Source organism: Telmatherina bonti, assembly GCF_933228915.1.
Source record: "Telmatherina bonti genome assembly, chromosome: 20".
Classification (NCBI taxonomy): domain Eukaryota; kingdom Metazoa; phylum Chordata; class Actinopteri; order Atheriniformes; family Telmatherinidae; genus Telmatherina; species Telmatherina bonti.
The window spans coordinates 20,067,170-20,211,348 of record NC_136618.1 but is presented as its reverse complement, the minus strand read 5'-3'; the positions used below and the strand labels follow the sequence as shown (position 1 = coordinate 20,211,348).

The window sequence follows — 144,179 nt, the reverse complement described above, 5'->3', positions numbered from 1 at the left end:
TGCATGACATTCTTTAGTGGTCAGATCAATAAAGTGTTGGTCCTTGACTGAATGGATGGGAGTGTGTGGGTTCAGTGGAATGATGCTGTTATTACATCAGTGAATGCATGTTAATCGACTGTGCTGCATCTTCTTTTCTTTTAAAGCACAGCCTTGATGGAAGTGACTGCTGTCTGCTTCTTAATTGAATGCTTCTAAAATGTTCTTTGTCATAAAATCTTCAAACCAATGTCGAGTCTGAAAGTAAATAAAAAGGTTAGCCTGGAAGAAGTCGGGTATAAAAAAAGGCAATTATTCAATATGTAAGCAAGTAGATGTTACTTTTTAATGCTAGAGACTTGTAATTTAACAGAAGAATATATAATTCTGCCTAAATATACTTGAGATACCAAACAGCTGCACTGTATGGACTATTACCATATGTCACACTGCAGGTTTAATATGGACAGGATGCACCTACATGCTACTTGGTATTCAGACGTAAGCAACAACATCTCCTCTGCAAAGCCCAACTGGTCACCTGTTTTCCCATAAGGATGTGGTGTTACACTTACTGCAAGCCTAAGTAGCTGGTTGAAGTAAAAAGCTGCTAATGAGCAGGAAAACAAATGTGGCAGGTGGACACAGCAAGATGAAACTAAATAAATCACCACGAGAAGTATTAACAGCCACAAGAGAGCTATTTCTTATACACTGTAATGTAACTGAGTAGAAAAAAGTTTTATATACCCCATCAGAAGCCCTTTTTTATGACCAATTACAAAAGTTGATCCACTGAATGAAAATGTTTTTGCCATATGTTGAAGACAAATTATTCTTTGTTACATCTTTATAAAGAGAATAATATAGATACACGTTTAATAGGGTTGGGAAAATCGAATCTAAAAATCGGAAATCAGGATTTTTTTCTTCACAATTTTAAAATCGATTTTTTTTTTTTTTTTTTGTTAAAAGATCTTTTTTTTTCAAATAAATAAAATGAATCCACTATAAAATTTTTGTCATTTTCATTGGTTTTATTGATCTTTTTACTTGTCTTCTTGGGCATTATAGCAGCAGAATGATGATCTGGCTACTGTGTTGTTTTTTTCCAAACTGAAATCAAGAAAAATTACTTGCAAAAAGAAGTTTTATTTAAAAAAAAAAAAAAAAAAAAAAAAAAAAAATTGTTTTTTAACTACAAAAATCATCAATATTGAAGAATTTTGAGAATCGCAATTAGAATCGAATCAGCACCCAAAAAATCGGAATCGAATCAAATTGGGACAAAAGCATATCGTCACAGCCCTAATGTTTAATATTAGAAGGAAAAAAAACTGTTATTCATATTTTGCACCAAATCTTTGTATTGTTCATGTTATATATTATGGCATTTATTTGTTGTTTGCAGCAGGAGTCCAAAATGTTTACCAAGTGAAGTTTTCCAGAAGTTCTACAGCAGTGTGACTTGAATTTATTTCCAGGTCTTTGTGCATTCATCCAAATAACAAGATTCATTAATTAAAGACTGAGACATTTGAACTTTTGAGAGAACAGGCTGACATCCATCTTTTCTTTTGTAGCCCTCGTCATACATAATGAGGCACGATGCATCTTCCAGCGCATCCTTTTTAAACCCCAGTGGAACATGTTTGTCACTAAGAAACATCATGAATGATCAATATACATGGCAGCATCACAAGGTAAGCTATGGCAAGTCCGTTTATTTAAGAATTAAATTAAAATTACTCAAACTACATCAGGTGTTTTGTTAGTTAATAAAAAAAAGCCAAAGAAGGTGATCTACCCAATCATCTTTATGAATTGCTTCCTTCTTGTCTTACCAACCTTGTCTGATAGAGATTGAAGTTGAAGCAAGACATGTCTTATAAAAGGCCTAAAAGATGTTTTACAAATGTGACATCCCCAGTAGAGTTATTGGCAATCTCTGTGATGAAATAAAGCAACATTAGAAGAAATAGTGCGTGGAGGGAATTAGAGTTGTAGTGTGACAAGACTTCTGAGTCGATACTTCTTTGGTAACTCAATTATTAAAGACTTGGCTAGTAAAGCAGAGCCTTATTTTTCATGTAAAAAATGGATTTAAAACATGATTTTTTTTTTTTTTTTAACATAAGGTATTACAAGCTGCATATTATGTGCTCATTTCACACTGTGCTGAGATCTATTGAGAAGAGTAAATCATTTTCTTCTGCTCATAATTTACCCTGTTGGCATCAGAAGGCTGTGCAGGAGAATTTACATCTCAGAGTTTACTAGATGTGATACTACTTCTTTTCATCATTTGATATGTATCAAACAGCTTGCTCACACACAACTTCCAGCTTGATACCTGGTCTTTGCCACTGTGTGTTGCCTGGAGTTACCATGCTTTTAATGATCCACCCCCTTACAATGAGCTGATCGAAGCTGACAGGCTCTGTGGAAACTGGTGACACCAAAAGAAACTACAGTCCACACATACACACATGACTCAGTGAGATCCTTGTTGCCCAGTAGGGGGGCTGCAAGGAGAGTTGATCTGCTCTGCTCTGCCTCCAAAATGCCAGCAGGTCAAAGCCAAACAGCTCAAAAATCCCATGAGCACTATGTGTGTTGTGAAAAAATGCACTCTAGTTCCAGCCTTAGCTTCTGTTGCTTTATGCAGCGACTGTACAGAGTTGAAATCAAAGGGCCGTCATGCACAGTGAAACGGCAGCTGGTTGAAATATTATGAACTCTTTCCACATTTGGCATTTTTTAAGACTATTGGTGCTTTTGTTGTCAGTTGTCTGTATATGCGAAGTTAAGTTTAAATAAAAATGTCTTTTTTAGGTTTAGGCATTTGGCATTTAGTTAGGCTCAAGACCATTTATGCTCAATGGATATGTAGACAGAAGAACATTTTCAAGGGGTTAGCAATAGAAAAAAACAAAACAAAGCAATACTACCAGAAATCGCAGGGGGAGTGTTGAGTTGTACAGCAGACACAACCAGCAAAAAGAAACAAAACAGATGAAGAAACGCTGCAGAAAGAACATAAACAGGTACTAAAAAGCACCCTCAGTAGAAAATGCAGAAGCATTTGAACGGAGGCTGAATGAGTGTGTCTGCGACTCAGCACTTCCTGCGTGTGAATAAGCTGACATAACAACCATTGCAACGTAAAAGATGCATTGAGGTATGAGGGCGGTGATGTATGACAACATTTGCACAATTTATGTAAGTAAGGGAGCATAAATTAGCCTTTATAAAAATACATGACAGCAGCACAATTTTACCTGCAACAAAAAAGAAGCGACTATATTTCTACTCCTTTCTGAGTTCAATTACAATATATAGTTAATGGGACAATCTCATTGCTCTTTACTGTCTCAGTAAAGAGCAATGAGATTGAGCAATAATTTAAACATAAAATGCTTTACCACGCAAAATACGGTGCTTATGATTTTTTCAATCCCACCATATCACACATAGATAATGGTTAAGAAGGCTGTTGCATTTTTTGAGCATTAATAAAAACTTGAATAGTTAAAGGACACATGAATAAAGTGGTGAACTAAAATAAAAAATATATGTCTATGGGAAAAAAAATAGCAATATCAAGGTTATGTTTCCACTGTCTGACCGTCTTCCATGATCTGAACAACTTGACAGGGACTAATGAACTATGTTTTCTGTCCCCATTTGCTGTAGTTGCAGCATTGTGCATCACTTAGAGGTGCAGGAGAATAACAAGTAATAAGCAGTTTATATACAGTTCCCCATGATGGTCATGGCAGCAGAAGGCAGCATCTCTAAACCTTAGAAAAAGGGGTGAAAGTTTTTCAATAACTCCAGCACTTACCTCAGCGAAAGCCCTGCAGCCTGAAACAGATTACAGTTGGTACATCATTTTTTATGGACTAGGTTAGATTAGACTGAACATTAATGTGTGTACTTTGTTCAATTTTGCAAGCATGCAGTAACAAAAAGTATTATTATTTTATAAATGTAGTGGAAAAAGTCCCAGACTGCATGATAGGTAAACTTTGAGAAAAAGAAAAGAAAAGTCAACCAGTCTTTGAAAGGATTCTGATGCACTCCAACTCTGGAGCATTTCAGGAAAATTTTCACAAATAAATGTTTTTGAAGGTATAAACTCAAGCAAACCAATTAGTCACTGAATAAAGTAAGGTTTTAAAGAGATGCAACTTAATAAGGTCACATGGCGCATACAGGTTTGGTGCAAAGAAGTATATTAAAAAAAAAAGTATAAAATAATCCTTCTCTCATGCTGTCCTCAGTTTTTTTCATGCAAAGCTTCATGTCAAAACACATGGGGATATGTATCTGTTCGCTTCAACTGACAATGTGCTAAATGCCAAAGACCAATTAGCCTCCTGTGGCCATCACTGCTGGGTCGTCCAGCAGAGTCTTAATTCCAATCAGGCTCTCTGTCTGACAACCAGCTTCATTTCAAGGCCATCAGAAACAAGGAGCACAATTGCATCAATTGTGTGAGGTGTGGGAAATGTTGGAAAGCATGTGGTTGATCAATTATTTACTGTATATTCTTGTTTTCAAGAAGGCAATTCTTTGGCCACCAGAGACACTGGTGTTTATATGATTTCTCATTACTGGCTAGTTGTCTTCCTGTTACTTTCTGTCAGTGTGGCTACATGTAAACAGCAAATGAATTCAAGGAAATCTTCCCCATAGGGACAATAAAGTGCATCAGACTGTATCATATTGTACAAGCAGAAAGTGATCGCTCATCACTGCAGGTTTTTGACATGAGTAAGACTGAGGTTGCACTGTTACCTCTTATCTCATTTCTACAAGAAACTCAACAAAACAGAGAGCGTTATAATATTCTAATAATATCCATCAAAGAGGAAAAAGACAATGACATGCATCTCCTTTGGTTTTAACATGTATGTTTTGTTATGCCACAACATTTTATATTTGTTTCAACAGACCAGGGGGCTGTTGTCATGATGACCGCTGCTATTTGGGTGGCGCGGGGTCCACCACTGCAGCTTCACGGCTGCGGGGTGGCCCCGTTGCTGCCTGGGAGTTGTGCGGTTGCTGTGGCAGCGGCCCCTATGAGCATGTGGGGTATGGCTCCTGGTGTGGCTGGATCCCGAGGTATTGTCTCCTCAAATCAGCACCAAGTCAGAATTTTTATCACTTACTGAATGTTTTTAGTTGTTTTATTAACCAGAATTCAGTTAAAGAGACAGTATTCAGGGAATGATGTTTTTCGGGGAATGTGGGTGGGTTCTTTGCTCTATGTCCTTGTGTGTGTGTGTGAGTGTGTGGAAAGAGCTTGTGTCTATTTTTTTTAAATGCCTTTTTATCCACTGTTTGTTTTAATCCTTATGACTTGATTTTATCCTGTAAAGCACTTTGTGTTGCCTGAGGCATGAAAAGTGCTCAAGAAATAAAGTTTGATTTGATCTGATATCTTCTGATGACTGTTTGTGTTTTCTTCTCTGCTCTTCTGAGCTTGATGTGAAGCAGGTTTTTTTTTTTTTTTTTGAGAACATAATCATCTTATTTGGAGCATTGATTGCTAAAGCAGTGTGATGGGAACAAATATATATCAAACAATAGTATATATCAACTTGGCAGAGGGAGCCTTGTTACATTTTATGTTATAAGGCTTTAACTCCTTCATTGCAGAGATTTTTAACAAATTTAAGTTTCTCAGCTGCCCCATTGTTAACATTTTTCATGTTGATGTCGATTACTTGATCATGTGTATGCAGTCTGAGTCATGAACAAGAATCTGATTGGAGGAGGGTGAGTAATTATCTGGCTGATCATTGCCATGACTGACAGTAAATCAGACAGTGGACATGTGTCTGCCCCTCAAACTTTAATGAAGGTAATGAATGAACATGAGCAAATTACCCTGCCTCTCTTGATGTCATGGCCCTCCTCCTTCTCCATCAGGGAAAATTCACTGTTGTCTGAGCAGCCGATCCATAAGTCACTCCAAGCCATCGCCGGGGGATACAATGAACACATCATGTACAGATATCTTGCAAATTAAAACAGCACACAATATACACACTTTTTACAATGGTTTTATCATTTAACTTCTATGTTAATGACAGAGAAATTAGAAGAAAGTTTTTGACCTGTTACTGGTCCAACTTATAAAGTGAACAACACTGAAACAGGATCTTTGCCCAATTAGTTGCATTTGCAATTAAGTTTCTTCAACATCCGTGGAAGGTAGTATTATTAACATAATTTAGGATAATGACGTCTTTACAATAGTGACAACAACATTATTGATGTCTCCTTTAAATAAAGCAGTAAACATCCCACTTCCCTCCATTTTTTTTTATCAGATTCAAACATTTTAAGAGCTTTAAAACATTTCACTACTAGACCTAAACTAACGAGCAGAAATTTGTGCTTTCTCTGGAAACTAAATGTGTGTCATGGCATGTGTCGGCTGCCTGCTGTTAGGTTAGCAAAAACAACTTTCACAGCACAAAACTGACAATCACAGCCAAGAAATGAGCTCTACATGCATGCAGTCAGGATGTTAGTTGCCTCTGAAATGGCATGAATGCTTTGTTTTTGTTTGCAATAGGAATTATGTTAAACTCTATTAAATTAACAGCACACAAAGTGATGCTGAGAATGAACTATAAAGACATACAGCAGACAATACTACCATATAGTTCCAAACAAGACTAATTTACATTTCTAAAAATCAGAACTCCAAGTCCTTACCTCATATGAAACTGAGATGCTGCAAGGTCATATTGTGATCGAGTCACACTGAGAGGAGCCTGCAAAATCATTATACACATAGAGGGGCGAATGTCATTGGGATAGGGTTCAATCATTTATGACATTTTTATTCAAATCCTACTGCTGAGCTAAAAATTTGTGAGGCATGTACAACCAGGACATTGCTAACAGACAGTGAAGGACTCTGATCTCAGCCAAGGCCATCAATTTACCATGAGGGCCTGTTTCCTTTGTGGCCTGCAGCCAGGTAAGCTACAGATTTCTGTGCTGCTTATAGACTACAAAAAAGTTGGCAATGCAAGGGCTAACAAGATGCGAATTTTATGATTTTATTGTTGAAGGAAAAGCCCCAAATTTACCCATAAACACATGTGCAGCTTATGTTTCAGCAAACTGCAGTTTAAAGGTAACTTAGTGTCAGCAGTTGATGAGCCGTGTAAACAAAATGTCTCATCATAGACAGGCCAATTTGTGTTTTATACATCTGTGTACATAGGCTGGAAACAAAATATATTCCTTACAATGGACATGAAAAAACAAAAAACAATGCATGCTTCTGAAAGGCCATCTACTGTCTAAATGTAGGATCCTCACAGCAAAATATAGTTGCAATTAACTGGACTGCAGGGATAAGATTATCTATGAAGTATACAAAATAGCCAAGAGACAAGAGCCAGAGGCTTAGTTTTTGGGATCAGTTTTATGCCAGCCTTTTTAAGAAACTGTATTTTTGTGTTTTTAGAAACCTGAAATCCTCTCCTTAAAACATGTAAACATTTATTTTCCTGATTCACATGCAGTCAGTTCACTTGCAGTTGTTACACACCAACAATTGGACAATATATGCAGACTTGTGTAGATTCCAGTAGATCAAGGAAGCACACATGCAGAAAGCATTGACTTTTCTTTATATTCCAAACTCAAGCTAAGTTTGCACAGGCTTTTTAAGGAAGGTCATTTTGTTCATAAAATGTTGATTATATTCTGACTATACAAGTGTTGTCTTTTAATTAGCTCATTTTTGTAGAATCTGAAGGAAACAGTAACCCTACTGCAGTGGTGCCCAGCTCAGGTCCTCTACTGCCACAATCCTGCAGGTTTTCCATGTATCCCTGTTCCAACAAACTTGACTCAAACTAATCAGTCACTTTGCAGAACTTCATTGGCTGTTGGATCCATTTAATGGAAGCCACATGTGTTGGTACAAGGATACATCGAATACCTGCAGGACAACAGCCCTTGATCATTTATGACATTTTTATTCAATTTAAACTGACACAAAGTTAACCAATGCAACTGAACACAAAGAGTTTTACAAAGAATGCTGAACAAGCAATCAAGACAACACAATCTCACCCTGAAAAATTCTGACAAACATAACAGAAGTCATGTGTAAAACATATTAAACATAAAATGTCAGTTCTTTCTGTTTTTAGTCTTTTCGGTCAGCTTAGAAACTTCAGTTTGCGGTTAGTTGATTATCAGTTATAGTAAGCAGGACTGAAGCAAATCAACATAATCTTTATTCACTATAAAGCCCCCAGTCCTTTGCCCATATTTTTATTAACCCCGTAGAGGATATCAAGAGGTTGCAGGAACCATCAAATACAGTTAAGTAATGCTAACTCCATGCAGAAAAAATATGGCTGACCAGTTTATTTCCAAAATAAGATTTAAAAATCTGAATCAATTAAAGGAAACTTTTTCTGATAAAACAAAAACATTTCAATGGGTTGGTTAATGTTTAAATATTTGCAGTTTCCGGTTAGCCCAATGATTGCTGGGATACACTCCAGCAAAATGGGTGTGTGTTTATGTAAATAAATGCTTTAAATCACAATTATGAGTAGAATAATGAAATATCACTGCATATGGAAGAGCACTGGGTATTTCTTAAAGGGAAATCATTGATATTCACTGTGATTTTTAAATAAGCCGTGCTGGAAGTTACACATTAATTTGCCAGTTAGCAACTAAAATAAAGGGGGAAATGGATTTTATTCCAGGCTTATAAGAGTTTGTTATTGAAACCTGATGAAGAAAAAATATTTTGTTTATAACTTCTAACTTTAAAAAAAAAAGTTTATATTTCCTCAAAGATTTTAATTTTGTTTTCAGATACTTACTGTAATAAACTCTTATGGTGATTAATGATAACCTACCAGATAACAAGGAGAATGCAGCCAGGATTTTAGCAAATATTAAACTCTCCACTTTAGTACAAATGGCAAGAATCATGTCAGCTCATCAATATGGTCTGAGCTTACTCAAGCAGGCTGTCTGGGAGAAAAGCACTGCAGCTTCATATTATTAAAATGTCTGCACACCTGTGATATCCATATTGCTGCAGGCTTGTTTTATGAAAACATTGTGTGGCTATTTAATGAGACTGGCAAATCATTCCCTCATCACTGTTTATCACCAAGAGACTGTGTTGTGGTATAGAAGTTGGCTTTATGAGCATAATCTTGAGTTAACTTTTGAATCTGCGTTTTTAAAGACGTCGTCTCATCATGACAGAATGTGTAAAGCAGGCACCAAACCTCACCATATCAAATATTTATATTCTGCATTCTCATAAGTTTGCAAGAATTCCCAACAAATCTCTGAAATTTCCAAAAGGATATTTAGCTTCAAACAAGACACAACCACAAATTGGAATAAATGAGAGTTCGAGCTCTGTGGATTGAAGATCATTGTCCCCTTAGCTGCATGAGCCCTACCCTTATGTTACCCATAACAGTAGCGAACCAGACAGGAGTAATTATTCACCATAAAGCAATGTGGAGCTGGCTGGGAGTAAATTACTGAAAGAGCCTCTGCCAATTACTTCTCTTAATGGTGAGACAAATCTAATTTGACACTAAAATACCCTTTGTTAATTATTGACCCTCATTATGGATCATTAATGAACAAAGTCCTCATTTATACAAGACAGGAGAAGGAAACATTCATTGATTTTGCATCCTCTCAGTTAAACACTGCATGAGGGAAAGTTTTTGACGTAATTTAGCTAATCTCATTGCTATTTCTCTTTTACTTTTGATTAACCTTCATGATGCAGAATAATTCCCACTACATGCCAGTTTAACAGCCGATGGTAAAATGTTATCCGATAGACTCTTTTTTTCCCCACCAGGCAGATTTTTGTTTGACCGGATACCCTTGGGGTATATGAGCTGATGAAATGCAGGGTGAGTTCAGGCCTCTGTGCCCCTGGCTGTCATTAGAGAAGCACCACTGTGCGCAAATGAAAATGTCTCCCCAAGAACACAAAAGCTCTAACGAGCACTATTAACACATCCACCCCTTGGTTCACGAGACCTGGGAGTCACATTCTGGTATTGACTTTAACTTTACGTGATAATTATATGTTGAAGTTCAAAAATTACATCACAGCTGCAATTGAAGGGGACTAAATATAAGTTTTGTGCTGACTGCTGTCACTTCACCTTCCTCTTTTTAAAAACAGTGTCAGTTTTCATCGTCTTCCAGGAGTCTTAGAAAGAAATACACCTTTCCCGGATGTGTCTTAGATTTGTCAGATTTGTTTTCACTCCTCTGAATAGCTGAATTAAATAATAACTTTAAGAAGTTGTTGGAGACTAGAAACATTTTTTTCATAGATTTCAATCATCAGCTCGGTGGGAGGTGTTAAGTGACAAACACTGACAGTCCGTGCATTTACACGGGAGTTTTCATTCCTCTTTAATTCCGAATTAAAGTTAATTCCACTTTAAACTGATGAAAAATTACCACGTATACACTTAATTCATAATGCAAATTTCTATTCTGAAATAAACTTAATTCGGATGTAAGTGGCTGGTTTATTCGCATTTTAATTCTGAACTATTTAATTCCTCTGTCATGTAAACCTTCATTGCACTCCAAGTTAATTACAGTCGTTCTGCGCATGCTCTAAACCTTGTCCTGTCCAGATAAAGCACGTTGTTCTGCCTCCTGAGTTTGGTGATCTATCTTTCTTCTCCTTCTCAGTTGCTGCAAAAAGTGAAGTAGTATGCTCATGCTGAGCTAGTACTTCAAATTAATAATAAAAATAGCGGCGAAACTGGTACTTACTATGTAGTTTTTACAAGTTAGGACTGAAAAGACGAGAAGTAGGGAGCCAACTTTGTTTATTTCAGGTATACGTCATACGTCACGTTCATCCTTTGTCCAATCAGAGCCCTTCCCAACTCGCCGCTCTAAAGAAGAATTAAGTAAGGACGTGTTTCATGTAAACGTTCATTCGAAATTATTATTTTTGTGTAAACTCTTGGGATAATACTTTAATTCCGAACAATTTAATTCTGTATTATTTATTCTGAATTTAAAAACACCATGCTCTGGAAAGGCACATGCCACAAGGTGGAATGTATAATAATAATGAGCAGAAGTGTAAGAATTTGTCTGACAATTGGGTACAGCTACATGACGTTTTTTTAATTCGGAATTAATAACGACCGGAATTAACTTAGAGCTGAATTAAGGTTTACATGACAGAGGAATTAAATATTTCAGAATTAAAATGTGAATAAACCAACCACTTACATCAGAATTAAGTTTAATTCCAAATAGAAATTTGCATTAGGAATTAAACTACATTTGTATGGGAGTTTTAACTCCTGCTTAATTCCAAATAAAAGTTAATTCTGCTTTAAACTAATGAAAAATGACAATGTAGATCTTGTAGAATGTTCCCAGTTTGCAGTGATTACCTATCCATCTGCAAAATGTTGTAATAGCAATATTACAAAATAACATTCATTTGTTCATTCAACCAGAATGCACCACTATTACACTAGGTGTACCAAATCTGTACTGTTAAAGACATGGCTGATGAAGTTAAACACCTGCATTCTTGTCCTCACTAATTGAATTATTATATTGTATGTAACTTGCTTTTAGTGTTGTCTATTCTTAATCTTTATTGCTTTTACATGTTGTGTTCTTTCATGTCCTTCTTTGATCTGAAAAGTACTTTGGGTTCCTTGATTTGATAAAGTTTAAACATATATAAAGTTAAGTTGAGATGAACATTGTCATGAAATATAAATCTGTGTTTTCTAAGTTAACAGCAGAAAGTGACAAGAAAAGTTCATGGTGTATTTTTCCAGTACAGCCCAGTATTGTATGTGTTGCCTAACCACTGTGTGAGATGTGGACAGACATGGACTGCAGGGTTGTGGGTTTCATAGTTTGGTGGGAAACTGGCTGGTAAAATGAGAACCATGCTTCAACTGGTAGATTCCAGCAGAAAAGAATAAAAAATTGCTGCACTTTAATCAATTTATCAGTGTATTTCATGTGTGTTTATTTTGTAATATAAATCGTGTATAGAGTTTTTTCTGTATGAGATTAAAAAAAAAAGTCTTTTTTTTACATCAATTAGGTTTTTTTTTTTTTAAGTTCCTATCTTGTATAATTTTTCACATTGAGTGCTTTGACTGTGATATCTTTATTTTTATTTTGCATTATTGCAAATATGATTCAAGCTATTAAAATAATGTAAAAAATATATATATATACAAAAATGGGAATACAGAATTTGTTGACATTAATAATCAATGAGTACTAGGTGTAGCAGCAACATGTGGTCTGCTGACCACAGTGTGATCAGTGTGACATACAGTGATGAGTAGAGCTATTTCTCCTCCACAAACTACAACAATACACAATTTAACATGTCTGTGAAGGCCACAAAACTTCTTTTAAAATCTGAGAATCATCCATACCACAGACGCAGCGGTTATGCTGAGGTAACCGAAGAGGACAGGTTTTTCTAGGGACATTTGGTGCTATCCAGGCAGGAACTATCCTGGTATTATTGGGTACAGAGGGAAAAACTGTGGATTGGTTCAAACTGTGTGACAATGTCACTGGGTTTTTGGGAAGCGATCTGCCTGCTGCTGGCTTTCAGTTTTTGTGTTAAGGTTTAAACAACAGAACAAACTCTCAGCTCCATCCATGAGAACCAGGTAATGACTTTGTTGTAGGACTCATCTAGTTTTGTTTTGACATTTTATTCTGCTTTCTCTTGCTTTTTGGTGAGATTTAGCCTACTTTATTATGTATATGAGAACACTGTGATTCTCTCACTGCATCCACCACGAATATTACTGCTTGCTTTTCATGGTTAGAGGGTTGTATGAAAAGTGGAGCTAACATGAAGACAGTTTTCTTAGGCAAATTCAGGCGTATCAGAAATCATTTTTTTGCCACGTACAATAAAATGATTGAGGATATCTTCTCTTTTTGTCATTTCTGTTGTATGAATCACATCCTTTAGCAAACAGCTCCTCTGCGACTTATTGTGTTTCCAATTATGTTGTTGGATGAAAATATGATATACTCTTTTCAAAGGGAGCACCAGGACACGAAAAAAATGGGCAGAACTTACATTGGATGACATCCAAGAGCTTTGCCCCTTCACGTGTTCCCAAACACCATGAAAAAGGCTTGCCAAATGATTCTGTGCTGTCAGCAGATACAGCATGCTCAGTTTTTAATAAGCTCTGAGCTTAACTGTACAGTTCACTGTTTGACAGAGCAAAGGGGGCTGTTTGCTGCCCAGCAGAGATTCAGTTTGTTCAAGAGACAATAAACAAGCAGCGTCATATGTCAGAACTTTAAATTTGAAGCAAATCAAAGCTTTATAAATAAATAAATTGCTTTTTCTTTTTTCCATCAACACACATTTTAAATACTCCAGTTGTGTTTAATTTCTCATTTTTGTTTGCCTATGTTATATATTACATTATCACCCACAAAACTATTATGTCAGTGCTATTGATTTGCTAAAACTGTTTGGCTTTTTCAATCATTTGCTGCCTGCTGCTTCATCAACACTTTTACAGGAGGAATCTGAGAAGACGGAGGCTTTATTTCGGAAGCAATCACTGTCTACTAAGATGAACTGTGAGCAGCTAAAGATAGAGACTCTATTTTAATCCCTGGCTGGAGATATTAAAGATACATATGAAACGGGCAGCAGAGAAGACAAGAATGATAGCACACTCATTCAGATAGTGAAGCAACTTTAATGAAAGATGCAGAGGTTATCTTCAATCACTAAGGATCAACATAATTATGCATGTTTTGTTGACAACATTTATTGATTTCTTAATTAATGACCAGGTGCAAATTTGCTCAACATCTGTCTTTGGTTGGTAACCCACTGGCACATTATGTAAACACATAAAAGGGTTGTACTCGACAAGAAATAACACATCCTGTATGCCAGCAGTAGCTATATCATCATCATTATTGAGTGGTATTGCCAAATGCATGACTAAACTGCAAAGGAATGTTAATGATGTGTAAAATCCCTGAAAGGGATGAGTGACTCATTTACTTAACCATGACCAGGATAACATTCAGAACATGCTGTCTAATCATGGATGACAGGAAATTAATTTCTTTCACAAAGCAGATTGTAATGGTCATACAGTCATTCCTCAGCTAATTGAGAAATATGTTTTGGCTTGAGTCAAATCTAATTACCTGCTCTATTCATCAGCAGTTTATGTGTCACTGCGATTGGTGGCTACTTAAAGGGGTTAAAAGAATACATGAAATGTTATTAAGCTGCCACTCATTCTGCCAAACAGGAAGAGTGATGTGTGATCTCCAATAAAGATGAATAACAGGAGCCTTTGGAATTGCAAACCCTGGATGTACTGACTCTGAGGTGATAGTGGTTGCGTCATACAAATACATATCTATCTATCTATCTATCTATCTATCTATCTCTCTCTCTGTGTGTGTGTGTGTATATATATATATATATATATATATATATATATATATGTGTGTGTGTGTGTGTGTGTGTGTGTGTGTGTGTGCGCAACAATTCTTTTTGTTTTTTTAGAGATTACTGAATGCTCTATTCTTGCAATGAATGATTTATTTCTGCTTGCCGTGTACCTGCAGCTGCAGAAGACAAGTGTGTCCACGTCAGCACAAGTTAGATAAATTAGCTCAACTTCTAAGTTTAGCAGGATTTAGATCAAGCAGCTGGACTGATTTATTATCACCATCTTGTTGGTGTCAGGTGAATGATGGGCATCTAGATCTGAAAACGTCTACAGCACATAACTTTATTGTCTTGTTTTTTTCTATGGATGTCCAGCAGTCAGTGTGCAAGAGGGACTGTGATGTGTGGAGAAAAGTGTTATTTTCAATGCATACATGTTTGCCAAATCACCCAAAGTATTTGTGACCTTCTTCGCCCCATATGTTTGCAAAGTTACAACCACTGTCCCTCTCATTGATGATTTCATGTGGTAATAGGGTCTGCTAATGGACAGATCGATGGTGTGACGACAGTAGATGCATATTAATGGCTCAGATGTGAGTGTTATGAGCCCAGTTAGGATTTGAGACCTATAGCATCTCAAAGGATGTGAGGAAAATGACATCAGGGGTCACCTGACAAGCTCAGTAATGAGTACAGCATTCAGTCCAAATCCAGGAACATGCTCTCTGATCTTTGCCCTCTCAACCCGGACTGCCATGACGTCTGACGCTGGAGAATGTTAATTGGGCTCTGATGTTCAGCACATCTCCACAGAGGGAAGCACACTGTGGAAAGAGGGAAAACTTAATAAATGAGGCTGTGTGTGAAATGTAGCAGGTTCAAAAAGAATATGGATATTGAATATTGTGAATTTATGATTTAGTGATAGATCTTTGCCCTCTGGGGTTCTCTGGGCAGTTAACAACAACAACAAAAGAACTACATGACTTCAGCTCTCAAGGCTTTAACTACAAATATGAGATGAAAGCACATATTCCAACCACATAACAAGATAAGGAGAGATACGTTCTCTGAATTTTCTAGTGGGTATTAAACATGCAAATTCATTTATATATATATATATATATATATATATATATATATATATATATATATATATATATATATATATATATATATATATATATATATATATATATATATATATATATATATATATATATATATATAGATAGATAGATAGATAGATAGATAGATAGATAGAGATGTATAGGGTGTGGGGGCAGTAGCCTAAGGCAGATATCCAGACTTCTCTCACCTTATTTCAGCTGCTTGTATTAATGATCTTGTTTTTTCAGTCTCTACCCAAAGATTTTTGGCTCAGTTCCACTTTTACCACAACAGACCGATGCAGACTCTGCATCACTGCTGGTAGTGCTACACCAATATGCCTCTTGATTTCCCATAATCAAAGAGGTCCAAATCCAAGTCAGATATATTTTCCAACGCTCAAGCTGTGCATTGAGGTGAGTCCCACTCTATCTAGCCAGACCCTCTCAACGTCACTGTTCCCTTGTAATGGTATTTGCATGCTGCATTCTTACGTTTTCGTAAAGTTTTATAAAGGGAGCAAATGTGTGACACAAATGTCAAGACATGGCACAGAGTGGCTATCCTAAAGATTTTGTAAAGCCAGTTACACAAGTCAATGTGCTGCTGATTTAACAGATGCACTGTGGCTGAAAAACCCTTTGTGTATTGATCAGGTCAAGGTCCCTTTTTGTGCTGAAATTTTTCATTTACAACAGAAGAAATATCTCACTGTTGTGCATAAGAAGTGTCGCATTGAAGAAGCCATGTTAGAGTTATCTGCATGTTTGGTCTGGAGGCAGTTTCATTGCAAATGATTATTATAATGATATTGAAACAAATGGAAGAAAATAGAAGACTGCAGCAATTGACGTTGCTGAGAACACAAATGTCCAATGATTTGTGTTCTATGGTCGATTTTATGTTTTCCTATATTCTGCTTAGTTATTTTGTGAAGAAATGACAAGAATGCTATTTGACAGTATTGGGTAGCCTCAAGAAACAGCTCAAACTCACGGATAATTTTTGTGGATAATCTCCTTCCAAATACATGAAACTAGAAACAAGCTGCATGCAGTTATAGTGAGAATAGCTTAAAGACTCAACTCCAGTTCTCTTCATTTGTATACAGAATACAGATGATCTCTCACCAATGTAAACACAACAATATAGTTCCCTCATGGCTGAACTTTTCCATGGTGCCACAGTCACACAGGAGGCAATGCTGATGCAAAGTCTGCCTGTGGATTATCTTCTGAGAAAGCATTTCTTCACACAGCCCACTGATATGCATAAGAATCAGGATGGCAGTGTCCTGGTGCTTGGATGTAAGGTTGTGCAGTAAGAGATGAACATCTGAGAGAAACTGTCAGAGTATCTGCAATCTTGCCAACAGTCAAGTTTAATCTAACCTGAATATGAGGGGTTTTACAATTTAAAAGAAAAAATCTCTTGTTAAGAGAAGTCGATCTCAAACTTCAAGGGTACAACCTTCCAAAAGACGCTAATCTGCTGATTGCACAGGCCTCATCAGCTGAAGTAGTTTTATTAAGAGCTTGATGATGTGCACATGTTGGTCAATCAACAGAGTTGAACCTTTTCAACAGCTATTGATCAAAGATGGGCAGATCACTATGAAGGAAAAGAAATTTGCAATCACCTGCATATTTTATCTGGATTACAAATATAATATATCCTCATTGCATCTGCATTCATTCTGAATCAAACATATAAAGAATGATAAAATAATAATATAAATCATAATGATACATTTTACGAACTTTATATAAAAATGCAGCCACAGAGGTTGACAGATCTTCTCTTCTCATCTAACAACAATCTGTGCAATGATACTCATAATCGTTATTTTCCTTCATTTCTTTGCAAACAGAAAGGAAAAAAATCAGATGCCATATTAAAGGCTAGATTAAATCTAATCAAGTATTTTTTGTATACTCATAGCATGTAATCAGTCAACATTCAACTTTGCGGGGGATTGGAGGGACATGATGCTTTTGAAGTCATTTATTGCATAGCATCCCCAGATAATTAGTGTTTAATTTTTACTGGGAAATATTGCAATAAATTGCCACAAAATGTGAAACAAACTGTTGTGTTTCATACACCATGGATCCTGATCAGTTATTTTATCTCTTAACTTTCCTGACCTGCATACTTTCACCTGTTCTGTATGAGTGTTTGCCGGAATTATTGTAAATGATTAATTAGACATTTTTAAAACTAATTAAGCTGTTTTGGCTTTTTCGTTTGTTTGTTTTTGGGGGGCGTTTTTTGTCTGATACATGTTTCTTCTGTGTGATTCATTTGTGAGAGCACTAGTTATGCTGTGTGTGCCTGTCTGTGAATCACACTGCATTACTCAACGTATTTTTTTGTCCTGAATGTGAGCCTGTTTATTTGTGCCTCTCTACAACTTGCCATTTCAGCCTGCGGAAGACAACACAGCTGAGACTGAAGCCATTTGAGTGAAATATATCCTCTGTGATCTTTTGGTACGTGCGAAGGCCACTGGCACCCAACCCACTCCCAACGCATCCTCCTGGGACGGGTTGCTTGGCAACACTGGCTGATTGGGTTAGCAGGGTTAAGAAAGGGTCTGGCACGGGCCGAAGGAATCAGATCACTCCCATTGATCATTCTCTCCTCACTCTGCTGAGAACTGAGGCCACGGCCACAAAATCAAAGCCCTGCCTTCATGTCTGAGAGGGGGTTATTACGCATACACACTGGAAAGCGGAGAGAGACATGACAGGCTTTGTGTGGTTGCACAGTCAAACATCCCATGACACACATTGTGGCATGCTGCAGCAACTACTCAGCTGCACGTGATGTGATTGAAATGAGAGCCCTTAAAGAGATTTCAGGCAATCCAAAGAACAGGTGGGGGCAGGTAAGCTTTTCAAAGGTCCTGATAACTATCGATCTGTCCTCCAATATTATAAAACATTAAGGTCTGTAATTAAGAAATACGCAACAACGCAAAAAGGTAGTTAAAGAGAAGACAGAATTGGTGGTGATACTCTAAATGTCACCTGCTGCACCCGCAGAGTGGGTGTCTCAACAGGAGGCAGACACACTCATGGGTGGAAATTTTACTTTTATGTTGGGCAGAACAATAAACAAAGCAAATGTTGAGGGGACATTGCCGCCATGTTGACGTTATCTTTTCCCTTCTGCTGTCAAAGTCTCAGGCTTTCTCCATGAGCGCTTCAACCCCACTAACCAGATTCCAAATATCGTGCCCCAGACTGAGAAACTATTAAAAGTGCATTCTACAGACCCGAACACACTAATCAGAAATCCTACACTCTCTTTTAAAGTGAATGGGATCTATATTTTATAACACTGATAGAAGTTCATCCATCAGTTTCTCCTGGGATTAAAACCAGTTCTGCTCTTTCTTTCTCTTAACAAGACTTTTCATATAAACACTTGTGTGTTCAGTACATGTAAACACCAAGGTTCAGAGATATAGTTCAAAGCCAGATGGCTTTTCTAACAAACCAAACTAAGAATTTTGAAAAATAAAACAAGATGTGTGAATTCGTTTTTTTCCAAGTAACTATTATTCTTCCTTAGTGGCACAGAAACAGTCAGATAAAATTGCATGTTAACATCGTGTTTCAGATGTTTTTGTTTGTTTGTTTGTTCCAACTTGTTTTCTGGCCAGCTAATGTATGCAAACATCCTGAAGTCCAGGCTTAGGATTGCATTTAGACTCACAACATGCAAAATATTTCCCAGTCCATTTTCACATTCCAAAATATTATCCTTATATGTCCAGTACAAGTTACAATAAAGAAATGTAAGCAAATTTTTTTTATTGTAAATACAATTACTCAAAAAGTATGGACTAAAACACTGTAAGGAATCAAAAGTGAATTTTTTATTCTCTTAAAATCGTTGAGCCTATCAAAAAGGGAGGGGGGAATCACTCTGTTTTTTCCGCTTCTAGGGACCCTGACCCTCCTGTCGCTTTGAGATAAATGGACACACTGGAACAAAACACACATTTCAGTTTATATGATCTGTGTTTGCCACGAGCACATGAAACATTTTTTATGGACATTTTTATTCAGGCTTTTCATGTTATTCTCAGGTAGTTTACAGAGAAAACATTTTATTTTCACAAGAACAATAGAACATCTGAACTTGTAATAGCGTCAATTAAAAGAAAGATAGAGTCTAAACTTTGCACAGACCAAATAAAAAAATTATCCCAGTAAGCACTTTCATTTTAATCACGATTTGAGAACTAGCAAGCCGACAAGGCTTTAACGTAGCCATGAAGAAGAATTACCTTGCGTTGCACCTATGTGGTTCAGAAGATTGCAAGATTGATAAGATAATCCAACCTAGCTATCTGTTTGTGGTCATCACGGAAAAGTGTGTATCAATCACTGACCTGAACTGGCACCACGGGCAGCTTTAAGGTGTCTGTGGTGTCAACACCTCTCCTTGTGTTTTTTTTTTTTATCTTGTTGGTTCACTTATGATTTTTAGTAATAGATGTGACAAATCATCAGCAAGGTATTTTTAAATGGCAGGATTTCCTAGATGGTCAGGGTTTAACATAGATCATATGGACTTTGGGCAAATCTGTGCTAAACTTTGCCCTGTTTGTGCACCAGAGAACAGGGCAAACACCCTGAAGTCCAGGCTTAGAGACAAACTACCATGCATATTCACACTTAGGGTCCATTTAAAATCCAGGAAACCTCCTCTTGTAAGTTAAAAATGTTGAGCCATCTTCTTCCCCCTCGCTTTTAATACACTGACATCTTTGCAGTTCAAGTCAGTTTATTCAGCATTACTTAATAAAAAGTCATCTCAGGGAACATAAACAAGTTTAGCTCCAGTCCATTTAAAAACAGTCTCATTCATCACCTTTGTAGTTATAATTCAGCTCAGTGAAGTCCAACTTAGTTTCGAAGGCCATTTTAATGAATTGCCTGTTAATCCAACATATTTCAACTATTCCTAAGATTATTTTGACTGTTTAAGAATATAACCTTGAATCTTATTTATTCTCAAAAAGGTAGGGAAAGCAAAGACAGAAATGCAAGTCTGTGCTTACTAGCTCCAAAAGTGAATTAATATAGCTAATGCTGCAGCCTATCCTCCAGCACCCTGTCAGACACGTCGATCAGCCACTTAAAACATGCTTGGAAAAGAATGACTTCTGGTTGTTCATTCATTCATTCATTTTCTGAACCGCTTAATCCAATTCAGGGTCGCGTGGGAAGCTGGAGCCTATCCCAGCTAGCTTTGGGCGACAGGCAGGGTACACCCTGGACAGCTCGCCAGTCCATCGCAGGAATTCTGGTTGTATGTTTTATAAAGAAATAGAGGTAAAAACTGCTAATTCACCAAGTTAATATGCAATACAATGTAAGAAGGTGAAAAAGAATCATGTTGTTTTGTTTTCGTTTTTGTAAATAAAGCACATCAACATTTGGATGAGTTATAAAATTCTATTCCCTCCAAGCTTGCTGGTATTCTATACAGGCCTCAAAACTGAAAATGGCTTTTTTGTTTTTAACTTTCTTCTTACTACTTGCTTCTTTCTTCAAACCTACTCCTTTGCTTCACTTTGTTGTGTTTCTATTAAATGCATGTACCAACATTGAGCCCAGCCAACTGTTCGATCAGCCCCACAGGCTCTTGGTGGCGACTGCTGAAGTCATGGTGAGGCGTAAAGTGCAGTGAGGCAGTGTGTGGCGCGGGCTGGGTGATCCCTCCCACGTCTCTTTACTCATGCTGTCCCAAGGGGAGGCAGACACCCAGCCAACTGGTGTCACTGTTTCTCTGCCAACCCCACTGAGTCACTGTGAAAACGGGGAAGAGACTTTTAGTCTCCTTTTACTCCCGGCTTTCCTTTGTTTGTGAGGCTCGGTTATGTATTTTGCAACATCTTGAGCTTACTGACCATCCAAACAACACATAACACCCACAATGAGGAGGGACAATGGAAGGGATGAGCATTGTTATTATTTCAACATGAGCCATGTATGTCTGCTCTTTGACAATTATTTGTAAGTGAGTGCAATTTTTTTTTTTTTTTTATACTTCATCGTCCTTTTCCTGGTATGGAAAAGCTGATGTGGATCTGTGATCTATCCTCCTTTCTGCATAGCATCCTGCTAAAGGTTTCTAGGGATGGTCAGTTTCCATTAAAGGAAGGCAGTAGTTTAATTTTCATGAGTCTTTTTTTTCATCCTCTTAAATGTGTTTAAGGCTGATGGTGATACTGCTTTCAAAGATTAGACAAAATATTTGTTGTTTACAAAAATTTATTCATACAAATCTTACAACACCTTTTTTTTTTTTTTTTTTTTTTTAGACATTTATTGACTTGACTCTTGCAGATTGGCATTAGAAGTTGTAATCTAATATTCATTTTATTTCAGTTTTGTAAGGCTATTGGCGCTTTCATTATAATACATATGATGTTTCATGGAGAAGCTACCGCTTCCCTCTGCTTCCACAAACAAGTCTAAAGCTCTAAAACAAGATGCAAAGGAAAGCAGTGAAAGCAGAAACGCTCGACGTCTAAGCTGGATGGTGCCTAAGATCCTATCAAACATTGGTGCGACACAAAGACAACAACAAAAAAGGGTGAAATGTGAAGCTGATGATGTGCAGCATAGTAGGGCCACTAAATAGCCATCTGTGATTCATGGCGATTTTAAAGTCGATGCAAGGCACCACAGCCGCAAACTGCTCCCTGCGTCACAAAGCCTGGAGGGGAATGCAAAATTAAAGAAAGATTGATACAGTAAATACAAACTGAATAACTTTACCCTGTTGTTTGTATAACTTGCCTGGGTCTTATGTATTCTGTAAGCTGTGTGCATATTCTGAATTGCCTATGCTGGTGGGGTAGATTCAGTATGACTTTCTTACTTTTCCAAACCCACCCTCTTCATGATCAGTTGGTTAATCTTCCTGACTGTGTCTCGTCTTAATATGTTTCTTGAAAAAATGATTAACTGTGGCAGCTTTTGTGAACTTTGCAGCTATATATAAATAAATCACTTGCACATATTTTTCCTTGTAAGCAATTTAAAATTAAGTTACAAAACTTTCCAGAAGCTATAAAGCATGGCATAACTGTGAGCAGTAAAGTACATTCAGTGATTATTCATTGGAGGACAAGGTTCAACATCTAGTGTTGAAATGTAAGTAAGGACAACAGAACATAAAATAGCATCCAGCAATGACAGGTATGTATGTTTGTAGTAGTCAGAAAAGCAAGCAAAACCATCTAGTTGTCTGCACAGATGCGATGGCTAGTGCAATTACTTTAATCATGCAGTCTACTGTAGTTTGTACATTGGTTCACATGACAGAAAAGGGAAGCACAAGATCCAGAGGGTTCAAACACAAGAGTTCAAACTGCCTCGTATGTCTCTTACAAAGAACAAACTGATGGATAAGTCACCATATAACAAGTATCATTTATTTTCTGTTTTTCTTTCTGTTTTTTTTTTCTTTTAATTTGCCTGATGGTGCTTGGGATGAGAGTGATACTTATTATATGGGCAGAGAGACATGAGAAAACCTTTAGCAGATTAAGAGGTTTCCAAACACATAAAGTCCAGTTGATAGAAACACAGGATTGGCACTTTACATGAGTCAAAGGTGTAAGATCAATTTATAAACAATGTGGAAGAAAAACAGGGTGAGAAAAACCTCAGTAGTACTCTGGTCCTCATCTCAGATTTGGGATCTTTTTTTTGGAAATATATTCCAACTTAATTTGAATTTCTTAAAGCCACTTTATTCTCTTTCAATCAGTCAGTGATATGTATAGTATATTGGCCCAAGCAAAGCCTCCCCGTTTCAAGCGTATGTGCTTGTTTTCATTTGGGTGGAATGAAAATCTGTGAGACAGGAGCACAAATGAGGTGGAAGAAGAGTTGGGTTCGAGTGTTTGAAGCAAGATCACGAAGTGAGAAGAAAAAAAAAAGGGAGGGGTCATAAGAAACCCCCGTGAGGAAACAGCCTCAGGAAAGAGCGGGAAACTCACCGCAAATTCGGGATAGAACTGTTTCAACCAGTCCTTCAAAAAAGCGCCAAACTCATCCCCGTCCGGAAGGACATCAAAGTCTATCTCTTGTAGGATATGGTGAAAATCTATGTCTTCAAGGCTGTTGTGAATAAAGACAACTAAACTCTTAATTACACTTAACAAAAAAAAAAAAACAACAGTATTTTAATGCATTGATTGTCTTTTAAACTATTTATTTCCTCTCAGTTGTATATCTTTACTAAATGTTTAAAAGACAGGGCTGTTGGAGCAGACCATGTTAAACACATGTGACCTCCCAAATAAACTCTTGGAATTAAAATAAACCAATGAATACATAAACAGATGATTTTTTTTTTTTAAATAAACAAATGTTGGTCCACAAAGGAGATATGTGCATCCTCAAGTGCTTTAAGTACAAAATAAATAACAATATTATTATCAAAATATCCATTTAATGGCTTACTTCATACATAAATACATGTTTAATAACACAAAAGCGATCCACTGATTGGTCAGATCTTAAAATGGGGCTGCACACACAAGTTTTTTGTTGTTTTTTTTTCCTTTTTTTTTGATTCAGGTGAAGGAGAAGAGGATGCTACAAATATGCCATCCGCCGTCCTTTGTTTCTAATTCTCTGTCTATACCTTTTCCCCAGGACCGCCGCCAGGTATTTCTTGACTGCCATTTGCTTTCTGTAGCGGCTGTAGCTGTCTGTGAAGATGCCATCTGAGTGTCGCTTGGACAAGGACTCTGAGCTGTCATCCAATGTTTTCCCACCACTGTACAAGAAGAAGAGATACAGATCTCCATCATTACAATGATCTTGTAACAGGTGCAATCACATTAACCCCATTTGTCTCTGTACAGCCTGTGGTGCTGAGGGGAAGAACCGGGGCTCTTGAACTGTTCCACCATCTTAAAGGGAAACCCATAAGATGGTCAGATTACCCATTTTGTTCAGAACAATGCAGTCTGGGTTGTTGTGCACAGATCTTTCTTTTCAGGGCATTTATAGGGACCATACTGTAGATGGAAGTGCATTAAAATTTTACGGAAAGAGTTTGCATAAAGAAGAGATAAACGAGCCCTTTAACTGGTTAACATATTAATATCCTGTCTGCTTCACTTTAATCTACCCCAAGAGAATTTTGGTATCTTTTTTTTCCCTCTAAAATGGGATATCTGCTCATAACTGCAGCTCGCTCCACCAGGATCCACTGGGATTTGGCCCCATAAATTATTCATATGGAAAAAGAATGTAAAGCTGCGCGTGTAAATTTGTCCCCCAGCAGCCAGCTAAGAAAATGACACTTCCCAAATCAATCAAGTGGCCGTTTGCGACCTCTCTGACAATTTTGTAGCATTAATAAAGACTGATTCGGGAGACGAGGGCGCCAGATTTCATAGCATGCTGAGATATAATGGGACCACAGACATATACAGTACGTTAAACAGCGTGAATTATGAGCTTCAGGAGGACCAGTCGACGTGAAAAAAGGTCACAAAGGACAGACAACATCGGATCATAGAAACAAAGGGCGACAGCCAAGAAGATGTTCTTACCCTACACGTTTTGCCATCAGAGAATGAAGGTATTTCCTTGCTGATAACTGACCCAGCGCTTTCCTGTAGGCTTTATTAAACATGCCGTCTGCATGCCTTTCCGTTCTGGGATGATAAATAGCCACACAGTAAAAAATCACCACACACTCACCGCAAGAGGCAACAAATATCAAGTCGCTTCCATGCAAAAAGAATCGATTGTGCGTGGAAACTTGAGTCTAAAAGTACATTTATTATTAGTAGGCTACTATTATTATGAGTTGTGGTTTTGTTCAACAATATGTTTTATATTGTTTATGTAATTATTACTTTATTGTAATTTTTTTTAATGGTAGTCCTTTGAGGAGAGTACGATTTTCTAGCTGGGAATTCTTAATAAAGAAGACTTTCTACTATATATTTTTTTTTTTTTTTTAACTGTTTGAAGTCACATTTCAACAACACATATAGTCACATAAAACATAGAACAAATATCGACAGAAATGCAAAAATGAGATGTTCAGCATGGATGTCTCCGACGTTGATGAGGATCTAAAAAGTTTTAGAAAGACAAAGGTGATGGTTACCTTTTCTCCGGTGGGTAGAATAAACTGAAGACGTCGTCAGCGACGGATGAGGGGCTTCTCACCTCCATCTGGTCTCCGTCATAATCCAGGGACGGTAAAGAATTGCCATCCTCATCATAAACTCCACTATCAAGCCAGAATAAAGAAAAACAAATATATGTTTTCAGTAATTTTTTTTTTTTTTTTAAATAAAATTCAAATTGAAAGAGGATTAAATTGCGTATTTTTGAACAGAAACGGCCCTTTTTATGCTTGAATTACAATATCACACCTCTGTTTAGTGGATGTGTTCCGTGGCACCATCTCTTTTAATTGTTACTCTAAAATCTGAGCTTTCTTTTTGCACCAAATTGATTTCTATTCATTATCCAGTTGCAGAAATGGCTCGATTTATGGCTGCGGGTTGGAATGAGACTCCCTGCTTCACCGCCATGGCAGCCTAAATTACGTTACCGCCGCTCCCTTGCAAATGTGTCTCCGCTTTATGGATTGGCTGTCAGATGATGTTATCCAGTAGCCCAACAGACAGTTATCCTCACAGACAACTTACTGAAAAGCACATATGGTCCTGCCGCTGCTGCAGCCCAGCAGTCATGTGAAACTGCTTCCTAATCATAAAAAAGTGACAAGTGAAATCCAAGTAAGAGGGTACATACCTAACACTTGGAAAGCTAAGCCCCACAGGTGAGCAGGTGACGCTGTAATGCATTATGATTCCATAGATGAGTAATGCTAAAGTCGCTTTACTAGACATTGTCCTGCTGCAAAAGACAAAGAGGACAACATATGAGTAAACAAGTGTGTACGCAATTTGCTCATAAGAATTATTTTAAGAAAATGTTTTTTTCCTCGTGATAACTGTTTTTTGTTTTTAAACAAAAAAAAAAAAAAACTGAGAGTTTTTACAATCAAACACACAACCACGCCTGACTTGGAAAATATCTACTTTTACGCAGCGTAAAAATAAAAAAAAAAAGCCAGAAAAGTGCTTCTTCTTTCTTACCAGTTGCGAGATGCTGGGCACGATCTGCTGAAGACCTGAACTGGGAGAGTGAGGTAGGAACTCTATCTCAGTCTCTCTCTCTCACACTCTCTCTCTCTCTCTCTCTCTCTCTCTCTCTCTCTCTCTCTCCTCTATTCCCCTCAGCGAAGCACCTCTTCAGTGTCCTTGCGCTCGTCGCGAGTGTGCAGCCCACGGTGCGCCCGCAGCTCACTTCTCGGGATCTTCTACTTGTGCTGGCATGGACGGAACAAAGAGCCCACAAACATCTGTTGGTGGGGAAACTTTTATGCGTCCTGTGAAGTTAACCCTCTTTGGTTTTTTATTCATGAATCCGAAAGACATGCCTTTATCACTTGTCGCGGAGGAGAGGTGGGAGGGTGGGAGTGGAGGTGGGGGGCTGTAGGCGGCTGCGTCATCGTCCCACCGTCCCATTGGAGTGCGGTCGTCTTTCGCGTCAATGAAAGACGCCGAGCCAAGTCATAAAAAAAAGAAAGGATCTTGAATTCAAACATCATCATTAATTAACTGTGCATTAATGTCAACATTTGACGTCACGCTTTAAATAGGATCACGTGACAGGCCTTCTTTACAAGCGGTGGAAAGGATTGGAGCTGTCTGGTGCTGAAACGAGAAAAAAATTAAAAGGAAGAGATGAAGATAGACAGAAATTACCTGTATTTATTTATGATTTTTTTTTCATTCCCGATTTAGACTCATCTTTTCTAAAGTCACGAACAGTTACACAACCAAACATGGAGGGATTGTTCAGTAGCTGAACCAAAGCTGTCTGAGAGCTTTAGAATTGACTTCTACAGACACTTTATCCCTAATTATACATATATCTCAAACTACCGTATATTCCATGGCATGGTTCTTCTTTAGAGGGCCTATAGACCAATGCATTGGGCTGACTTAATTAAACTCCATATAGCATGCATGGTTTGTCCCCACATTCAGGCTTGATTTAACCTTTGTGATAATACTTCTTCATTACAATCCAATGAGTTGACCTGATGTAAAGATTATTCCACAGTGAGATGTAAAATAAAAATGGTAAAATTGCATAACTGTAAGTAAAACTCATCATTTAAGCAAGAGATGTTTTAAATTGAAAAGTAATGATGAAATCTTAAAATTAGGATTATAATATATTACATTGTAGCTATTGTCTTGTGAAGCTGTTCAGTGATAAATTTCTTTCTTTTTTTTTTTTAAATCACCAAATGGCACCCTGTTAACAGATTTAAATATTCTAATGAAAGTTTATTGTGTATTAAATGTTTTACCTATGAAATCAGATACTTACCACATTATAACAGATGCAACATGAAGTTAATATTCCCTTTTACGTTTTGCTTATTCTCAAAAGTGGAAAAACACATTGTTTATTCAGTGAAATAGGAACAAAGTAATTGAAAATGTCCCACCACAAGTAAAAATCATGTCAAGGTAAATGGCCATATTGGTAAAATATCACAAAAGCTCTCTCTGATCACATTTTTCCTATGATTAAAGGTTATGGCTGTAGGCTGATGCAGGAGGAAAGAAGACAAAATGCCCATCTGCAAACTTTTGCCTAATTTTATGTATTCTGTGTTACAAATATATGATATTCTTATCTTTAAACCTTTAAATCTTGTTGAAAACAATCAGAAAAAGAAAAATGAATAGCTAAGTGTTGAATATGGAGCTTTTTTCTTTCATAAATGCAAATTTTTACATGATAAAAACAAAGGTTTATCCAGTACATGAGCCTTGATTGAGAAATAAACTTCATTGAGGGTCTCGAGCAGTAAAACTATTGAGAATTTATCACAGGACGGTCAAGCACTTTTAATATCTTGTTTGAACTTTAGAGTGAAAGCTTGAAATCTTCTCAATGTAATAATTGAAGATTAGGATAACTTAAACTCTTTAAAACCCAACTTAAGATCAATCAATTGATTTTAACAAAATCTGAAAATAAATATTCTAATGTACTCCTCTGCTTTTTGTTATCCATGAGGGTGCAGGAGGTCAGTGTCATGGTGTTCAACTGGGTTTTGAGTAAAGTTTTTACCATAAAGTGATGCAATATGCCTCAGAAACTGTATGTATGATCTATTATACATTTGGCTTCAAAGGGTCAGTGGGTTCAAGTTGGTTAATTTTTTCTCTCTGAGATGAGTGAAGCTGGAGTATAAAGTTGCATAACATTTATATTCTGAATGTAACCATTGTCTTCTTTTGAATCACTCCTTGACTTTGTTTTCTGCTCTGTCAACCGACTCATTAGGAGTTTGCAAAGCCTTCCCTCCATGTCGGAATCAGGACCGTGAGTTGAATCTTTAGTGGGTGATTCAGACCAGACCAGCGTCTCCACTCTCTGACGTCATGTGACGGTTTGCTTAACGCAAAGAAACACTTTACTTTCAATGTTGAAGAGCTGGAAAAAGTCTGAATACCTTTCCATAAGAAGCTCCCTTTCTTGTTCTTAGTAAGCACTGTCCCCCAGTGGTTGTGAGAGGAAAGTGCACCTAGGTATGTCAGGGATCAGGAGGTTTTTCAATAAATTACAGCAGGATTACAGTTCAAAGACGCAATCTAATGCACAATACATTTACAAAGATCATGGACTTTCGATTGCTCCCCACACATAAAACTTACATATTACACAGTGATATTCATCCTTTAACTGTCTTCATTTGGCAGTTTTTGTATAAAGGATTGAATTTGAAATATTTCTGCTTTTAAAATGGGTCAGCTGCATTTTGCACCCTTAACTTTTTCATTATGAATAAATAAGAAAATTAAGAAAATTGTAACAGCTCCATGACTGTCTTATACTGAGCAGAATCAGAGTAATTGTTGTAAAGTGGTGATTAGTAATTCAGCTTCAATCATCTCCTATTAAGCTCCTCTTCTGATGGTAGCAGGCTATCTACATCCACTTACAGAGAGCATAAAATGGATATGAACATTTGTCTTTAATCATTCATTGCGGCTTTTAAATGCCTTCCTGTGAAAAATGAAAAGACAAATATTATTAAAGCATCCTTTTTTCTGCAAAAATCCAGATATAAGCTCTGCTGTAAGCTTTTTGGGTGGAACATCACAGTGATTCAGCAATAAAACTGACTAAATATAATGAAAATAAATAAACTGAGCTTTTGTTTGCTTGAATGAGTCTGCAAACAAGGGCTTCATTTAATGCATGGTTTCATATCTTTTGCTCAGAAGCTGTACTGTGAGTAATCATCAAACACCACATGCTGCATGACTGAGCTTCATCCCACCAAACAAGACAGGAGAGAAAACATATGACTCATTCTAATTTTAGCCAAGTTAGCTTTTTATAGCACCTGCCGGCACTGACTGTTGTGTTTGAAGACTTTTATTGATGTTACTCAGGTGTTGACAGAACCTGGCTTTTGTTAATCTAATTCGAAAGGTGTGTGTGTGTGTGTGTGTGTGTGTGTGTGTGTGTGTGTGTGTGTGTGTGTGTGTGTGTGTGTGTGTGTGTGTGTGTGTGCGCAGCCTTGTATTACTCATATTGTGAGAACATAATTCAGTTTACTCTCTCCCATTTTGGGACTTGACATCCGTACAAAGACACAAAATGTCATTAGAATGTAAATCATTACATTTTATGGGTCTTGGTTTGAGGTCAGTGAACATCTCCAGGAAAAAAAAAATCTCTGAATTGTCTTCAGAAATTATGGAAACACTTTTGTAAACAAGATGACACACTTAATGTGAACATATTTTTCTGGAAACTATAAACGTAATTTGTCTCCTTAACCTTAATTGAAATATTTCTTTTATATATAGAAACAACATCTCAGGTCTCAGTGTAATTCAACTGATAAGTAAAATTACAGAATTTAGAGTAAATAAACCATAATAACTTATCTCCATATTAAATGTTTAATGTACATCTATCTAATAGTATGTTACATTGCTGTTTTCCAAGAAACTCCTGGGCTCATGCAGTGATACTGATATTGATCCAACATGTTTCCAGTGTTGGTTTCTTATTTAACAGTGGCGCTTACAAACAGATGTGGTTTATTTACTGCAGAGGATAATTTTTCAATAAAAATTAAATTTATTAACTTACTTACACTTAGGAATGTGCATAAAAATATGCTCAGCTCTGATGTGCATACAGACTTTAGAGTTTAACACAGAAACTGCAGACAGAATGAATTGCTCTTGTCACAGCAGGCAGTCTTGACTTTCATCATTTTTGTGATCTAATTTGTGTCCAAACTTATCAAAAACACCTGTGACAGAGAGGTGTTGAAAACGTATCATCCCTCACAAGCAAAAGTACAAGCCATAGACTATCTAACTAATTAAAGCAGGTCTTTACAGTGTTACTGAGATCCCAAGCATCCAGAAGCTGTTCCAATATCCTAGTTTTTGGTCTCAGAAATGAGATAAGAAACCAACTGGAGCTTTTCAGTCAGCTTGGACATGTCAATACCAAGCTGAAATGAAAAAGAAAAGAGCTGCACCTGCAGTAATGTTTGGAATGTTTTTCCAAAGCTAGAAATCATCACTTATCCAGTTATTATATCTCGTCAGTGTGACAAGACAGGTCAATCAGCACTGCAGAGGATCACTGGTGCCGAACTGTTTTCAATCCAGGACACCTCCAGTTTTAAGAAATGGCCAGCAGACATCACTGCTGACCCACTACAACCTGGACACAGCATGTTCATGCTTCTCCCCTCTGGTATGTGCTACAGAAATCTATGCCAGCACTAAAAGACACAAGAACAGTTTTCCCCCCGAAGCTATCACTTTGATGAACACCTGAATCTGTCATAAACTGTCAAGAACCATCTTACAGCATGTCCGTTGATATCATGTCATGTCACGTTGCTACATCCTTCTTAATGTACATTTTGTACATATATCTTGCTGTAAATGATTTATATATGTATGTAATTTGTCATATGAATTAAAATAAATTCAAGTAAAATAAAAAATACATTGTTTATAATAGAGAGGAATTTTTATGTTTGGTATGTTAGGTTTCCGTTTTATTTTATCTTTTTACTTTGGTTTTTTGCTCACTTGCATTTGGATTTGTACGCAAGTATTCTGTAATTGCACAGTTGTTGTCCTGGTTTGTAGGTCATTTTCTATCATATTCATTATTCAAATTCCTTGGATGTCTGTACATATTTAGCAAAAAAAAAAAAAAAGTCTGAGAGATAAAGACAGCTAAATAAACTGCAGCTTGGTGGGGGCAACCAAGCTGTAGGCAAAAAGTACAGTTATGACTTGAGGAAGGCATCCACTTCTGACTACAGGAAAATAGTAAAAACGTGACACATTTCCATTGCAATGCGGATGACACTCAGATCTACCTCTCCATGAAGCCAGATGAAACCAATCAGTTTCTGAGATTAAGACATCTTACAGACATACAGACCTGGATGACTCTGAATTTTCTCCTTTTAAACTCAGACAAGACAGGGGTTGTTATCTTCGGGCCTGAAAAATTTAGAACAAAATTATCCAGTTATGTAATTAATCAGGATGGCATTAATCTGGCCTCCAGTACCACTGTGAGAAATCTTGGAGTCATTCTTGACCAGGACTTGTCTTTTAGCTCACATTTAAAACAGGTTTCTCAAACTGCCTTCTTCCACCTGCGTAATATTGCAAAAATTAGGGGCATCTTGTCTCAGAAAGATGCAGAAAAATTAGTCCATGCCTTTATTACTTCCAGACTGGATTACTGCAATTCCTTATTTATGGGTTGTCCCAATTATGCCCTGAAAAGTCTCCAGCTGATCCAAAATGCTGCAGAGAGGGTTCTGATGAGAACTAGCAGGAGAGATCATATTTCACCAGTTTTAGCCTCTACACTGGCTCCCTGTTAAATCCAGGATAAAGTTTAAGATTCTTCTCCTCACATAAAGTTCTCCATGACCAAGCTCCATTGTACATAAAAGATCTTATAGTTCCATATATTCCAAATAGAGCACTTCGCTCTCAGACTGCAGATTTACTGGTGGTTCCCAGAGTCTCAAAGAGTACTATGGGAGGAAGAGCCTTTAGCTATCAGGCTCCTCTCTTATGGAACCAGCTCCCACCGTGGGTTCGGGAGGCAGACTCCCTCCACATCTTTAAGATCAAGCTGAAAACTTTCCTTTTTCATGATTCTTATAGTTAGGATATGAGCATCTCCTGAGTTGGAGTCTGCATGTACGGGACTCAACTATCCAGGTTATGCTCATTGCTCTTATAGTTATGGGTAGTCTAGCCATCCATTACTTATGTAGCAATGGGGATGTTACCTGATGCACTGAGAAGTACCTCGCTCTATTTCTATAATATATTAATGTATAAATATATGCCAATATTGCCGTCTCTAACTTAATTCTTCTTTTTTTCGCAGGTCTTCCTGATTAAGTGCAAATGTACATGTTGTTCTGTCTTTCCTGTCGTCTCCACCCCAACCAGTCGAGGCAGATGGCTGCCCTCCCTGAGCCGGGTTCTGCCGGAGGTTTTCTTCTTGTTAAAGGGTAGTTTTTTCCTTCCCACTGTCGCCGTGTGTATGCTCAGGATCGGGGATTGGATCGAAGTCATGACTCGATGCAATCAGTTGGTTTCTATTATAGGATATGTATGAATTGGCTCGAAATGTGTATGTTGATTCGTGTATGTAAAGTGCCCTGTGACAACATTGTTGTGAAGTGGCGCTATACAAATAAAGTTGAATTGAAAATTGAATTGAATTTCCAATTTGGGATTCTTGACCAGGGTCTGAAACATGTTTTTAAAAAAAAAAAAAAAAAAAAAAAAAAAAAAAATTGGTTTGCAAATATACACACATGGCTGGAAATAAACGTAGGGTGTATATTTTATGTGTTTCTTTTTTTTTTTAATAATAATTTTTTTGCGATGGACTGGCGAGCTGTCCAGGGTGTACCCTGTCTGTGGCCCAAAGCCAGCTGGGATAGGCTCCAGCTTCCCCGCGACCCTGAATTGGATTAAGCAGTTCAGAAAATGAATGAATGAATGAATTGATTTATTTTTTTTAAAAATTTAAATATAAAATATTAATAAATATTTTATGAGTTTTATTTAGTTTTATGTTTGCATTTAAAACTAACAGTTCTCACAAGAACATTTAAAAACAATTCCAATCACTATAATTTCACCCTCATAGTTGTCAAGGTATCACCCTGTGTTGCAGTAAAGCTAAACCACCAGCAGGGGTCGTCTCAGACACGTGTTCGGTAATGAAAATAGTACCAATGTGCTCATTTCTGTACATAAATCCATCTTCTGCCGGCCGGTCTGCATATTTTCTCCTCTCAGGTTATCTCCTTGTTGTTATTCGTCTTTTAAACCCATTTCCCCACCAGTTCTCCCTCTTTAACCGTCTGGCTCTCCGGCTGCTCGCAGACCAGCTGCACCAGACGGATCTGTGTCTGTATCTCCAGCTGTGTGGCTCCAGTCCCGTAGGCAGGGTCGGCCATGTTGTTGTGTGGGGTTTGATGGAAGTTAAGCAGAAAGAAGTGGAGGCTCCGGAGCTCTCCGGGACACTTCAGGACGCTACTTTCTCTTCTTTTGCATGAAATCACTGTCATGCTGCTGCACGACTCATCTTCTCTGACTTCCCCGCTCCGGCGACGATGAGATGACTGTCTCCTCCACTGCCTTCAAGCCTGCAACACTTAAGTCGCTTTGGTTTAACTTAAATCAGAGATCAGCCGCTCCGCTGGGTGGATGAAGTGATGATGAGGGCGGCTTGGTCCAGCTTGGAATAACTCGGATTTACTTTGTCCAGATCGGATTCAGGAGAGAGTCTGGTGGGAATTAAAAAGGAAAAAAAAAGGAGAAACACCCCAAAAGGACGTGAGAAGGTAAATGCACTAACAAGAGAAATGAGTCTTTGTCAGAGGAGCAGGATCCGATCAAGATGGGCCGAAGCGCAGCTGCTGAGCAGTCTGACCTGTCATCAACAAAGGAATCAAACCATTTAATATTAACATAGTAGGCTACCCGTTTATATATATATATACACATATATATATATATATATATATATATATATATATATATATATATATATATATATATGTGTGTGTGTGTTTCCCTTCAAATCAGGATCCATATAGTCGCTAGTCGCTTCTAAATAGAGAAAGGAACACCAGAAAAAGACTATGCGCTTTAAATGCCAGAGGAGCAATACCATATCAAATAGCAAGCAAAAGAAATTCTTTAAAGTAGAAGTAGGCAAAGCTTCCATCATCATTTTCTACACGGTTTTCACTAGTTATGGGATTATAGTAGTAAAAAGAAACTTAAAACTCTTGATTTGATTTTGAAACTCTGATCAAAATGTTCTCACTTAATTTGAGCCCCATTTTTTGCTGAATAAATGAAAGAAGTAGAAGTGTATTACTCATAATTTCAAATATCTAACCTAACCTGTGACTCATGATGATGATCAGGATGGAGTAACAGACAAGGTAGAGGAGGAGGCAGTGTGTGATGCTGTCATCTTGAACCTTTGAAAATAAACTCAAAGCTTATTCACCGCTGGAGTTGTTGCATCACTCCCTGTTTTTGTTAAAGCTTTTCCATATATTTTACTTGCTCAGTTTCTTTGAAGTCCACAGTAAACTGTCTGGCTGAAGGTGAGTAACATCCTCACTTTTGCACAACTCCAGCTGAATCATAGTAAGTTTGAAAGCTCAAAAAGTTCAGGTGAACTTCTAGTGAGGGGATTTCCACTATTACTAAATTGTATGAAAAGACCAGTGTTAGTTTCTCATCCCATGCAAGTTTTTCTACAATCTCTTACCAATGCAGTCATGGGGTTTTGAATTTAAGAGCAGTGGGAAGTATTGGTGAAGTGCAAAACCAACTAGAAAACGTAGTTGAAGGACAGGTCGGTCTCTCCTTAGAAAACTGACTATTAACTATCTTGATTAACAGTTCAAACACGACTGGCCCAGACTGAGATTTGATTGTATACAATACATGGAAAAAAATGAAAAAACTCGATAGAGTTCTGAGAAATCTCTAAACACACGGGGCAAAGCTGAAAACCAACACCAATTGGCTGTGGTGTGAAGACCCTCGGGCAGCATTGCAGTAATAACAGATACAGTTTTGTAACAGGAATCTGCATCAGTTCTGAAACCACTGTCAGAGAACCAAAACACAATTACAGATTGAAGCACTTCAGTGAAAAGAAAAATGCATAGAAATAGGATCCATAATCACTTCAAATCTTCTGTGCGAGTGAGTTCATTTTAAAAGAACTGAAGAGAAATGGGGGGGGGGGTCCAGTGGAAATCATGGATGCTGTGGAAAACAGAAGAGGGACTATTTTGTTATCTGTTAAATAAAAATAAAAAAAACAGATTAAGTAACGGTCAAATGCAGCATTGCTGCATGCAGAATTTCAGGGAAAGCTTTGCTTATTACAACTAGACAATGGATACCCAGTCTGCATCTTTTATAGCAGAGTAAGTCTGAAGTTAAACGATTCACATGCCTAACTAGCCTGCTTAGTTTATCATTTTTAACCTCTAAAGATATTCAGTCCAACACAAAATTCCAAAAGCACCATTTAAGAGGATTTCAAATCAGCCTTCGTAGGACAGAGCTTTGCTTTGTTTTGTTTTGTCGGCACAATGTAGTCATCTGATGGCAAATAGTTTGCTAAAATCAATTATGGTGTATTGAACTGTACAGCAGACTTAATCTAGCCATGTAAAGTGTGAGCTGTCTTCAGTTCATTCAAGAAAAATTCTTTACGTTTCCAATTTAACATAAAAACTCCATTATAGCATACCACTAACCAAAACTACCAAACAGCATTTCTTTTGTTTTAAAGTCATAATTTAGTTAAACTGAAGCCTCAGGAATATAGTAATTTGTGCAGTGCTGATGATGTATAGTAGTTCATATAAGATAGTGTTTGCAACGTGTGAGCTTGAGCAAACTGTATTATGGTGTAAATAGCAGATCATTGCCTACACTCTTAGTCCTAAAATCCACACTTAAAATCCATCTGGATCAGAGAACATGTTTTGCCAGCAATGAAAGTCTAATCCAGGCTATCGCATGGGGTTTAGTCATTTCATTTGATAATGACACCTCTTCTGTGCTGACAAACAGATGATTGCAGACACCATGAAATTCCCCAAACAGCTTTCATTTTCCTGTTCAGGTATTCCTATAAGATTTGTTGTTCTTGAATATGTTGTCTGTTTCCTAGCAGCAGTTCGTAACTTGGTGTGAACCCAGCCAATCCCAGCGCTTGTGTTTTTGCACACTTGTCAAGTAAAATGAGTGATGGTACAAATACTGTTTAAATCCAGTTCAATTTCAAATGAAAAATACTCAAGTTCCTTTTAATAATTCCCAAGTATGTCTCAAAGTGTTGTAAGTCCAGGATCGTCTTGCAGCAGAATTCCACACCCATTACAGTTTAGTTCTCATGATGAAGCAATTATTGGTGTTTTTCTGGATGCTCTGCAGGTTCACATGCTTATGGTCTTATGACTCTTTAAAGACCCAGTTTTAAACATTTGGCATCGGAAGAATGTGGTGCACGGTGTAAGGCAGCATCTGCTGCAGATCTGAAGCCCAGTAAAGCTCCACAGACCATTTCTGTCTGCTGTCACAGCTGTCCAGCAAGATCCAGGGCACAATCTCTGTCGGACTGCTGGCTGATGGAGAGAGGAACTCCCCCATCGTACTTCCCTTAAGCTCAGCTGTTATGCAGCCAAGATATCTAGATGATGTAAACCACAGAGGAGAGGAGGCTTGTAGGGACGGAGAGGAGAAATATTTTAGAATCAGATTTCTATTCATTTTTACGCAACATGCACAAGAGATTTAAAATGCCTCAACTGTGAAATGTAACAGTGTGAACCAGTAAGTAAACTTTTCTTAAGCATCATTTCTACACCTTATACTTTTTCTTGCTATTTCTCTTTGATTGAACCTTTAAAACTATTAAATGTGAAAGAAAGGCTTTAATCAACAGCAAATGTAAAAAACAATACAATCAGCAAAGAGATATGAATGATACAAATGTAAAGAAATGTGTAATGCGACATTGTCCAATCAGCTGTTTTCCTGCAGAAGTTCTGCTGTTTTTGGCAGACGTTATTAATCGTAGGAATAATAATGATAAAAGTAAATCACTTTATGCCAGTTTCTGACCACCACTAAACATAAACACTGTTTACTCATCTTTGCCTTTTTACTTTAACCTGCTTTAAAATGTTCATCCATGGTGTTTGCAGAGAGTTTGAGGAAAAGTAAAAACTGAGCCGTTCTCTCTCTTATCAGTATTTTTGGAATCCAGCGTAGAATTATCAGGCTGCGCTTGGAGGGCGAGAATGAAACTGTAGAAGGTTGCCGATAAGGCGTCTGCAGGTTTGAATTATGACTGCAACGCAAGAAAATGCAAAGAATGATTTTCCAGCTTTGGAGAACAGCGAGATGGCTTGAACGGCTACAGCCAATGTTTTTCTGCCACAGCTGGTGGTGAATGTTGATTCACTGTGGTATGGCTTTGGTTTAGTATGTGCTACTCTGTCTGAGCCTATGTTAAAAAGTCCTACACTGGAGCTGTGCATGACTTAAATGTGGATTGTCAGCCAACATAAGTAAATTAAGCTTGTGGAGAAAAGTATAATGGAGTGTGCTTCAAAAACTCTCGGATGCACCAAAAAACTAAAGGTCAAGAGTCAAAAACTTTTGAACATCTAGAAACCTCAGATATTCATGGAAGCATTTTTTTTCCCCTCAGGGAAACATCTGGATCTGGCTCCGATGGATATAAATAAATGTTGTTTTTTTGTTTGCTGTGGATTTCCTGTAACTCTTAACAAAGAAAGTGGGTATTACTAGTGCAGCTTTATGAAAGTCTAAGTGCTTTTATTTTCAGCAAGTATCTGCCTTTTTCAAGTGTCCTTGAAAAGGAAACAGAATTCCTATCTGCTCACCAGGCAGCCTGACCTCGCTGAAAGAGGAATATTAAACATAGATATTGTCCAGTGTTTTGCATTTAAATCTCAAAAGAGACATTTCCATTGCAGAAACAGCAGGGAACTGAGCAGCGACAGAAAAGGTATCCCTGTTTTTATTGTTAATATTCCTAAATTTTTTCCGATTTAAAGAGAAAACAATGCTTCCAGAAGTATTGAAAGAGTGAAATGTAAAAGCCAAGAGAAGACACCTTTATTTTACCCTGCATTTACCTCCAAAATGAAAAACCATAGCCTCTAGTAGAGCATTTCAGGTTGTCAGTGCCTAATTGCTTTGCTTCGATTCAGGCTGATTGACATGTCAAACTTTGATTTCCTGCTTCTGTCAAGCCAAACAGAGCAGCTGTAAGACAATAGCGCCTCACATTTCCAATCAGATAGTAAAGGAGCATCAATATGCATATCTCTGTGCTAGCTGACATGTAAACGTCCACCTTTAAACTCTTCACCTTCCTCCTCTCATTGTGTATCTGTGATTCTGACTGGTGCAGCTGGGTGATTTGTCCTGTTTGCATGCACAGTGCATGTTGTAGGTCATGTTATCATCCTGGGGGCAGTGTAATTTTTGCCCACAATTGCTATAAGTAACTATTATTATCAGCTACGCAGACTCTGTGGTTTCATATCCGTATTGTTCAGGATTGATCTTGTCCTGCCACGAGTAGACTTCACCGTGGAAGTCAGCTTAGATTTTGATGTGAACGATCCCCTACAACAGAAAGTCTGCCTGCATAAATCTCACCATGGACGTATTTACATACTGGGACGTGATCTCTCCCTTTCATTAGAATTGCCTGCCCTTCATGGCCTTTAAATACCACCCAAGGCATATTGTTTTTGTTGCAACACTTCCATCCGTCTCATTCAGGGTGATTGAATTCTGACTTTGGTGCTTCACTCATGCATGTGAAGACAAACCTCACGGTGTCATTATGCAATGGCCAGCTGATTTAGCCGACTGATGGAGTTAACAGAGCTAAGCTCCAGGTAAAGCCATTCCACTTTGTATCATCACAGTTGGGAGTCTGTAAGAGCCTCAAACTCAGCAGTTCAGAGGTCTTCACTGGTTATGCTACAGGCCCTGGTGGTCACTCTATTTTTTTCTCTCTCCCCCTTTTTTTTTTTTTTTAAATTTTTGGTTTTTGTTATTATCCTCTTAGGATAAATCCTCCATTCTCATAATCCTCCTAGTAGTTCCAGCTGGTATCGCTGGCACTGTGTGGCAACCTGCCTGTCTCTCCCCCATTTTTTTCTATCCTACACAGTCATTTTAAATCATTTCCTTGGTGCCTCTACACAGACACTAAGATGAGTTTTCATTTGACTCTGTAGTGCTGTACTTATCCTTCTACATTGTACATTTTAGACATAGTGATTTGAGTGCATCAGCTTTCATTTAAATATAACTGACCCCACCTCAGGCTTGCCTTTTTCATTGTCAACAGGCAAAGTAATATGTTTTCCCTTTTTCATACATTTAAAAAAAAACCATTTTGTCTAGATTTACATATATTCAATAAAGTAAATGATCACTTTGGTAAAATTATTTCCTTTCAGCCACTTATTTTAGCTTTTTAAAAATGTGAGATTCATACTGTAACTTTTATTGTTTTAATTTGAAGTCATTTAAATTGATGACGTTGTGTTATTCAGAAATTGAGAGCTACCTAAAGCAGAGACAGCCATATTACACACTATACTTAACCAAGTCATTTGTATGAACTGGATTAAACCTCAGCTTTGGTTATTAACAAAAGTCCTTATAGAGTCAGAGCTTTGTTGCAGCCCCATCACGTCAGGCTGTCATAACAGTTGACATTAGCCTTGAGCGTGCTGTGTCTATGTGAAACATACGGGTGGTTTTCCTCACGTATAAAGCTCTGACTAAGCTCCATTGTATCTGAAAGACTTGAAAATACCATATTATCCCAACAAAGCACTTCCTTCTCCGGATACAAGCTTTGTTGTGGTTCTTATAGTTTATAGCTGTAGAATGGGAATGAGGCAGTCTTCAAATATCAAGCTCCCCTCATGTGGAACCGGCCCCCAGTTTGAGACAACCTCCCAATAAGACGGGCCACAAATAATTAGTTAATTCTTACTGTACGGTTACAGAGTGCTCAAGTAAACCAAACTACTGTCATAATTTCATACACCCAGGCTGCTGGAGGACTTCACATGATAAAAGCACAAAAGTGAAATATAAAGTCCCATACTCACCTTAAAGCTGGGGTAGGTAATCTTGCTCAGAGACTTTTTTTTTCACTCTGGGGGAAGTAATTCCTTGTCCTGATAGTGGTCTATAAATTTTGTAATCATGAACAATAAAAAAAATAGTTAGACCACTCAGTTTACTGTAAATCAGTATAAACTCTGACCAATCAAACGTTCGGGCCGAATCAAAGTTAGGGTCTTAAATTTCATAAGCTTCTTCTCCCGGCTCCCCTCTTCCCCCTCCCGCAGCGCATAGCTCATAGCTACTCCCTGCTTATTAAGAGCATGTTAGGATGAAAATACAAAGTAGTGAAGAAGAAACTCGGAAGGCAAACATGGCTGAGAAAATGCAGGAAGGATTTTCCCAACCCGGCTTGGTTTATTTGCTTCCTCCTGCTAAACAGCCGAGATAGAAAATTGTTGGTGGAAAAAGCTGCGAACTAGAAAAGCACTCTGAGAGCACAAACCTCCGTCAAGGCCTTTAAAAAGTTCCTGGATCCAAACGGTGATCCGGATCACTACCAAAATTAAATCAGTTCTTCCTTTTCACATTTCTGACAACTCCTAAACTTTAATTAAGATCTGTCCATAACTTTTTGAGTTATCTTGAACACAAACAGATAAGTGCTGGTAAAAACATAACTTCCTTGACAGAGGTAAGAAAAAAGCATTGAATCACGCAAGGAGCAAAACCAAAGGGGGAGGAGCCAAGACAGGGTGCCACTTTCAAATCTTGCTCGCCAATATTACCTACCCCAGCTTTAATCTTTAATATGAATCACATTTGTATTTAATTTGTAGCTAACTTTGCCTGCCCCAGTAGTTTCTGGTGGGTTTTGGACTTTGACAGGGCTGTCCGTTGCCACTGATGGTGTTCACAACCAAAGGATGGAGGTTAATCCAGTTTAGGATTTTATCGTTGTGTTTGTAGATGATATAAGGTCCTTTTGGTTTCTTCAAGCGGAGGCCACCAGCAGGGACTTGAACTGTTTTTTGGCTGACTGTGAAGCAGCCAAATTGGTGCTTCAAAGTCTAAGATGGAATGGAGATTGACAAGCATGTTGGGACAGTGATCATTGGTAAAGCGAATGTTGTACCAATGTGTCCTGGTTAAGAGGGAGCTGAGTTGAGCTGGTGAGACGTTGCAGTCCTCTGCTATTAAGCTGTCATTGATGACTGAAACAATGAGGCTGCAAATGGAAGTGGCTGAGATTGGCATTCCTTAAAGGGCCCCAAACCTCTTGCTGGGTATAAGGTGAGAAGCTTTGCTATCCAGTGGAGTTAGTTCAGGTGTCTGGTCAAGGATGGGGTCAAAGGCGTGTCCCATCAGGAGAAGACCTTGGACAGACCGATGACCCTCTGAAAAGTATATATCTCATTGCGTTCTTGTTAATCTATCACTTTTCAACCCAAATAGCTGGGAGAAAAAGCTCTCTGGTCTCCCAGATAAGGGTGCAGGATACATAGATGATCCATGTGAGCATTTAAAAATGCTGTTTTTTTTATGCTTCAGCTTATTGAACAAGCATTTTTATTGACTTTTAAGTGCACAGTAATGTGTGTAGTTATCAACCCCAGAAAAATATCAGCTTCCATCCCATTAGGTTCTCCACTGCTGGGTTTTTGCTGATCAGAGTGTGTATGCATCCAGAGTCAGAAAGACAAGAAGCTCTGGCTGGAACTTGAAACTCCAAATTCTGCCGGACATTTACTTGCATTTCCATTGGCTAAAATTGTATGAAAAAAAAAGTTTGGCCAAGTAGACTTGTGCTGTTGTGTTAAACTGGTTGTCACCTCAGTCTTACAAGCGGAATCACTCTTAGTGTTTAGACCTCCAGTGTGACCAGAAACCAAAACTGAAGCCATTGAATTTCAAATTTTCTTTGAGCCTTCTATGTTGAAATAAAAAAATAAAAAAAAGAGTACTGCTTTGTTTGAAGTGGTGGAAGATTAGAGAAAGTGAGATGAGAGGGATAGAAATCCTATGTAGCTAAGGTCAGATGTTAACTAGGGGCGCGGTCCTCATTATCAATATCCACTGGATTCTAGCTGATGGGACAAGAGATTGATTTTTACAAATATAAATAGAATTTATGTAACAGATGATGGATTAATCAGTCATCCAACTGTATCCACCTTATTTGGATGAACCATGGATTCTATGGAGATTTCATAATTAATATGGATATAAAAGTTAAGCAAAGTCATTTCAAATAGTGATGTCATTTTGGTGGAAGGATTGGTAAAATGTTCAATTTAATGAAGCTCAAATATTACTGGGACACTAGCCTGTGTTTTACAATGTGGTAAGGTCACCTCTGAGCAGAAGAGCCAGACTTGCATCTGTGCAGTAATGGATTACAGAATCCACCACAGTCTGCCGCAGAGGGAAGCTCTCTGCTTTCCATCCTGAGGCCAAAGGATAGACTGGCTGGGGAACAGAAAGTGTCCTCTCTGTGCCAATGTTCTCAGTGTTTTGGCTAGAGATCTAACATCTGCGATTAGATTTTATTGGTGTATCCAGTTGAAGCGATTTGTAAGATATCAGTTTTATTTTGAAACATCTCCAGTGAGGGACCAGTCTTGAAATGGTTTTCAAGAGGAAGACCATTGCTCAGCATTAGTTGCAACATGTAATTTAACTACTTCCACGGTTTTATTTATGCAAAGTTCTATAAATCTTTTGAAGGTTTCTGCAGTTTGTCCCCATTTTGTTGATTTTCTTGGCAGTTCAGCTGGAGAACTCTGTGAACTCTTGATTATGTGCCTCCCACCAGGATGAGGAAAAATCCCTCCCACCTCCCAACATCAAGGTTGCTGCTTTAGAATCAGAAAAGGATGCATTACCACCACAGTATATCCTCTTTAACTGATGACTGTGATTGTGACCCTGTATCTCAGTGAACTGCTCTTCTAGTCACCCCTGTCACATTCTAGACAGCCATGTTGTTCATATTCTTACTTTCATACTTAACATCTTTACTGCTCTACATTAAACCTCCCCTTTTGCCTCAGTCATCTATTGTTTTTCTGCACTGTACTGTTAGAATGCCTGTTAACCAGCTCCAGCTCTTGTAATCGTTGTTGTTGGAGCCTGAAACCGTCCCGATCTCCCCCCTGAGCGCAGACCTCTTTATGAGCATGTCTGATTGTCTCCACATTTTCCAGCCCTTCAGATTGCAGAAGAATGCCTCAGTGTGACTCTGTCCAAATTATGTTAGAAACAGGAATGACAATCACGCAGATGGAGACACTCCAATGTTTTAAATCTCCCAGCGTGGTCAGGATGAGGTATGGACAGACCATAAAATGATGAATGCTTGGGGCACAGACATGTCCGAGAATCTGAGCTGTTCCTGCAATAATTTTGAAGGGTTTGTTTTGTGTCGCTTTGAGTCTTTGTTTCCATTTTCTGTCTGTTTAAATCGTTTTGTGGTGATTTGTTGTTTTGAGCGGTCCGTTTGTTTTGCTACATGTGATTGATTTTTTTTCTGCATATCTGTTTTGCTTCTGTTGCCATTCATCCATCTCTATTTAGCTATATTTACTCTTTTTGTTGTAACTTTGAGTCATTTGTTTTTCTTTTTTGTGTTGTTTTTTTTTTTCTTGTGGGGGGGAGTTGTTGTTTTGTGTCCCGTTGTAATCATTTTAAATGTCTTGTGGTTATTTTTATACATTTATACACATTAGTTTGTGGCTATGTTGCATTCCTTTGGGTTATTTTGTGTATTTTTGTCTTCATTTGATTGACATATTTTCATGCAATGGACTGGCGACCTGTCGACTTGTCCAGGGTGTACCTTGCCTCTCGTCTAGTAAATGCTGGGATAGGCTCCAGCTTTCCGCAAATCTGAGTTGGAGTAAGCGGTTAAGAAAATGGTTGGTTGGATGGATGGATGGATGGATGGTGACCTTTCCAGGGTGTACCTTGCCTTGTTCCTAACAACTGGTGGGATTGGTTCCAGCCCCCTCCTCAGTGCTGCATGTGTGATCATTGGGTGATCTATGGACCTGATGAACCTTCTTTGACTTGGCTGGCTGCAGCTGTAAAGATGAGGATAAAATCAATGTATGGTTAGTAGTCCCGATTCGACTCAATTCCGATTTTTTTGGGTGCCGATTCTATTTGAATTGAAATTCTTCAATTTTACTGACTTTTGTACACTAAAAACAAAACAAAAAAAAATTATAAAACGTTTTTTTCTTGATTTCAATTAGAAAAAAACAACACAGTAACCGGACCATCATGCTGCTATGATGCCCAAGAAGACAAGTATAAAGATTCATAAAAAAGAAAAAAATAAATAAAAATGACAAAATTTTATATTGGATTATTTTTATGTATTAAAAAAAAAGTTTCTTTACTAAAAAATAAATAAATACATTTTTAAATTGTGAAGCAAAAATTCCTGATTTCAATTTTTTTTCTGATTCAATTTCCCACCCCTAATGGTTAGACATGTACGTTCACCACTGTAGTGTTTACCCAAAATTATAACTGAGTTTACATTTTAAAAATTGTTGTTTTTTTTTAAAAAAAGAAAAACTTCTTGTCGCCTCAAAAAGATGAACATCCATGGGTTGAAGGTCCCACAGAAGGTTGTTTCAATTGCAACAGGATAACAAGAAATTATAACTTGAGAAAGATATCTTTAACTCATTTGTTAAAGTTAAGGCATCAAAGCTCTGGACAGAATGCAATCTGCAGGTAGTCTGTCTGTTTTTAGGTAAATATTTGAGCATATCTCTTGGAACAGTTATGTCCCCTATTATATTGCTTTAGTAGAAATGACAGTCACCCGTTTATCCTGTTTTGCAAGTCATGCAACTCAACATGAACACACAGTTGAATGTACACGGCCACGTTTGAGTCATGACTGATCCAAAGCGGATTTAGAATTTACCCATATGTCCCAGTTATAACATGGCTTATGGCATTAGTCATAGAAACAACAGCAAAATGATTTATATTGTAATATCTGTTCGTTCGATTTTCATGTCGGAACATTTGTTCAAGAGCCTGCAGACCTTATGTTGCAATCGTTAATCCTACTCCTCCTTTAGCCCTCCACTGTGTGCTGCCACCTCCTCTCTATTGTGTTTGCAGTATAAAAAAAACAAAAACCTGGCAATTATTATTTTTTTTTTTTTCTTTTTGTCTGTCCACCAGGGTGAGACGATGGGCTGCATTAAGAGTAAAGAGGACAAAGGCCCAACAATGAAGTATCAGCCAGAGAATTCCCCAGCATCAGACGCCAATGCTGCTGCAACCACGCCTCACGTTGGTCACTATGGCCCAGATCCGACCCAGATGCAACAAAATCCAATTCCCTCTTCTTCTTCTGGCTCTGGAGCTGTAAATTTCAACCACAACATTACGCCATTTGGGGGCTCCTCTTCTGCTATGACTCCATTTGGAGGAACATCCACCTCTTTTTCGGGACCTATGTCCAACTCATTCTCTGGTGCTGTCTCAAGTGAGTAGGGTTTATGTGTGTGTGTGTACGTGTGTGTTCATTTCCTTGCCACTCAATAAGTTTTTTCTCCTTTTCTATCATTTCCACAACACACTATATTTCTTGCGGGGTCAGAGAGAGAGAGAGAGACAGAAAGAAGGAGTGGAAGGGGTTTGCAATTGGGTTGAATACTTTGAGGAGCTGTAGCCTTAATATGAGGGAGCCGCTCAAGTTATTTTGTTTGTGAAATTAGCAGAAATTTTATTTTTTCGTCCTTTTTTTTTTTTCATTTTTTGTACACATATGAATCTCTGTTTATAAATGTTGTCATTAAAAATCATATTCAGGAGCTACACTCTGCAGAGACAGCTTTTCAGCAATAATGTAAAGTATCATGACTTGTGTTCACATTAATAGTAAATGAGAGAAAACATGGAGGGACACCCAGCGTGAAGCTTAACTTCATCAGTTCACTGACCTGATTCTCTGATTCACAACTAATGCCAGGTATTGTTATTTTAAGTCATTACAGTTAACACAAGTCCCGCTATCAGCTGTGATCTTGAGAGCAAAGAGCTGAGATTGAACCCTCCTGTTTAGGTAGGATTTCGGCTGTAATCCTCCTCCGTGTTGGATTATCTGCTCAGAGGGGGATAAAGGTGGTAGTGCTGTGGTGTTTTGCTTTCTGCAGGTGATAATAGGATTATTGTTGACTGCGTTGTTGGAAGTGGCGACATGAAAACCATCCATATGGGAGTGTAGCTGCACAGTTGGCACAATGTTTTGAAAGATGTTAACATGGGATGGAAGGGTGAGCTGATTTATTCAGTAAATTAATGAACTGTATCTTATAATGATTCATTAGAGCTCATGCTCCAGTAACCTACAGCTACTAGACTAGACTGATCTGAATTATGGCATTAAGTGAGACTAACCATGTCGGAAAAAAAGTACTTTTTGGCTTCTTTGGCTTGTGTATAATAATCATTATATTCCATACAGACCAACTACAGACAATAAGATTACAAGCAAAAGAAATCAATATAGTTGTTGACAAGAGAGATCACCCCCCCCCCCCACCCCCCACCCCCCACCCATGCTAATGTCTTCTCCATCCATCAGAATACTCATATTTATAGAATTTTACATTTTCCATAGATATAGATAAACAGATTATAGTTTTCTTTCTTTGTTTTTTATTTTAGGTGGTGTTACCTTCTTTGTGGCCTTGTTCGACTATGAAGCCAGAACATCAGATGATCTCACATTTAAAAAGGGAGATCGCTTCCAGATCATCAACAACACGTATGAATCTCTCTTTATAAATGTTTTCTCAAGAGCAGCGACGTCCGCGATGACAGGATGCATTAGTTTCACCCCGATGCTCAGCTGCAGTTGTCAGCATGCGTTTGCCTTCATGAATGAGTTAGATTGCTGCTTGTAAGCTGGTGTCAGCATGGCGTTGTCTGTTTTAGCTGTAGCAGAGATGTCTTATTGTAATAGTAAAATTTAGAGCACCTTAGTGTGTACTTTAAGACAAATCTTTAGTCAAATCTGTGGATATTGCAGAACAATTAAACCTTGTAAACCTGATATAAATCATAAAAAAATAATAACAGGAGTGACCTGTAAATTTGAGCAAGCATCAACATTGTGTGTTCTTCCTGGTATCAGTCATACTGCCATATATGAGAACATCAGTTGTGTGCTGACAGTGAAATGAGCAAACTATCCATCCCCTTTTTGTTGTGCCACCATCCTCCTGCAGGGAAGGAGACTGGTGGGAGGCCCGCTCCATCAACACAGGGAAGAAAGGCTACATCCCCAGCAATTATGTGGCCCCTGCTGACTCCATTCAGGCTGAAGAGTAAGACCTTGTAGCGTCATCTTATAACCTTATTATTCCATCTAATAGCAGTAGCATGATCTTGTTTCGTGTGGCTCAAAGCTGAGTCCAGGGCAACAGGAGAATTTCTATGTCCTTTATTGGTCTGGGCAAGCAAATGTGTCATTTTAAGAACCATTTGTTTGTTTTTGATGATGTAAAAAAAAATTTTCAAAGGCATTGCATGGACAATCAAAGAAAACTGAAAATGGTGCAGATGCAAAGTATAATTGCTGGATTAGCTTGGGTGTGCTTTCTAAGTGTCCTCCTGTTTATTAGAGTGTGGTTTCTTCACAGGTGGTACTTTGGTAAAATGGGGCGCAAAGATGCTGAGAGGTTGCTGCTGAATCCGGGGAACGATCAAGGAACTTTTCTGGTGCGAGAAAGTGAAACGACTAAAGGTGATGAGCTATTTTCGGCTATTTCTAGTCGTTTTCTGAGCTCATGGATTACTTTAGATTGTGAAACTTTGAGTAAAAATACCAGTTTTCTGCTTGGAGAAGCTGATCCCGGGGAATGAAATCCAGAATTTACAGTTTGTGCTTTAATAAGTTAAACCTCAAAATGTTTTGGCATTTTGGATCTTAATAGCTAAGCTGTTTGAGTTGGAGACAAAACTGGGAGAGATAATGCAGAAATCCTAGAAGCCACTGAAACAAGACGGTTTCGTAAAGCTGATGAGCTACAATTTAGAAATAGTAACTCTTGTTTAATGGTCCAGCAATCAAATTCAGTTTCTAATTGCAGCATTTCCACTATCATGAAGACGGTGAGGGATCTGTCAAGAGATTGAGATAACATTTCAAATCAATCCTAAAACAACAAAAACTCTCAAAAATTTGAATTCTACTAATTTAATATCCTCTCATCTCATCTTACCTAATATCTTTCTTGCTTTTAAATTTGTATGCTGATCAGAATTGGCAAAGACTGACTCAAATGTTAGATCAGAGTATATTTATGGGCTTGTTACTTGGATATTTCATCATTTTCAGGAGCATTCCCAGCCTCTCTCTGGCCAGCTTGGAGGAAAAACCCTTGCAAGTACCTCCACCGGGCAGGCAGTCGCTGGTAGAGTCCTACTGGAGGAATCTTTAGTTGATTTTGGGCTATGAACTTAAATATTCTTGTGTTTCTCAGGGCCAAGTTGTCAGGTGGAAAATGCTCCAGGTTAGGTGTCACAAGACAAACATACAATCCAGAAAACTATTGGGGGTTAGGGAATACAAACAGACCATCAAGCCAGGTATGGAGGATAAAGCTTGTAAAGGAACCTGCGGCGGTGGGTTAACAGCTATCTGCACAATATCGGGTACGATTGATGCAATGAGTCGTGTTTTTTGCCTTTTTCCAAAAAGAATTCTTCATTTGGAACTCCAGTGGCTTACAATGACTTATAAAACCAGTGTCTCAGCTCACTTTGCAGGACTTACTGCTCCTGTTTTACAGGCACCGCACAGTTAAATCCTTTTCACAGATGAAGATCATATCCCTCGTCTCTTTCCCCAGGTGCATTTTCTCTCTCCATACGAGACTGGGATGAAGCCAAAGGAGACAATGTGAAACACTATAAGATCCGCAAGCTTGATAACGGGGGATACTACATCACCACACGCGCACAGTTTGACACATTACAGAAGCTCGTCAAACACTACACAGGTATGTCATCAGCTCGAATCATTATTCATCACATTTCATCATGTCGCAGGTATTATCCTGAAAATGTCTCCCCCATCTGCTGCTCCGTGCTGTGCTACCAGGGGAGATAAATAGTATTTTAATTTTAATTACAATGAATGGTGCTTTTATGATTTTGAAACTCCCACTTCATCATCATCCAGAAGAGGGTTGAGGTTAAGTCTCTGTGATTCGGCTTCATTTCAGTGTGACTCTGGAGAGCATGCTCCTATTAGAAAGTCACTTTAACTCATTCATTTTTTACTACAAACTAGAAGAGCATCTCAATCTATACTCATCGGACAAAATGAGTTGATGCATGAGATATTCTGCAGTTAAAACTTCTTCCTGCTGCTTCAGCGACCTGTGCGTCTGTCCAAGTGCCGTTTCATGCAGCGTTGTTATCTGTTTTTGCGTAACACAGAGCATGCAGACGGACTCTGCCACAGGCTGACCACGGTTTGCCCCACAGTCAAGCCTCAGACCCAGGGACTTGCTAAAGATGCCTGGGAGATTCCCAGGGAGTCGCTGCAATTGGAGCTCAAACTGGGCCAAGGCTGCTTTGGAGAGGTCTGGATGGGTAAGAAAAAGTCACCCAAGACATGCATGGAAATGTCAGGAAACCGTCTTGTGAAGCCTTAAATTGTTTAATGTTATACTCTCAATTATCCATAAGGGGATGCATTCTATAAATCCTTGTATATGTACTTTAGGAAAACCTGCCTCATGGAAAGCTATTTATCGTGTCTGTCCCAGCTGAGGAATTATCCACTTCCTGCAGTCGCTTCCTCTTTATCTTCAGCGATCGCCTCTGAATTTATTTGCTGGGTTTTTCCAACTGTGAGCTTGTATCCGCTCATCCTGGGGATATTTCTTTGCAATGAGTACATGCATGACAGCACATGTATGAGCAATAACAAGACCTAATTAATGGTGTTGTCCTACTCCCAAGCCATTAACCACGCTGCATCCCCCTGTGGCCTCCGGGTTTTTCTCTTCCCATCTTTGTTTCTGCAGGCACGTGGAACGGCACCACCAAGGTGGCCATAAAGACACTGAAGCCGGGGACCATGTCGCCGGAAGCATTCCTTCAGGAGGCTCAGATTATGAAGAAGCTCAGGCATGACAAACTGGTGCCTCTTTATGCAGTGGTGTCTGAGGAGCCCATCTACATTGTCACAGAGTACATGTCCAAAGGTAAGTGATACACTCCTGAAACACTGTAGAAAAGCTTATTGTTTAGCAGTTAAACCTCATTTCTAACAGCTTTGTTTTCCCCAGAGAGTGAAAGAACTCAGCTGCTTCCTGTTACATGATCTCAAAGAGGTCTATTTTTAAAGAGAAGCAAAACATCAAGTCTGAGACTGAAGACCTTTCAGACACAAGTTTGATCTCAGGGACTTGTCAGTGCGGCTGTGGAGTCAGGTTTACATATGGAGATTTCCTTGCAGGAAAAATGTAAATTTTATGGACATTTAAATTCATGCACAGTATGGATTGGAAGTCCTTGGAAGTCCCTTGTGGTTCCCCGAAGACTGAAACCAGGATGGTTAATTGAAAACTGCAGCAGTTTTGTGGGAGATTTTTGTAACTTCAGCTGCAGTGCCCCCGCACCCCCCTCCCCCCAACTCCCTTTTTTTTTCAGGGTTTTATGAGTAATTAGATTTATGTGCGGGTAAACGTTAAGTATGTGACATATGCCTCTGTGCGTGCCTAAAAGCCTGCAGCTTGTTGATCCACTGCGTGTTGTGATTTCAACTGTCTCAGGATTTTTCACAGAGAGACTCTAAAACAGAGACCTGCTATAGCTATGATTGTCAATAAACTAATAAATTACAATTAGGATTCATGTAATATATAGTTTAACACTGATTCTGCACCGTTATGTCAACATTCAGCTCACTTACATTATGAATGTCCTGTATTTATAGCTTCTCCCATTCTCTGTTTTTGCAGGAAGCTTGCTGGACTTCCTGAAAGAAGGAGATGGCAAATTCTTAAATCTTGTCATGCTGGTGGACATGGCTGCTAAGGTGAAACAGACACCTACATTTCCCCCTTGAATATCAATGTGTGTGTGTGCAGGAGGGGTTGATCAGAAGATTTAGCTATTTTACCTATTTTAAGCACGAGAGTTTTATAAAAAGATTCACACACCAGACTGACTTTCTTTTGTTCTTTTACCTTTTTTATGTGAGACAGATGTTCAGAGTGAGGAGCTGAAAGTGATTTCCTGAAGGGAGGGATGATGAAATGTTGTCAAACACTTTGTTTTCAGATCGCTGATGGGATGGCTTTCATCGAGAGGATGAACTACATTCACAGGGATCTGCGTGCGGCGAACATCCTCGTGGGCGACAACTTGGTGTGCAAGATTGCCGACTTCGGCTTGGCCAGGTTGATAGAAGACAACGAGTACACGGCGAGGCAAGGTTGGTAGACACACACACCCACACAGACTGTGAGTCACAGGCGATTGAGGTGTCGGAGCAGAAAGGGAAGGAGCGGTGACCTCACGGCGAGACTGGCTCCCCATCGTCTCCCATCATGGTGAATTAGGGTAACAGTGGAAACCAGATGCTTCCATTTGCTCTGATTAGTTGCGCTCTTCACACGTAGGGAGGATTCACCTCTCTGCCTTATCTGATGCTTCAACCATAATCAGCTTAAAACACTCTCTTTTTCTTCCTACCCATGATAGAATAGTTGTATTTGTCCAGGTTTAGAGCACATTTACAGATGTCTTTTGCCTTTCCAGTGAAGGTTTAAGCTGTATTTGTTAAACACGATGAAAGCATTTAGTCACTGAGCTGCAGATTAATCAGAAAGACATGCACACTGTAAACATGTCATAAACCAGTAGCTTTGGAACAAAACATATATGATGATGATTCAGTTAGGCTTAGAAAACTGTTGATCTTCATCTGCTCCAATATTCAGGTGCATGAATCAGAAGCTGCATTATCATAATAGGGGTTACTCAGCCTACATGAGTGTAGCAGCAGACCATGTCCACCTTTGAGTTGCTGCTCCCAGCAGGATAACGTACCATATCATAAAGCTTACATCAACTCCGACTGGTTTCTTGAACATAACAGAATTTACGAAACTCAACTAGATTGTTAGATCACCAGATTTCTATCAGATAAAATATCATTGGACGGTTGAAGAGTTGATGTTGTTTCTAGCTTTCTACAGAGATTTAAGTAAAGCCAGAAATGAAATAACAAAGAAATAGCTCAGCTCTCTCCTCTCCAACACTCACAGGAGCCAAATTCCCAATCAAATGGACGGCGCCGGAGGCCGCGCTCTACGGTCGCTTCACCATCAAATCCGACGTCTGGTCCTTTGGCATCCTGCTCACTGAGCTTGTCACCAAAGGCAGGGTGCCCTACCCAGGTAAGCGATGGATTCAGCAGTGACACACAGTTACACACCTGCTTTGATTTACAACCAGACTCATCAGCCTTCAGTCTGTCAGCTGATGTGAAGCCGCCGTGGTTAATGTCACAGGATGAAGTGAAGCTGGCTGACATTGCATGTGCTCGTTGTTTATTCCTCTGCAGGGTGAATACTGACACACACACAGGCAGATTTGAGATTAGATGAGACCATCTGGAGGGGGACGATGGGGAGATTGAACACCACTCTTGTTTATAGCCATCTGCTGTACTGATACAACCCTGGGGAGCGATGCCTGAAGCGTTCTGCTCTACCTTCACACACACCTCATTTTTATACCTGATTTTTAGAAGATTTTTCTAAAGAGTTTATCAAGAACACGTTTATTTTCTTCACTGAATGCCTTGAAAATTTTAGCATCACTGACTTTTAGCTAAAAACGAAAACACTGCTGGTTTTTTAGCTTTAATACATGGCAGAGGTACTTTCATGCTGTGGGGCTGCTTTGCTGCTTCTGTACCATACACACTTAATATATCAAAGAAGTTGTTTTTAAAAAGGAGATTATTGGCACATTTTAGAACTAAATGTGTCAAACTAGTGTCAGAAAACTAGATTATAGCTGAAAGTCTTGGGTGTCTTTCGTGGGACAAAGGCTTGAAGCAAACTTTCATCAGACTTGAGAAAGTTGCAGACTTAAAGAGCTTGAATGATGACAGAGGACGACATTAAACAGGTGAAAGAGGTTTTCAGTGGCTGCAAGAAGCATTTTGAGGCTGAGATTCTGCTGTATTTGTGACGACCAACAATAATTACTCCTGGGATCATACTTGTGTTTGCAGTTGTTTTATCATCATGTTCTGGACTTTGACAACAACAAAATAACATCTTCTTTACCTTGACACTCACATGATTGGGTAACTGATTTTAAAAAAATGGCTATTAGAAAGATAAGTGTCTACAAAACAAAAGCAGCTTGCGGCTATAAATCTAGTGTTTAGTAGAAACCAGTCAGAACCAGTCTAGCCTGTTTCTTTCTAGGTTAATGATTATTGTAGTGCAGATTGTCCTTGCTGTAGAATAAGCAGTCTGCTGGGATTTCTACCGTCTGTCCCATCTCCTCTTCAGGTATGGTTAACCGCGAGGTGCTGGAGCAGGTGGAGCGTGGATATCGCATGCCTTGCCCGCAGGGCTGCCCCGAGTCGCTGCATGAGATGATGAAGCTCTGCTGGAAGAAGGAGCCAGATGAGAGGCCCACCTTTGAGTACCTGCAGTCCTTCCTGGAGGACTATTTTACCTCCACAGAGCCACAGTACCAGCCTGGAGAAAACCTATAGCCAGAGGAGGCTTTTACAAAGACACACAAGTGTACTAAAAAAAAAAATTGTGTCATTCACTCTCACCACTACATGCCCTTTTTATGTCCAAGGTTTTTGTTTTTTTCTTTTATAAGTGTCCATTCACATTTTTTTCTTTGTTTTTCGCTGGTGTTGCTGTTATGAAATATGGTACCACACAAGTTAGCTGTGTGAATTTTAAACGTCTCATGTGGATTTGATCAACATGTACAAAACGAGTGTGGTTTTGGGCACATAGTCATTTTTTTAAGCTGTGATTACGCCTAAAAACCAACACAATTTACAGCAGCAGACCTTTCATGTTGTTTATCGTGGAAAGCTCACACTCATTTGCCTCCAAATTGTAGGCTTTGTTGTGTATTGGTGAGATATGCATCAAAGTGTTTAATTATTGCGAAAAATAATATATATTTTGCTAACAAAGAAATCTTCTCAGGGGGGTTGATGGTTATTATTCCAGTGCATTTAGGGGGTGTTAATTTGAAAGCAAATCCCACATAGCTTGACTTTACTTGCATTTCATCAGTGCTTTGTGTGCTTTTTTGTTTTGTTTGAGAAAAGACATGTTTTAAAATATGTTCCTTCAACATTTCATCTTGTTTTATTACTATAATATTGAGAATGAATTCCAGCTTTATCTGAGGACTTTCCCTCTTGTCCACTATCATCAAACAAACATTCTTTGGTACAGTGTGTGTGTTCATTTCTCACTGCCCCTGGTTATAATAATCTTACTGTAATCATTACAGCTAACTGCTCCATGAAATGTGTCACTGGATTGGTTTTACAACAAAGAACCAGTTATTAAACTCCTGGGCTTGTGGCTTCCTGCCAAGTCAGCATGACAAGTTGTTCCAGCCAAGCATGAAGGAGGACTTCACTGACAAAATGACTTTTTTTTCTTTTTTGAGTGAACAAAGCTATCATATAAGCTGGAAAGAACCTTTTTTTTTTTTTTAAATCTAAGAAAATGTGACTTCTGAACCCTCAGACTCACATGCTCATGTGATCAAAGACACTGCAGAAGCTGTTTGTACAGCAGCGGATGACAGTTTTTATTTTCTGCATTTTGCTGTACGGACTTTTCAAGACAGCACTATAAGAGGAATTTATGTAAAGAACGGCTTTGTATAATAAAATGCTCATTTTATATATGAGCATTGTTAAAGTTAGAAGCAAAACATGCTAAATGTTTTTTTTTTTTTGGGGGGGGGGGGGTAGTCATAAGGAGTTGTCTGTGGAATTTGTACAATAAAAACATGATTTTACACCAGCTACCCTATATATTTTTAATGCTACAAAAAAGACTACAAAAAATGTACAGTATTAATAATCATAATAGTAATCAATAACTTTGTGACAGTTGATTGGTTCAGAACCTCTGATTGAACATTAGTCATTGGAGCACATCTTTTATTATTATTATTTTATTATTATTATTATTTCTAATCAGTTTTAGAGACTTAATCATCAGCTTCAATCAGACCGTCTTGCCTGTATTTCTTTGGACAAACATGGTGTGACGTACCTCTTTAAATGTCAGATTTGAACCGATTTGAACCAATGACCGCGTGACGTGGGTGGGCTCAATGTCTACAGGTGATCACGGGAAACAAATGACAAATCTAATTTGTGTGCAGAGATGTCGCACAGGATTGTTAATTTAACGGTGAGAGATGTGAGATTTCCGACGTCTTTGGAGCAGCACGGCTCGGATGCGATGGTAAGGTTGTGCAGATTCACGCTTTACATTAATAAACGAACCAGTCTGAGGCCTCTACTCTTTATGTCCACGCTGCAGCACACTGACCCGGATTATTCAGCCGCATATGTGGTCCTGGAAACGGACACGGGTCTGAAAGGTTTCGGTCTCACCTTCACTTTAGGGAAAGGCACCGAAATTGGTAAGAATTTCACAGCGAAGCAACACACTTCCGAAATAAAACGCGACATAGTTTCACAAGACCACAACAGCGCCAACTTGATGATGCGTTCAAGTACTTTTTAAAAACTCCGAATTTCAAATAGTTTGTTATATCTGAACGCATGGGGGAAAAAAATACTTGGAGGCTTAATTAACGCAGGCTAGAAAAAGTCTAAATGGCGAAAAAGAGTTTCAACTATGAGTCAGATGCGACACGATGCGGATACAACACACAAAATTACATCAAATTAGTCACATGCCCCAAATGTGACCCAGATATAGCATACACAATAGCTACCAAGAGATGAAAAAGACTAAAACGTAATAGAGAAATAAGAAAAACACGACAGAGACCCACAAATAGAGAAATAAGAAAAACACGACAGAGACCCACAATGCATCACAATTGTAAACAACGACAACAAAACAAAATATGAAAGTGACCACAAAAGACAAAAATAAATCCAAAACAGGATTCTTCATGAACGACATGACTATTATAATGCTGCCATAGACAGAGGGGCTAAAACAAATGCAAGACCAGTTTAAGATACTTTGTTCTTGCAACACAATTCATACCCAACTAAACAAATGGTCAAAGAAACTATTAAATAGTTAAAATAACTTCTTTTTTTTTTTTTAATTGTTCAGAAATGTAAGTGTTCAGAAAGTGATATGACGTGAAAATCTAAAAGATACACAATTTAAAAACAACAACAACTGCAGGTTAAATATGCCCAGTTCATTGTGGTTCAGTAGTAAATATAGCATATGAATGATGTCTGAGAAGGTCTTATCATATTTCAGTTTGTTCCAAAGTGATTAATGTATCTTTTCCTTTTCTTTTTATGCAGACTTTATACCTCCATCTTGTGGTCAGTTTCTGCTACTATTCAGTAGATTTTCCTGCCCTTTCTCATCATTACAGCAAACATTTTGCACACTCAGTTGGCCACTTGTCATGGACACCTGGATAAACAGTCCTGAATGAAGTCCTCCATTAATTTCTGTGGTTACACCCAGGCTTGCTTTGTCATTTATTAGGGTCCGAGCTATATGAAGTATAGTGTTTGTTTTGCTGCCACTGCGCATTGTTGCTTTATACAGATGCAAGTTTGATATTTGCTCCTTTCATATTGCAAATGCTCCATCAAACAAACCTCTTTTAAATCAGTTCGGATTAATATATGTGTCTGTCGGTAAATGTCCATCCTCCTTAAAAGTTTTTGTTGTTGTTTACTGGAAATCTGCAGTGGTGTCTGCTGTCAAGGCCCTGGTAGGACTGGTTGTTGGGAAGTCTTTGCAGGAGATTGTGAGCAACTTCCGTGGATATTACCGCCTGCTGACCAGTGATGGCCAGATGAGATGGGTAAGTAGTCACTTAGCATATAATAAATATCATATAAACTGGGAGGATAAACTTGAACTATGGGTGGACTCAGAATGAGGCGCAGTAAATGTTTAGGCTTTGTACCTTTTTGAATGATTTAATAAACACATTTTACATTTATTCTTGCATTGAAATTATTAAAGTTTTTACTTTTTCCTTCTTTTCATTAAAACTTAATTTGTTTATGAACATAAATGTCCTTGTTTTAATTTCATGGAGGAGTCTGTTTGTTTTCTGCTTCCATTTTCTGACTGTACAGCATTTGCTTTCAGAACCTTCTGATATTTACTGGAATTATATGCAGTGAATAATGAACCACTTGCACCACAAAACTCCAAAAAAGGGGAATTTCCATCCTTCATAACAGCTCAGGGTGGAAATGACTGGTGAATGGCTTCTTTGTTGTAGATATTTACATTTTGTTTGAATAATAAAAAAAAAAAAAAAAATCAACTAAATGTTTTTGCTGGAGGTTCTTCTGTAGCTCTATCTGGCTTTTGTCTAGAGTAATCTTTTAGAAAATTATTCTACTTCCTCAGATTTATGAATAAAAACAGCTTGAATCCTGTCTGCATTTAGATGAGATTGAAATAGAAAAGTATTTTGTGAAAGCCTATTCAACACATCATCTAAAATACAAGCAAAATGTTAACATTTTTTTTGTTTTCTCTGTGCTACTTTAATATAAATGTTCAATCTGTTTAATGAAAGTCCACATTTTCTCCTGAAGGAGGATCGTGCATATCCTGCTGACATCTAGTGGTCAAGTTAGAGATGGGAACTGCATTGAGTTCATTCAGATCTCCTGTAATAATATACCAGATATTCCTTGGATTTTTTTAAATGATATTCTTATGTCCTCTGCATTTTTCCCCTTTACCTTTTTCACATTTTTTTTTTCTTCTTATTAATACAACTTTTTCTATTAACTTACAGTCACTACCTATGGTGTCTGTCGCACCACACTGACTGTACATTGCCTCATTTATTTATTTAATTTATTTATTTAGAGAAAAACCTGGTACCACTTTTCTTGCATCTTTTCCATCTTCATAAAAAGAAACTTGGGTGTGGAATAAATTGACCTACCCATCGTATTTCTTGGAGCACTCATGGACCAGTCAGTGGAGAAATATACACATGCATCTCAGACTTGTGTGTTACTGCAATCATCTTGCTGTGCACAGACTTTTTAAATGCTTTAAAATTTGTGGTGTAATCAGGTATTTTATCAAGCTCATTACTGGATGTTATTGGCTATTTAATTCTTCTGCAGTGTTAACAGTGTTGATTTATTTATTTATTTATTTTTATCAAACCAACAGTGATTCCTTTACAATTCTGCTTCTTATTTACCCAAGTAGTAATTTTTTAACTTGTGTATTAAGGCGGCAATACAGCTGTTCTCACTTGCTGCATTAATGAGTATTAATGTTTCATTCTGCATTAAAAATAGATTTTACAATAACATTGTTTTAGTCAATATTATTACTGTTTTCGCATTATTTTATGATTACATGCTGAAGTTTTAACGCTACCGTCTTTTCTGACACAGTTGGGCCCAGAGAAAGGAGTGATCCAGCTGGCTACTGCTGCTGTCCTGAATGCTGTGTGGGACCTGTGGGCACGAGCTGAAGGCAAGGTGGGATCCACATTTAAAACATTGCTGGTAAATCGCAAATTCTCCCTCAAGCATGACACTTCACTACTCACGAGTTGTTGTCATCGTCTTCCTTTAGCCGCTGTGGAAGCTGCTTGTCGATATGGTGAGTCATTATAAACTACTTCATCGATTTATGTCCAGGATAACATGACAATGGAATATGTTGTCTTGTGCATCAATTCAGGATCCAAAGCAAATTGTCTCATGCATCGACTTCAGATACATCACTGATGTCCTTACAGAGGAGGAAGCTCTGGGTGAGACTGGTTCATGATGAGTATGATTGTCTGGCACAGTTTCAAATGAGAAAAAGAAGGAAGAAAGAGCAAACCTGCTTTCTTTAGTGCTGTTTTGTCAAACCATTTGGCCTCTTCTCTTTTTTATTCAGACATACTTGTGAAAGCTCAGGAGGGCAAGCAGCAGAGAGGTAAGCACACTGATGGTACTTTAATTACAAAAGCTGGCTGGAGTGCTTTTAGCAGACACTCATTTTCTCTTTGTAAACTCATTCTGTAGTACTTGTTACCGTGTGAACTGTTTCTTTTTTTACGTGCCAGAGGATCAAATGCTGAATAACGGCTATCCTGCATACACAACCTCCTGTGCTTGGCTTGGATACTCGGACCAGCAGCTCAATCAGGTCTCTGAACTATAAAACGCACCACATATCCTGTTTTTGTTTGGATAAATGAATTTATGACAGTTTGGTGTTTTCTCAAGCTTTGTACAGATGCACTTAAAAATGGTTGGACTAAGTTTAAGGTGAAGGTTGGGGCAGACCTGCAGGATGACATGCGCAGATGTCGTCTCATCAGGCAAATGATTGGACCCAGTAACACTTTGGTGAGATAGATTTTGCACAGTTATTCTTGCATTTCGGATAAAGAAATAAACTGAAGTGTCTTTGTGTCAGATGATTGATGCCAACCAGAGATGGGATGTAGGCGAGGCCATCGGCTGGGTTTCTGCACTGGCAGAAGTCAAGCCTCTTTGGATTGAGGAACCCACCTCTCCAGATGACATCCTGGGTCACGCTGCTATTTCTAAGGTGGGACAGAAGTTGGGCCTTTTTAGAAGGTGTTTTGAGCAGAGTTGCTTATTTGTTGAGATAAAATTTAGATTTGATTATCATACACTAAATGAAAAGCCATGTTTTAGAGCTCTTACTACCTGTCTGTTAGTGTTTGTCCTGCATCTCTTTAGTCGGCTCGTTGTGTGGTTTCATGACTTTGCATGTCAAATTGGTTATTTTGCATTTGTTGGCGTCTTGTTTTCATTGTCTCAGTTTTGTCTGTTTGTGGTCGTTTTTGTAAGTTTTTGTGGCTGAATACCATTTGTTTTCTCTGAAGCTGCTTTGTGTCACTGGATGCATTTTTGACTATTTTACATCTTTCAAGCTTTTTTGCCTTTTGAGTGGTTGTGTGCTTTTCCATGGTTCATTTTACGTTTCTGTGGTTGTTTTTAAGTCCATGTAAACATTTGAGTGAATTTCCAGGATTACTTATAACAACTACATCAAACACGGTGCCTTAAACCTCTAACAATCAGATGTGTGGATTACTTGTTGCAGGCTTTGGCTCCACTCGGAATTGGTGTGGCAACAGGGGAACAGGTCAGAGCTCAAGTTCCTTCCCGCATGAACATCATCACTCATTAAAATAAGTCCACCAGAATATTTTTCTGAGGGTAATAGTCTGGTTTTCTTTGCAGTGTCACAACAGGGTGATGTTTAAGCAGTTCCTTCAGGTGTCTGCGCTGCAGTTTGTCCAGATAGACAGCTGTCGGCTGGGAAGTGTCAACGAGAACCTGGTGGTGCTGCTGATGGCTCATAAGTTCCGAGGTAAAAAATTAAATGACAAAAAGCCTTTTCTTTTTGTGTTTTGGCCCTCTAGCTAAAACCAGTTTTCAACCATTTAATTATAAAAGGGGAAAAAGATATCTTTTTTAATGCACTGTAAATGAGAAATAAACATCTCACCTCTTTCATCTTGTTTTTAAGCAAATTCTGTATTTTTGTCCTCTGCCTTTAAAAACTTACAGAAAATAGAAAAAAAAGTTGTGAAATATAGCAAGTTTTAATCAAATCAGTTGATTAGATCAAAAGTATAAATGTTTATTTGGTGCCCATTTTGCCAAGTTGCTATGAAATGTATTTTAGTTTTGGTTGAAAGCATTTGGTGTGATTTCTTTTAGTGCCTGTGTGTCCTCATGCTGGAGGAGTCGGTCTGTGCGAGCTCGTCCAGCATCTCATTCTGTTTGACTACATCTGTGTGTCAGCAGATCTCAGCAACCGGTAAGAAACTGGATTATTTTTGTTTCAAGTTTGACCAGTTTGCAGATTGAGGTTAGAAGTTCAGATAATTCCCTTTTTCAGTATGTGTGAATACGTCGACCACCTTCACGAGCACTTTACTACTCCCGTTGTGATAAAGAACGCACACTACATGCCCCCCAAGGTAGGACAATTACATCTTACTAAGCATTTACTTTAAATGCCTAAATGGTTGAATCACTGCCTGTTGTATCTGAGTGGATTCCTGCTTTCAGGATGCAGGATATTCTTGTGAAATGCTCGAGTCATCAGTGGAAAGACATCAGTACCCTGAAGGAGAGGTGTGGAAGCTCCACAGGAGGAAATGAGGATCTGAAAATATTTCACCATATGACATCTCACTGATGTTTCATTAAAACAATTTCACTCTAATCTGCCAAGCTAATCCTACCTGAATGCTTCTGTTCAGATACAAATCATACACATTTAAGATTTTAATTAAATTACTGTTATCATTCTGCTTGTGTGGTTTATTATTTCTCATGTTGGTTTTAAGTTTATTGTAGAGTGCTTGCATTTTCCACACTATAAATTAAGTTGAAACCAACATTACCTTTAAATTTTGTCTGTAAAGACATTTCAATACCATGAAACCACAAAAATCTTAGCTCACACAATTTTTAATATACAAACTTTAGAACAAATAAGGATTATAAAACACACATTCACATAAAGCATCACAAAAACATTTGACATTAACAGAGTTTACAGATATGTGCAACTTAAACATGACTGCAGAGGAGAATAAACTGGGATTATTCATCTTATGATTTGTGGCTTCACACTGCCATCTGCATCTTGATGGAGGGATGTGGGTTGTAGTCGCAGATCTCAAAATCCTCTGCACAGAAGTCATCTATTTTTTCCACTTTTCTGTGGATCTTGAGTTTGGGGAAGGGGCGGATCTCCCTCTTAAGCTGTACATTTAAGACACATGAACTTGTTTGAGTTTTAAATCAGATGGGCATTTAAAAAAAAGAATGTTTATATGCAACTCACTTGCTCCTGTAGAGGTTCAATATGGTTGAGGTAGACATGAGCATCTCCCAAAGTGTGAACAAAGTCACCAGGCTGACCAGAGCACATGAAAAGGAGACATTGTCATTTGATGTGATGAACAACATGGCAGGGAAATGAAAAAGCACATACCTTCAGTCCTGTAATGTGTGCAATCATATAGGTGAGAAGTGCATAGCTGGCAATGTTGAAAGGCACCCCGAGACCCATATCAGCTGAGCGCTGGTACAACTGACAAGACAGCTCGCCGTCACACACGTAGAACTGACAGAGGGCGTGGCAAGGGGGCAGAGCCATTTGGGGAAGGTCTGCAATAACACAGATGTGTTAATCCTTCCTAAAGTTCAGATTTCTAAAGAAAGCATTAAGGTGATCCAAGGAAATTTTTAACTTGACTCACCTTTGGGATTCCAAGCACACATGATGATCCGCCGGTCTTCAGGATTTGTCTTGATGGTGTCAATAATGTTCTGTAGCTGGTCAATACCTTGTCCTGAGTAGTCTGTTCAAAGAATGAAATCAGTAACTATGGATACCTGATAAACAGGTGTTCAGTTGCAAGAATGATATACTGGGCAGAAAAACAAAACAAAACATATAGAATAGAATCACTGAACATGCAAGCCTGGGTTTTGATTTCTAGAAGCCATTGTCTTCATGCAAAACCCAACGTTAAATTAGAAAGAAAAAAAATACTACGATCTGTGCAACTAACAGCAAAATGGCAAGCTTAGAGGACATCTCGGTAAAGCTGGTACACACTGTACCTGTATGCATGTTTTTGTAGTCTGCACCGAAGTGCCTCCACTGGAAACCATAGATGGGCCCGAGGTCGCCCTCCTCTCTATCTGTGAAACCAAGGTTGTCCAGAAAGGTGCGGGAACCGTTGGCATCCCAAATCTTCACACCCTTCTCTGACAGCTCTTTAGCATTCGTTGATCCCTGTGATGTAACAGAAATAAACAGGTCATTGCCCAATTCACTTGAAACCAAAATATAATACAGAATAAAATTAAATTAAGGTGCGGTTTTACATAAGTCTCACCTTAATGAACCAAAGAAGTTCTTCCAGGACACCTTTCCAGAATACTCTTTTTGTTGTCAGCAAGGGAAACTGATCTACAAAAAGGGGAAAAAAAGTATACCATGTAACTGGCAAATCAAATCAAGTGTTTTTGTAAAAGTTGTTGCTACAAAGCCATAAAATTACAATTTATCACTATTACAGATAAAGAAAATAAGTAAAAAGGGTGACAATGATAACAATTTTTGTCCTTGATTTTTTATCAAGGGTTTGTTTAATTTCTTTGCAATAACTGAACACAAGCACACAACACTGCTCCCAACTCACCCTATTCATTCATCCCACATGAAAAATTACAATGGTCAGTCATGTGTATGCTACCGATCAAGAATAGTACCGAATACAAAACAGATCGTCCTTCCATTAACCTTTATATTGTTTCTGTAATTTTACTTATGATCTACAAATATATTAAACAGTTCTGGGTTAAACGGGAGCTACTTTTACATTTTGCGGTCATGTATCCTGGTGCCCAAACTTCAAACTTTGTCCGCTACTTGTTTCCTGCACTTCTTCATATTCTACTACACAGATAATGTATGGATGAAGCTGTAGTCTTTACCTCGTAGACTGTATCTGACTTGAACACCAAACACGGATTTGACTCCCGTCCCGGTGCGGTCTCCTTTATTTTTGCCGTTCTGCAAGATGTACTTGATCAAAGTGAGATATCCACGTTCATTGCACAAAATAGCAAAGTCATTCTCTGCTGCCGCCGACTTTTCTTCTTGAGCAGGAGCAGGACTTTGCTGCTGCTCTTGGTAGTGTATCTCAGAAACTGCAGGCATTGTAAAAGAAATTTTACCGAGTAAGCGCATTCTCGCGGTAAACTGTTTATATATTGGCGCTCTCAAAGATAGTTGGTCCATAGGCACGTATACGCAATTACGTCAAAGGCCTTTATCCAAAGAGCTGCTACTCTTTGTTTATTTCCGCTGTCGCCAACTCGGAAATCGAGCGAATCCTCTGTCTTGGCGGGTTATTTTGAATTTTACTTGGAGGGAAAGTTATTCCTGTTTCCAACTGCTAAAATAAAAGGAATAAGTTATTTTTTTTGTCCATAGCAGCAAAGTAGGACAAACACACAGCGCGCATGATGGGGGGGGGGGGAAATTCTGTAAAACATGGTGTTTCATCACAAGTATGTGTCCCATTATTAACTCTGTGTGTAAAAATGAACGAAGTTGGCTGGCCATGTGATTTAAGTAATATTTCCGCTTTATGCACGGAGCAGCGACCCTGAGCTTTGCAATGCGGCCTGTGTTGCCATGGCGACGTCGAGTGCGTATGAGTACGTCCCTCTTCCGGTGGAGGGAGGGGGGCTTGACTTCCCGTTCTTGTCCATTTTATTTATGCCCTTTCCCCCCCGATCATAATTGAAGTGACGTGTACAGCTACGGGTGTGATCGGGAGTGACACTGTAGTTACAGCTTAAGGTTGTGTGTTAGGGGCGCTTTGACACTGAGCCTAGGATTCAGATACCCAGACTAACTGACTAAACGGGGTTAATCAAATCCAAACCAAGAGCTTTCTCACATGAATGGTTTGTGGATGCTCATAGAGCATCTACAAAGAGCAAGCCAGGATAAGCTGACGGACTGGTCCCACCACCAGGTGAAACCAGTCTTGGAACGACACGTGTTCGCAGCTACCTCAGTTATAAAGATCCTCGCGATCTATCAGTCTCCGATAAACTACCATGGCAACGACAGCTCCTTCAGAGCAGGAAATCTTTAAACCGTATGAGTCAAGAATCATGCTAAAAATAAGGGAAGCACTGTCTATTAATGAGTACTATACATTGCCTGTGAATTGTATTGGTTTGTTTAATAGCAGGCTTAACATCTAATCATTTCAGATGGTCTACAATGTTGATTGGCAAGTCAGCAATCAAGCAAAGTGGCCTGGCTTGGTCCATGGCTCCATTTATTTCAGTGTGCAGAAATGAGGGGTGTCTTATCTGCAACAGGTGTAGGCAACTCCAGTCCTCAAATGCCACAGTCCTGCAAATGTTAGGAGTTTCTCTGCTTCAACACACCAGACACACATCAGATCTAATCAGCAGACTTGTATAGAGCTTGACATCAAATTCTGCACAAGTCTGCTAATTGGCCATTGATTTGAATCAGGTGTGTTGCAGATTAATTTTTTGACTCCCTGCGTCTTACTTATCCACAGAACAGTTGATTCAGTTTTGATTCCTGCAGAACTAAAAACCAACCAAAAAAAAAAAACCAACATTGTAAGTTGAGTTATTATGTCATGTATTTGTCTGAATTTGTTTGCAGTATTAATGCAGTTCACACATTAGTTCAGATATTTGGTTGATTTTCTGTCCTGTGCTCAGGAAAATAGAATTTTCAATGCTACATGTGTGTCTGCCTGATCTAAATACCATCCAATACACGCATTATGTACGTTGTAAAACTTTTCAACTCGCACTGCATTAACTGTGAAGTGTCTGTGATGTCCATGCTAAATGTTTATTAGAAATGTGCATAATAGCATTTCATTAGTGTGACTTGTCTTTTTAGGCATTTCAGAAATATCTTGTTGCACCTTCTACCACCAGCCAGAATGAAGAGCCATCAGTTGTATGTGTTGTCAGCCTCAGGTGCGGCTCCACTGCCTTCTGGTGATTGTTTGGAAAAATACCCCTGCCCTTCTCTCTAGAAGGATGTGTGTTTTGGAAGTCTTCCAAATGTATTTGTATAGGTCAATATACACCACACATATTTACACTGGTAAATATATGTAAACATATGCACAAATCATTTATTTATTTGCATTCTGCTTATTTCAATGGAGAGTCACAGGAGACTGGAGCCTATCCTAGCAGCTACAAGGCAAGGAACTCAAATCAGAAGGAACAATAAGAAGACAACAAATAAATATGTGAGGTAACCCTTAAGACTTAAGAAGAATATTCTTTCACTGCAATGATTGTTTAGTATATTGAAAGTAAGATTGAGGTGCTGTCTCACTGTCGGGCAGGAATGCCCAAAGCCCGTCCTTGAGGGTCGCTGTCCTGCAGGTTTTTGATGTATCCCAGTTGCAACATATCTGACTTCCATTAAATGGATCCAACAGCCAATGAAGTTCTGCACAATGATATAGTTTGAATCATGTTTTTTGGAACAGGGATGCATGGGAAACCTTCAGGATTGTGGCCCTTGAAGACTGAAGCTGGGCACCTCTGCTGTAGGGAGTCTTTGGCCTCCCTTGACTTTTTCTGTACTGAAAGAAAAAATTGGGGAGAATAAGGCAAAGGAGAAAACGCTACATGGATGTACAATAAAAGCTTATACTTATGCGTCTCTGAAAGAAGTTTTGTGGTGGTTCTTTCAAACCTACGGTAGCTAGAGGAATTATTTATGATCATCTGTGGTTGAAGATGTGCAAGAAAGTATCAGTGTTATTAGTTACTGATGTTATATAAATTGATCATTTCTGAACTTTTAAAAGGTTTCACAAATCCTTGATGAGCCTATAGGTACGTAATATTCAGTAAATATCCATAGCAACTGAATATTGTGCATTTAACCACAGAATTAATATGTATAGGACTATAGAAACCTGGGTCTTTATGTGTTGGAAGTTACCTCTGGTAACTCTTGAGGCAGATCCATTTTTGAATTTAATTAACTTACAAAAATAACATGCTGTTTACATAACTATTTATTTATAACTTTATAACTATTTATGTAAACAAAGAATGAATCGACACAATGAACATAAGATTGGCTTATGAAAGTTTAGAGGTCTACACAGCTCATGTTCAAGTTATACAGTCTTATAATCGTGCAAGTACATTGTTGAGCTGTACTGAAGACTTTGTTTAACTGATGAGAAACTTGATTAGATGAAGTGATGGTTATTTCATTCCTGTGTAGAAAAGAGCAACAATGAGGTCTTAGGTTTAATTTATGAAGTGTTTAGGTGAACAACTAGTTCACTACATTAAAAAGTCACTCAAATGATCATTGCCAAACTTTCTATCCAGTTATACAATCTTAGAGCCTAACATAACACTTTGCATGACATCATTAAATAAAACTGCAGTGCAGAGGGGTTTAAAATGATTATCTTGATTGAATCCAAATACAAAACTTATATAATACAATTTTTTTTAAATAATCAAAATGTGGTACCTCTCATCTGCTGTTTATAGAACATCAATGCTTCATGAGCGACATATCGAATAAAAGCAGGATCATCCATGACCAGATCTGCTGGGACCGGTATGGCTATAGGGGCTGAGCCCATTATAGAGACAACCACTCTGTGGTCCCCTGTAAGATTGTGATTCTTCAGTTGTTGCTGCAGTTTCACCTAAAAAAAATGAGACATAGTCAAATTGTCAGGTCAATGCTGCAACGCAGAATGAGAAAATGTCTAATATGGAAAATGATACAAAAAAACTCTTAAAATAATTATGGATAACTTCTGCTTATGCTTTTGTAATATGATTTCCACTGAATGTAATGTTTAGACAAAACAACTTGCATTAGCATTTATTAACCTGTATAAAAGCCAAGGAGAGGTCAAATTCACTGTTAAAACAAACATACTGTGATCACATTGAAGATATTATTTGGGTCCATGGTGATGTTGGACAGCTGGCTGACCCAGCCATACTTGTCCTGCACATTGCTGAGCCATTTCTGAGTGTCTGCTGTGTGTCTCTGGACCAGCTGCAGTCTCTGATCATACTGTTGACTGGAGGCATTGAGCAGCATGTACATCTCATCCATCTCAGACTGTAGCTGCTGCACATGAGGGCACTCTGTAAGTAGAGAACATGCATCAACACAGTGAAGAGCCAGAGCAAGGATGGAAAATCTCCACTGCTACATCAGTGCATTTTCTTATTTAGACGCTTCAAGCGCTGGTTTGTTGATAGTCCCTGCCAATCTTCCATTATATTACGATCTTGTGAGTTTGTAGAAGGCCTTTTAACTAAACCAGAACTAAGATCTAACCAGATGTTTTCAATGGGATTTACACTGAAAACAATTTCCACCAGTTTGGAAATAACCATACATACATTCCCCAGTGTAGTTGGATGTTTTTGTTGTTTTTTTACAGGTCATGTTTTGATAAAATATCCAAGATCATCCCCCAGACCCAAATTTTACAACTAAGGAGAATTAATTGTATTTACTTTTATTTATATAATATATATTTTATCAAAGTTTCTTTAAAATGTCTCTGAAATCTGATGCAATAATTGTTCTGATACATTTAATGCCTCCAGCACCAGGGGCAACAAAACAGCTTCATTCTTGATAGACAGTTTTACATTAGATCTTAGCAGCCATGGAAGATTATCCAGCAGTATTTGTGGCTATAAATGAACATATTTTCAAACACTGTATACATCATTAAAATGCTCTGTTTTGTTCATCTCAGTTTTTAGTTTTGCTTTTAAAACGTTTTAAAAGCAAACAGGTTTGTAAAACATGTTTAAAAAAAAAAAAAAACCCACATGCAAAATTTACCTTTCATTACAAAATCTTTGCATGTCTCACACACATCTTGGAGCACCCAGCATTCTGAAGTTTGTCTGCGGAGGCGTCTGCACAGATTACCACTGTGAGGCTGTTCGTAGGCAGAGAGCCAGCTTGTGTCTTTGTACATGAACACAATACAGCATTACTCTGATGCACGAGAAGGAAGTGAAAACATTGCCTTTAGTGTGGAGCCTAACATATCAGATACCTCTGCTTGATTGCTGAAAATTCTCCTCTGCTTCTCGAATCTCTCCGAATGCATCAGCCACAGTGGAGCTGAGTTCCTCCAGCACATCCTTCCCAAAGTCATAAGCTGAATGAAAGACGTCACCAAAACCCAGACTCTTAAAAAGTCCAGCTGTCGATCTGCCCTGCGTGGCTGCCTGAGAGCTGCTCTGGAGCTCTGAGATGAGGGATGGGAGAAAGGAGTGACCATCCACCTGTTGCATCTTTCTGAGCAGAATGATGCTGTTGTTGTACAAGAGGCTTAAGTTTGACAGCAGCTGGCTGAATGACGCTTCAACCTGCAGCAGCTCCAGATTTGTTTTGTCCTCTGCAATCTGGTTCTCAGCTGAGGTGGTCTTATTTGAATTCTGGTTTTGGTTGAGAACATTTTCTGTGGCGTCCAACTGGGTGGCCATTTTCCTGAAAAACTTCTCTACCTGTACAGAAGTACATGCATACATTCATTATTTCACCTGTCAAACAAGAGCATCTAACTCGCTCTTAGATTTTATAAAAATGATGTCAAACCTTGGAGGAGAAAGAGGAAAAGCCACGGCGACATGAAGATGTATAGAAGGCCTTACAAGTATCTTCCAGACAAGGTCTGCACTCTCTAAAGGAAGATCGAGCTAAATCTTGACACTGCTGCTCGGCCTCCTCAAATTTTTGCTCCATTTCTTTGACCAGCAGCATCGCCCCCTGAAGGAACCCCAAACACAAAAAACCTTGTCTCAGAAACATTTTCTTTTAATGAGCTAGAGCTCTGGCACACAGCCATGCTTCTCCTTCTGAAACGAACAGAAAATATACAAGTAATTTATCCTGACTGTTGTAAAGCTGCACCACCTGGACTCCCACGTTCATGGTTCTCTGTCTGCTTCGAGGTTTGAGTCAGAAGAACTCACAAAGTCTGGCATGAAACTAAAATGCTCATGTTGTGTGAAATGTGTTTCTGTTTAGATGCATAGGATATATTAAATGTGGGTTTCCTGCATCAAAAGCAATCCCTGCATTTATTTCAGTAGTCAACGCTGCATTACATAAACACAGTTTACCTTTTTCTTGTCACTGCTGTGCCTCAAGGCATCCATCAGGTGTTTGTGCTTATCTTCTCTCTTCTCCATTAGTTCTTTCACCTGTTTAACTCCTAGCATAGTCTGCTTTATCTCCTCGCCAACATAGTGCTCCCCAGCTGCAGACATGTCTGCACAGAGCAATAAAACAAGTTATGCTCAAGTTCTTTTGCAGATCTTTCCAGATGTTGTTTGCCATTGATGAAGACCTTACTTTTTAGTCTGTCTTCACTCAGAAGAGAGTCATCAGTACACAGAACAACCATAGTGATGCATAGCATTTGAATTATAAGTCCTCTCATCTTGTCTTCTGGGGAAAAAAAAGTGAAATTTCTTATTTCTTCATGTAATGTGCCAGATAAATTGCCATTAAGATAGAGATACAGAAAGTTGCCACCGTATTTTGGTCATCACATGAATATTAAGCTAAGTAGCAGATCCAATTTGACTACTGTATCAATAATTAGTCTTTGTAGGGCTGAAGTAACATATTACTTATGATAATATCTGATTTTAAGGTATTAAAGCTTGATTGTACATCAGTTTACAGCAATTTGACAAAGAAAGCATTTTCTTTAATTCCCATGTTCTACATAAGGGCATAAAAAATTGGTAAAATAATTTTGTATATACACATGCTATATATATATATACGTATATATATATATATATATATATATATATATACGTATATATGTATATATATATATATATATATATATACGTATATATGTATATATATATATATATATATATATACGTATATACGTATATATATATATATATATGTATATATATATACATATATACGTATATATATATATATATATATATATATATATATATATATATATATATATATATATATACGTATATATGTATATATATATATATATATATATATATATATATATATACGTATATATGTATATATATATATATATACGTATATATGTATATATATACATATATACGTATATATATATATATATATATATATATATATATACGTATATATATATATATATATATATATATATATATATATATATATATATATACGTATATATATATATATATATATATATATACGTATATATATATATAAATTCCCATGTTCATGTTAATTCATTTTGCTTCCCCAAGCAAAATGTCAGGTCTTATGGATGCTTCCTGATGAGAAACATGTTGATGCTTCCTATGATGGAACATACAAGCCTGTTTACATACACACTGACTGCTGTATAACTGAATGAATCTACACAAAACAGGAACCGAATCAGTTTAGAGCAAGAATTTACCTTGAGAATGATGTAGACATCAGACTCTGGAACAAAGCGGCAGGTTGTCCAGTTGGAGAGATGAGAACGGGAAAGTCTGCTTCCTCGAGGGTACTGTTCTTTTTTTATGGATCAACTGCAGCACTGATCCTATTATTGTATTTGCATTATGGGTTATGGAGTACTATACCCACAGCATACCTGCAGATCAGCTTAAGGCACACTTAACATACCATGCTCAATTGTTTGCCGAACTATCTGCCGCACTCGACTGTGTCTAACAGACTCCAGAGCCCTCCTCAGGTAAAACTTTATGCTCTAATCTGCACCAGACTGACAGTAAGCCCCAACCCCCTGCAGGGACCCAGCACATACTGGCTCAGTCTCAGTCGACAGCTAAGCTTTGCTTCCCAGGCCACAGCAGGAGCAACATATCCACACGTGTTCTTTCTGGTCAAAAACAGATTACCTGTAAAGACAAAATCCAGTTGTTTACAAGATTTTTTGCCATTACCACAAAAGCATCGTTATGTACAGTTTTTGTCATTTGTACTTTTATTTTTGCTCAGCAGGTAGATACTGGTTTAAATGAACTCCCATATGATATGATAATTCACCTACATATGGGGTTCTGTAATCCACCACAGGGAGTAAGCCTGAATATATTTTTTATCCATGTAACATTGTACAGTGATCAGCTACAGCTTGAAAACCACATGCTTTATATTGTGCAAGTCTGACTTCTGCTAAAAAACCAACAAAACAAAACAAAAAAAAAATAAAATGTGAATTCCACAAGACCTCTGAAATCTGTGTTATCAGATACCAAGACTTGAGCAGATGATCCTTTAAATCCTGTCAGTTGCAGGTGGAGTCTCCAAGGGTCAAACTTGTTTTTCAAGCACATCCCACATATGCTCAGTTGGATTGAGATCTGGTGAATCTGGAGGTCAGATCCAACACATAAAACTCTGTCACGTTCTTAAAAAATTATTCCTAGACAGCATTCATCAAATCATTCTGCTAAAACAGGCCATGTGACTAGCAACTTATACTGGTATGATCTTCATACATTCTGCTACCATCTCTTTAACAAGTAAACAAGCCCCTAAGCAACTAACAGACACTATGTAGAAAAATGAAAGCATTACCACTGAGATTGTTTCGCTGCTCCTTGATGCTGATCTAATACTCATACCGGGCATTTTAAGAGGCAGATATTCATCTTCATGGACAAACTGACCCATCAGCACAGCTTTTGTGGAAAAGAATCATATTTTCCACCTCTCCTTTCAGTGGACACCATTTAGCCTTGATCCTGTGGCCAGTTAACTGGTTGTCCTTTTGTACCATTGCATACCGATAACATCCCACAACAATTACTTTGCAGATGCTTCGACATAGTTATCTTTGAAATGTTGGAAATTAGGTTTCAGCTCCCTTAGACTGCTAACTGGCTAAAATATTGGAAAAAGATCATTTCTTATTTACTATGTTCTGGCCGGAGCCTCAGTGTTCTTCCATCAACATAATTATGTGCATAGTTGTTATTGTGATGTCTCAACACAGCATCAGCATAATAAAAGTGAAATTCCTGTGTTGTTTCTGACCCCTGTGTTGAGGAGAATCCACTGTTGCAAGCCTTGACCCAGCAAATGAGGTCTTAACCCCTGAATGAGCACCAGCAGGGGCCTGGCTGTAAGATAGCCAGCCCTCAGCTGCTTTTTATCAGCTCACCGCAATCTCTGAGCCCAAATACTAGCCTGCCTCCAACCACTGCTGAAAGAAAAATAACCATTTTAAAGGCTTTAGGAAAACAAGCAATTAGTCTCTTTATCATCGCAGCAGATCTGGAATCTAATATGTGCCAGACTGAGTCAAAATTTGAGTTATTAGTGCTGAGCCTGGATTAGAGTTCTGTGATGTCCATATGACAGGGGAGGACAGAGCATAGTTAAATGTCTGCATGGTTGTTCGTTAAAGCTGAGGTAGTTGGTGTTACATTTATCTTTTCCTGTAAAATGGTTTGAGCTATTGAAGGTATAAAAAAAGACCCCTGAGATCATATCATGAATCCCACTGACACTCGCCTGGACTCAAGATACATGAGAGTCTTCCTGTCAAAGTTCTTTGATGTCCCTTGTTCGTCTGGAGGGACGCAGCTGGGGTTGTGCCTTTGATCAGTGATCTGCATCTGCAGGCCAGAGATTGGAGACACAGGAAGTGTTGAAATTATCACAGCACCTGGAAGAATTAAAGGAAGAAAAAAACTGGTGGACCTCACCATCCAACTTTGATAAGCTGTAGCTAATGTTGGCCATACAGGGGATCATTATCAGCTGAATGTTTGCTGAAACAAAGGCTAACAAATTCATATATCAATATTTTGTACAATATTTTGTACCTAACTGAAGGTATGACTGTTTAAAAACATATTTTAAATAAAACTCGTGACAACTAAGTGGTTGAAATATTGAACGCTTAACATTAGAAACAGTCAAGGAAATCTACTGGCAGAAATGGAATGCAGTTTTTAAAACTATATCCTTCAAAGGAAACTAAAACCAGAAACTACAAAGAAATGCCACCTTTTCAGTAATTCTTTCCTCCACTTTCCTTAACCTTTGGAAATGATCTGTAATAGGTACCAGATTTTCACCCGAGGACACGATTGCCATCAGCCTCCTGTAACGCAATGTCATGTCCGGCTGGATTACTTCAGCACCGCACGACGTCTCGCGGTCTGCGGTGCGGAAGTAGTCTGCGCCTCCTCCCTCAGTCCTTCCAGGAGGAGACTCGGCAGGAGGCGACAGGACGGTCACTGACTTTCAACCACCTAACACTGTGCAGCACAGATGTGGGTAAAGTAGGGAGTGTCAAGTTCAGAAAGATAGCAAGAAAATGCGTGACAATACGGGAAATCAAGCTCCATAGTTTTCAAAATAAAAAGTTTAAAGTTTTGTTTTTTTTTATCTCAACCCCCTTAAACCCAAGTTTTATTTTTGCTTCCATTTTAGATTTTAACTTGCTATTTGGTGTATTTTTTCATATATTATGGACCTATTATATATTTTTGATATAAGAATAATTTTAAAAGTAAAAAAAAAACTTCTTATTTGCCATCACCAGATGGCAGTGTAAATGTCCACGTAAGTGTAAAAGAGGCATTTACACAAAATTTTGTGAGTTAGTACAGACAACCTAAGTTGTGACGTCCACATGGACACTAGTTTAGAAGAGATTACAAAGACTTGACGAGATAAGTTAGCTAGGTAGGTAAAAAAAAAATTGGTTCAAAACAAAAACTAACAGAAATTAATAAAAAAAAAAAAAAAAAGTGAAACATATGTAATACCAGAAGAGTGTCTTCAGGAAACTAAACTCAATGAAGTTGGCTTGTGATGGCATGTCATGATGTGTCATGTCATGTGTCACATGTCATGGTGTTTAAAATTAATTTTTAAAAGTGTTATCTTAGTTTTCTGCATTTAAAGATTTTTACAATTCAATAGTTTTTTTTAAACCATTCTTTTCTCTTGTTCATGTTTTTAAAAATTTGACAATCTTATCCAGCAAGTCTTAACTTTTATACATTTTTGAACAAATGCGGAAAAATTCAACAAATAGTCTGATTGTTATGTGATGCTTTTTAAGAACTTTGGATTACTATAACTAACTTGCCCTAGAATCAACACAGAAACTGACCAGACATTTTAGAAGGCACACTTAAGCCTTAAACCAAAAGCTCCTTCTACTGTCTATTAATAGGTGTTTCTAAAGTTAGTTACTGTAGCTAAAGTTTTAGTGTTTTTGTGGACTAATAGAAAGAAAGCTTCTGCTAAGAGAACATGTCACAAAGCTCTCTTTGAAAGCTGTTTTATTATTTTTCTGCAAACACATGTCTGATATTATGAGTGCTGTGATGATATAAATGCATAACAGGAAACGCGTCCCCTCACTCCTTTGGCTTAATACAATGACACAGAAAATGATCTGTTCTGACATCTAAATATGTGACAATCACACATACCTTACAACTTAATTTACATGTGTATCATGTCAACATGAAAGACATCTGGTTTATATTATACTTGTTTTTCTTGTTATGACAGAAAAACTAAGTGAACGCCAATTTGTGGGGACTGCAATTTTGCCCATGTTTAGAAAGTCATTTTTGAGGGTTTGACTTGGTTATAGGGTCACAAGAGGAAATTAGGCATTTATGCTTAGGATGCCAGCAAGAGAATGCATTGTGTTTGATTGTGTTACAAAGTTCATAAACACAAACGCAATATTTTTTTTGTGAACTATGTCATCTCATAGCCTGAAGAAAGAGCCAGAATATCTGTCACAGAATGACTGTTCCACGTTTTTTTTCTCCCTTTTTTTCCAGTCAGTAAAGGCTTTTGTTTGCACATTTTTTAATTGTGGTATTTCCCATAGCCTCTAATTTCAGTAAACATATGTAAGGATGCTTTTTACTTTGTGAACTAGCGCTCTCTCTAGTGGCAGCAGTTTGTTGTTGCCAGTACATGGGAATGTTCCCGTTTTCTCTATGAAAAGTCAGCATGCAATTCTGTCAGGATATTTTTAAATCTATTATTCAAAATACGCGTTTTTGAATATCTAGTATTTTAAAGAGTGTCATTAAAAGGAAAAGAGCTAAAGGAAAAAAATAAAATAGAATGCAGGATGTTTTACTCTGAAATTAACACCGGAAGTGAAAGTTGTTGCGTGTAACTTAACTGTTGTAGTGAGTTTCTGCTCTGCGCAGCGCGGCGAGACAAAACTCCAGGATCATCACAGAACTACTTTAACAACTCATTAGGAAGCGGGCAGAGACGATGGGATTTTAAACGTAAAAGATAAGAAACATGAGCACAGACGCATAACTTTTCAGCTTTTTGATTATAATTACACGTTTATCACGTTGCGCTGGATGCTGAGATGCGCAGAAAGTGAAGGATCCTCATCGCTTCTTCTGTCCACAACGAGTTATACAACGCCATGAAAGGTATGAACCGTGGGAGTGCGTGCAGATAGTGGTTTAATATGCATGCTTCCTTTGTTTTAGTTTTACAGATTTTGCACTTTAACATTTAAAAAAAAAAAAACTTTCGTTGTGATGATACACATTTGGATGATATCACGGTATTGAGGAGAAATGATGGAAGACTCAAATGCTGAAGAATCAGTTGCACCTCCTGAAAGAGTGAAAGAGCAAATCATATCATGGTTGTAAAATTGATCTGCTTATCTGCAGGACTCTTGACATCATGAATCCCATAGAAAACATGACATGCAGGAAAGCTTGGCAAAAAGCTTTCTGATGAAGACTGCTGAGCACCACCTGCTGTATTTAAGATTATACTCCAACAAGTAGCCAGCTAAGGGATACATACTCTAATATTGTAATAAGTAAGAGCGTAATTCTAAAATGTGAGAGAAATTTAGATTAGGTGAACACTCAGGAATTTGGAATCCATTTGGCATAAGTGGGTTTTCATGTAGTCTAGCCCCCTCTGACCTCCCACCAACAGAGCACACTCTGCTCATCCCTCGCTGTCTCACTTATCTCTCTCCCCCCTACCAAAGTCGTATTACCCTCATTCCCATCTGTCTACCATTACCAGAGATGTTCTCCATGCTCTGCTCCAGTCTTCAGCTTGGTGTAGTAGAGTGTAATTAAGGTTTACTGTCAACAACCCAGAGAAACCGCAGCCTGTTGCTTTTACAGTTCCCTGGAGCTCCTATCTCCACATACACACATGCTAGAAATGAATTTCTACTATCCCCGGGGTATGTTTTCCTACACAAGTCATTTCTATTTAGGGACAACATTATGAAATCCTGGTTTCTTGCAACTATGCTTTGTTTTTGTCTATTTTGATTTAATTTATGGACTCCTACCAGGTGTTTTCAACACAGTGTGCCCCCTGTAGTGTGCATACGAGCCATTAATGTCATGTGTTTCTGCTTATGTCACACAGACGACTTTGCAGACGAGGAGGAAGTACAGTCTTTTGGATACAAGAGGTTCGGTGAGTGAGAAAGGAACCTTTATCTTTTTAACTTTTTCCAAAAGTTGGACGAAAGAGAAGCCAACACACTCTGAGCTCTTATCATAAAACTTTTATTGCCCTGCCATGAATAAAAGGCACTAAGTGTGTGGGCTTGACTCTCTCTTTTCTTTTCTACATTTGCTTACCTAAAATTCTTTTTTTTTTTTTACGTCAGGACAGACAGCTTGGCTGCTTGGACCTCATCATTCCTGATATTTGGCACTAATTGTTTTGCCTCTGATGGCAGAATTTGGGTTGAGCATAAATGCGGCTGACAGTCTGTGAGGTCTAGCTCACCGCAGGGCCATAGCCTGCTGACAGAACTCACCAGATCAAAACGTTTCGGAAATTCTCCCCTCTCCTTTATGCACTTCAACAGAGTCACTTAAACGTGGTGACTCACATAAACATGTTGGGGCTCTCAAAAATGTGGTTACGCAAACTAATACTGTTGTCATGGTGCACAGTTATGTATGTTGTAACCAACGCAGGCAGTTAGCTGCATCCATTTCTGTTTTGTTTAAGTGTACCCGTGTACATGGAGAATGGTTTTGCGGGTTGAGCAATGACACAGCTGTATTCTCAGCCAACATGAATCCTTGCAGCATTTCTGAACTATTTTTTATAAAATGGATGTAGGCCTGTAGGTTCATCTTATAAGTCTGATCTGTGTCTCAGCATCTCCTCACCCCTACGTCCTCTTGACTGTTCATTGCCAGTTATGTTGAAGAATGGACTCAGAGGATAAAGGATCAAGGTAGGGACGATGTCTGCCAGAGGAGCTTTAAGTGAGGATGCACCAGTGTATCCGAGTCTGCAAACATCTGAAAGGGATATGAAATATTGTAAACTGAAGAAAAAGTAAATATCAGTGAAGTGAATATCATTCATTCACATCTGGCAGACATACAACAGTAGCATGCTAGAGCTAAACGATGGTTTGATAATGCAGTTTTTCCATTCATGTTTAACTGATATCAACTTAAAGTTAAGGTTCTGAAGGAAATATGTCTCATTTTAGTTCGATGCTTGTCACCTCTTCTCCCCTGCCTGCATCTCCAGTTAAAAGGCCTCAGACACAAGGAAGGGAGTCAAGAGGAAGCATCAAGTGTGTGCAAAATGGAAAATAAGATGAGAAAGTTGTGTAACAGCAGAAATTTGGTAAACATTTGGGAGTTTTAACCTCTGCTGTCTTTTTTTTTTTTTTTTTTTTTTTTTAGTTTGTTAGGGTTGTTTTGTTTTTTTAGTGACAAATGTGATGAGTGAGATTACCTGCTAATCCTTGGATTAGCAGGTAGATCTGAGATCCAACCTGCAGATGCTCGGAAAGCCCAGATGATAACTAGCTGTCACTCACAAGATGCAGATGCTGTACCCCAACGCACATCTGCCTGTATAATTTATTCCATCCTGAACAATCTCATTATTTTACATAATAAACATCATTCAGTATTAAAGCATCTACAAAAATTCTCATAATTTACTCACAGACATGTCAACAGTCAGACACCAGTGAAGTTTTTTTTGCTAACTAACAAACAGGCTAATAGCAGTTTTCAGTTTTTACTGTTAATTTTCACACAAATCACACTCAATTATTTGCTACAGCTCAGTATTGCTGTAAAACATTATTTTCATACTTGTCAACTTATCTTATACATAGTAATGTCAAAATTCATTTGAAATTTGGTAAAATTTTACTGAATCCTCATGTGATGCAGCCTTCATGTGACATGGCTGGAATGACCCACAAATATGAAAATGTGCAAGTAATAATGATGACGTCTATCTAACCATCCATCCATCCATCTTTTATATATGGCTTATTTGAATTTAGGATCGCAGGGAAGCTGGAGCCAATCCTGGCAATTAGCGGCCGAGAGGCAGGCTGCACTACTGTCGCATGTCTGTCATAAAGGCTGACACAGAGAGACAAACAAACCCTCACACTTACTCCTAGGGAGAATTTAAAGTGACCAATTAACCTATTATGCATGTCTTCGGACTGTGGGAGGAAGCCAGAGTAGCCAGAGAGAACCCACATATAAATGGGGAGAACATTAAAAGAATAACAGATAGATACCCCTGTTCTAACCCCTCCCAAGTGGAGGCTTGAACCAGTAACTTTCCTGTTTTGAAACTGTATCTAACCATATATTTTGTAAAATGTTGACTCAACCCTTTAACGCCCAACCATGTACTCATAACATCTAATCCTATCAATTTGCAAATATAAGGAATTGTGAGTAGGGAGGGATTTTAAATCTCTGACCCAGACTGTCACAAAGGTCAGCGGGTTAGGTCCCTGGATTAGCAGCTCCTACCATCTCATTCTTTTTCCGTGCCAGCCTTTGCAGCTATATAAATATTTACAACATGTGGAAAGTGGGCATAATGGTGAATGGGCACGGATGCCATCAACATAATGAAATAAATGGTTGATGTGCTGTTAAATGAAAACTTGAGTTGTGTTTATGTAGAGAACAGAGTCTTGACAATCTTGTAGTTGTGCAGTTGTTGAGCTTTTGTTTTGAATGCATATTTTGCACTGCACAACACTGTATATAATTCATTTTGTCCTGAAACTTGGTTGTTTGATATATGAAAAACCATCTGGAGCCGCTGCTTGAAAGTGTTTAGGAATGATCAGCTTCAAAAAAGACTTGGCAGGTGATCCAGTCTATCACCATCTATCACAGTTGAGGTTAAGCAGACATCAGCAATGCAGGAGCCAGATGAGTCAATCCAGCGCCTCCTTGCAGGGAAAACATCTTTCCCAATCAGAAAGTCGCAGTTCTGATAAAGCTAAAGAACTCTTTTGGAGTGGCAACACTTTGCAAACCAACCCTACCAGCCAGTTGAGGGCTTGGATTGGTCTGAAACAATCACTGCCACAAATTCAAATCTTTGGGCACTGATCTCATGGATTTCATAATTCTGTTGCCACCATAGACCATATATGAAGAATGCACAGAGCGTCCGGCAGTGAAAAGTGAAGCCTATGCGGAAGTGCATAAAAACTGCAGTTCCCCCTTCATCCACTAGGTGTTGGCTGCAAAACAGAGCAAATCCCCATAGACTCCCATGTTAAAAAGGCCAACTTCACAGCAGAAATAAACATGTTTACAGCCTGGTTCAAAAATAAATTTTTGGTTTAATAGGTCAGGTTTACCTTCATGACAACTGTGGCGGAAGTCAATTTTTTCTAACTCGTCCGTTTAAAAGTAATTTAATCTTAAAGTTCGGCATATTTAGGGGCATGTCCTTTTGATTGGCAGGTACCCGATCTCCTGTTTCAAGTCGGAAGAACGTAGAACAACCGCGGTTTTTAGCTGGTTAACAACGTGACTTAGGGTTAGCCCATTTACCTCCGTTAGCTGGTTAGCTCCTGTTATCTCCAGCTTAGCTCGGTAAGCTCTTAGCTACAGAAAGCTCGGAGTTTGCTCCATGTCAATCATCCATCATGACGCTCACAGCCCCCCTCTCAGCTTCACCTCTTTCCCCATATTTGTATTTTCCGGGCGAGACGACACGGATGCCTCTGCCAAGATGGCGAAAGTAGGAACCGCCCACCGAGCTTCAATTCAGCTCTTCAGAAACCTATGGGTGACGTCACGGAGGCTACGTCCATCTTTTTATATACAGACTATGGCTGCCACGCAAGATCACAGGCTGAGTGCATCTGTTCCGGCTTCATGCCAGCACATTTACACTGGATTATAGCTTCATTTTGAAACAGCAAAATAAAAAGAATCTAAGAATTTTTCTAAGAATTTTTGATAAAGTAACATTAACAATGCTCTCTTGAGCTCTTTACTACCAGCAAAGCTCATGATCTTTTCTCTCCTTGTTGGCTGCTGTGAATATACTTCGCAAATATCCAAAATACAGTCTGTAAAGTGGAATCTGTCTCCATCCTAACTGCTACCTCTGATGTGGCACTACGCTCTGTTAGAAAAGCTGCCGGTCAACATGTTTGACAATGAGTGCTCGAATTTGTGTTTTTGAATATTTCAGAGATTGACTCCAAAGAGCAAACTCTCTTTCACACACACATGCTCCAGTACTGCTTTATGGATTCAAAATATATTTAGGATCCAGAGCATTTGTGTCCCTGTATGGAGGGTGTTCCTGCAGGATGACTCATGCACACACACAAAGCTCGGCCAAGGTCTGGGAGTGGAGATGTGAGGGAGCAGAATACACTGTTTAACCCGGCACCAGCACAGATGAATTCAAACTGTGTTAAAACACAATCTCTTTCATCCAAGTCATCTGAGTACAGGCATCCTGTTTGTCTTTCTCTGTGAGCGCGTGCAAGTCCTGCGTATGGATTAGATTAGCGAGCTGTGGGGAGGGGAGCCCAGATTCAGCTCACTTTTAACTTTATTCAGATGAACTCTTGACTTTTAGACGAGTATGAGGAGAGACTTGTTGAACTCTTTAGCTGAGCATCCTCTTAGGATCTGTTTGGGAGAACCGGCTCCAAGGGTCTGCTGCAGCCCTTCTGAGGCTTTGTTGTGCAACAGCGCGGCATGCATGCAAGCCATCACAAACCTTCATTCCTCCACTGTTCGTGCTGTAATGTCAGTTCTCAGGGGGAAACAAACAGTTAGTTCCTCTCACCATGTTTTGCTTTAATACATCGCAGTCTCCCAGGAGACTGATAGTGTTTAAATTGTTCAGACATGTCAAAGCTGTGAATGTTGAACAAATCTGTGTCTATTTTATAAAGCCATGATTCAACACTGAAAGATGGAACATTTAATGATGCTGGGTTTGTGAACACTAGAAAACTTTTATTTTCTGTGGATTGTTTTTAGAGGACTTGTGCAGTTTCCCATGTATCCGCTGGACAGGAATTTATTAGAAACAATATGTTTGCTTTGGGAAGTTTCAGATCAGCACTCAAACATAACAAAATTCCCTCATACAGAAGTTTTTGTATCCTTTAGTGGTCCCACACAAGCTGTACTACTCAAAACTGCCCTCATCATTTCCGGTGGTGCGGCTTTGTTTGCTCTGTTGGGGTACATATCCACAAACTATGTGAAAACATACAGATATTCACATGAAGTTAAAAAAAGACAAGCTCTATCCATATGCATATTTAACATTGAGGATACATGAGCCCAAACACACCCAGATAATGAATGCAAGTCTTGCATGTGCATGTTCAGCTGGACTCAAACTGTTCTGCCCATTCTCCCCATTTTCCACTCAGAGGTAATGGAGAAGCAAATCCACAAAACAAGACAAAAAACAGAAAACCGTGTGCTTTTCATTTAATAAATAAGAAAATGAAAGTACTACACTGTGTACTACACTCACAAAATAAAAAGGGGCAGATGCCCAGTGCACCCATTGCACCAATTCGCTGCCACCTGAACTAATTTGTCAGATTGAGTTGGGGAGATTTGTCCAGCTCTTTGTAGCAATTCAGCACGCCCAACAATATTGTTGGATTAATTGTTTCTTGTATTTTAACAAATGAATTGCAGGAGGAGAAGGGGGAAAAAAACAAAAATTATGCACTGCCTTTAGCACTTCATGGCAATGCCTGTGTCCAATCAGATTTAGCAGTCTGACTGGCACTTATCTATGACGTCTCCTACTGTTTTATTTTGTGCTTGTGTTGTTTTCACTCTCAGATGTAAGTCGCTTTGGAGAAAAACATCTGCTAAATGACTGTAGAACAGTAGAATAGAATAAAATAATGGAGTAGCCATTAGCGTTATAGCTATGTACTACACATAAGGGACAAATTGAAAAAAAAAAAAAAAAAGAATTAATCTATTTATAAATTAATATAAATTTATATAAACTCCTATGACATGCTTGTATACTGAAAATATGACAGTAATCTAATTAAGAGGGCTTATCAAACAGTTGTTATAGCGCCGCTTTTCTTGTTAAAATATTAAGTGTTTTATCAGTTATAACTAACTGTATGAATGATAAATGAGACTCGTCAATGTAAAGGTAAAAGTCCATTATGGAAAACTGTGGCCTATTAGCAATGATGCTGCACAGCTCAGACTTTGAGTTGTAACAATAAAAAATGGAGAAAGATAAAAGAAGTCAAACACGCACAAAAAAAAGTTTGATTTCACATGATTTCACATGATGGTTGTCCATAAAACTTTCCTCTGGTCCTCGAAATTCCAAGATCTGATCTTGTGACAGGTTTGTGATAAAATGCAGCTGTAAGGAAAACAACTCTTATTCAGTTTGATCAAATTTATACACCTCAGCAAAATCTGGCATGTGTCCCATCGGTGAGGGCCAGGGGGAGGGTTGGATGAAAAATAAAGCACATTGTGTAATGTCAGCACACATTTTCAAGTAACACAAACTGACCAGGTGTTGAAATGCCTTTAGATGTACTTCTGGTGCTGTTTTCACTTATGCTGATATGGAGAGTGACAAGTCAGATTCCCAAAGGTCTGAAAGAACAAAGTGGTCAAGTCAAGATGCACACACACTTTAACACACTGAGCTGTTTTTGATTCACTCTCGTTTAACATTGTCATCCCAAAGGCATTCATACATCATGTATATTTATTTAAAAGTCTATATACATAGACAGCTATTTTCCACTAAACTGCATACAAGTGGACATACACACTAAACAGACACATGCGCCAGTCCATATACTAAGCAAATTCATATGGTTATCCCATTGTCCTTCCTGCCAAGTTGGAACCAGGCTAGAATAGCTTCTGCAGTGCTCAGAGTCAAAACATATTTTTCTGCAGGGTTCTGACGGAAGAAGGCCATCCGGGTAAAACCAAAATGTACCTGTACGTTGGCTGAACTCTTACTGCCCCCATTAGGGCTGCTATAATAATTGGCCAACAGCTGTCCTCATCCTGACAGTCTAGTGTCAATAAAAACAGTTTCTGTTTTTTAAAGGAGATAATTGACACAGAACAAACAACCAAAACTTCCATCAACACCTGCTTCAGCTAAAGTGATTAGGCTGTGGTTTATTTTACCATTCCAGGTCTGATAGGAAAACATCTGAATGGATGTTAACAGGTCAAATGAAGGAAATTAGGGGCCCTTGCAGCAAATGACCAAGAATCTTATTGTTTTTGTTTTAAACCTTCAACAATAACAGCTACATCTAATAATCTAATGTAGTCTTCAAATAGATCTCTGTCTTTCCTAAATTAATCTTCTGGTTCTAAAAGAATCAACTTTGTACAAATAAAATGATTCATTTTTGATCAAACGGTATACTGTGCAGACATGTTCACTCTTTTTAAAAAAAAAAAAAAAGCAAAACAGAAATGCTCTCAGGGTCCTTGAATCAAACTACATAAGTTGTTCTCCATGGACAAACTGGAGTATAGTTTGGAAAAATGTACTTAGCATGCTATAATGCCTTGGGATGAAATTACATCTTGTTTGCCTATATTCTTTAAAAAAAAAAAAATGTTATAAGTGTTGGATCTCTATATTGCTGGCGCTGAGAAGTACCTCAGCTGTGATAAGCATAGTTAGCTTCAAGCTAAATGGATTAAGGTTAGAGTTTGCCCAAGGACACTTCAACATAGTTACTTTGGAAGCCATGTTTCCAACCACCAACCCTCTGATTGGCCAAATACCTTCTTCCACAGCTACACCCAACCGAATCAACTCAGAAAATGGTCTTGGAAGAACAAATATCAATACATTTTGAGCTGTAAAGGGGCATGACGTTGCACTCAAACTGGCCAGTTTGAGGTTATTCCTCCAATAAGCACCCATCGAACCTTATAGCAATAAAAACAAATCCAGAAACAGACAATCACAAATATCACAGGACGTCACAGCCGAGAGGTGCAATCAGAAAATAGTGATTTTAGTGAATAGTGAAAGAGAGTGAAAACGGGCCAGCCAGCAGTTTTTGGAATTATTCAGTCAGTGTATGTGAGTGTGAGTGTGTCGACTTCCAAAAAAGAAAATAAAAGCTTGGGATTCACTGAGATAGAGTCTTAGCTGTTTCACTGTGTTTTATTAATCTGTACAGAGTTTACAGCCCTTTATTTTTAGTAAAAAAAAAAAAAACCAAAAAACAACCACCCATCACCAGCATGCCTAAGTTGTTGCAAATCACGAGTGATCTGAAATTATATGTACACATTTAAAGGTTTACTCAGTGAAAATTTACAGATCACCCAGCAGTGTCTTCCTATGTTTCACAGACCTGTCTGACATTTATGAATGTGTTAGTGTTCCAACACACGCGACTCTAGTGGATCAGTGATTATAAGGCTTCTTTAGCATTTCACGAAGAGCTGATGTGCTGAGTGTTTCATTCCAAGCAGGTGTGTTGGACCAGAAAAATGCAGCATAGATTGGCCTGAGGACCAGGATAAAGAAACACTGACCTTCTTCTTACACCGTTAATGGGTCCCACAAATGTTAGAAGTTTATACAACATGAGCGGCAGCACTTATTTAAACATTCTTACCACAAATCAGGTTCATGAGTTAGTACATAAATTTTGATAATAGCCTTAAAATGAGGAAAAAAGACCCACCTTCTGCCAGTGCTGTCACTTACATTCACTGGATACGAAATGCCACGTTTGAACTGTATGTTATGTCAGTAAGATGAATTAAACCGTGAGAATCCCTTTTTATCTGAAACACTACATGTCCAACCTTTCTTATTTCTTTAAGTTGTTAACCCAAATTCACAAAATGATGAGTTTTACATATTTTGACCTTCTAAAGTCCCCATTAATCATCGTGAGTGGTGTCATTTATTCCAGAATTTGCTTCTTCCCCCTCCTCCAAGAGTCAACCTTGCTGTGATTGGTCAGCTCCAGTGGTCTGATCAGGCACCAGCCACCGTTCCACATCAGCTCTGATGAGATTTAGGAGCGATTGCACACAAAATTAGTACATTTCCCTGAATACAGGCAGACTGAATAATACATTTTAATTACCTTTCTAGGAAATTACAAACTGAAGTATCTTTAAGAAGACCTTGAAAAGTAACTTTTATCATTGTTGAGGAAAATGCTGAGGTACAGAGAACATAAAGAGCAACATCAACAGACAAAAAAGGAAAATGTTTTATGCTGTATGATTTCATTGCTTTGTGTTTTTTGAGGCGTGAGGTCAGCCGTGTATGTGTTAAAGAGCAGGGTCCCAACAGGATTCACTGTTGGTTAAGTTCAAATAAATTACAACAATTTTCCATGTGGAGGTCAGAGGCCAGAGACAGTGTTTGGGTCTTTATCACTCCTGCTTGTAGCAACATGTTTAGCTGATTCAGTTTGCAAAAAATTGTTTCAAGTGGGAACTGATCAATGGCTACGTTTACATGGAAGTTTTAATTCCTCTTTAATTCTGAATGAAAGTTAATTCCGCTTTAAACAGACAAAAAAAGACCATGTAAACAGCTAATTCCTAATGCTAAAGTTAATTTGGAATTAAACTTAATCCCGAAGTAAATGGCTGGTTTATTTGCATTTTAAATCTGAACTGATTACTGACCACATTAAGTTAATTCCTATCATTCTGCGCATGCTTGTGTTCCATCCCAAAGACATCCCGATGACGCACATTTTCCACATATTGTTTTGCCCCCTGTCTTCAGTAGTCTATCTTCCTTCTCCTTCTCATTTGCTGAAAAAGTGAAGTAGTATGCTCTTGTTGAGCTGGTACTTCAAAATTATAATCAAAATAGTGGCAAAACTTGTACTTATTATGTAGTTTTCCAAGTTATGACCGAAAGTTGAGAAGCACAAAGCGAAATTTGTTTATTTCTGGTAGACATCAATACGTTATGCCTGAACCCTCCCCTACCCACTGCTCTACAGCGGATTTAGGTAAGGACATGTTTCATGTAAACCTCTATTCTGAATAATTTTTTCCATGTAAACTCGTAGGAGAATACTGTTAATTCGGAATGATTTAATGCCAAATTATTAATTCCAATTTAAGAAAAACATCTTGAAATCTTATCTGCTGGGAAAGTTCCGTGAATTAGATCATATCACCAGCTTGTGATGCTCTGAAGTGTATAATGTAGCAAATAGCTATCTACATTAAAGAACACTCTTAGGGAAAGATCATTCAGAACAGTGTTATTAAGCCATGTTCAGAGAGATCAATGTTAGTTGTAATGTTTCTCAATGAAAAATAAAAGCAGTTAGTGGAGGAGAGTTTGGCAAGGCAAATACATCACAAGTCAAACTGCTGGATGTCGTGTCAAATTAAAGACGCAATACTTTGAATGTCACAGGTTGAGAATAGATAATGTCAGCTTGTCCTTCTGGGACATGCATTGATGTCTGGATGGGGGTCTTACTCCCTCCGATGCCGTGCCTGCTCTTCTTTGGAGAGGCCAGGCTGGGGAGGGTTGCGGCTGGTGTAGAACCCAGAGTGCACTAATCTATTTCCTGCACTTGTTATGGTTTCTCTAGCAAGACCTTGGAACATTCCAGCAGTCGAGCATGGTGTTGGGGTGTCTCTGCTTGGGACCAGCTGTGTCAGCATAGACGGGACTTGGTTCAGTCCTGTGGGTCTTTGTGGGCAAACAGCAACCCCCGGTTTAATAAAGACACTTCACCTACCACCTCATCCATCCTGGTTTCAACACGGATTCAAACCTGGTTATATGAACATGACTTGTCATGCAATGACACATTTAATACATGCTGTCATTTGATACTTTGCAGGGTGTTTGTCACCATGATTAGGATTTTTCTGCACTTTGCTGTGGTTTGTTCTTTTCCAGAGTTGAATTGTGGGAATCTCAGATTCTTCTGAGTAGTTCTGTCCTAAAGTTTAATGGAAGGTTTTGATCACTTACTTTAGAGACATGCAAAATCCCCCTTCTCACAATCTGCCATACCACACTCAGAACTTTCCTTTGGCCTCAGAGCTTCACTGTCAGTGTAGTATTACAAACACTTATTATTCATTTGGGTAAGCACTTGTCAGGTTTTCCTTTGTTTGTACTTCTCTTTTTGATGCCAGTTTCTGTAGATTCTTTCAGATCATTAATTGTCTTTAATTTGTTATAAATGGATCAAATTACAGAGTTGTTCCTTTCAGCTTTGCAGACCTGACAGTGATAATATTTCTAGTTGCAGCTCGCAAGTGCAAGTTGCATTTTTTCATCATGACATGCTGAAATTGAGGCAGAAAAAGCATATATAGGCAAATTTATTGTGGATATCTGCAGAATAAATAGTAATGCTGCTCCTTAAGAATTATAATGTGTACATTTAGTCTTTATATTCTTCTGCTGTAACCTAAAATGGTATAGACCAGGTTAAAGCACCTCGCAGTGACCTTTTGTGTAGTGAGCAGTGAATCCAGATGCAGAAGTGAAAACCTGATCCAAGCATTTATCAGGTTAACACCTGTTGCAGAGAAGACACAGGGATGGGAAATCATTCATGGAAGTCACCTGTTAGAACGAGGCAAGCTAGGCAATAAAACGCTGGTTTTCCTTCAAGGACCTCACTTGTAAAAAAAAAATCAGGAAGTCGAGACTGGTGTATTTAAGGCTTGCTCAGACATCACAGATGGCACATGTTTAATCCTTTATAGTTGAAGTGCAAACCGAGATCAGATATTAGTAAAAAAAACACAGTGTGGCCATAATTCCAGCAATTTTCTTCGTACATAGTGACCGTAATCACATCCTGTTTCTTTCACACCTGCTCTTGGTTATTTGTAATTTGCTACTTCTCACCTGCTGCTTATTGTATAATTACTGATGATTAAGAGTTAACCGTGGTATTTGTTGTTGTTGTTGTTGTTGTTGTACTTTATTCTATTTAGATTTGCATGCATGGGATTTTATTCTACTGTTCTTTTTTTTAATCCCACGTTGGATCTTAAATAATTTAGGGTTTTGTGCTAAAAAATTTATACACCCACAAGCTTTGCAACTTTTTTACTAAAACCCTCAGGGGGCCTTCAAAACTTCTCAAAGTCCACTAAAAAAAAGTAAATGAAAGTTACAGTGGTGACAAGAGGACAAAGATGAGGGCCAAGTGTGTGTGTGTGTTTGTGAGTGAAAACAAGAAAACATAGGCAGACAGTGCAAATTTCATTTCCCAAGGTGACAGCCAAGAACAGTGAAGTAGCTATATGGTGACTGAAAAACTAAAGTCAGATGTCTGCCAGTGGCTTTAAATCTCAGTTTCTCTTGTCACACTTGTTCTTATTTTTTCAGTAGATTTAATCTACATCTCTTTGTTGAATGTAAACAAAAAGATGATGAACAGACCAGGGATGAGGGGTTTGGTTTAGGGAAAATCTTTCACTACTAGAAGAGAGATAACATACATCCAAAATAAATAGTTAGGTAAGGGTGCACCGGACCGGACAAAGTCTTATTTTATCCCGGGCGATGGGAAAGGAGGAGAGAGGAAGTGGGAGAAGGTGGAGAAGAAGCAGCTGCTTGAAAGTTAAGAGCATGAAGTAGATGGATGGGTTAGGAGGAGTGTGAGAGGAGTCCTTTGTGAGGAGATAAGGATTTAACTGTGTGATGGTGTTACATGATAAAGATGAGGGAGATTTGATTGTATAAGATCTAGCTGGAAGTGTTTATATAGAGCGCAAACTACACACCTTTATGATGAAGAACATGCACACATTGAAAAATAAATAATTAGCTTTTGGCTGCAACTTTTTTGTCTTCACTCCTAAATGTGAAGAGTGTCTTATCTCTGACATAACCAATCCTTTCAGCCTGGAATTCACTGATCCATGTGAATGTGAACACTGGCAGTCAAAAGAACAGATGACTGCCAAGCGCGGAAATAATTTTATGAACAAAATCTTTTTTTCTTTCGCCACAAATTTTCCAGCCATATTGTATCCAGACATTTGCAGTGAGTCAGTTTACACATGTACTGGATGGAATAGATAAAGTAGAGAAATTAAACTTAAAGCTTCTCTGTACTTTGCAATTTTATTTTTTCCAGTTGATGTTATATTTAGTTTAAAATTTAATTTGCAAAACATGCGGTTATTAATGAATGGCATATCTGGTGTCTTCTGCAGTGATATTTGGAGTTTAAATGGCAGCAGTAGGGAAGCCAAGGCCTGCCTGTTTCCAGCAGTTGCACTTAAGTAATCTCGGTGTATCATCTGTTGCTTTCAGGCCTTTTGGAAGATAAAATCCATCCATCCCTTGTCTATAACTGCTTTTTCCAAAGCAGGGTCATGGCGAGCTGGAACATATCCCAGCTGTTATCAGGTGAGAAGCAGGGCATACCCCGGACAGGCCACCAGACCACCACAGGGACAGCACGGAAGATAAAACCTGTCAGTTGTTCCTGAGTTATACCTACAGGACATGCCTGGTAAACCTTTAAAAGGAGGATCTAATGAGGCATTTTATCACAAACCACCATGCTCAAACCACCTCCAAACCTGCTAGCATTTAGAGAAAACTTGTTTCAGTTGTATTTGCAGTTTTCTTCATCATTCATCTCAAGATGACCGTAAGGCACGGTTACTCAATCCTGCTCCTCGAGGGCTGGTGTCCTGCAGGTTTTTCCAAGTGTCCCCACTGCAACACACCTGATTCAAATCAACATGTATATAGTAGACATGTGCAGAGCTTGTGTCAGGCGTGTTCCAGCAGGGACACTTGGAAAACCTGCAGGACACCAGCCCTCGAGGAGCAGAATTGAGTATCTCTGCCAGTGATGTGGAGATGGCTGGTAAATATATTGATTATTGAATCCACTGCTTCAAGAAGACTTTACGGTGAACACGACTGTAGAAGGTGGAGCCAACTCACAGTCAGTAAATGTAATGTTGAGCAGCTAACAATGCTAATGCTAAATTAGACGTTGTACCTCACTGAGAAAATCTGGCAGTTTCTCTAAAATAATGCCCACATTGATGAAGCCTGCCCTATTGCTGAACAGTGATCACTCTGCGTGTACAGTAGCATAACAGTGCACAGAAGACTTTCTTTTTCTAGACTTCAAAATCGTTACAAATCACATCTCTTTTAAACTATTAACAAGGACCACTGAACATCTGTGGGAGTGTAAGAATCTTGTCCACTGAGCTGCAACCTCTTGAATCTGATCCATGATTAAAGCCTGAAACCTACTCTGTAGTACCCCAATATGGTATTTACCAGCAAGGTTGTGAAGTGAGAAACTTTTGGACTGCTTTATTGACTTTAGCCCGTATTAGCTTAGAACCCTCGACTGATTCAATGCATGCTTTTATTAACCAGGTATTGCCTCTGTGTGTGTGTTGTATGTGTTTATCCATAAGGATAAATCTCCTAAGTACATCAGATGGAAAAACGTGAGGCATTCATAAGTGACTGTTGGCGAATAGCAGTGCATATTAATCATTATTTTTTGGTTTAATATTATTGATACGACTTTTACTGATGGAAAACATCCTTATTTGTTCATCTTTTTCCTGTCTGGTGTGTGCTCTTACCTTTCAAATCAGATGGCTGCAGTTTTTGAAGGATATATAGGAGGCCTGGCAATGCTTCACAAGGCTTAAACAGTAATTTCACAGTTTGGATTTGGCCTTTTGTGGTTACTTGATCAGCATTGACGTGTAGAATGTGTGCAGCGCTACTTCAAATAATCTAAAGATGTCTTAAGCAGAAGGTTGAGAACAAAGATGGTTTTAACATCACTTTCAGTTACAAGAGATCCTGTAAACCTTTGTCCAAACTTTCCACCCCTTCCTGTTCCTGTTATATCTTCGTTGAGTTGAATAAAACAGCAGTAACATGACTCCAGGCGCCGAATGCGAAGAGCAGGCATCGACCGATGCTGCTTTTGCCAGATGAGCACATGTGCTCGTAATTAGCTGCTATTTTAAATCTTGTTTGTGATCCTCAGAGTGTCAGCGACTTTTCTGACTCACCTTTAAAAAGTGAGTAAAAGCAGCCATGTTCCTCCTGCTCGCATAATAACCTCAGTGTCCTTGATGTGACCTGCATGCAGATGTCAGAGAAGGGTTTCTGGAATTCAGTAAGGCCTCTTTTGAGTGCTTTTAAAATAAGGTGGTTGAGTCATTGATTTTGTAAGTAAATGAAAGAAAAGCATAACAAAGAGACTTTCCAAGACACCTGCGGTCCTTTAAAACGTCCTGTTATAAAAGTAATCATGATTTGGCATGATTCTTCAGGGAACTTGCTTGTATATGACATGTTATATGTGCATTCCCTCTTGTTGTATGTGTTGCTCTGTGCATGTATGACTTCAGTTTTACAAAAGCACATCTCACTTTTGTTGTATAACCGAAACTTTTATGTCTGAAAGTCTCTTGTGTCAACTAACACCAAGATTTCTCCAACACCTCCAGCAGCAGAACACACAGGCACACTTTTACAATGATTTGGGGCATTCTGATTTTTCCTGTTTTAATATAAGCAATAAAACCTCCTAAATCTGCTATTCACAGTCCAAGATGTTAATGAAAGGAAGAAAAAAAGTGACTCCGAGGGTTGCCAAGATCAACCCACAGCTTCCTGGTTCGCAAAATGGAGTTGAAGCAGAGAGGAGAAGCAGTCGATTCCAAAAAGCTGTCAGCTGAATAATGGCTGTCACATTTTCCGTGTGCTTGAGACGAAGATGAAAATAGATGAAATGCATTAAATTCATTTTTTGGCACATTTCCACAGCTATCACACGTTTAAGTAAATTTAGACATTATGGATGTGTAATAGATGTTACCGTCTACAGGACACCTCTGTTGTTGCACAGATCACATACCTGACACCACTGTGTACAATCTGAGGTAAAGCGGTTCTTAATGTTGTGTTTATAGTCTGTATTCCATGACTCCATATGTTCAGTGCTTCCAACTTTCCATTTATGGTAGCACATTTTTTTACAGTAAGGCTTTAACAGCAATTGCTGCTAATGTGGTAGTTAGTAATCAGAGGTCCAACTTCTTTAAAAGATTTGGAGAGGTTTTGGCTCAGGTCCCTTAAAAGAGCCAGTTTTCCCAAATGGCTCTTCCTTTAGTATGATTTGGAGCCCTGTGTTTCAGCCAAAGGATTTGTTTTTATAGACGCTTATTTTTTTTTAACATTTTGTTTGTTACAAAAACACTCCACAGTTACTATTGGTTAACATTTTAATCACACCTCTAAATAAACAACTGAACCAAAGCTAGTGCCAGAATGATTCAAATCAATTATTATTACAGTATTCGGCTGGGAAAGATTGGGTCCTGGTGTTAATGTTGATGTTATTTTGACAATCAATAATAGGGCTGTGACGATATGCTTTTGTCCCTATTCGATTCAATTCCGATTTTTTGGGTGCCGATTTGATTGCGATTCTCACAATTGTTTGATATTGCTGATTTTTGTAGATTAAAAGCAAAAAAAAAAAAAAAAAGTGTAAAACTTCTTTTTGCTCGTCATTTTTCTTGATTTCAATGAGGAAAAAACAACACAGTAGCCAGATCATCATTCCGCTGTTATAATGCCCAAGATGACAAGTGAAAAGATCAATAAAAACTATAAAAATGAAAATTTTTTATGATAGATTATTTTTATATATTAAAAAAACGATATTTTAACAAAAAAAGATTTTAAAAATTGTAAAGCAAAACATCTTGATGTTAGATTTTTCAATTCAATTTTCCCACCGTTAGTCAATAACATTAAACCTTATTGCCTTATTACCAGCTCTTTCCTGTCATAATTGCTACATTCTGGTCTTTGGACAACTGTTCTTATTCATGAAGTCACAAATATAGAAATGTTTGACAACTGGTAATAAACATGTTTAACATCATGCTTAACAACTTACAAGTCTGTTTTGTTCACACTACATGTTTCATTTGTTTGTGAGATTACATTCTAGTGCATTCACACAGCACAGGTGACATGCAAGGATTTGTCACATCGTCATTCACATCGTCAATGCTGTCACGTGATGCAACATATTTTGATGAGGACATTTTACCTGAAAATTGACTTAATCTCAATCATCAGGAAGACCACTTTCATTTTTAAAACATGCTTCTGCTTAAACAGACTTTAATCTCTTATTGATGTTGTGAAATTAGCTGCATTAAATTCAGCCTTTTTCAGACATAAGATCACAAAATTTTGCTTTAATTGAGATAAAATTGGTTTTTAAATATTTCTGTTAAAGCACAACAGAGCTATAAGAAAAGCTGATCTGTAGTTTTGTCACTGAATGGCAGAGATGTGGACCCAAATGCAGGACGAAGAGGAACAAAACAGGTGCAGAGTAGTGAATCTTGTTTTAATCAATCAGAAAAGCAATGGGGAGACTACAACAATGAACTGGCAAAAGAGAACTGAAACCAAGTGGTGTATATATAAATATGGATTAAATGAACAAAATGAAGTCAGGTGAACTGACAGGAAATGGAAAGCTAAACCAAATACACAAGGGAGGAAAACCTACAAAATAAAACAGGAAACCAGAACTAAAGAGTACACAAAAACTCCAAACCATAACAAGTTGGATGTTAATTGGTAACCAAATGTTGCTTTTTGAAGCGATATAATGCTTAGTTTGGCTTCAGACAATGCCTGAGAATTACAGATCAAGTTCCTTAATCCTTCACAAAGATTTTTCTCTCCAGCACTTCTTAATTACACTAAACAAACAGTTGTGTCGAGTAATTTAAGTCATTTTCGCATGTTGATTAATGCTTTCAGTAAGTGGTGTCACCTCTGTGTGATCCACAAACCAGATGTCAGACAGTTCCTCCTACTTTGGGATGCTTCATCGTGAGAGAAGCGTGCCACCATCGTGTCTGGGGTGCGTCTGTCTAAATGGCTTCCTCTTTATGAGCAGGATGTGTTGCCTTTCACACTGACATGTCACACACACGCATCTGACCGCTGATGTAGTGGGCCACCCAGAAGAAACTGAAAAAGCCATGATGCAGCATTAACAGATGGTATTTTCACCTCACAGAGGATCCTAACAGCCTTGTGCTCTTCTTTCTATCTGACCGGTTTTGGTAGTTGTTCAGCATTTGATGTTAGATTGTGTACTTGTTGAAAATGAACATTCTGTGTTTTGTTCCTAAAACCATATTAAGTACTAATATTTTTCAAATTCGCATGAAAGTCAAAGTGCATCAATTGTAGATGCATTTAGACTGAGCTCTGCAGGGGCTTCCACCACCTGACAACACACAGTCGTATTTTACAGCCCTCCATGTTCTCTCAAAGCGCCATTAAATGATTTAGTCTTTTATTACATGAAACCCTAAAATCACAAAGTGGTTTTTTCCAGTTAACCACAAATGACATTGGACGCAGTGAGCAGAGAATGTCAGAGTACGATAGAAACCATCAGTCCACACAGGTTGGTTGGTAAGGCAACATGTTCCCTTACTGGGTTTGGCTAAAGACCAGTCCAGATGGCAGAGTCTGTGGTGGATGTGGCCAATGTGGTGATGAGTTTGGCTGATAGGAGCATGGTCTGTAAAAGAACTGTCTCACGCAGATTTTTCCAACCAGATTCCTCATGGTTCCCAGATATCCACCTGGCTCTTTCAGTCCTCCGAGGTTTCCTCTAGCAGTAGCTCAGCAGAACAGGTTTGGTTCAGTATATTTGCACATTAAATGTTTTTCAGGACACAGAACATGACCGTACCTGTTCTTTTCATGCTTATTTGATGGACTTATAGGCATATCAAAGGGACAGTTAGGTTTTTTCAAAGATTTCTGAGATGTTGGGCTTCAAAATAATTCCAGTTAGTCTTTGTGGTTATAGTTAATAACCATATCTTTATTTTATGGCATAGAGGGCTGTTTTCAGTCTAAAATTCTTTGCTGAACATCATCATCAATGTGGTATTTTAATTAATTCACTTAGTTTGAGCATTGAGCTCATTTAGATATCATGGTAACTCACTTGTTCAGCTTTATGTTGGCTGCCAGTTGATTGTTATGAATGTTGTCTGTCCAATAAACTTCTACTTCTAATTCAATACTGCTGTTATTCCCTGTTCGGCTTGTCCCTCTGAAGGGGTGCAGGGGTCTTGTCCCAGAACAAATCATCCCATAGGTGAAATAGCACTTTTTACACTGCATGCCCTTCCTGACTCCTGATCCAGGCTTGGCACCGGCCCTCAGAGAACTATTGTGTCCCCTTCAGGAATCGAACCGCAGATTGGTTTACAAGACAAGCCTGAGCCACTGCGTCACTTCTCCAATTCAATACTGTAGGTCGCCTAATTGGAACAACCAGTGGTCAGAAGAGGAACTACATCTAAAGACACATCTGTTGTACTTCAAAATGCATCATGCAGCTTTCTTGTCTCTGAAAGATTCATTAACTTTTATCCAAGTAAGCAATGTTATCAGTATATCTTCTATCGTGAAATATTTACACAACTTTGGGGGCCCAGCTGTTTACATTTATACAGAGTACGTGCTTCTTTGTGTTTGTGCAGAAATTCAGAGAAAAAACAAATGTGATGTCACATCATATTCTGGTTTTGGTTTTAATATGGGGATTAAACTGGTTTAGCCTCCAGAAATTTTTTTTTTTTTTTCTTTTTGCAAACTTAATGCTGAGCAACAATAATGGTCAGAAATTACTGAAAAAAAGAAAAGTGAAAAAATATAGAGGCTTTGTGAAAAGACAGGCTTTAAAAGATGAATTTTTATCCCTTTCAGTTTTGCAGAGCACAAACTAAAGCCACAAGTAAGAAAAGGGCATCCCACAAATACAATTTAGTGGTTTATTATCCCAGCTGCTCATCAGAGAGAGAGAGAGAGAGAGAGAGAGAGAGAGAATGTCCTGTTATTTATTTTATTTCTGGTTTTCTCCAACTCGTGACATTTAGTTGTTTGTTTTTCTTTGAAGTGCTCGCCAGTGCTTCATCGACACTGGGGGTCTTTGTAGTGGGTTTCACATTTTGACTGGCACTTGAGGCGACCAGCAGGAGGGCTAGCCAGCGATGGATAACATCAATTGAAGGAGGTTTTACAGGAAGAAATTTCATTCAGGTCTTTGCAGGTGACACGCATCTAAAAAAGTGAAAATGCTGACTGAAAATAAATCACACAGTCTAAATGCTGAAAGTTAAGTGAGTGCTTAACTTTTTGAATGTTTCCTGCACCTGACTGTGGAATAACAGCCTTTGAGTCGTGTTTTTCTATGGATAAAATGTTTCTTGTGTTTTTCTTCCCCTTCTCGCATGGAATTACTTTCACCACACTTTTCTCTTTGCTGAAGGTGTTGTATTTCTTTCAGGGTTTTTAGCATGGGCAGCCCATCTAGTTTGGGATGCTGATGTGATGATCATTACCTTGTGAGCCACACACACACATGCACACACTAGAGAGCTGCAACATTTGGAGTGCCTAAGCTCTGATGTTTTGCTTTGTAACTAAAACCCAAGTCACTCTGTGGGCCCCAAATCCCCGAGCTGAGTAAGACCATTCCACCTCCCCACTCCTTTGTTGATGAAACTTCTGGAAAGACGACTTGTTTGTGTAACTGCAGCAAGAGCTGAGTCTGTGCAGAGCTGAGGTGGGGCCTTTAGATGCGTGGTAGTGTGGCAACGGGGGCATAAAAAGCCACGGATGCTGCTGCAGTCTGTCTGACTGCAGCTTATCTGAGAACCATCTTGAAAGCTTTTATTTCTCTAGCTATCTTTGCCATCGGACATCACTATGTTGGGATGAGGAATTTATTTGAAATGTGAAACTGTGTAGCCTCACTGTTCTTGCAGTTCTGTTGAGCATTTTGGCATCTTTAACTCATTTTTTAAAATTCATTTTAATTAGATTAACCAGAGATTAATCAGAGATTCCATTGTAGCCCACTGTGTTTACCCAGCATCAAATAAAAGTCAGGCAGAATTAGTTGCCTTAAACATGTGGCAGGTACAGAGCCTAATAGAGTCAAAACCTAAAGCTGAAAGGTCTTTATTATACTAATCTGTAGGAATTCTGCTCTATGTCTGTTATTTGTGTAAAAAGGTGACTTTTTGCCAATACTTTCACAGATGTTAACTATTTTCAACAGTTGCCAAGGGGACAATAAATGAATTAATTCAGCGGGACTGTGTTGATGTTCTGTGCTGAGGCATTTAGCAGTAACACCCCTAGTGCCGATGAAGCACTGGCCCTTTCATACTGAGACAACAAAACCAATATGTCCCAATCCTAAAATGCACCCAAGTCACTGCATGACAAAGGTTGTTGTACCTTTTTTATCATTAGTATTTCTATTAAGCAGCTATGTAAATTAAAAAAGTATTAATTCTTTCCATTCTAAGGTTTTATGTTATCCTGAGATGAGCAACAACATGATTTATTGCACTTGTTGAGCAAAAATTAAGGGGAAATGCAGAACTTCTTGAGCAAGAAGGTTTTGGTATCAAATTTCCACTGTGGCCTTTTAGTGTGGAGTTGGCATGTTCTCCCCATGCATGCATCCTTCTCCAACTTTCTTTACACTGTTAAAAAATCTGCAAGTCAGGGTAGATGGTGGGTCTAAATTAACCGATAAAACGACAGCATGAGTTTTGTCTTTTTTTTAATACCTTCGCTAAGAAGGTTATGCTTTTGCTCGTGCTCATCTCTCTGTTCTGAGAAAGAGTCCCGGTTTAGCTTAGATCCCATTAACTTTAGAGAGTGATGCGGAAGGAATTGTGGACACAGGAATTTTTAAAAGGTTTCTTCACAGTATGAGTGGAAATGAGCTACTTGGCAGAAGTCTGTGAGTGCTTTTCTAGTTTGTCTCTGTGTTGGCTTTTCAATAGAGTGACAACCTTTTCAGGCATTGCCACTTCTCACTCTACCCCATCTGTAAACCTGGACTGGGTAGAAATGTATGGATGGACCCCATTTAATAGCTTGTTCAAGCAGCAATAACTTTGAGGTAATTGTTTTCTGTCTGGCGTCATCAGTTTGTCTGCTGTCTTGTACCATGATGCCATACTTTGGTAAACAGATGAAGAGGTTATAATCCATCAAGATGTATTTTGAATTCAAAACCATTCTGAATCATCTTGTCTCCACCACTGTGTTGCTTTTTGTGCTGATATACTGTCTTTTGTTTTGTCAAACATTATTTGCTGCTTCATGACTAAACATCTCTTTGGTCGTCATTTGTCTAATAGACATTGTTCCAAAAGTCTTGTGGTTTGTTCAGATGGGACTTTAACAAACCTAAGCTGTGGTTCCTTCTGGGAAGCCTTCCAAGCATGCAGAACTTGTTCAGTCTTTTTTCTAAATGTACCATCAAGAACTTTAAAATTCAACGTGCAAACTGAGGCCGGTGGAGTATAAGATCTTTTTTTCTTTCCCTGAGCATTGTTTGATCTGACCTTGGGTTAAACTCCCACTTCTGGGAAGATTTGCAGCCATCCTGAGTGTAGCCATCTGTAATGTACAATGGTGCACTCTGAATAGATTGTAAATGGCTTTACTTCACATTGCTTCTGTATTTTAATTTAACCTCTGTTAAATTGGAATCCTGCGCATTTGGTTATCTGAGACTGAATTTACATTATTTTAAGAGCTGATAGGGACTAAATAATGTTTATATTAATTCATATTTTTACATGCCCTGATATTTCAAAACCTCAGAACTGACTTTTTCACTTTATTGTACTTCTATAGAAACCTGCCTTTAGATCAGAGAATACCAGAAAGTACAAACTTATGTAAGTAAGTGGGCTGTAAAGAAAAGTTTTCCCTCTCTCCCCTACAGCAACATGACAGAGAGGTCCTGGATGCTGTAATCTGGGTTGGTTTATAAATTGACAATGCCTTTTGTTGGATGTTATACAAAGCACGGTGCAAAATCTTCTGTCATAGAGGACTCACTTTTCTTCTTCATCCAGTTTTTGTGTGGAAGTTCTGGCACGTCACAGACCCTGAGAGATTCTTGGCTTGTGTTGGGTGAATATAAAAGACGGCTGGCTTTTGCAGTTCATCTATCTCTTTTTTCTCCCCACCGCTAGAAATTTAAGGGATTTTTTTTTCTTTCTCTCCTGTTTGTATTTTTCACATCATATTTTTACTACTAATTCATCTTTTTGTGACTGAACTTGGCCTGATTGTTGTAACTCCTCCTCTTTTAGCCTCATTTACTGACAGGCATTATGTCTGGCTGTTTCATGTGATGGATGCGTATGGTTTCCATCACTAAATGGAATAAAAGAAACAGAGCCTGAATAAGGCCACACATGGAGCTGAGATGGTGTTGGTTACCTACAAGGGCCCACAGTCATCTCACTGACTCGGACCCTTTGGCCTCAATCTTACACTTCCATTGGCAGGCACAGCCTTGTAAGGACGCTGTGGACATGTTGAGGGACGTAATACATTCTTTGTGATGTTAAACATTATAAGGGGGAATACTTCACATAGCCAGGACCACCCCTGTGAGAAGGATTTGTGCATCAACTGTGGATGGTGTTCATAATGAATGCTTAACATTTTTTCTTTGCACGTTCCTTTAACAAAAGTCCTCCCAAAAGGACTATTACAGGAGTTTTTTGTTTTTTTTTATTTGGACATGAAACTCAAATTTCTTCGCTGGAAAATTTCTTTGTTGTCTGACTACTTATAAATCTAATGCAAAAGTTAGGTTATTGCAAAGCTGATGCACTGTGGGAAATTTTTCAGAGTAAAATTGTCAACTGAACAATTAGCTAAACCAAGGAAGTAATTTAAAACGTTACAAACATAGCGCTCGACTTTCACCAAAGTCAGACAGAGTAGAGCCAAAATAGGGATTATACTTTAAAATTAAAGCTGCACCTGAAAAAGTCACTGCTTTATGACCACAAACAGTGAAAGTCATGGACCACTTACTCACACATACACACAATTACGCACTGAGGCACATGATTTGGTGCAGGCTGCCTCACCGTCCCGCTGAGAAAGTTGAGCTGTGTATGACTCATTCATTGGGCCATCATTTCCCTTTTGACTGTAAAACAACTTGGCCTAAATTACACTGTATCAGAGATCTTGTAAAACATCTTATTTCTGTTTGAATAATGAAGTACAGATGGCTTGAAAGATTACAGCTATTTAAAAAAATACAAACAACAGGAAACAAACATGAACAGTTTTGGCTCGTGTTGAAAAAAATCTGTGCGTTACACAATTTCAGCTGATTCATTGCTGGATTGGATGTGTCAAAACCATTAAACATGTCATTTTGAAGGAGTGGGATGTTTTATATTCACCTACTTTCAGTTAAAGCTCAAATTTTTACAGTCACAGTTAATTTAGGCTATCCCTTCATCAGAGTGAAATGTTGCCTTTTCACTTTTCTCAGTTATGGATACTAATAATCTTGATGTTTTTTTTAGCTAGAAGAACTAAATGTTCGACAATGTCACATACTGGCACTTGGTCAGGAACCCATTGCATCAGATTGGAATACAGAGAAGAGCCAAAATAGGGATTATACTTTAAAATTAAAGCTGCACCAAAAAAATATACTGCTTTATGAAAACAAACAATGGAAATAATGCAAAGTATCACTTTTGGCATTTAAGGTTTTCCAAAACGGTGATGTTTTGTGTCCCAAACTTAATCAACTACTTGTACTTGCTCTTCAAAGGTAGAAGTAAAAGGAATATCTAGGAAAAGAAAGTGAAAAAAAGCTGTGCTTGATAAGTTTAATGGCACCTTGTCAACATTGCAGACTGTCTTTTTTCCTGTTGCCAGTGCATTGCTTACGATCACAGAAGGCTAAACAGCTATGCATACTGGAGCTGTGGAGCTGTGGAGTTGCTCCTTGCGGGTTAAAAACTGCTGCAATGGGCGTAATGTGATTGTAAGTAATGTGATGAGATGGGAATGAGAATGTTTCATGACATTTTTATCAGAAATTTGCAGGAATATGTTGGGCAAATTGTTTCCTAACTGTAACCAAGGAATGTTTGTTCCATAAACGTACAAATCATGAAGAAAATATATAAACAAAACAAACAAACAAAAAGTATAGCTGCGATTTCCATGGTGACATATCATTAAAATATAATAGTCTCAGTCTGGAATCAAACCAGTCTGTACCTACGCCAGTTCAGAAAGATTATGAAATCCACCATCACACACACTTGGTCTCTGATAGCAAGGTTTTATTCATGCTGCATCAGTGCATTTTCTGCTTTCATCCTGAGACATTTAGCGAAGAATCACAAGAGCATGTTGAAGAAACTGATTTTGCCACGTGATTTATATTAAATGTAAAATACAACAAATTAATTGATTATCGTAATTCCCACTTACTGGATTGAATACACACTGAAATGGACATATGGATGTTAATAAATGTCAAAACCAGATCAGATGTCATAAAGTGCCAACAAGCCAAGTTTGCTTAATTCTTTCTTTCCTTTATTGATTTGAATTTTAACTAAAACAGCTGCATCATGCAGAAGTATTTCATTGTACCTGCACTCCTATCAAGGCTTTTAGTTCTTCATCCACTGTAGACATTTGTACTGAGCTCCTCTGTCCAGTTGGTGCCAAGTATAGTTCACTGATTGCCCTCCTGGATTAAATCTGCACTCGGCTTCCTGGAAAGTGTGTTTGGCAAAGCTGAGATCCAAATCACAGTTTGTGTGACCTCAGTTTGCAGTTTTGTGTTTTCATCTGTTACTATAGCATCTCTGCTGCTATTTACTGTAAATAAACGCAGCGTTTGAATTAACTCAGCCAATGTATCACCGAGGCCTCCCCAAGGTGTTAGTCAGGCATTTTAGGGGCCCAGCTTGAGATGAAAAAGATGATGTGTGAGTAATCCTTTGTTTTTGGAAATGAGGCTTGGAAACCATTTATTATCACCAGGAAACTGTGTGCATCCACAGGCTGGATATATTTTGAATGTAGATGTTTTACAAAGCAGACTTTGTTGAGCCAGAGCACATAATAAAGGGAATCCAGTGACATCTAAAAAAGCCACTGCTTTGAGCTGTTCTTGTTTTGGAAATCCCCTTGGGTTGAGAGCGTTGTTTTTGTTTTGTTGTTAGCCGTAAAAGTGTCGCCTTCAGCTTGTGGTCTGAACGTCCTGGATGGTTTTGTTTGTGTGGTTTCGGTAATTGTGATCATAGTCAGCCTCCACAGGCAAATGGGAAAGATGATGAATCAGAGTCCATTTTAGTGATGAGTTGCAAAACTACAGGAAACTTACTCTGATGTTTTCTTACAGTCAGAATATTAATTGCTTTTTTTATACCCTAAACCTAGCAGCTACTAGCATCACCAAATCATCTTCATTGTTAGTGGAACAGATTGTGTGAAAGAGACTGTGTGTGTGGAAAGGAGTTTTAGGTAGAGATCATTTTTATCTGGTAAGCTTAGAAACAACAAATTTAGAAGCATGGAGGGTTGTGATTCAGTCTGATTTTATTTATAATTCAAACACATTATTATGATGTATTTTTATCAACGCTTTTATCACTTTGGAACACACTGTTTAGCTTAGAAAGCACATAGTTTTAACTTGACACTGGGGCTTCTGTCATTTTGATATGTTGTCAAAACATATATTTTAGCTTATTGCTGATATGTTAATAAAAAGGAGGAAGTACAGAGTGTAGTACAAGTGTAAGGTAGATTTGACCAACCCCACATCCCCTGATGATCCACATGTCTAGACACATGGGGATCTTAAAGGAACATTGTAAAAACAGACAGGAAACACAGATAATTGAAACCACTTTTTAGAAGGCACCAGTATTATCCACAAGCCTCACTCACAAGTCTAGTTCAGTATCTGTCCTGTTTATGCAGGAAGTGAACAGCATGCAGGTCATGACCCGTGACAGAGCAGGACAACCAACCAGTGTGTCTAAGCCCAGGTCCGTGCAACAACGGCTCCTCCATCTGATCTCTTGATCTCTGTTTTCTCTGTGTTCGCAAAGAAATAAACGAATGAATAAGAAATTGAAATATTTCCTTTTAAGCTGTGAAGTCTGCCACGTTTTGCGAATCACATGCGTTGCAGCCAAATTTAAAAACTTTCATCTGTCCATGGAGCATCTGAAGATCACCACTCTGGCTAGTGGGATACAATAGTTTATGCCCTTACAAAGTGTTTTGGTATCATTTCACTGCAGCAGATTTGTAAACACTGTCAGCTTGTTTTCACTGGAACATCAACCTTAGACAGATTACTGTGATTACTGCATGCTGATGAACTGATATGCTTATTTCATTGTTGAAGTGTGCATGAGCTGACACATGAAAAGTGTCAGCAGTTATGCATCACTCAGAAATGCAATTATTTACTGCGTATTTTTCCAAAATACACTTTTCTGCTTACAGTCAAACCAGAAGCAGGTTGCTGTAATCACTCACTGGTGAACCCCACAGAAGTCCTCAACTCTTTAAAAGACACAGATGCTTCTTTAGGAATTCCAAAAAATCATCTGATTTTTATTTCATTACGATAAGTCCAATACACTGAAAACAGAACCAACGTAAAGGAATCGAGTTGGTAGCAAGAACATGAATCAGTTTTAACAAAAATGGACTAATTTTAACATGACTGGATCCATAGAAGTCCACCACCATCATCTATTCACACATCTAGGTTTTGTATATGCCTAAGCCAAGTCTGGGTACACCATTGACAGGTTTCCATTTCACTACTATCACAAAACTAAATTAGATTATTATGAAAAAGTACTTAAAGTGTAGAACAGAGATGTGAAATGCCATTCCCAGTGGCTCACTGTGCTGAAGCTTTTCCCTTCCCTGCTCCATTTCACCTCGCATGCCGTTAGGAAGATCAATGTCTCCTGACTCAGAAGAAGCAGAGGAACATCTGACATCTGCAGGGCAGTGGCCCTCAAGTACCACAATTTAACATCCCTGATGTAGCAGAATATTATTGGATGAGCATCATCCAATATAGATCCAGTAATCATCCTTATTTTATTGTCATCATCATTGGCTGTTTTTGCAACTGTTTAGTTGTTGTAGAACACCTCAGTCCACCTACAGTCTTATCTGGTATCTCACCTAATACATGACTCTCAGCTGGACCACGCCATGCTGTGGTTGTCTGCATCATACTGGCCAGAAAAGATCACTTCCTTTACATTTGTCCTAATGTTACCAATGATGGATTAAAGGTTTTATACACCCTCTAGCTGGAAACATGAGATTGTCTCTTAGGGCTCCTCGAAAGATCTATTACAAAACATGAAGTCCAGTTTAGTCCTTTACATTGCCTAAAAACTCAGATGGTTGGGTCCCTTTTGATGTGTAATTGCTCATAGTAAGTGTAGGGTATGAAGAAGTTGGAGTCTTTTTCTTTTGTTCACAGTTTAGGTATTCACTGATGCTTAATTGAAAAGATGGAAAAGAATAAACATTACATTTACTTAACAAGTTGCTGTCAGCTTATCTTTTCATTTGACATTCTAAGAATATGAAATATGACCAATGGTTGAAAATATGTGCAGCAGATGCTATTTCTAAATGTCTTTAAATCTGGACTGCACTGCACTGTAACTTAGTCGCCATGTCTGGATTCTTCTGCCTTTGCTGAGCATGTCAGGCTTTGAATAGAGTTTAATTCAGTAGCTGCGTTTCCATTACAGTTTTTGTTAATAAAAGTTATATTTGGAAGTTATGACAAAAAACAATTGCGATTTGCAGGTGTTTCCATTGAACAGTGTTTGGCGCATAAGTCTCAGTTCTCATAAAGGCTTGTCAACCGGATGAGAATTGTGGCCTATGCAAAGTTGCCACGTAGCGTTGTTTTGGGTTTTTTTTATGTGCTGCAGAAAATTTGCTACGACTTTTCAAAGCTTTTCTCCCTTATTGTCTTTTCTAAAACTCTGAAATTGGCTGTTGTTTGTTGCATACCGCACCATTTTTAAACAGAAATGAACTGGTCACGTCCCCCCACGTCATGTCCGGGGACACGTAAATGCAAAACAGGTGTCTCCATTACACTTTTGCAACATATTTTTATATCAAAACATCTGGAAAAACCCTCTTATGAAAGTGTAGCAACAATTTTTGCAAACTTTCAGTCTTTTTTTCGAAACGTAGGTGTTTCTGTTAGCTTTTTTTTTATTGCGATATTTAGTTTTTGTGCAATTCTAGGTGTAATGGAAACGCACCTTGTGTCTTCTCCGGGAACACACTGTGATTATTTTTCACCAGATGTAGCAGAGCTGGTATGTGGTGGTGTGGTCATTTGTGGAAGAATTGTTAAAAATCCTTTGCAGTGTCTTACAGGTCTTGCCCACTCTCCTTGCCGTAAATGTCACGCCTTGCCTCCCTTCCAGCTGGATTTGGTGTTTAACTCTCAGTGATCATTAACCGTCCCTGCACACCCATAAGTTATGTAGTTAACTCTGGCATCTAAACTCCCTGTAGGACTCAATCAGCAACATAGTTTAATGTATTTAAGCATGACCTCAACATATAAAATACATTTGAGCTGACGTCTTTGGAACGAAGCAGCTTGTGCATTTAACAGGTCGATGTATGAAGGTGACTGCCAGGCTCCTGTTAATCTGGATATGTTTTAGGTCGTGTTACCATGTTGAATGACAATATTAACTCAAGACTATATCTGAGAATGTAAAGGGAGTCTTGTTCCAGGTGCCTGAAAACCAAAAACATGCCCCTACACACGCTGCACTCCCAACCTCTCCACTCACAAAGACACACACTTCCTGGACTGAAAATGAAAGCCAGCTGTATTCCCGTTAGCCCTGTGGGTCTCGCCATTCATGTGTTATGAAAAATATCCTCATGAAGGAATATTCCATGAGTATCCTGAGGAGCTGAGGACCCTGCAGCTGTGATGCTGTTGGAGGACTGCTGAAAGCTAAAGATGCACAAAAGTAGGCTAAAGTTAGGATGTCCATGGTGACTGAAGAAAAAGACAGTTTGCTGAGTGAAGAGTGAGTTCAGGAAAACAAGCTTTTCACTAAGTGTAAACAAGTCCGTAGGGGGGATTGTTTTTGTGTCCCCTGCCCCTTCACCACCCGGACCCTGGGGATACTGCTGGTTTCTTTAATGTACACTCAAGGGCTGTTTGTCCAGATGTGGGTCTCCTGCAGTCCTTAGCTAACTCCAGACTCCATCAGCATGTTCACTTTAAACATTTAGGCTCTTATACAACAAATAACATAAAAATGTAATTAATCATGGCATTCTTTATTGTTTTCACACAGGGATCCAAGAGGGCACTCAGTGCACGAAGTGTAAAAATGAATGGGCTCTGAAGACCTCCATTGCTCTGCTCTATGTGCTGTGTACTCTCCTTACGATCACTGTTGCTGTACTGGGTTATAAAGGTAAGATAAGGTTACTTTTCTTTGAACTCTCAACAGCTCTTTTGTCTCTGCTTTCAATCTCACCCAGCATTTACAGCTAGAAAATTATGCACCTTGTTTCCTAAAATGTTCAAATGATTCCTTTGCTTTGTGTTGAAACAGCAACCATCCAAATCTATCATTACGTTTCTCTTGGTGCTGCCAAGTCTAAGTACACTGAGACCTCCCGTGTTTGTGTGAAACCTCCAGCTCCTCATCTCTGAAGTGGCCAAGTATGACAGGGTTGTTCTGTTGCAATACTTCTTCAAACACAATGACTCGAGAATGGACAATATGCCAACAAGCCTGCCACATCTACAGAAGATATCAGTAGATCACCGTTACATGTTTCTTAATTACAAGTAATTACAGTCAATTTAGAGTCAGTCGAATAATTACAAATTTTATATATATGTATAGAAAAGGATAGAATGAAATAAAGTGTTGTTGGAAATCTAACTTTGCCACCATTATAGATAAAGCTTAAAGGTCCTATATTACTTTTTTAAACAATTTCATATAGGTGTCAGAAGTCCAACAACATTGTTTTCAAAGTGTATTACCAAAAAGTCAGCCTTAGTCCTTCATTTCAGCCTTTCAAAAAGTTATTCTAGTGACCTTTACTGAGAACAGAGTGTTTCTGTGTCTAAACCTTTAAATGATCATGAGTGGTATCTGCCCACACCTGCTGCCACCCACTCTGTGTAGAGGGTAGGCTTATCTGGCTGGGCTCAGCTGGCAGGGGGACAGCTCAATGACAGTGAGATTTTTGTGAGATTACAAAGGGAAAGAGCTCAGACTCATCTGTTTGAGTACCCATTGACTAACAAGGGGAACAAGCAAGTGTGAGAGGTAAAAGAAGTTTATCATTTTTGGGCCTTCATACACAGACTATGAGGACACATTTGACTGTTAGAAAACCTTTAGAAAGTAAATTCAGCATAATATGAGACCTTTAAAATTGACATTTAGAGCACAAAGAAGCTAAATGTGAACCAGAAGTAAATCTGGCATGGATAGTAATAATGGATTAGATTTATATAGCACTTTCAAGGCATCCAAAGCACTTTACATTAAATCCGTTATTCATTCACTCCTCATTCATACTTCTTGACAGTTAGCTACATGTGTAGCTACATCTGCCGAGAAGAACACCCAATGGCAGCCAATGCCCCAGCAGCTGCTTCGAAACATTCATTCACATTCGGAGGCAAAGAGGGTGAAGTTATACCTCAAGAAGTGGTCAAACATCCAAAAATATTCACCAACCTTCTGAAACTTAGCAAAGCTTTCTCTGTGATTTTTTTTTTAAAAAAACAATATGACATAGGTGTCAAACATAAGACATTTAATTAGTACAATGGGTTGCCTATGTACTCTGTCAAAATACAGTACCTACTACTAACCTAGAGGTCTTACAGACCAAGTTAACAATTAGCTGTCATGCACATAAGGAGTATCAATCTGTCTGTCATCAACAGCTAATTTTTAATTCATAATCTCCTTTTGATTTGTCATCTTCATTTCTCCAAAACAAAAAGTTGTAAGTCAACAAAGACCAGCTCTAAGATTTAACTGAGAAAGCTAAGGTTTACGCATGCTGAAAATACACCTTGACCAATAAATTTTACTTTATCTTATCTGAAGTTTTCAGAATGTATATCATTAATATATCAACAACACTCAGGCTGAATGAAAAAGGAGACGCAGGAGAAAATAGTACAAAGAAACCAAGTTTTTGGTACAATCTGTATTGGCCCTCTCAAGCATCCTGACATTCTCTTGTATAAGCTTTTGGTGTTTCCACTATTAGGGCCTTACCACTCAAGATATTCCCAATTTTTTCTCACCTTTTAAACAAATGCATTGTATTATGTTAATTTAATCCCGCTGACAAGATTGACTGTATCCAGCAAAGAATTAGCCCAACAGATGATCAACTCCTGTAAAATGAGCTGCTTACACATGTATTTTCTTGTACAGTTACTGTTTTTCTAGCATTCCAGTATTTATAGAAAGATAATCAACGGCTGGCCGTCACTTTATATTTATTGTGTAAACATTAACCCTTTAAGGTGCTGGGCTACCATTTGGTAGAGGTAAATTTGCAGTTACTTTGGGGAATTTCTTTAAGAAATTGTGGAAATAAACCTGCCTGAGCCATCTTTGGTTTGGGTATGTGAAACCCAAACCAAGTGTTTGTTATAACACTACTGTTCCAGATTTTAACCATTTCACTGCTATTACATTATTGTTAACTTCTTCTATTTGATTTCTCAACCATTTGCAAAAAGCTATTCATTCTGTTTCTTCTTGTACAAAAAAAAGGAAAAACATAGAGAAACATTTTCTCTGGCCTTTTTGTAAGTGTGAAAGTTAAAGGTTTAAAGTGGTTCACCTTCTATTAAAGTACAATGTGTATTTGTGAATATGTTAGGATTATTTCTCAATGCAAATTGTCTGGATAGCTCAAAGTTCTGTAAACTTTCCCTTTGACATTTTCTCTTAACTTCTTATCAGTGTATTCATGCAGAAGGTTGGGTTGATTAAAGCCCTCCCCACCAAGGAAGTTTCAGTCACATCTCCTGTGTCGAGTAGAGACAAAGATTTTATTCTCAGCACAATCAGTGAAATCTATTTCCTTTGCTGCAAACCATTGGAACAAAGTGATCTCTTGTCATTTGTGTGAACAGACCCTTTAAATACCATCTTCGAATCTCCCCTTTCTCTGTTTCAGTCCCTTTGTCTCCACCCTACAAACTTTCTCAGTATTTTTCCATCACCCCCAAAACCTCACACTTCCATCGAATCTTACGCTTTGCTGAGCTGAACTTCCTGCTTCTCATTTTTTTCCAGTTTTGAAACCAGTTTTGCCATCTTCTGCGGGATTGAACTCTGAATGTCCCTGCCATAGTTGTGTTAAATATTCCCACATGTGTCTGCATCATGTCCCCTCATTATTTTCAATTGGTTAAAACGGTGTGATGCTAACATGTTTAAGGGTTATCTGTGTGTCCTGCCTGTACAATGATGTCTGTACGATCAGAGCCCAGTCGGTCACTGTAGTTCCACGCTGCATGTTTTCATGCAGGCCTAATTGATCCCAGATGAGCAGCTAGTGAACTCGGTGCAATTCCAGCAGAACCCACTGAAATTGGGTTTTTACTGGCACTGAAGCGCTGCTCTGTCAAGGGAACCACAGTTCAAACACACTCCCTGCTCCAGATGGTTATGTAGTGAGACCCAACATGCTCTATGCTCTTAACATGTGTGCTTCTCTGAGTCCTCCATCACTAACCCACACAAACTGCTACGGTGTGGCTGCTTTGTTTTGAGGCAGTCTAACATCAGAAATATAGATGGGAAAACACAAAATGAGGTCATTTTTAGAGCTCAGAGGATGTGTGTTACTCAATTTTTACAAGAAGAAGAAAGTAGATCAAAAGAGCTCATCTTCCTTCACAAATGGTTTTTATTTTACATTGACATAAAACACTAAGAATCATTTTTATGTCATCTTAGTCAACAAAACAAAACCAAACAACGTGATTGTTACTAAAAACCAACACAATGTAGCTTTTTAAACTGAGAGACAATTAACTCTTGCTTCTCTAAATAAGCAATCAAATAACATGAAGCTCAAAAAAAGGAAATTGTAAACACTATGTCTAACTCATGCTGTGCAAGCTTCTATCAATTCAGTCGGCCATGGATGGATGCTATGTTCCTGGGATACAGGACAGCAGTGGCCTGATAAGATAAGTAACGGGGGATGGTTTTCCCTCCTGCCATTAGACAATAGGCCGAGTATGCCCTGGATGTCCATCACAAGACAAACACTTAAAACAAATGAGAAAATCAACAATGAATGCTCACTCTCTCCTGGGGTCAGTTTAGCATCACCTGCTAAGCTAACATGAATACTTTTTACCTGGAGATATCCCCTCATGCAATGAGAACATGCAAACCTCTCACAAAAGGTCCAGATGAGGTTTGAATCTGGTTGAACTTTCTTGCTGACAGTGCTAATCAAATGAGGTGGCATTTCGCTCGCCTTGCTAAGACATTGTATTAAGAAGTTGTATGTTTACAAGAAAGCCAGGACATTCAGTTCGGAAATCTCTCACTGAAAGTCTGGAAAGAACTCAACATGGGTACAAAACAGCCAATTTCTGCAACGTTTGGGCTGATAAGCCATAATAATGGCTTCCCTTGCAACAATGTCAATATTTTGTACATTTAATGGATAGTTTTACCACACTGTGATGTCATCATTCTTTTTTGAGACAATACATTGATAGCATTTTTGAAAAAGGCACAAAGGTAGAATATGTGTATTATTAGATTAGAAAATATACTGTAGGCGTACAGTACTGATGGTCTACGGAGCTTATGTTGTTCTCTGTAGTGCTGGACTGAACTATGTCTGGAAACATGTCCCACTTAGTTTTCTCTGGAACTAAATGCTCCATTTAGTTTTCTATTTTTCCTATCCAAATACACATTTTCCCTTGTAACTGAAAATGCGGCTTTAAATCTGTTTACTTGTTCAATGGCATAACTTTAGTTGAGTCTCAAGGAAGATCGATAGGGTAAAGACAAGAAACAAAAAGTCAGACTTCCAACTACAGTTAAAAAGATAGTTTTCTAATATTAAGTTTCTAGAGAATTACTCAGCAATTGTTATCAAGGAAGTTTTGCATCCATATAAATATATTTTTAAGCCCAATTAGCAGTTTTTGTATCACATAAAGCTAGACTTTACAGTTGGTTGGCATAGTTTAGAATGAAGTGTAAAAAGGAAAATAAATAGCTCCCTGCTAAAATGTGAAATTGTAACATCTGAATTGACCACTTTGATTGATTAATGTTGGGGTAAAACCTGCAATGAGGAGAGGTACAAAGTGAACTAGGAATTCCTCAAATATAAAGTCGGTATATATAAAAAAAATTGGTAGTAATTTACTTAAATCAAGACAAATAAAGAACAAGATGTTATTTCTAAGATTATGTCTCTTACCTCTACCCCACCTGATGCACATCTAGGAGATGATAAACTAAAATGAACTTAATTACAGAAGGACCTTGATGACATACAAACAAAAAGCAGAGGGTGTCTATATCAGTTCAAGACAGAAATGGTTGGAAGAAGGAGAGGTTAATTTAGAAAAATCGAGAGCTAAATATGATGCTATGCTAGAGCTTAATTACTGCTTACTTGTTTAATTTTCTGATTTTGTTGTTGCGCCTCCCTCCTTTTTGTTTTAGCTGTGTTTTTTTGTTTTTGTGTTTTACTTTATAAGTTTATGAATTGTACAAATGTATGGGTATGCCCATGCTGTTTTCTAACTCAAAAATAAAATTACTATACATGCTTTCACGTTGCTCACCAGCATTCTCTAATATCACCAGAAAAAGTCGTTAGGCTTATTGATAGTCACTTTTTCTTAAACATATTAACTAGAGGTGTCTGAAAAATCACTAAATGTAGCACAGAACTTGCTAAGTCATTAGCAGAAGTCTACCATCTGCATCAGTGCCAATGTTGTACCAAGAAGTTGTTCAGTGACATTCTGCTCACTGCGATTAAATGCGCTCATTTGTCATGCATTATTTTTTTCTGTAAATAATTCATCGTAATGAACATGTTAAAGTTGTATCTTGAAAAACACATGATCTGAACTTATAATATTGGTTATCTAGGTATCTTAAATTAAGCTGTTAAAGCTAACAGCGAGTTAGTATTCATTCATTCATTCATTTATTCATTTTCTTAACCACTTAGTCCAAGGTCCAAGTCAGGGTTGCAAGAAGCTGAAGTCTACCCCTGCAATTATTGGGCGAGAGGCAGGGTACACCCTGGGAAGGTCATCAGTCCATCACAGGGCCCTAGTTGGTTTTTAGCAAATTAACAACTGACTAAAGCTTCATATTTTATTCAAAAGTGACAAACAAAGTGGATTGAGTGATTTTAGAATATATTTACTAGTCTTTCTAGTTAGTAGTTAGTAGTAAAAGACGTTTTGGACTTCACTGTTGTCTTAGCTGTTGGGGGAACAGCTTCCCAGCAGAGGAACCCATGCTGTCCCCAGTTAGAGGAAGCGTCCCCCTGGCGAGGCTGGTAGAAGAAGTGGGTTGTTGCCCTGGAATCCCAGACACATTCCAGAGGAAATGAACACTTGTGTCGCCTGTGGGGGCGTGAAGCCTCCCTGCAACAGTGTCTGTCTCCAGTGGGTCGTCTTTGATCCATCTGTTTACTGAAGACCCCCCAGGCCACTTCCTGTTCCGCAGGGGCTTTGGCCGTTGTCCTTCCATGCACCCCAAGTCTCTGTCACTGACCACCCAGTCTATCTTTACTGAATCAGTGTCTCTTTCTTCATCTGTTTCTTTCTTCATGCGCTTACTGTTTCTTTCATTCTTGTAATTGCAGCATAACTTCCAAATGGCAGAGACTAAATCTGATCTAATCCGAAATATTGCAGTAATCATATCCTCTGTTATTACATGCCTACAAGACATGTACATGGATCTGTTATAGTATTTGTTGGATACTTTAATTGATTCCTTCTCTGATCCCTTTTATATATGATGTCTGTGGTTTCAGGTAGTTCTGTCATGCCTGTTTGGTCTGTTTATAAATGACTGTGATGAGCCTGTGTAACTAACCTTTGTCATACCTGTTTCTTTTTCTTTGCAGTGGTGCAAAGAGTCGACAGTGTGTCTGAAGGTATTGCAAACTATGGAGGAAAGATAATTGCTTTTGAAAGTGCTTTAAAAAATCTAGGTATGTATCTTAGTTTATGTAAAAGTAAAAGTTGCAGTTGGATGTTGAAATATTTTGGAAAAATTTACTGTGCCAATATTCATTTTCAGGTGATCAAACAGGGGAGAAGACAGAGAATACCACCACAGAGATACAGGCTTTTAAAAGTAACATCTGGACTCTCCAGAGGCAGCTGTCTGCGGTGGAGGAACGCGTCCACAATGATCAAGTTAAGCTGAATCAGCTGCAGAGCATTGGCTCAGACATACAGAGCAGTCAAAACTCAATTCAGGGACTTCTGAACAGCAATACAGCCGTTTTACGCTCTGTAAATGGCACCCTGCAGTCTTATGGTAGTGTCATTGAGAGTCTGCAGGAGGACACAGCCAGGCTGCAGAGGGAGTTTCAGCAGCAGTTCAAAATGCAAAACCAGGTGCTGCTCAGCATCAGCAACCTCAACCTCACTCAGACTCAGCAGAGAGGGCTCATTACTGCCTTGCAGCACTCAGTGGACAGTACAAGCCAGGCTATCCAGAAAATGCGCAATGACTTTCAGAGCCTGGAGCAGACAGCCCGGCAGACACAAGCTGATGCTGAGTGGCTTCGCAACAAAATGGAAAACCTGCAGGTAATGGCTAACAATGCCTCAACTCTAGCCAAGGCCAACAACGACAGCCTGGAGGATGTGGGGGCTCAACTTGCTTTCATAGCAAACCAGCTCCAGAACACCAGCAGCCTGGCGGATGCTCATGACCAGACCTTGAGAGAGATCATGGACCAGCAGAGGGACTTCAACAACTTCACGTCCACAAAGTTTGACCGGCTGGAAGTGCGACTGGATGAGTCAGAGCAGAGCATGGACCGTGTGACTGGCAACATCAGCTTCACCACACAGCTGCTGGGCGCCATCAATCTCAACCTGAACGACCTGCGAACTTGTTCCGAGACAGTTGGACGGCACTCTGACTTGCTGCAGAACCTCAACAGCAGCATGGCAGACATGAGCACTGACACATCCAGTCTGAGGTCACAGCAGGAAGAGCTGGCAGCGCGTTTGGACAAGGAGGTCACCAGCCTCTCAATCGTTATGGAGGAGATGAAGCTGGTGGACACTAAACACTCTCAACTAATTACCAACTTCACTATTTTACAGGGTGAGCTATAATGGCTGCCATGTGAGTTGTACTAATAAAATGCCTGTTTTAAAGTTTTATACCACTCCCTTTTTAATGTGCTGGACATGAAGCTCCAGCCAGAAGTCAGATCTTGGATTAGCATAAAAATCGCACTTTTCCAGATAATGTGTGCCAGAATGTAAAGCTAAGCTACCCACAGTCTGGCTATATCACCGAGAAAGCAAATTAAGGTTATTTGTGGCTTTGCTTATGAAATAGCTCAGAGTTTTCTCCATAAACTAACCATATGGGTTTTTTTTTCTGGTTCAGGCCCTCCTGGTCCTAGAGGACCTAGAGGGGACAAAGGACCCCAAGGACCTCCTGGTCAGACAGGTCAAAAGGGAGAAAGGGGAGAAAAAGGAGCTCCAGGGATAAGAGGACCCAAAGGAGAGCAGGGTACTCCAGGACCTCCAGGTCTTCCAGGGTTAAGGGGCATGCCTGGTGTACCTGGTAGCCCTGGATCTAAGGGTTCCCGGGGGTCAGGAGGCAGAGCTGGACCTCCTGGAGCTAAAGGAGAGCCAGGATCTGCTGGTTTGCCAGGAAGAGATGGTCAACCTGGTCCTCAGGGACCACAAGGCCCACCAGGCATCCGTGGTCCAATTGGACCAGCTGGAGAGCAAGGACCAAGGGGACTGCCAGGACCTGTGGGGCCTCCAGGTCCAGTTGGACCACCTGGGCAACCAGGACTCCCTATTCATAGTCCAGTGATGCCTTATGGACAAGTGCCACTTCAGGATGAGGGAATGGCTCCTGCTCTAAAGGCACCAGGTATGACACCTCATTCCAGGTTACAGTGTAGTGTTATTTGTAAAGATTTTTTTTTAGTTCTGCAGAAATTTGGCATTGATTAAATTAGATTTGTATCAAAATCCTAAAACTAGATAATCAGAAACTAAAAAAAAGAAAAAGGAGCCAAAACCAAAAGGACAAAAATAAATGACCTGATCATGAGTTAACTAAGGGTCATTAAAAACCTGTTTGCTTACCAATATTGCAAAATACAAAATGCAGTTGTATTGGTGTTTAAAGTAGTAGCAGTAATCTATATTTCTAACCAGGTAAGTCCATGGAGAACATGTTCTCAGTTACAGTGTGTGACCAGTATAGACCAGTAAAGTAAGCTGGAAAAACTGCAATCTGTTATTTAATTTATTTCAGGATGCCCTAGTAATGAATGGGTGAACTACAGAGACAAGTGCTACTATTTCTCCAAAGACCAGCACAGTTTCGATGATGCAAAAGCAACCTGTGAATCCAAATCTGCCACGTTACTGATCATCAGCGACATGGAGGAACAGGTGATGTGTAAATCAGTGTTTTTGTATCTGTTAATCATCGTTTTGTGATGACCTGAGTTTGAACAGGTTGCTTCTTGTGTCCAAACTCAGAAATGGCTGAAGAAGGAAACAGTTGGAAAAGGTTACTTCTGGATGGGTCTGACAGACAAGGAGGAGGAGAATGTGTGGCGCTGGCTAGATGGAAATGAACCAACGTTCACGTCAGTATAAAAACACCTATGCGAGTGTTTTTTGTCCCACTGAAGAATGATTTTGTTATGAAAAAAATATCAGCAGATAAAGCTGTGTTTGTTTAGTTACATTGAACAGCACCAAACAAGCTTCCTTATTATTAACTTCCTATAATACTCACAATTATCAGTGGTTACTGATGCACTTGGCTCATGCTGCCCATTCAAGCAGAAGAAATACTTTAATCTTTGTTTCTTTGTACTTTTATCCAGACAAATATAAAAACTGACATAAATACAAATTACTAAAAGAAAACCACTGATGCTTAAGTTAAATATAGAAACATAAAGTCTTAGTTAAACTCAGAGATGCTGTCAAAACTCTGAATTTTATTTTAGCAGGTTTTGAATGGAAAATTCCTTCGGCTGTTTCTTGTATTTTCCTTTTCCACCTGCTTCTCACACTGTAAATATGATGTGCCATTGCCCCCTGTTGTCTGCCTGCAGAAACTGGAAGCCAGGACAGCCTGACAACTGGGGCCACGGCCATGAAATGGGAGAAGACTGTGCAGGCATTATCCGTGAAGGGCTATGGAATGATTTCTTCTGTGAAGATCTCATAAACTACATCTGTGAGAAGGATAAGGAGACCAGTACGTTTGCTTCTGTTTGTTCTTGTGTGACACTTTTTACTGCTCTGTAACAAAACTAAAGAGTCTTTTTTTAATTGCTTTTAATTGCAGCAAGATCTTCTGGATCATAGCGATATGCTGAACAGGAGCCCACAGTGAGCAGCTAGACTTCACCCACGTGGTGCCGGTCGTGGACACATGGACAGTCTGCACAGAGAGAGTAAATGGGACAATTCTCTCTCTCTTTCTTCTCTAAATTGAAACCAGTCCATCATTACCAGCAAGTGCAATACAACAAAGAGGGAGGAGAACCTGTGTTAGTTATTTTTTATAAATGACCAAATCGTCAGCTGATTTATATAAATATATATTTTTATGGTTATGTGAAATACATTTTTAAACTGTACTCCATGTACAACCAAATATCTGAATGTATATTTCATTATGCAAGTTCTGTAGGTAAGTATACATGTTATGAAGCCAGAAGGACTTACTGTAATGCTTTTGTATGTTACTGATAAAGAAAAGGTGCAAAATGATGCGCAAAAAAACAGGTCGCTGATATGCTATCCTCAAGGAAATTCTTATCTAACTAACCTCAAGTCTATCTTAACATTTTCATTTATGCATACATAGAAAAGAAATTACACATATTTTTAAGAAAATGTCACAACTTTAGTTTTGGTCAACAAGTTTATACTTTAATACTCTGGGTTTTTTTTTTGTGGGTTTTTTTATGATACTTGGTTAAATTACGTTTATGAATCTCTTGAGGCGTCCTAAAATACAATAGAAAATGTGCCATTTTCTGCACTCAGGTTTAAATTAAAAAATGAAGGAAAAACAAATAAATCTTAGAAACTCCGGGAGTGTGTACAGTCATTGCTTGATTTCATCATCTTGTTCTTATCAGGTGTTAGACACAAACTCAAGACAAACAAAACACACACCATATTTGTGTCATGACTTTAAAAAAGGAAGAAAAAAACTAAGAGAAAAACAGGAGTATAAAATCTCAAGTCCAGCCTCACTGCTTGCATAAAAAAATTAAGCAAGCAAATAGCAGCAATGCTATCTATCTCACATCTAAAACTAGGCTGAAGTTGGGTGATGCAAAAGACAGGGATCCTAAACACGGTGTTGAATCTACAATGAATGTCTGACAATGAGAGAATCACGGCGTTGCAGTAATTTGAACTTCAGACTTCACCCTGACTGAGAATTTACAGCAGGTGCAAATCTCAATAAACTAAAGCAAAGTTGTTCTTTTTTCTTAGAGTAGAACATAGTAGCAGATGATATTTTATGTCCTGAAAGGTAAAACCACTGAATTAAATGAGGGTGCATTTTCTTTTTGTCACGAGTGCAATATGAAAAATACATGGAGTTAGTTTTTAGTTCATCAAAAAACTCCCTTTGGTGTTGTAGAATTGAGTTTATTCATTTTGCACAAAAAAGGTTTTCACATTTTTACTTTTTTTTTTTTTCCTTGAAAAACATTTTTTCTCCTTGAATTTAACATTAGATTTCCTCATATATAACCCAGATTATTTGCAAACTGTTGATTCGCCTAGATAACCACGGGCTATGCAGTTCATCAACTAATATCTTCTTTTAGTCATTTCACATCCTGCTTTCCTGCTTCAGGTCAACTCCAGTCACAGTCACTCCTTCAGCTGCACAGAAGCTTGAAATGATCTTACAATAGCACCTTTAGTAGGAGGGGGTGGAACTACCTGTCTATCATTGACACCAGATTATTTACGTGAAAAAACAGACAAGACACCGACTGAAGACTCCCGAGTGCTCACAGAAACTACGGCTCCTACAGTGGCCAACAAAAAAAAGTCTCTGCTTCTGTAAAGATGAATGATCTTAAGATGCACTCTTGTAAATTTACTTGACACAGTAAACATTGAAACATAAAAAAAAAACAAAAAAAAACCTCAGGAGCTGTGCCAAGCAGTGTGTTAAGTTTGAGCTATGCTTGCTCTAAGTCATACAGTGTGTGAATAAATTAAGAAACATGCTTCTTTATTAACTGCTCGGTTCACATTGTGTCATGTACACATCAGGTAAAACAAACATACACAAAAGCAGCAGCACATTGTCCAAATGCAGATTTATTGTTGAGGTATGGTGAAACTGAGTATCCTCTCTTTTGAAACTTTTTTTTTTTTTTTAAATGCAGCCACATGTCTGTATGTGGGAAACTTGTTGAAAAAACATGAATAAAAGCCAATTTGCTGAGCTGGGGGATGACTCGGAGCGCACAACTTACAAGATTCCTTCCATATTTCTTTTCACATTTCTTCATCAGGGTGCAGTGGTGCGGCTCAGTGCCTGTTTCTCTTCAGTGCAACCAGATGCTGTAAAGCTGGTGGGTAAATAAAGGACTCAGGAACTCTCAGTGCTGAGACATGATGCCAGGCTTCCACCTCAAGCTCCAGCAACAGCCTGTAAACATCTTGCCACATTATCATTCAGATAGGAATTAATCCTGCTCTCAGAATCAGGTGTAAAATACTCTGTGCTGATAAAGTCAGAGTTGGAGCTGAAGATGGAGCTCTCGTCAGCCGGGTTGTCAGCTGCTCTTCGGGTCCCATGCAGTGAAGAATGTTAACCAAAAGGTGAGAAGGAGCGGAGGTGAGGGTGATGTGGAGGCAGGCTGGCTTTAACAAAGGTGTGAGGCGGTGCTCGTCTAGTCGTCCTTCTCCACTATGACTTCCCCGTGAAGCACCCTCCTCCTCTGACGCAGCATGTGGAAGTAGAGCTGAGGAAACACTGTGAAGAACGCAAACATCACTGAGAAACTCCAACTTTGTTTTTCAGAGCTGTAATAATGGCAATAAAAATTATGAAACAGAACAAAACAATTCAATGACATCCTAGTGGCAGAGAACTGCTGCAACAAGAAGAAATGAGAGTTTATAAGTTGATATGTAGGTCCATCCATCGTGTAGAACCTAATCTTCTGCCTCTGAAGAGCAAGACACAAGCCACTTCTTAAACCTACAAGATGCCTTTTCAAATTCTGCTCTACATCCTACAGCACAATCTTTCTTCTAGATAAAGTTTGGATAAATGCAAAAAATAAAATAAAAAATAAATGCTGTCAAATGCAACGCTGTGCCAATTGTCAGAGCCCACATGTAATTAAAAATAGTTTAAAATAATTAAAAATCAAACGCTAAAGAAACAGTCTGGTCCAAAATACATTTCACAAGACCGACTCGTTCTAACCACTGCATTGCTTCATATATGACAACTCCTTTGTCATATTCGTCTTTGCTGTAGCTGTGTTTGATCCCAATTTCCACCAGTGATAAGATACTGGACCTATATTTTTTTACATACTTCCATCCACTCATCAGTGTGAAACTCGTCTCTAAGTTCCTTTGGATAAAACAAAAATGTAAACATGAAAACTTTGCAAAAAAAAAAAAAAAGAAGTTTTCACATCATAATACATGAAATGCTTTTGGTGGATGGCAAGTATGAAGTCAAAGCAGACCAGTTTAACACCTGGATGTTTTCCAAGTAGGCGTACTGCAGGAATATATGCCACTAGGAGGATTTTTTTTTAAATTAACATCTCAGTTCAAAACGCATATTTAATTTTTTATTAATTATTAATTAATAGTTAAAATGTGGTGCTGCACGGGAGCGTAGTGGTTACCACTGTAGCCACAGCAAGAACGTTGCTGGTTTGAGCTTTGAACAGTGGCCTTTCATTGTAGAGTTTGCATGTTCTCCCCGTGTATGAGTGGGTTCTCTCTGCATATGCACGTTAAGTTGATTGGTTTATCAAAATTGTCCCTAGGAGTGAATGTAAGCATAAATGGTTGTTTGTCTCCCAGTGTCAGTCCTGTGATGGACTGGGAACCTGTCCAGGGTGTACCCTGCCTTTCACGCAATGATTTATGGGATAGGCTCCAACTTCCTCACGACTCTTAATTGAACTAAACAGTGAAGAAAATGTATGGATGGAAACAAACATGGCCTTCAGTTCCCACAGAGTGTGACAAAATTAAAAAATTATTGCCACATTTGTATTTGAACCTCCAGGATGTTGCTGATGATTTCTGCATAATGCAACTGTCATGTCAAAATGAAATCTTGGAAGATGTAGGAGTGAGAAGACACTTTTGCAAATATTCTCTTCTTTTTCTGTTTTCATTTAGGCAACATCCCAGTTTTACTCTTGTTTTTTTATGCAACAGGTTCTTCAAACTTTAGGTTGATTTGTTTTTATTCAGGCCTTAACTAAACTCTCTGGCACTGTTCATTATTGGGATTGGTAGAGAAAAGATCTTGTTTACTGCATGTTATCCTCACTAAAACAAGCAAATACTTTTGAAAGTAAAATAGAATGTCAATAATTCATTTGCAGACATATTTGCATTTTGTAGGGTAGCACAAAAATTTCAGTACATGCCAGAAAGTCTCCTTACGTGGGATGTAGGATAGCATAACGATGATGAGGCAGTAGTAGTAGTCAAACGACACGTTATACTTGTTAGGGAGCCTCATGGAGTACATTCCAGATCTGCGCACAAACGGCAGAGCAGCATAAATGGTGAGGAGTTCTCCAATGACCCCCAGCGGATACAAGACGATAAAGAGATTGTATCTGGAGCAAAAAAAAAGAAGATAGCAGGGTTATATTCTAGCAGGAAAAACACCACAATCTTGCCGTCACGGAGAGAGGATGCAAATACACTCACGTGCATGGTAAGCATGGACTTAACTTTTAGCAGTATTGTGATAACAAGACCTAACGTGTCATGTAGCCAATGCAAAAAGTTAAATGTTGAGAATAAGAGTTTTTACCCAAAAAGAGATTTTTATTTTTTAAAGCTTAAAGCTCCAATTAACTGACAGAAGGTCCTAATTATTTATCTCCTTGTTTGTTCTTGATAGTCATAAATGCAACAAGACCTAGCCAGAACTTCCAGTCCTGAAAGCTTAAAAAGGTGTAGGGCAGGTGAAAGGTGGAACTTTAAAAACAAAATAAGGAAAGATGGGAAAAGGAGAAGGTTTGAGGGTTAATTTCGGATTTTTTCAACACAGCAAAACGCAGTTCAACAAAGAAAACCAACTCTTAAGTTTCGCTTTTAAACTATTTTGTTGCATGCTGAACAAAGCAGCTGCTGTTGGAGCAAGCTGCTGCACTGGTGACGTTTCATGACTAAAACTTGGAACAGAGAGCAAGGGATTTAATTTGGCACAATGAGGTAGTGCGCAAAGCTGCAGGATCATGTTGTGCTGTAATTTAGGTCCCAGACAACAATCAGAACCATTAACTCCACTATCAGTGGACGCACTTTGTCAATTTAGCACAGTGATCCTTGAATGCATGCTCAGATTGTCCAAAAATCTGTCATCACAAAGTTATATTTAAACATCATTCAGCAGAAAATAGGTCGCTTGCTAATACTTTTATAGCTTTGAAAACACACCTAGTCAGGCCACGTAAAAATATGTCTAACTGATCTTACAACTTCCCCCCAAAAAATGAATCTATTTCGATTGAAAGGAGCAGCTTTATACAAACTAAAACTGTTTAGTCTTACTGTAAGGTCCTGTTGCTCTGTACATGTGTGAAATAGCAAGCTTTTGTGGCAGCAGTGCTCTCTAGTACAACATAACATGCCATGACTCAGGACTGCAGGCTTGCAGCCTTTAGACAAGACTCTGGGGAGCGTCTCGGCGGATGTGAGAGAAATGTTGGGTGAACATTCCTTGACCAAAACAGATGGTCTTAAAAACAGGAGCAGCTGAACATGAGCTCCTCTCTGGGGGCCTGGCGTCTCCTCCATGCTTAAAGAAAGACATAAAGGTGGGGGGGCAGGGAGGAGCATGCAGCTCAGTGCAAAAGAATCAAGACAAGAGACAAAAGAAAGGCTGACACAAGGCTGGGTGGACTTCTGAGGATGACGACATCCAGTGCAATGAGCAGGTAGCCTCTTCTGGCGGGAACGCTGAGTCAGACACGTTTCACTTTGCAAATGAATTGATGTGCACTGTTCTGTAGAGACGCATGAAGCCATGTCAGTGCAGTCGGATGCCAAGCCTGCGTGTTGGACAGCTATCAGTATGTACAGCTGGCGCCTCTCCAAACGGCTCCAATTTCAGGTGAGCTACTGCAAAGGCAGACCGCCACGTCACAAGTGCATCAGAAGGCAGCATGATGTCACCTAAGCTGACAGATACCTTCACCGGGTACTGCCTCAGTTTTATGTTTTATCTTTTGATCGTTAAAGATTTGGATTTCCAACTATTTTTTTGTTATTTTTAACCTTTAAAATCAATTTAAAACTCATAATGTTTTTGGTATAATCAGTGTATTCAGAGCACAAAACCCCGTTAGTATAATACATACACTCACTAATGAAGTGTTAATCAATAAAAACACACATGCGCAAGCTGACAGACACTTAACACACACAAGGCTGCACCACTTCCAGGTGTAAAAACTGGCCACAGCATGTCGAGGGAATCACCACATAAGGCCGACATGCTCACACACACAATGTCTGGCTTTATCCAAGCCACAGCTAACGGCATCTCCACCTGGCCCATTTGATGAAGAACGGCAGGTGGTGGAGTAGGTTGAATGTGTAGTAGGAATATCTGGTAATCTCTGTCATCGTCCACACAACCAGGAACAGGATTACACTTTCTTCATTCTGGATCTTCGGCAAAATAAACAGACATGAGTCTGCAAAGATGCTGCTCTTAACAGGGTGTGTTGTGTTGTATGTGTATGGTGTGCGAATGTTGAGGTTACATAAAATGAAGCTGTGTGTATAAAACAAGTTCTGTTTTTATACTATAATAGTATCCTTTCTTTCACTTGGAAGTGAAGAATCTCTTCTTGAAATGGAGCATTTACTTTTTCATTCAAGTGAGAAATCTGAATCAGACTGAGTGTGATATTCACCTGTCTGATGCTGTTGGTGACAAACCAAACCATGAAAATCCGCGAACACACTTGAACACTAGTTACAATCACAGAAGTCCTCACGATTCCTACAGCACAGACCAAAAAAAAAAAAAAAAAAAAAAGAAATCAGCACCGTCACACACGTTGAAATGTATTAAATTCTGTTAAAATCTGAGCAAAAACAAATAAAGTCCAACACACACCTATAGAACAATGTCCCACCTGGAAGACAAACACATAATAATGAAGAAACAGTTAAATAAATGTGTCTTTTGTTTTTGTTCTCTTCACTGAGTCTTACCTCAACTAAAGCAAAGGTCTGGAAAAACTTGAGAGTCCTTGCTATACTTCTGTACAGGCCCTTGTGTGTGCCTTTCTTGATGTAGAAGCGCATCATTGCAATGGCCAAAACCAGCCACCTGCAGGAAAAATGAATAGATACATAAATAAATCAATAAATCATAAAAACAAGAAATACTTTATAGGCACTATTTATATGAATACAACCAAGCTGCTTAAAGAGTTAAGAGCCTGGAAAACACTTATTTTCATCGTAAGTAAAAGCTCTACAGCTGCTTCAATGTTCATAAATCTGAAGAAACAAATTAAGATATGTTGGTACCAGTTTGGAACTGATGACACAAACCATGGTATGTACCTGTTTAAATCAGCCAATTAACATTCATAACAGATTATGATATAGTAAAAAGATACTTTTAAAATAAATATTAAATAGTTTCTTCTTTTTAAGACAGCTAGTAAATGTCTCAATAGTGAAGGGAATACTTCATATATTTGCTAAATAATCCATTGACCCAAATGTGAAAAAAGACTGCAACATCAATGACAAAGCACACATTAAACAAAAGTACAGAAGTTAAGACACTATCTCTGATGTTAGACATACAATATTCACTGTCCATTTTATTATGTCATCGCCTTCATGACTGCTTATGACTGATTTCCCAACAGTAAATGTTCAGAAAATCTCTCAGACTGCTGTATAAAACCAATACCACTAACAGGAAATTCATTACAATCATGAGGTCTGCATGATCATGAAATTCATGCACGCACGAATCAGAAATTCATTCTCATTAATGAAAGAAAAGAGTTTTATAAAAATTCCAACTCAGATGAGGTTTCACTATTCCTGTTCTGCATTTACATTAAATCTTCAGGCAGACAGGCAGACAGGGTGTCTGAGGTTTCCTTCCATTAACCTGAGGTTTGTTAACTCTACTGTTGCCAAGTGCTGCTCAATTTCCTGAAGAACATAAAACTTTCTAAATCAAACTGAATTTAATTTAATGTCACATTGATCCAGAACTTCCTCATTATTGGGCAGTAAGACTGCTGGATGCCTGGCAGAGGCTAGATACATGTAGCAGGACTGCTCCATATCTGACTGTTGCAAGCCTCAGATGCCTAAACCTGAGGCTCATGCTGGATGCAAAACAAAACCTTTCTTCAAGGTTTGTAACACTGACAATCGAAGCTAGCAGATGAAGCAATTATGGTCTAAATATTCACTGGTGATGACTTAATTGTGGAGAAAAGCCCACACATATAAGTTATAAATATTTAATCTAAACCAAACTTATAAATCAGATGTAATACAAGTGAGGAAAAAACCTTTAAAGATTCAAAACATTTAAAAAATGTGAATGAAATCAAAATGCTCTGATCTGTAAATGAAAAAATCTACATTTAACTGAGAAGAAGTTCAATGAAAGATATCACATGTTGAGACTTTGTTTTTGTATTTTTCTTTTGCATTTAACAAAACTGTTTGTTTGCTTTTTGCCAGCATTACATTTTAAAAAGGTTTGGACAGAGCAATGATCTGCACTGCGTTGCACTGACTCCCTATGGTGGCTGAAAGGAGCAAGTTTGAGAACAAATTGACATTTTTAGAAAACAAATTTACAAAGTATCTAAAGTTTGCACAAAGCCTGAGACAAATCTTCGAGTGGCAAAGCGCAAATGAAAATGCAATGATGTGATGTTTTCCGTGTTCCAGGTTTCTGTTTTATTTTGTAGTTTTTCACTGTTTCCTGTGTAGCCTTTGTTCTGGTTTGTTAGATTACCTGGTCTTGTTAGTTCATTCTTTACTCCTGTGTCTTGTTTAGTTCTGTCAGTATTTCTAGCCCTCAGTTCAGTTGGGTTTTGCTGGTCCACTGCGCCTGTCTAGGTTATGTTTGAGCCTGTGTTTAGTTTCCCCTGTGGTTCTTGTCTCCTGTGTTCCTGCACATGGAAATAAAAACCTGCTTGACTCTGCTCTGCTCTGCATTTGGATCCACACCTCAGCTCCCTCCACACAACAGAAAATCCTGAAAGTCATTAATGAAAGACATTCCTTTTTTGTTAAGAGCCATTTTACATGATAAATACTTTTTTCAAAATATAAATGTGTTTCATAAATGTAATTTTGTTTTTAACTTCTCAGCCACCGTACCCTAATACCAAATATTTTCCACAGACAGCCACAGCTGACAAAAAACTTTGTAAAGATCAGATTTAACATGTACTCTATAAACAACAGTGCACCTCAATGTGTGCAAAATGATTTTTGATATTGTCCTGCTGAAAAGTTGAAGTTCTCCCTAAACATAGTTGCCTGGATCTAGAGATGCACCGATATTTTTGTTTAAACTTGAAGTCTGTCTTGTGTATTGAAAGTACTTAGATTTGAGTACTTGCCAATACCAAGTACCAATGTGAGTATTAAATAACCCTATTCCAGTTCACTGGTAAGAAATATGAACCAGAATGTCAGATGCAATGACTGAGTGGTTAATTGTGTGATGCAACAAATGGGTCATCCTGAAACCTTCCTGTGAAAATAAAATAACTTTGTTGTATGCATTAAAGCAGTGGTTCCCAAACGGGGGAGCGGGCCCCCCAGGGGGGGCCCAGAGTTATCACAGGGGGGATACAGCAAGGCTAAATAAAACTTGGAGTTTTGGCACTGGACAAATTTGTAAAAGAACCAATGGGAAACTATAATGAATCAGCAACTACTTTAAGTACCAAAGATAGAGAAGAAAATATGATGGAGCATATCTCTCCCTGGGCTTGAATAGGTAACATTAAGTAATAGTAATATTCAGTGGTGGGTAATTAAGAGACCACTATAATCTGAGATTATAAAGTATGAAGCCAAACAAGTTACACCAACACTTGGGAACTTTTTATCCTGAATACAAAGAAAAGCCTGTTGAGTGGTTTTATTTCTGAAGTAACCAAGTATCATATATAGCCAAGTTGTTTAACTAAAGCAGTGTCTGTCTCATAGAAAGCTCAGCTGAAGCAGTTTTCAGAGATTCCTGGTTTAAAATGTTTCACACCAGCAGAAGAATGGATTATAATATTGACACTGACACGGTTTTAACAATAGTGAACTACACTGCAGCTACTAAACTGATGACGCATTTATTTGTATCTATCTTTGGTTCATGTGACAAAGGTAAGGGGGGGGTGGGGCTTGACATTATTGTCATAGACAAAAAGGGGTCCCTGCGGGAAAAGTTTGGGACCCACTGTATTAAAGTGTTAAAAACATATAAACTTTAATTCCACAGATTGATCTCCATACATTAACTCAGGGCCGGATTAAAAGTGAACAGGCCAATGGGCCCAGAGAGTTCCAGGGGCCCCCTTCCCCACCCCAACATTGTGAAAATTGTGAATAATACACTGTGAAACGACATTTCTGACATCTCTCAGCCAATGGTACAAATAGCAATACACTATTGGCAGTGGTGTAACTATCTGGCTTTTATGTACATTTTGTTTCATGTCCAAACTGCTGATGTTTGCCCAACGTGGGCCCCACATGGGCTCCACATGGGCCCCAAGTGGGTGTGGACCCCTGGGCCTGTGCCCATAATTCCCATTGGATAATCTGGCCTTGCATTAACTTGTTAAGCTTTTTCACATGGGTATCAGTTCTGCAGTACTGGAACACTGAATACTGAGTGCTAGTACACGTGGTATAGGGCCAATGCCTTATACTGATACTGGTATTGGTGCATCCCTACATGAATGCCAGCATATGCTGCTTTGAAACCTGTAAATGCATTTCCATCATGGCATATGCAGTAATGAAGCCCATTATATACTGGATGCAGAATTTTAAACAGAATTCTAACAACAAACATGCTAGCACCTCCTTAACTAGGACCTGAGGTTGTGAGTCTGTTATTGCTAATAATAACAATAAAACTTTTGATACGTTCGGAAACAGGCAAGTTTTTCACTGGGGGCATTTCGGCATTCTGTTTACATGTTTGTTTTTTCACTGTTAATGTTTAACCCACATTTTGTGAAGGAGAGGTTTTCTCAAAGGTTTTAGGAGGAGTTTCTGACCTGATGTCAAGATTAAATACCACAGTCTCAGCCTCACCCCATGTTTACAAAGCTTTCTCTGCATTCAGTGAATCTTTGCTCGTTAATTTACTGAATTAGACACAACAACCCCCCATCTTCACGTCTATTACAAAGTCGTCAGAAGTACTCTTTGCTTCTGAAATAATCTCCTTCTGCAATATATTTTCCACATTTTTGTGACAATACTTTTATTACTGCATGAGTTCATAAGGCTGCATGTTGGTGTGGTTTTTAGCACTGCAGCCTCACAGCTGGTTTGAGTCTCTGTTTTGGGGGGCTCTCCTTATGTTTGTGTGGGTTCTCTCCAGGTACTCCAGCTTCCTCCAACAGTCCAAAGAAATGCATAACAGGTTAGCTGGTCACTATGAATTCTCCATAGGGTGAGTGTGAGCATGGGTGACTGTTTGTCTTTCTGTATTGGCCCTCCATGGCCTGGCGACCTGTCCAGGGTGTTCCCTGCCTCTCCCCTGCTAATTACTGGGATAGACCCCAGCTTTCCCATGAGCCTGAACTGGGTTAAGCAATTTAGAAAATGAATGAATGGAGGTATTTATGAACTGTATGAGTGCATGTAATAACATGACAAATATACTTCATGAATAAAACTTCTAATGTTATAGCTGTCAATTATTGTCCCCTTAATTCTTGGTTTTAATCAATTCCACATTGTCGCATTCTGTCTTATTGAACATGACATCCACAATTCCAGCAATGCTGGAAAAACGAACAAATATTAGTTTTAACAAGAGGGCTACATGCTCCACAACTTTTGCAAAGCTCGCACATCTCATCACACCATATGAGGAAAGAGGCTAAAAGAGATTGACTGGATGGTTATAAACTGGGATGTAGTTAGTAAAATTGTGCAGTTAAAAATCTGCCCAATGAGCACTTCACAGTCCCAGCCCGGAGCTCCAGTGTCAGCGTTGCGCTCCGGCTATACTTATCACTGCAACTGTGGGACGTACTGCGGGCCTCGCTAACACCATGCAGTCAGCCCTATTTGGCCACGGCTTCAGCGCCAGCCTGTCACTTCCCACCGACCCACATTCATTCATTTTCCAACAATCACACAAACCCTGCTCTTTGTATTTTATTTGATTTATTATTTTTTTTCTAAACCTCCATGTTTTTTTCCCGTTTTTTTTTAAACTAAAATTCTCGCGCAAGTTTCCTCCAACTCCAGCACCGACCAGCCGCTAAATGCAGCGAGCTGAACAGACACTTTGGGGTTGACACAGACACACACACACACACACAGTCCTATAAACAGCAACACACGCTGACAGTTCTTTAGGGAGCGGCTAACTTATCTTTCTTATTAATAGGTGACAGGGGCGGAATAAAACGCACATACCCGGCAGTCATGGCGATGTTGTAGAAAGTGAGCCATGCGGTAGCGAGGGCGCTTTTCGTTCTCTTCTTGTTGTTGTTTTCTTTCTCCTCAACCGTGCCGTCCTCCTCGCTGGACGCCATGGCACCGGGGGCAGGGTGGGGAAGTCAGGAAAGGAGCTGACAGCTGGGGCTGGCAGGGAGGGGAGCGGTGGGGTCATCCATCCATCCATCTATCTATCTAAGAATCCACCCACAGACCCACCTCTCTCGCGGTACTAGTGCAACAAGTGCGTGGCCTGCCGGTGGGCCAGACACTCATTAGCAAAGGCAACTTGTGATCGCTTCCAAGAGGACTTATTTATCATTTAAATAAGTAAATAAATACACATCTCCTTTTTATAAATCCAACTCATGCTAATAAACTTCCATGACATTTCCATCGAATTTTAATGACGTTTCCATAATATAATATAATATAATATAATATAATATAATATAATATAATATAATATAATATAATATAACATAATAAAACATAATGCTATTTTATAACAATGTAAAAGAAAACACCTGAATTAATGCTTTTTTTTTTTTTTTACTTCTATTTTCTAAAATAGAATGACTTAAATAACAAAATAGTTCTTGTTTCATAAAATAAACACAATTTGCACAAGTATGTAAAAGGGAAAAAATGGTCAGAATCCATCCATTTTCTGTATCACTTATTCTTCTTCAGAATCACAGGAAAGTTGATGCCCATTACAACCATTACAAATAACCCATCATATAGACACAACATTTATGGGTGGGTGAATGAATAAACAATTCAAATGATAATTTGCAGAACAACCCTTGACCTGTAAATTTGAACAACTCAAAAAAGTTCAGAAATGGTTTTATAAATCTCTTTGGGTCCAACAAAAGTAAATAAATTTGGCAGGTTGAAGGCAAAGTCAGTGTGTGACTGGCAGGGAAAATGAAGCTACTGCGATATTATTCTTGCATTATCATATTAATGTGATTGCAGTCAAGAAGTTGAACTATTTCAAAAATATTTTCCAGTATTTGCTTATTAATGGCCCCAAGCCTAAAATTACCGGAACAGAAAAATCGTCGCTTATTAAACAGCTCATTCAAACCTTTAGACTGTGATGTCCAGAGATACAGTAGTCTATAACAGTGGAACAAAATTAAATATTTCATTTGTCTGTACAATGTCACAACTGACTCATCCACTTAGAGCCATTAGTCCTCATGCTGAGTGGATTAGTCATGCAGATGTAAAACTTATCAGCCTAACAGCAATATCACCCAATGTTAATGACCAGAATGGCTCTGGTCAAAATAGGATCACATGAAGTGACGATAGTCAGCATGTTTTTCTTGTGGTGCATTGATTTTCCCTGAATTGAGAAGATTTATTTACATTAAACTCAAACAAATGCTATAATTTTAAACAATTTCTCTTTGCACATTTTAAACCAGAAATGATCTTTTGATAATGTGACAAAGGAATGCTTCGAAACTTTCGTAATTCTCACTTCACTTACCAAACAACCATTTCACAACAAACGCTGAATGTAATGAATGGTTGATTACACTGCAATGTAATCCAAATCAGCTGTAACTCCAGAAAGCAGTCATTCCTCACACATAAAACATTATTTCTGTTTCATAAGTGTGTTGAGGTCAGTATTGAGGTGTCAGACATATCCCATGAGTCTTAAGTTTTTCCACAATGATTTAATTTGTCTGAATATCCTTTTCTGCTAAAATGACATTTCAAGTTCAGCAAAGAAGATCTGTGTTCTTTTTCTTGTCATGTGACACAAACTTTTTCTATTTCTATAGATTTAATGTCTTTGGCACATTTGCTTCCCTGACAAAATATATCAGTTATCAAAGTCTATAACATTTATTTCAAATAATAATCTTTGTGAGTACACCCTATGAGCGAATCAACTCAACCTTTGCCGATAGTTTAGGGTAAAATTTGTTCAATGTTCATAAATCTGAAGAAACAAATTAAGATATGTTGGTACCAGTTTGGAACTGATGACACAAACCATGGTATGTACCTGTTTAAATCAGCCAATTAACATTCATAACAGATTATGATATAGTAAAAAGATACTTTTAAAATAAATATTAAATAGTTTCTTCTTTTTAAGACAGCTAGTAAATGTCTCAATAGTGAAGGGAATACTTCATATATTTGCTAAATAATCCATTGACCCAAATGTGAAAAAAGACTGCAACATCAATGACAAAGCACACATTAAACAAAAGTACAGAAGTTAAGACACTATCTCTGATGTTAGACATACAATATTCACTGTCCATTTTATTATGTCATCGCCTTCATGACTGCTTATGACTGATTTCCCAACAGTAAATGTTCAGAAAATCTCTCAGACTGCTGTATAAAACCAATACCACTAACAGGAAATTCATTACAATCATGAGGTCTGCATGATCATGAAATTCATGCACGCACGAATCAGAAATTCATTCTCATTAATGAAAGAAAAGAGTTTTATAAAAATTCCAACTCAGATGAGGTTTCACTATTCCTGTTCTGCATTTACATTAAATCTTCAGGCAGACAGGCAGACAGGGTGTCTGAGGTTTCCTTCCATTAACCTGAGGTTTGTTAACTCTACTGTTGCCAAGTGCTGCTCAATTTCCTGAAGAACATAAAACTTTCTAAATCAAACTGAATTTAATTTAATGTCACATTGATCCAGAACTTCCTCATTATTGGGCAGTAAGACTGCTGGATGCCTGGCAGAGGCTAGATACATGTAGCAGGACTGCTCCATATCTGACTGTTGCAAGCCTCAGATGCCTAAACCTGAGGCTCATGCTGGATGCAAAACAAAACCTTTCTTCAAGGTTTGTAACACTGACAATCGAAGCTAGCAGATGAAGCAATTATGGTCTAAATATTCACTGGTGATGACTTAATTGTGGAGAAAAGCCCACACATATAAGTTATAAATATTTAATCTAAACCAAACTTATAAATCAGATGTAATACAAGTGAGGAAAAAACCTTTAAAGATTCAAAACATTTAAAAAATGTGAATGAAATCAAAATGCTCTGATCTGTAAATGATAAAATCTACATTTAACTGAGAAGAAGTTCAATGTTGAGACTTTGTTTTTGTATTTTTCTTTTGCATTTAACAAAACTGTTTGTTTGCTTTTTGCCAGCATTACATTTTAAAAAGGTTTGGACAGAGCAATGATCTGCACTGCGTTGCACTGACTCCCTATGGTGGCTGAAAGGAGCAAGTTTGAGAACAAATTGACATTTTTAGAAAACAAATTTACAAAGTATCTAAAGTTTGCACAAAGCCTGAGACAAATCTTCGAGTGGCAAAGCGCAAATGAAAATGCAATGATGTGATGTTTTCCGTGTTCCAGGTTTCTGTTTTATTTTGTAGTTTTTCACTGTTTCCTGTGTAGCCTTTGTTCTGGTTTGTTAGATTACCTGGTCTTGTTAGTTCATTCTTTACTCCTGTGTCTTGTTTAGTTCTGTCAGTATTTCTAGCCCTCAGTTCAGTTGGGTTTTGCTGGTCCACTGCGCCTGTCTAGGTTATGTTTGAGCCTGTGTTTAGTTTCCCCTGTGGTTCTTGTCTCCTGTGTTCCTGCACATGGAAATAAAAACCTGCTTGACTCTGCTCTGCTCTGCATTTGGATCCACACCTCAGCTCCCTCCACACGACAGAAAATCCTGAAAGTCATTAATGAAAGACATTCCTTTTTTGTTAAGAGCCATTTTACATGATAAATACTTTTTTCAAAATATAAATGTGTTTCATAAATGTAATTTTGTTTTTAACTTCTCAGCCACCATACCCTAATACCAAATATTTTCCACAGACAGCCACAGCTGACAAAAAACTTTGTAAAGATCAGATTTAACATGTACTCTATAAACAGAATCTAAAATTAGCTTCTCTTATGACACCGAATGGAAATGTGTGTAAACTAAAGACAGCACCAAGTATAATTCAGACCACCTAATTCTTAACCAGTTAGGCTACTCGATCAGGTGCTCAGGTGTATGAAGTCTGCAGCCTCACAAAGCCCAGCTGTTTTAGGATGTGCCCTCTTCCTAAACTTTCATTTGCATGAAAGCAGTGTTATATAACTAATATTGCCATTTTTTCAATATTTCAGCTTTTTTTTAATCTTGTGAAAACTGTCCCGTGAAACTGTGACTAACAGACCCAAAAATGGTGAGAAAATCCATGGAATTAGCAGACAAAAGGCTGAGAGTCAAGACTGTGTTGCTCCTGAACTTTAGCAATGATCACTTTTGGCCACTAGACGGCAGCACACTACGAGAAAAATCCTTGGTGTTTCTTGCAGCTCCACTGTATTAGTTGTTATAAAACCACTTGTGTCTCCATGCTTGAACACAAAATGTCCCAAATCACTATTGTATGCCATGTGATGTAATGAAAATGAATTTTGAAACCACTGACTGGGATACTTTTTTCTTATCTTCTGAATAATATCAGTCAGAGGATGCAGAATCAGGTAAACTTTATTTGTATCATGTCAAAAAAAAAAAAAGAAAAAAAAGAAAAGAAAGTAAACGTCCTGCCACATCACCACCACACCAAGGCACACAATACCTAGTGCAGTGTAAGCAGTTGGGTGAGCAGAGAACCAGAGCTGTGGTGTGTGGAAAATGCTAGTGGAGGTACACAATGCAGCAGTCCGAGGCCTGACCAGCCCTCAGAGGGACAGGGGTCGCCTCACAGCGACAACAGCCCCTGTCTCCCTCCCTTCTTTCTCTTTTTGTGACCTGTCACAGTATGGGCTCAGGGAGGACGCTGAAGTTTGCCGTCTGCGAGGTGCTGCAGTTTGCAGGCCTGTGTGTGCCACTTTTCATCGTCATGCAGAGGTTTGCCATCATCGTAGCAAAGGTCAAAACCTCAGCACAGCCCCCTGGTGATGGCAGCACGGCCTACTGGCTGATTGTGGCCTCCTCCATTGCTTACGTCACTTCCACTGCCCTACTGGTCTGGGTACCTCTGAAGTATATGGTCTTTATGAAGAAGAAGTTTCTCATTGGAAGGAAGAAGTGGTGAGTTTCTATTGACCCAACAGTGAAGGGCCTAGTTGTTTGTAAGTACCGCAGTGGTACTTACATCCCACTGTGGTACTTAGAGGTCTGAACTGGTCTGTAGCTTGTTTGGTAAGGAGGGATTTCTTGGACTTTACTAGTTATAACCCACATATTACAAAATATTACCCACAGATATGCATCTTTATTGGTGTTGTGTAAAATTATGCTCACCAAATACAGAATAATGGAGCAGCTGGTATGATTATATGGGTCTATTGGTACATGTCAAGCAGATTATGCATATTTGTGCATCTCTTCCTGTAAATTTATGGATCCAGTTCGTAAATGACTTCTGTCCTGTTTGATAATTTCTGTCCAGGTATTATCACAGCTGATCTGTATAATAAAAAAAGGTTAAATTTATGCAAGACAATCTACATGAGCACAACAATCCACAAGTATTTCTATCTGTAAATATGTACCTTTGTAATGGTTTATGTAGACTCATATTCACAAAACTACAAAGTGATTTACAAATAGTAATAACAAACGCTACAAACCTGTGGAATATATAGGGCTCTGCAAATGTGAGTACTTTATCTACTGCAGTGCATGTAAGTGAAAGGTATGTTTTTGTGTATCTATTTGTATGCTTGTACAAGGTTTCACACATCTGTAAATCACTTCCATTTAGTTTGCCTCTTTCATGACCCATCTTCAAATTGTTTAAGTAATTTAGTCAAACTGCTATCAAGCAGAACTGCAGACAAAATTCACAAACATTTGATGGAGTTGTTGCTACACTAGCAGACATAAACAGACGAGGACAGTGTTGTAAAAGAAATAGTCACGTACCCAACCGAAAGAAATAATAACACACTACTGCTATAACTGCAATAGCCCAGATGCTTGCAGAGCCTTAACATGTAATATTTAGGTTTCAAATTGTCAAACTTTTTGTAATTCAAACTATTATAAATACTGGATTATGCAGTTTGAACAAATCTTTTTTTTTTTCATGTTGGAATCTAACACATAATAATTAAAAAGATTATGTCACTTAACAAAAGGCAACAATCTAATTCAAGTGGAAGTCACTATCTTCTAGCTCATTTAAAATGAACAATTAGAAAATTATCTTCATTTGCTGGTCAAACTTAGTCTTTCCTTAATATGCTGTGCAGGAGAAATTGTATGCACCATGCATGAAATTCCAACACACACACCAGCTGTTCAGAGATAGAGAACAATATGTGAGTTCACGGAAGAAGGGAACAACATGGTCATGCTAATATTATATATTATGTCAGATGAGAGCCTCACAGTTTTGACTCACAGAAAGCATATTTTATATGCTTAAATCTTAAAATTTCTGTTTAAAGAATTATTACCAAGTTACCAAAAACTGGATATAAACACACATGTTGTTTTTGGCCACCATGAGTTGTTTCAGTGAAGAAGCCTCTCATGAATTACAAGACATGGAATTTGAGTCTGACGTACATGTTTAGTCATATGCTGTAAATTATTGTATCCAAATATGAATACAAACTAATATGGAGGATTCTGTTTTAAAAAGTATCGACTGAACAAAACATTCTATTCAAAGCCGTTTTTTGCATTTCTATCTTCTATCCCAATAGAAAATCAATATATTAGAATATCAATGAACTCAGCATAAAATGTATTTCACTTTATATTTTATTCCACCTTACCACAATCATCCCGTCAAGCTTTCCTCCATTCCCTTGTCTTTTAAATATATTTTGCATCGTAGTCACCTCCTAATAGTGTTTTAAGTAATTATGTGTCAAATTTATGTCTTTGGTCTACAAGTCACATGGGAGGATTGTGCAAACACATTGTAAGGAAGCCGCAACACTCACATGTCACACAAACTGACAAAAAGGGATCCATATGAAACATGTTTCTTGTGTAATTGTGGATCAACAAACTGCACATATTTACCATAAGTGTGTTCACATCAATCATATGAATCAATCTGTATTTTTGTGGATTTCATTTTACATGATGGTGAAATATTTGCAGAGCTAGTAAAAAAACAAAATAAAGTTTAGGTGAATGCTTTCAAAGTCCAATAAAAACTTCCCAAGCTCTGACAGCATTTGGCAGCTGAGTACTATGAGTTAGCAAGTCCTGTGACTGCTATTGTCCTTTTCTTCTCACTTTTTGTTGTCTTTACCCCTTTTTGTACTTGTATCAGGAGACCTGTGGCCCTTGTTTACATGATTCTATCCACATTACCCTGCTTTGGCTTTCTCATCGCTAGCTCTGAGGTACAAAATGCAGTAGATTATCCTTTCATTTTCTGAATTTTTTTTTACATTGATTTCTGTGATTTTGGCATTAACATGTATGTTACTGTTTTCATAATCTGTCCATTGTTGTTGATCCTTTTTTGATCATTTGAGTGTATTTCTTTTACTCCAAACACAAAGCAAATAAATAAATGCTATAATTCTTGAAATTTGTGCATTTAATGAAAAAGTGCAATCATAGTGTGAGGCTGTGAAGATTTGTGAGAAAAGCTTTGGTTCTCAGGAAAGGAATATGCAGCCTAATGGACAAGGAGCTCCTGATAAGCAGCTTGGTTCCTCTTCCTGTCCATGCTGTCAATTCATCTGTCCATGAAGCACATTTTCACTTCCTCGTTGGCTGTAACCCAGACCCTATTTGCTGTTTTATGTAGCATCCTCCATAGCCCTCACTGACCCCTTGGCCTTTGCTTATCTGGTCTCTTTTCCATAAGAGCTGTAAATTCTGCTAAGATGACCAGTTTGTCTGCTTTGTTCCGTGTCCTGTTGGCATGAAATCCTGACTCAGGCAAATACCAGAGCCGCAAGTGATGTATTATAGCTTACAAAGTTCATTATTGTTGAAGTTGAGCAGTGAGTTTAGGTCAAAAATATATTTATCTAATTAGTATATCATTGTTTGTCCAGGTGCAGATCAACAACAACATGAAACATGATACATTCACGGAGCTCCCTGTATCACTTGTCCTCTTCTCGCTCATCTGTATTGATGTTGTGGAGAGGATACGCCACTGCAGACTAACCGGGCAGGGTGAGCAAAGCTCTAAACACACTATACAAATCACTCACTGAGAGCTATAGATCCTGAACTTTCCTCTGCCACATTCTGTAGTCATACCAGCCTGGTTTTATACTGCAGGAGCTTGAAGCAGCCAACTGTGAACTGGTCTCTTTATTCAGAACAATTCAACTATCTAGTTTATACTTCTTTTTCTGTGGCTGTGTTCTCAGGGCTCAAATAATAGCATCAGTTCTGAATTTTCCTAGCTCTGAGTTCCCTGAAACCTTTGTGGTAATTTTTACAGTTAACCCGTAAAGACCCAAATCATTAAAAATGGTTTGAATTTTTTTGAATATGAGGTCTTTATTTGCCCCTTTAACATTTTTTCTTAAAAAGTAAGAACATTTTTAGGGCTATTGACCATTTATTACCATGTAATAAGACAGAATTCTTATTGCATAATGTGCTTTCTGGTGTACCTTGAGGGGCAGAAGACAAGAATCCAATTATGTTCAACAGGATTTTTAGCAAAGGTTTTATCGTTAAGTGATGCCAAACACTTCATAAACTGTATGTATCATATATGTCATGCTAAGCTCTTATGGATTAAGTAAGGTGTGCCATGAGGCTTTGGCCACAAATTATCAGCACATTGTGCTTTTTAATAACAGCATGTCACAGTATGCAGGCAATTGTATCTCTTCTACCATTTTGATCCCATATTTGTTGAAATAAAATGGAAAAACAATGAACTGAAACATAAATAGCACATAAATAGCACATGAAAAGTTTACATTTCTGTAAATTGGTGTGGTCATTTGAATACACTTTCAGCAACACGTTTTAAAACAGTTAAAACATGAGACTGAAGATGAGCAGAAGATACTGATGTTGTTTTGAAGTGAGTCAGAGTTGCATCTGGAATATTGTTGGAGAAAATTCTGGTGTTATAAATGCAGAATATGGTTAAGTGTTGTGTCACATTAAGCAAAGCCTTCTATGAGAGGAATGTTGTCTGGATCCTCAGTCCTGGTCCCAGAAGTTCTGCATGTGGGACAGTTCTAAAACCTGTAGGAAACTTGAGAACCAGGAACGAGGATCCCTTTTAAAAAAAAACACCCTTTAAAAAAAAACACCTGCAATACTGCAATACTGTTCAAAGAGATGTGGATGTTACTTGTGACGTATACACTAACACACTCCCATGGTGACTGTTCATGTGTGTGCTAGTAACAAACTGAAGGATTGTTCTCTTAAGCCTGGAGGATATCCAAAGAGATTTTAATTATCCTTCAGACCATAGATTTTTTTTCACATTAGTCCATCTTTAATTACTTTTGCAGCATTTGGCATCTTAATTTATTTGTTTATTTTTAGCTTGCATTCCTGGACCTACCCAGTGATTTCTGTGACAGAATAATGTCTGTTAGTTGTGGCGCTTCAGGGACTGTTTCAATCTTTCTGTCCTCTGTGTCTCTATCTTAACCTTGTTTGATATATTCCTTTTGGATTTTGTTAAGTTGAAAATGTTGTTTTAATGACATCTAAGTGACTAAAATTTTTATTTTTGTTGTGTAATCATGCTTGCTTGTCTTTCCCTTTTGTCTATGCAGCTAATGACATTGAAAGAGATGTTGAAATCCCCTCCACTGTTCTGACACATGTAGAGCAGGTGACACCGGTAACTCCCATCTCTCCAGCTGTGCCAAGGCCAGCTGTGCCCGGACAAGGTGTGCCCACAGCAATACAACCTGGTGCGAGCCAACACATCGACAGGAACCAGAACGGAGGAGGCGCCCGACCAGAGACCAATGGGACAGTCCCGGGAATACCAGTGACTCCTGGCAGGCCATTCAGCATATCTGGACTGAGCTCTCGATCAGCGAGCTCCACAGTGTATCGCATATCTCCATACACCTACACTGGCCCTCTTAGATTCCTGTGTGCCAGTGACGCCCGTGCAGATGTGTTTGTGGACAGCTTCATGTTCTGGATGGATACGGTGGAGATGGTGAGAGTGGCAGGGCACCCTCTGGTTTACTACTCAGGCTGGGTGTTTCCTATCTACATCTTCAGTTACGTGTCCTGCCTACGAGTGGTGGTCATGCCCCATAGCCCCTTGCTGTCCTCACTGGGAGTGGCCCTGCAGGACTTACCCTTTTTCTTTGTCCGTGTTGGTCTCATTGCCTTCTTTGGTTTTGTCACACCTGTCCTCTATCTGATGAAGAACCTACTGGTTTGTCTGGCCTTTATCTATTTCAACTTTATGACCAAGCTGCGGGTCTTCAACACAGAGAGGATGTTCTTTTGAAACAAAAATGGTGAACAAAAAAAAATACTGTAACACTAAAGAAGGTTGAAGGAGACAAACAGGAAGTGCAGCCTGATGGGATGATTGTACCAGCTCCTTCTAAGCTTGAACTTGGTAATTAACATTTCAGTTAATTAAATTGGGATGCATTTAAACTATTTTTGGCGTATTACTTTAGTCACTTATAATTGCCAGGTATGACAGGCGTGTAGTCAGCTAACAAGGATAATATTAGCTTGCATTTTTGACTTTGTGGTCAAAACTTAATGTGACATATATTCAACACACCTGAGTTGTTTATTAAAGTGAGTAAAGTGAACAAAGTACATTTGGGATAGTGGCATCCACACAATCTGAATAAAACATAAAGGAGTTGTTTGCTTCCTCGGAGGAACATACAGTATTTAATCATATTTTGTGATCTGCTTAAATAAATCAGTACATTTTTTAAAATCACACTGATGGATTGAGATATAGTTGGTACAACTAAACCAAGTATTTATTTATTTATTATTTTATTATACATAATGGTACTTTTGACAGGCCAAAAAGGAGCTCTTAGGCAATGGAAGTTATGTGTTAACTGACTGTTGTGTCATGTTTCATCACCTTCATGTTCAATCAGATGTTTTTAGAAATAATCAGAACCCCCGACCCTCACTATACATGGCACTTTGGGACTGTTTCTGTAATGTCCTTTGAGATTTATAGCAAATTTTTCTTTTCTACCATCATACGGTGCTGTGAATATGAGAAATATGTTGTTTTACTCTTGCTAAGTTAACATTCACAGGATAAGAAAAAAAATAGTTTGAGTTTGCACTACTGATACATTTATTTTATTAAGATTATTAAAGAAACTCTTAAAATACATGTTTGAACATGAATTTGTGATTTTCTGACACCTGTGCTTGTTTTTGACCTCCTTTTAAACCTTTTGCCAGGGAATTTATGTAATTTCTGCCCAACTTTTCCCCAGGAGAAAAGGTTTCCTGTCATTCTTTTGCAAAACATTCTCGTTAGACACAAGAGCTGCAGCAGACACAGCGTAACTGCACCTGCAATGTGCTGGCTTTCAACACAACAGCCGTGCGACACACTCAGATAAGAAACTCCCACAGACACATTACATCCCCCGAAAAGAACAATATTTCCCCAAAACACGAGGGAGTTTTCTAAAATGTGAAAAAGAAGATGTGAAGATGTTTTATTATTTATGATTTTTGAAACAACACAATCTTATTTTAAGTCTGCATCTCTTTTATATACTCTGTTCTGTTTTGGGGGTTGTTTTGTGATAAGTGTGGACTGCACACAAACCAGTTCAGCTTCCAGACTTTTTTGTTGTTGTTGTTTTGTGGATTTATTAGAAGAAAAAAAAAGGGGGGTGACTGTGACCTCTCTACAAGAAGATCGCTGCTGTGAACTCGGCTGCAGGGGATTTTAACTTATTTGTGTGTGGTTTGTATGTTCTCCCATAGTATGTATGGGTTCTCTGTGGGTACTCCAGCCTCCTGTCACAGTCCAAAGACATGCATGTCTTGCCGCAGCGCGTCTGGTCTTCAACCAAACCAAATGAGCTCGTGTCACTCTGCTGCTAATTGCTCTTCACTGGATACCGGCCGCAGCACGCATCAAATTCAAAGCTTTGCTTCTGGCTTACAAAACAATAACTCAAACGGCTCCCGTCTACCTTCACTCCCTAAGCCAGGCCTACACTCCCTCTTGACAGCCACATTCCACCAGTGAAAGACGCCTCATGTTACCACCACAACGTGGGACTAAATCCCTAGCCAGACTCTTTTCCTCTGTTGTGCCACGATGGTGGAATGATCTCCCAAACTCTGTCTGCTCTGCAGAGTCCCTGTCTACTTTTAAGAGCAAGCTGAAGACTCAGCTCTTCAAGGAACACTTCAACACTTAGTATAGCTGTATTTATTGGAAAGTTGGAGAAATTAGCCCAGTTCTTTGCAACAAACTTTATGATATTAATTCTTTGTATTGTAACATAGGTGACATTGTATGGTGGGAAGGGAGTAAACAAAAAAAAAAAAAAAGCCTGTCGCACTTCATGCAAGGATCTGCATCCAAGTGGACAGTCCACTAGCATCTTCCTACGATGTCCTCTACTGTTTGATTTCATGCTTGTGTTGTTCTCACTCATATTTAAGTCGCTTTGGATGAAAGCGTCTGCTAAATGACTGTAGAATAGAATAGAATAGAATGTTAATCAAAATTCTTCCTTGGTGTGAGTGTCAGTGTGAATAAGTATGTTGTGTTAAGTTTCTTCTTTTTTTTTTTTTTTTTTTTTTAAGAGTTTTCATGCAAGTATTTGGTTGCAGTGTGTGAAGCTGTATGTGCTGCTAAGCTGTTGT

General features: G+C 38.5%; 8 protein-coding genes across 9 annotated transcripts; 4 read left to right on the top strand and 4 right to left on the bottom strand.

The window, feature by feature from the left end:
• Positions 1 to 22,222: 22,222 nt before the first annotated feature.
• On the bottom strand, positions 22,223 to 26,891 carry adcyap1a (adenylate cyclase activating polypeptide 1a). The gene is made up of 7 exons (XM_079260073.1): positions 26,775 to 26,891; positions 26,428 to 26,532; positions 25,772 to 25,897; positions 25,206 to 25,310; positions 24,287 to 24,421; positions 23,637 to 23,757; positions 22,223 to 22,345 (listed from the first exon to the last, which is right to left on the bottom strand). The coding sequence occupies exons 2-7, from the start codon at positions 26,523 to 26,525 to the stop codon at positions 22,337 to 22,339; spliced, it is 594 nt and encodes a 197-aa protein (XP_079116199.1). The 5' UTR covers positions 26,526 to 26,532; positions 26,775 to 26,891; the 3' UTR covers positions 22,223 to 22,336.
• Positions 26,892 to 34,513: 7,622 nt separating this feature from the next.
• Positions 34,514 to 55,873, top strand: LOC306770736 (tyrosine-protein kinase yes-like). Its single transcript, XM_079259638.1, has 12 exons — positions 34,514 to 34,645; positions 46,182 to 46,488; positions 47,673 to 47,772; positions 48,236 to 48,334; positions 48,650 to 48,753; positions 49,862 to 50,011; positions 50,454 to 50,609; positions 51,047 to 51,226; positions 51,986 to 52,062; positions 52,308 to 52,461; positions 53,297 to 53,428; positions 54,560 to 55,873. Exons 2-12 carry the CDS (start codon positions 46,191 to 46,193, stop codon positions 54,766 to 54,768), a joined length of 1,659 nt encoding a protein of 552 aa, XP_079115764.1. The 5' UTR covers positions 34,514 to 34,645; positions 46,182 to 46,190; the 3' UTR covers positions 54,769 to 55,873.
• A 520-nt stretch (positions 55,874 to 56,393) lies between these two features.
• Positions 56,394 to 62,514, top strand: enosf1 (enolase superfamily member 1). The gene is made up of 15 exons (XM_079260207.1): positions 56,394 to 56,512; positions 56,591 to 56,693; positions 57,967 to 58,082; positions 59,659 to 59,745; positions 59,843 to 59,869; positions 59,951 to 60,023; positions 60,155 to 60,193; positions 60,324 to 60,406; positions 60,487 to 60,609; positions 60,680 to 60,814; positions 61,337 to 61,378; positions 61,477 to 61,606; positions 61,960 to 62,059; positions 62,141 to 62,222; positions 62,314 to 62,514. The coding sequence occupies exons 1-15, from the start codon at positions 56,432 to 56,434 to the stop codon at positions 62,404 to 62,406; spliced, it is 1,314 nt and encodes a 437-aa protein (XP_079116333.1). The 5' UTR covers positions 56,394 to 56,431; the 3' UTR covers positions 62,407 to 62,514.
• Positions 62,515 to 62,877: 363 nt separating this feature from the next.
• On the bottom strand, positions 62,878 to 65,017 carry tyms (thymidylate synthetase; the record flags this gene model as incomplete). The annotated part of the gene is made up of 7 exons (XM_079259956.1): positions 62,878 to 63,015; positions 63,098 to 63,169; positions 63,248 to 63,423; positions 63,516 to 63,617; positions 63,883 to 64,057; positions 64,161 to 64,234; positions 64,762 to 65,017. 7 exons carry the CDS (start codon positions 65,015 to 65,017, stop codon positions 62,878 to 62,880), a joined length of 993 nt encoding a protein of 330 aa, XP_079116082.1.
• Positions 65,018 to 67,009: 1,992 nt separating this feature from the next.
• Positions 67,010 to 71,276, bottom strand: LOC306770934 (clusterin-like protein 1; the record flags this gene model as incomplete). Its single annotated transcript, XM_079259954.1, has 9 exons — positions 67,010 to 67,038; positions 67,356 to 67,436; positions 68,351 to 68,531; positions 68,771 to 68,985; positions 69,701 to 69,829; positions 69,921 to 70,374; positions 70,466 to 70,636; positions 70,993 to 71,141; positions 71,225 to 71,276. The coding sequence occupies 9 exons, from the start codon at positions 71,274 to 71,276 to the stop codon at positions 67,010 to 67,012; spliced, it is 1,461 nt and encodes a 486-aa protein (XP_079116080.1).
• Positions 71,277 to 77,081: 5,805 nt separating this feature from the next.
• On the top strand, positions 77,082 to 120,630 carry LOC306770891 (collectin-12-like). 2 transcript variants are annotated; one of them, XM_079259906.1, is made up of 10 exons: positions 77,082 to 77,304; positions 78,281 to 78,331; positions 108,496 to 108,618; positions 115,334 to 115,420; positions 115,510 to 116,553; positions 116,845 to 117,342; positions 117,733 to 117,872; positions 117,963 to 118,072; positions 118,550 to 118,695; positions 118,786 to 120,630. In XM_079259906.1, exons 1-10 carry the CDS (start codon positions 77,298 to 77,300, stop codon positions 118,803 to 118,805), a joined length of 2,226 nt encoding a protein of 741 aa, XP_079116032.1. In that variant the 5' UTR covers positions 77,082 to 77,297; the 3' UTR covers positions 118,806 to 120,630. The 2 variants fall into 2 exon arrangements, with proteins under 2 accessions (XP_079116032.1, XP_079116031.1); XM_079259905.1 differs by lacking the exon at positions 77,082 to 77,304 and adding an exon at positions 77,951 to 78,089.
• Positions 120,631 to 120,779: 149 nt separating this feature from the next.
• Positions 120,780 to 131,530, bottom strand: hacd1 (3-hydroxyacyl-CoA dehydratase 1). Its single transcript, XM_079259907.1, has 7 exons — positions 131,373 to 131,530; positions 125,925 to 126,042; positions 125,827 to 125,845; positions 125,621 to 125,709; positions 125,251 to 125,372; positions 123,129 to 123,307; positions 120,780 to 121,458 (listed from the first exon to the last, which is right to left on the bottom strand). Exons 1-7 carry the CDS (start codon positions 131,489 to 131,491, stop codon positions 121,376 to 121,378), a joined length of 729 nt encoding a protein of 242 aa, XP_079116033.1. The 5' UTR covers positions 131,492 to 131,530; the 3' UTR covers positions 120,780 to 121,375.
• Positions 131,531 to 136,055: 4,525 nt separating this feature from the next.
• On the top strand, positions 136,056 to 141,804 carry LOC306770642 (transmembrane protein 236; the record flags this gene model as incomplete). Its single annotated transcript, XM_079259533.1, is given in 5 exon segments — positions 136,056 to 136,129; positions 136,131 to 136,454; positions 138,661 to 138,733; positions 139,400 to 139,523; positions 141,107 to 141,804. Coding segments are annotated over 5 exon segments (1,293 nt in total).
• Positions 141,805 to 144,179: the final 2,375 nt, after the last annotated feature.

What these genes read in the sequence shown, in the direction of transcription:
- LOC306770891 (XM_079259905.1), top strand. Translation starts at nt 78,059, where the DNA reads ATGCTAGAAATGAATTTCTACTATCCCCGGG. An exon ending in TTTTGGATACAAGAGGTTCG is followed by an intron (nt 78,332 to 108,495) that starts GTGAGTGAGAAA and finishes GTTTTCACACAG; the next exon opens with GGATCCAAGAGGGCACTCAG. An exon ending in TCCTGCTCTAAAGGCACCAG is followed by an intron (nt 117,343 to 117,732) that starts GTATGACACCTC and finishes AATTTATTTCAG; the next exon opens with GATGCCCTAGTAATGAATGG.
- adcyap1a (XM_079260073.1), bottom strand. Translation starts at nt 26,525, where the DNA reads ATGTCTAGTAAAGCGACTTTAGCATTACTCATCTATGGAATCATAATG. An exon ending in TTCTACCCACCGGAGAAAAG is followed by an intron (nt 25,311 to 25,771) that starts GTAACCATCACC and finishes TTATCATCCCAG; the next exon opens with AACGGAAAGGCATGCAGACG. An exon ending in GCGGCGGTCCTGGGGAAAAG is followed by an intron (nt 23,758 to 24,286) that starts GTATAGACAGAG and finishes TATTCACAACAG; the next exon opens with CCTTGAAGACATAGATTTTC.
- enosf1 (XM_079260207.1), top strand. Translation starts at nt 56,432, where the DNA reads ATGTCGCACAGGATTGTTAATTTAACGGTGAGAGATGTGAGATTTCCG. An exon ending in GTCACGCTGCTATTTCTAAG is followed by an intron (nt 60,815 to 61,336) that starts GTGGGACAGAAG and finishes TACTTGTTGCAG; the next exon opens with GCTTTGGCTCCACTCGGAAT. An exon ending in GTGTGGCAACAGGGGAACAG is followed by an intron (nt 61,379 to 61,476) that starts GTCAGAGCTCAA and finishes TTTTCTTTGCAG; the next exon opens with TGTCACAACAGGGTGATGTT.
- LOC306770736 (XM_079259638.1), top strand. Translation starts at nt 46,191, where the DNA reads ATGGGCTGCATTAAGAGTAAAGAGGACAAAGGCCCAACAATGAAGTAT. An exon ending in TTCCAGATCATCAACAACAC is followed by an intron (nt 47,773 to 48,235) that starts GTATGAATCTCT and finishes ATCCTCCTGCAG; the next exon opens with GGAAGGAGACTGGTGGGAGG. An exon ending in AGAAAGTGAAACGACTAAAG is followed by an intron (nt 48,754 to 49,861) that starts GTGATGAGCTAT and finishes CTCTTTCCCCAG; the next exon opens with GTGCATTTTCTCTCTCCATA.
- hacd1 (XM_079259907.1), bottom strand. Translation starts at nt 131,491, where the DNA reads ATGGCGTCCAGCGAGGAGGACGGCACGGTTGAGGAGAAAGAAAACAAC. An exon ending in TCACCAACAGCATCAGACAG is followed by an intron (nt 125,373 to 125,620) that starts GTGAATATCACA and finishes ATTTTGCCGAAG; the next exon opens with ATCCAGAATGAAGAAAGTGT. An exon ending in TTCTTCATCAAATGGGCCAG is followed by an intron (nt 123,308 to 125,250) that starts GTGGAGATGCCG and finishes TTTTTGCTCCAG; the next exon opens with ATACAATCTCTTTATCGTCT.